This window comes from Polyodon spathula, chromosome 3 (assembly GCF_017654505.1).
Source record: "Polyodon spathula isolate WHYD16114869_AA chromosome 3, ASM1765450v1, whole genome shotgun sequence".
In the NCBI taxonomy this organism is placed as follows: Eukaryota; Metazoa; Chordata; class Actinopteri; order Acipenseriformes; family Polyodontidae; genus Polyodon; species Polyodon spathula.
Genome location: NC_054536.1, coordinates 32,816,269 through 32,960,447, shown reverse-complemented (window position 1 = coordinate 32,960,447; position 144,179 = coordinate 32,816,269). Strand labels below are relative to the sequence as shown.

General features: G+C 38.8%; 6 protein-coding genes across 13 annotated transcripts in view; 3 read left to right on the top strand and 3 right to left on the bottom strand.

The window, feature by feature from the left end:
• The window catches only part of anln (anillin, actin binding protein), a 22,282-nt gene extending 19,107 nt beyond the window's left edge, over window positions 1-3,175 (top strand). Inside the window, exons 21-24 of the mRNA XM_041245073.1 lie at window positions 143-229; window positions 1,466-1,573; window positions 1,732-1,904; window positions 2,100-3,175. Coding sequence (XP_041101007.1) covers window positions 143-229; window positions 1,466-1,573; window positions 1,732-1,904; window positions 2,100-2,214 — 483 coding nt within the window. The 3' untranslated portion in view covers window positions 2,215-3,175. The remainder of the gene's footprint in view (window positions 1-142; window positions 230-1,465; window positions 1,574-1,731; window positions 1,905-2,099) is intronic.
• Window positions 3,176-9,793: 6,618 nt separating this feature from the next.
• LOC121312995 (kinesin-like protein KIFC3) lies at window positions 9,794-26,969 on the bottom strand. Of its 6 annotated transcripts, none has more exons than XM_041245069.1 (4): window positions 26,557-26,969; window positions 25,633-25,735; window positions 12,080-12,228; window positions 9,794-11,369 (listed from the first exon to the last, which is right to left on the bottom strand). In XM_041245069.1, the coding sequence occupies exons 3-4, from the start codon at window positions 12,162-12,164 to the stop codon at window positions 11,131-11,133; spliced, it is 324 nt and encodes a 107-aa protein (XP_041101003.1). In that variant the 5' UTR covers window positions 12,165-12,228; window positions 25,633-25,735; window positions 26,557-26,969; the 3' UTR covers window positions 9,794-11,130. The 6 variants fall into 6 exon arrangements, 5 of the variants coding, with proteins under 5 accessions (XP_041101003.1, XP_041101004.1, XP_041101005.1 ...); XM_041245070.1 differs by having other exon boundaries at window positions 12,080-12,209; XR_005949933.1 differs by lacking the exons at window positions 9,794-11,369; window positions 12,080-12,228 and adding exons at window positions 19,547-22,352; window positions 23,755-23,790.
• A 1,603-nt stretch (window positions 26,970-28,572) lies between these two features.
• Window positions 28,573-43,077, top strand: zgc:110269 (probable flap endonuclease 1 homolog). The gene is made up of 11 exons (XM_041245066.1): window positions 28,573-28,886; window positions 33,714-33,804; window positions 35,915-36,017; window positions 36,352-36,400; window positions 36,615-36,676; window positions 37,448-37,584; window positions 39,414-39,474; window positions 40,400-40,531; window positions 40,931-41,082; window positions 41,544-41,676; window positions 42,734-43,077. The coding sequence occupies exons 1-11, from the start codon at window positions 28,805-28,807 to the stop codon at window positions 42,779-42,781; spliced, it is 1,050 nt and encodes a 349-aa protein (XP_041101000.1). The 5' UTR covers window positions 28,573-28,804; the 3' UTR covers window positions 42,782-43,077.
• A 17,698-nt stretch (window positions 43,078-60,775) lies between these two features.
• On the bottom strand, window positions 60,776-69,847 carry cyhr1 (cysteine/histidine-rich 1). Of its 2 annotated transcripts, XM_041245064.1 has the most exons (5): window positions 68,943-69,847; window positions 68,485-68,532; window positions 62,339-62,577; window positions 61,974-62,185; window positions 60,776-61,867 (listed from the first exon to the last, which is right to left on the bottom strand). In XM_041245064.1, exons 1-5 carry the CDS (start codon window positions 69,246-69,248, stop codon window positions 61,476-61,478), a joined length of 1,197 nt encoding a protein of 398 aa, XP_041100998.1. In that variant the 5' UTR covers window positions 69,249-69,847; the 3' UTR covers window positions 60,776-61,475. The 2 variants fall into 2 exon arrangements, with proteins under 2 accessions (XP_041100998.1, XP_041100999.1); XM_041245065.1 differs by lacking the exon at window positions 68,485-68,532 and having other exon boundaries at window positions 68,943-69,836.
• An 894-nt stretch (window positions 69,848-70,741) lies between these two features.
• tonsl (tonsoku-like, DNA repair protein) lies at window positions 70,742-103,427 on the top strand. Of its 2 annotated transcripts, none has more exons than XM_041245063.1 (28): window positions 70,742-71,078; window positions 71,493-71,588; window positions 72,296-72,438; window positions 73,578-73,761; window positions 73,984-74,113; window positions 74,373-74,544; window positions 74,739-74,853; window positions 75,054-75,199; window positions 75,501-75,653; window positions 77,570-77,695; window positions 82,933-83,128; window positions 83,744-83,808; window positions 85,223-85,312; window positions 87,914-87,986; window positions 88,097-88,206; window positions 88,565-88,688; window positions 89,005-89,255; window positions 90,267-90,822; window positions 96,009-96,157; window positions 96,386-96,492; window positions 97,101-97,257; window positions 97,363-97,441; window positions 97,644-97,951; window positions 99,324-99,495; window positions 99,727-99,902; window positions 100,117-100,190; window positions 102,519-102,652; window positions 103,168-103,427. In XM_041245063.1, exons 1-28 carry the CDS (start codon window positions 71,054-71,056, stop codon window positions 103,356-103,358), a joined length of 4,302 nt encoding a protein of 1,433 aa, XP_041100997.1. In that variant the 5' UTR covers window positions 70,742-71,053; the 3' UTR covers window positions 103,359-103,427. The 2 variants fall into 2 exon arrangements, with proteins under 2 accessions (XP_041100997.1, XP_041100996.1); XM_041245062.1 differs by having other exon boundaries at window positions 70,743-71,078; window positions 88,097-88,260.
• A 13,277-nt stretch (window positions 103,428-116,704) lies between these two features.
• Window positions 116,705-121,192, bottom strand: LOC121308314 (antimicrobial peptide NK-lysin-like). Its single transcript, XM_041240644.1, has 5 exons — window positions 121,081-121,192; window positions 120,548-120,612; window positions 117,960-118,040; window positions 117,634-117,807; window positions 116,705-116,790 (listed from the first exon to the last, which is right to left on the bottom strand). Exons 1-4 carry the CDS (start codon window positions 121,121-121,123, stop codon window positions 117,637-117,639), a joined length of 360 nt encoding a protein of 119 aa, XP_041096578.1. The 5' UTR covers window positions 121,124-121,192; the 3' UTR covers window positions 116,705-116,790; window positions 117,634-117,636.
• Between the last annotated feature and the right edge of the window lie 22,987 nt (window positions 121,193-144,179).

Below are 144,179 nucleotides of genomic sequence, written 5' to 3'. Positions count from 1 at the left end.
ATATCCATTTAAACCACATGGTGTGTCTTTGCGTTTTCATGGTGGTATGAGCAATTACAAAAACCCCATGCCCTGCTGACAATAAATAGTGTGCGGTTTGTATGAATTTATTAAACTAACCACATAGTCTTATGCTTTGCAGGTTCAATTTTTGTCTCCTCTGGAAGGCCATATTTATCTGAAACTTCAATGTCAGGTTGGATCGTCAATTGAAGAACGAGGATTTTTGGTAAGGCATCTGCTTACACAAATGGTTATATTCCTCTCATCCAGAATGTTTTGAGGCTCAGTCTTAGGGTTATGAGTTAAGATGGTGATGCTGATTTTCATTAAAGATACAGTATTATTAGCAGACGCCTTTATCCAAGGCGACTGAGACTAGGGTGTGTGAACTATGCATCGGCTGCAGAGTCACTTACAACAACGTCTCATCCGAAAGACGGAGCACAAGGAGGTCAAGTACTTGCTCAGGGTCACACAGTGAGATTTGAACCGGGGACAAGCTCTCCTGGTTACATACATTGTTCTTTTTTTGAAGAAGAAGAAGAAAAAAAAACAAATGAATAGGTTAGGAACAAGATACAAGATGACAGCCGAACGCAGGTTCTGACATCCGCTCACAACCAGTGCGGTCTTTGTATTTTATTTACTGTACACCATTAAAAATGGCATGTTAACCTGAGCAGCTAATGTCTGTAAAAGTTAGCTTGTAGAACTCTCAAGTGAAAATAATAGGTGCATCAGCTGACTTATCGTGATGCACCGGGGGGTGTGGGGGAAGGCAATGAAAGTGCAAATTCCAGGACTGCAGCCAAAAATGTTAACAATATCACAAAGCTGCAGGATCGATATGATTTGTCAGACACAGTTCATAACGCTGAGAAAGTACAGAGTTATTTCAAGTGATCCAGGAAGATGGGGAAGCAGCACAGCAAGGTCCCATATATCTTACAGGTATTGTTATAACCTGGGGTTCTCATAACTTTTATCATTAGGTTGTCACGAGTACCAGCAGAAGTGGTTCGGTACTCACCAAAAATAGGGGCCATCATCCAAATCACTGTCTGGCTCCTCCTCCAACACTTGAAACAATTGGGATGTCAAGGATCAGGAGTGCAAATTTGAGCTAGACATGCCCAGTAGACGTTTCATTTTGTTTTGTTTTTATTTTTATTTATTTATTTCTTGTTAAATGTACTGATGGTACGCTTTTGAATCTTAAACAATATGGAAGTCCGCATTTTGTTTTGTTTTTTTATTGGTGCGCAAGCGTACCAGATATGTGAACCCTAACGCATATAGATGTGATTCTGGCTTGTTAAATTAAATCTAGACCTCCGTTAAATACCTGTTCTGTCCACTAGATGGTATCTGTTCACCACAAACAGATGGGGGGGGGGGGGGGGGGGGGCGTGTGTGCTGTACAGTGCAGTGCAATTTAAAAACCACTGTCTTGTACCTGCAGACAATGTTTGAAGATGTAAGTGGATTTGGAGCTTGGCATAGACGATGGTGTGTACTCTCAGAATATTGCATCTCGTACTGGACCTACCCAGATGATGAAAAGCGCAAGGTTTGTATTCAAATTTACAGTAATTTTTATGCCAGATACTGGTCAACACTTAAAGATGTTTATTTAACTTAATTTAAAAAATTGTTGATTTTATGACTGTCTTGTTGTTTTAGTTGTCTTTTATATTTATCAGGTTTAAACCTTGTCTTTCGTTGCAGAACCCAATTGGTCGGATAAACCTTTCTAATTGTACAAGCAGGAAGATTGGTCCAGCAAACCGGGAATTCTGTGCTCGCCCCAATACGTTTGAATTAATTGCAGTCAGACCTCAGCGAGAAGATGACAGAGAAACACTGGTTAGCCAGTGTATGAACACAATGTGGGTTACCAAGTAAGTGCTTTTCAATAGATTTTATTTATTTATTATTATATAATATAATACATGCAACCGGTAGTAAATCCACTAGGGATAATACTGTGGCAAATGGTGAAAAGGGTGCATTTCTTGCATTATGGCGAGAGTAACAATGTTTTCTTTTGCTTTCCACATTTTTTAAAAATCTAGATTTGTTTGTTTTCTTTGTAGAAACTGGCTGTCTGCAGACACAAAGGAAGAACGTAACCTATGGATGCAGAAACTGAATCAAGTTTTAATTGACCTGCGCATGTGGCAACCTGATGCTTGTTATAGGCCTATTTAAGGAATAAGCAGATGTTTTTTATACCATAAATACCATTGAAACAAAATGTTGTGTTCTGTAACTTTAGAACATCACAAATGCTCAATCTCATGAGCCATTTCATTACCATATTGTATCTTTAAAGTAATCACAGTGAAACCTTATAAACAAGTAATCTGGTGTTAAACAGTAATTAGTACTCCAGGTTGTTCCTCTAGATTTCCCCCTAAGGTTTTTGCTGTTTTTATGAAGGGATCAGTGTCTTGAACTTTAGTTTGTCTGATTTATTTTGTTGCAGCATTCTATTGACTCATATTGATTGAGTTCAAGTGTTACCCATAGTCATACGTGCATCACATGAGCTGCAGTACTGCTCAGGCGTGATTTGCCACCTAAAACTGATCGGGACGACAACGGGCGTACCATAAAGTAATAAATACATTTTTTTAATGTCTTAAGTATTTTATTCTTTATACATTGTCTAATTGTATAATACATTGATACTAGTGATGCAATACCACTGTATTGCGCTTCTGTCACAGTTAAAAAAAAAAAAAAAAACCTGTATCTGTAATAATGGTATGTTTGGCTGCACAAATCATCAGTTTAGTTTTTACTGAAAATCAATTGGATGTCAAACATCTGAAAGATTTGATTAAAAAAAAAAAAAAAAAAAAAAAAAACTTAACTGATCATATCCGACTTGCATCCCTAGTTTGACTGTTAGAAAATTATATTGCACGTGTCATATAAAGCTTAGAAAAGTTTAAACCCTGCATAGTTTCAAATGTTCACTGAAAGTTGCTGAACTTAAGAGCATGTTTTTCCATTGTAATCTCTGAGCTCTTGCTCTCAGCTATACTTATTGTGGTGCTGTAAAGTAGTAGGCCTAGGTACCCTGAAGCACACCAAGGTGTTGTATCTGTATGTTCTGTACATCGACCTTAAATATTTTTCTTGATAAATATGGATTAAGTACTTAGGTTTGTAAGCTTGTTTGGGGTCATCTTTTAAAAATATAAGGGACATCCTCTTATATGTGTGTATGTGTATATGTGTGTGTGTGTGTGTGTGTATATATATATATATATATATATATATATATATATATATAGATATATATATATATATATATATATATATATATATATCAGGCTATATATTATATACGAACCTTTATGACTTATGAATCAATTAATCAATTTATGCTTGGAAATACTGGCCTGTAGTTGGTTAAAACCTCATCATAGGAGGAAAAATAGTCCACTGGCAATAGTCATATGTCATTTGATTGGTTCGTATCTATCAATCCTGCCCCTTTTCAAAGGAATACCCTCCACCTCTACTCCAACAAGAAGATAAAATCGCTGAATGAAAAAAACTGCTGAACAGCGATTCTGTGACTTAACAGAAAATGAATAATAAAACATACTTACAAAAGAAAGAAAAAAAACTTGTGGCATGAACTTCAAAAACATTTTGTTATTTGTTTAGTTATTTACTTCTGCTGTATCAGCTATATTTAAACAAAATACTCTAAATCCATAAATATTTGCAACCAAAATATTTGCTGAATCACAAAAATAAAACCTATTTTCGTACAGAAATGTTGCACTGGTGGTAATAATAATACTTTATTTTTATACAGTGCCTTTCATAGTGGACCACTATCACAAAGTGCTTTACAGAGGTAGGCTGTGAACTGTGCATTATATGCTCACTTACAGTAGGACATAGTATATTACTTCATTATATATAAAGCACTAAGATATCTGTGCCAAATGTTTGTTTTTTCATACGAGGAAAAACGCATAATAAAAGGCTCGCAAATATTTATGGCTTTACAGTATATGAAGTCATTTACTATCCAACTTTGCCTCATTATTTTGACTGGCTCATATTAAATACGTAATGCAGACTCGACTCGGTGGGGAAAACTTAAATGCCCCTCAGACTATTGTTACCCTCAGGTCAATAATTATCCACTATAGCCCTCTGTTCCAGTCCATATTTACACACATTATTATATATATATATATATATATATATATATATATATATATATATATATATATAATGTACACACACACACAGTCTGAATTTGCTAGAAACATACTAAGATGAAATTTTAAGTTTAAGTGTTACAAAATATTTCAGTGCTGCTAGATATTTAATATGTGATGCTTGTTGTCAGGGAAGCAGTTTTTAAATAAGTATATACTTTAATGAAATAGTTTTCTTGCTCTAAATAAACTGCTCTAGCTAAACTGCATGTTTTCAATGCTTTAACACTAGCAAACTTATTTAAACGTATTTTTAACTTGCCTACGTTTTATATCTATATAAATTATTTAGTTTGTTTTAACGACGTATTGAAATATGTTTGCGCTTTAAGAAAAAAAAAAAAAAACCTGAACAGTTCATTTACGCAGGAAAGGTTTATGAAATAAAACAATGTTGTTCTGATAACAGCTGTGTTAAGAACATTTCATTTATTGTAATGCTAACTGATAAGTTCTTTAGTGCATTTTTTTATTCCATCAATGATAAAGTTTGTATTGTCATAATCTCATTTTGGATTGAATGTTCTGAAATTTGTACAATTATCTTGGGTATAATCTTTTTAAATCTGTAATTCTACATCACAAATGAAGAAGTTGTTTTATTTTGAGTCATCCTGTGTTTTGTTTTCTTCCTTGAAAAACAAAGACTCCAATAAATCCCTGTTTTAAAACTACTTGTGATGGGGTCTACTTTTACCTTCTTTTAGAGACACAACTCCCAGCTCTCACTATAAAACATGTATCTTAAAAGGGAATACCTCAAAAGTCAATCGCTCTGAATGTCTGGAAACACTGTCTGGATGAAGATGGCAGGTATAGTTTAAGTGTGATATGCTGTATATTGCAATGGCTGGGCAGTCAGAGCGGAGCACTGCGATGGCTTGGATTTTGTGTTGGACACTGGGGAGGGATATGAATACACTTGCCACTTGTACCAAGCTGTGCCAATGTTACTCAGTTGTTTGTGTGAATAGAACCTGACAGAATAACAGGTTGTTTGTGTATCTCTTCCTTGGTCAGCCTACTCTGAGAAGCTGTGTGGCCCATGAGCATTATTGCCTCATTTGTACATGTTATGTTTTGTGTGTTTTCATTCTGCTGCAGCCTTTCGCTAGTAATCCCCTCTCCCCGGGAATAGTCCCTCCTTTAAACTAACTAGTTGATATATGAACTAATCTGGCTCCCCAAATTAACCTTTCAGTGCTGTTATTATCCCCATACTCCACAGCAGGTAACATGCATTTGATTTTCAGATGTTCAAACTAAAACATAGTTGAATGCAATGTTGCACATTGAATGTGTAGTTTTATTTATTTTTTGGTAAATAAATTTTCACAAAGACCCTGGGTGTGACGTCCAGTCTTTCCATAGTCCATACTGATTGAATTGAACCTCAACACTTAACAGTGTCTGCACAGTTTCCAGATTGGAGAGTGATTTTATGCACTCTTGTAATACTGAACAATGAATCACATATCACTTAAGTGCAATTCAGTGTGGTAGAATGATGCAGAATTGTTTTCAATAAGGTAAGCTCCAACTTACCTTTCTCGATTTATTTTATTTGTGTTTTGAAATAAATTCTGGAGAACTGCAAGCTATCAACTTAATTACTGTAATACATCAGGTAAACATTGACTTGCATTAGAGTAAGTAGCAGGGTTCTGAAAAATATATCGTTATACATCACCAACTATGTTGCTACAGCTGTTTAAATAATGTCTTATTTTTTTTTTTGGATTGTTGAAATCCTTACAACTTTTTACACTTAAGTTTAAAGTCTGTTTCAAAGGTCTTTTCAACATGTCAGCTCTAATGCAGTCGAGTTGGAGATCAGGGGAGTGTCCTCTGATCACTGCCGAATGAGCGATTAAAGAACGCTTAAAAAAAAAAAAAAAAAAAAAAATTACAAGTGCTCTGGGTTTTGTTTTGCATGATGTGGGTTGTTCTTGCTGTGGTATGTGGTGCTTTGGTTCAAGCATTGAATTCAAGTTGATTCTCCCTCTTCTCTTATGGCTCAAGATTTATTGTTTCTTCTGGAGAGTATGGGACTCTTCTAGTCTTTTTTTTTTCTCCCACCCATGGGCATACCTTTAGACCTTTTGATTTCTCAGGGCTTGGAATTATTCAATTTCTGTATTACAGATACTACTATCACTGATCACTTTTTGTTTACTGTTGATCTGAATCTGCTCTTTCCTTTGCCACCCTGGGATAAAATATATATTTCCTATCGCCCTAAAAGCAAGTTTATTTTAGCTCAGACTTTGTGACCTTTATAATGATCAGACTGCTCCCACCAATGTCGGTGCTCTTTATAACTCTAACTTGATCAATGTTATTAATACAATTATTCCATTTAGAAATAGGTTAATTTGACAGAATCGCTCTTCCCCTTGGTATACTACAAAATTTAAAATCAGCTGGACTCCAGTTTGAGTGTAGGTGGAGGGACACGGGTCTCACAGTACACTGGGAAATCTGGAAATGGCATCTTAAAAAGAGTTTAGAACTAAAATGAGCAAAAATTAATTATTACTCCTCCATCATTACGAAGGGGCGGGCAATCTACGTGTCGCCTTCAATACTTTTGATAAGATTCAGGCCCGGCTCCAGCTCCTTTAGGATGGATGGGGAGGGGGCAGTAGACCTCTTAGAGGGGCCACCATTTAGACATACTTTTAAACATAGTAATTTTTTGTTGCAGTAATAACAAGCTTATAGGTAATCCTTATGCAGCAAAGGAAATGCATCTGCATATCCATGCAGAAGTTTACAGACAGAAGCACAGTCTGCATCTTTGAGTTTTTTAAGCAACATAGGTTTAGCTGCAACACTTTCATTGACCATGTCATTTTTGCCAACAACAGCGATCATCTGAAGAGGCTCTAGCATGGTAGCATCAAGAAATGTACTAGATTGGGGTACAAGGCAAGACAAAGACTTAATTAAATCCAGATTCTTCGGAGAAAATATGTGTTCCATCTCTGACACTGCTCTATCTAGAATTTTTAACATAGGTCTCCTTAATGTCAGACTACAGTCAGATTTAGCATTACTTGCAGTCTGAATGTCCTAGTGTTGAAAACACAACAGAATCAGCTAGCTGCTTACTCATGGTTCTCAGTTTGTAGTATGCACATGTACAGCTACGCTACAGTGCTCACTCCACAAATCTGCGTCTTGACAGATTTTTTAAATGCATCTACTGATGCATTTATCACATCACCAGCAAAGCACGGAAGAACAGCATTGGCTGGCCTTAAAATGTCAAGAATGTGGACTAGAACTTTCCAAGAACAAAAAGGTTCTGTCTCTTCAGCTGAGAAACAAGTCTGGATGCTTCTGTACGAGTCTATGGAAGCAATATATATTATTCTCTGAGACTTCTGACAGTACATCAGGAATACGATCCTGATTATCAACGACACATTTGGTCACTTCAAAATGTCTTGGCAACGAATTTCTAGCAATCTCTAGTGAAGTGCCATTTTGAGTAATGTAGTGCTGATGAAAGAATGGATACAAAGAACTACAAAAATCAAAATATCTCTATGTACATGGTTCACTTTGAATTGCATGCACTACAACTAAGTGCAGCTGATGGTTGTAACAATGTATGTGCCTTCCTAGTTTTCTTTGCAGCAAAGCCTGCACACCTCCATTAACCCCACTCATCCCCTATGCACCATGGTAGCACTGGCTGATGATGTTGTCAGCATTAAAACCTACTTCAGAGAGGTGTTGAAGTGTTTGTTGTAATGTATTCTGCATCCAACTGATGCTCCTCAGGTATTGAATCGGTAACAAATCTTACCATGATGGACAGATTTTCTACATTGCACTTATATCCTGTCCAATCACTTTTGATATGGTACCCACTAGAATCAGAATGCATATATTTATCTTTAATTTGATTAAGAATCATTTTACTTAATATCGTTATCACTTCATGTTGTATATCTTTTGATGTATACTTTGAATTTTTTTTATAATCTTTACTATCTCTGCAAATTTGGGATCTTTCTGTAGATTGTATTCAAATAGCTTTATGAAAAGCCCAGTTGTATAAAGGTGCGTCTATTTTATCCCCCACAAGCGGGGGGGGGGGGGGGGGGGGGGGAAGGGGTTCATTGACTACAAGAAAATGCACTGTCTCTCCAATGCTTGAATGAATGAATGAATGGTTTCTCCAGTTGCCTCTGTTTAAACTCACTCCAAGCGGCAAAATCTTGTAAATGAGTATGACTCGTGGCATGTTTGTGAAAACCCTTTTCACGTTCAAGCGCAGATTTCCAATGGTTAAACCCGCGTACTGTAAACACGGTGTCCTTGTCATTTACTACCCCCAAAAATGCGACAAGGAAAACAAAAGCAGTTATCGGAGTTACGGATTACGGATTACTCGAGCCAGGGATGCGTTTTAAACCAACTTGCGTTAAAGCGTCTCTCTTACTGACCAAACATACCTCGGCGCGGGTAAGATTTTAAAACAGCCTGGCTAGAAGTGTCTCTATTAAGATCGTCAGCTGATGCACTAGGTAGAGAACAAGAAGCAATGGCAGATTTAATGTTACTTTCCTCCGTTGGACTTTTATTATCAGTGCTACTAGTAGTAGTGTGAGGCACAGGTTCTTTATTTTGTCAAATAAGAAACCGATCCATTGTGATGCAGCAGAACTATGGCAAGGAGTCCCCGAAATAAATAAAACTAACACAATGTACGTAAATAATAACTAAATAAAATGAAAGGATGGCCGGCTATATATAAGAATATATATATATATATGTATACGTTATATATAATATATATAACTGTCAAATTAATATGATATATCTCCTTGACAGTTAAACTTTGATACTGTAAAGTCACTAACCTAAATGTACTAACATTTTTATAATTTCGCTGTTAACTTTTCTTAACTGTCTACAGTACTTTGCTCTTTCTCACAGACACACTTCGTTTTAATGTCTTCTTAAACCGAATGTGTGCTTAAACTGAGTGGGCGGATATGTATACTTTTCTAATAATGTGACGTGCTTTGCAAGTACTGTATCTATAGTCAAGCATGCAAGTCAAATAGAGAATGTAAAAATGAACGGATGAAATTAGAAAATGAAATGGAAGATAATATACGCGTTTGTCCCACCCAACTTCACTCTCTTAGAGATTTAAAAATAAATAAATAAATAATGTGATTTATTTTACAGATGGTAAAGTATAACTTTTCACTAATTTTATAAGATGTAACTATTTGCTCTGATATGACTCTTTGAGCACAGCAGACAGCAGAGAGCACATAGATCTCTAAACCCGGAGAATGCAATATAATCCTTAGTTTTCACTTCATGTGTTGTTTTAAGGATAGCAGTGTTCTATACACTATGCACTTGCTGGATCAACTCCCTTTGAGAATTCATAGTGCAGGTCCAGATAGGTATTTATCTCTCATCCCGCTGTCTGAAAAACACAGAACAGTCATACACAGATATTAAACAGTTTCTTTATAAGGTACAACAGTCAAAGTCATGAGATTTACAAGTCACACACACAGATATTAAACAGTTTCTTCATAAGGTAAAACATTCACAGTCATAAGATTTACATTGTCATTTACTTCTCCATATTATACAGCACTTCTCTGCTATCCTGTGTGCATGCCTACTAACTACAATGTAGAAAGCTGCCAAAAACTTGAAGGGGCAACAGGAAGACATTATAGGGATATAGTAGATTTTCAGCAATATTGGTGATATATGATAAACATACTCTACATGGGAAATGATTATAATAATGCTCTGTAAACAGTTTGATGTGTTATTTAGCACAAAGAGGAAAGTCAATGCGTGACTATAGAGGAAGAGGTTGTGTGGCACTGTAGAAAGACACTACCAAGCATAAAAAACAGCTGCTTTACTACCGCGGCTGTGTTACCGAACTTCCACTCTGAATGGAGTTTATAGCCCAAGCATTAGCACCATTGTCACGGAGGGTTATGTGTTTATTTATTTTTGCCCAAAATGTTTCACTGCTGCAGCTGTTAGATGAGAGAGTGCAGTGAGAGTAGCTTCTAAGAGAAAACGTCTGAGCTGCCGGGAGACTCTATTTTTCGTGACGCTGGGCCGAGCTCCACTTTACAGACTTTCTGTGCAAAATTAAGGGAGTACATTGTCTCACCCACATTTGACTCCAGTGAGGAGATCCTAAACACAAATAAAACAGAATTCAAACTGAAAAACAATGGTACAACAAATTAACATACAGATTTATACTGTATAACCCTGCAAGTGTGCTTTCTGAAATATGATAAAGGGGTTAGTTTTCTTGTACAATACTCATGATTGATTGTGAAAGAGAGAACCGCAGTTGTTGACTGAGTATTAAGCCAATATCTTGAGTTGTTAGGCCTTTATTATCCAGAAACCAAATACTCACATACGGCAACCATTTTAGGTCACAAGTCAAAGTGATGGCTCCATTACATTTTATTCTAGTAATGCTCTTGTGCAGTTAATATACTTTTTCAAAGTCTCTTGTTTGGTGCGTGGACCATTATTATATAACTAAACAAAACAGTGAAAAGTCCACACTCGAAATGTCTTTATGTTTATTTAATTTAAAACAAACATTTAAAAAAAAAACATTTTAAGATTTATCCTTTCTTTTTCCTTGACTATACCATCACTGTCCTAATTCCTCTCCACGTTTCCAAACCAGCCCTTTCTGTGTATCTGTGTACTAAACCATCAAAGTCTTGCTATATTTCCCCAATTCTCCAGTGTAAACCCACCACCATCCCAATCTTGTTGCCTATGCAGAGCCCCAGTGTGTCAATATCTCAACAGTTCTCCACCATCACCATATATTTCTCCTCTACAATACCTGCACCACCATCACTGTCTTATTGCCCTTGCCAAGCGAATCCTGGAGCAGATAGGTGAGTCTGGAGTTTAGGAAGGGGACATGTGTCTGCTTGGCTCTCAGTGCCTGGATAACATCCCCAACAGCTAGCAGGGAGCGGTTAATGTTCTGAGCTTCCTTCAGCCTCTCTCCCTCTGCGCCTGACTTCCACACACACTCTGAACCAGCCAGGTCCATCAGGTTCAGCTTCCCTGCAGAACCAGAACATAAAGCAATTAAAAAAAAACATCCCAAAACGTGTGGGATAATAAAATTCCAGTTTGGAATGGAATGTTTAAGAGTAAGTTCCTGTTTTTTCTTTTTTTTTTAAATTTGGAATTAGCAATTATTTTTTTCTCATTTGGTCATTTATTTTTTATTTCAACCCAGCACACCGCTGCCACCCCCAAGCTGACACGCGAGAGACGAAGACGGACATACAAGTCCTCCGAAACGTGTGCCGTCAGCTGTCTGCTTCTTTTAACTCTGCAGGCCTGCCATATGGCCTCCTCAGAGCTACAGTGTCGGAGGACCATACAGCTCTGGGCAAATTATAGGCAGGCCCGCAGGCGCCTGGACAGTCTACAGGAGTTGCAGGTGTGCAGTGAGTCGAGGACACCCTGGCGTACCTAGGCCATTCCCACCCGGGTGGCACTCAGCCAATTGTGCGCCACCCCCTGGGAACTCTCATCCATGGTCGGCAGTGGACTCACCTGGACTCAAACCACCGATCTCCAGGCTATAAGGCGCATCCTGCACTCCACACGGTGAGCCACTCAGAAGCCCCCTAAGTTCCTGTTTTACATGCAACAGTGCAGTGCAGGTTTATAATAAACACTTATGACCTAGCTAAACCAGAAGAAGTAATTTGTGACACCCCCAAGTCTGATATCCATGCCCGCCTCACCCCCTCATTCCTCACCATTAGTCCTGGCTCCGCTTGTGAGGTCAGTTCCAGTCTTGGTGATGGTGAGCAGGGTGTGTGAGCGGAAGCTGTGCTGGTTCATTTTGGTGCCATGAGTGATCTGGATCCTTCAGCCCAGAGCCAGAATCTGCACAGGGAATGAATAACTGGAGGGAAAGGCTTTGTGAATCTCAGGGCCTTTTCCAACAGAATGCTGACTTACACGTCTACTTACTGTAAAGGCCCCCCAAGTCAACCCACATTTCTGCTTAATATGTGTAACAGTATGTAATATGTATTACTCCATAGGTCACATGAAGGGATACTTCAAATTGGGAATTCCTAGACACAACTTGGCTCTGCAGTAAATCGTCATGTTTTCAACGGCTGAATTTGCAGTAAACGTGGGGGGGTTTGTTAAATTCCCTGCTCTGCTGTCACGTTAACCCGCCTACTTTTACATTTTGTAGGTTAATCAGCCAATCAAAACAGTTCCAGCACAAGCCTGCTTTTCTAATTGATTGTTGTTTCACAGAGACGTGTTGGCGTCTCGCTACAGTACAAAGGTGATAGTTAGGACGATCTAATTTAAAATAAAGAGGCTATTTCCATACAAAATGGAGTGCACAGGAATACAAACTGAGGAAGGTGCACAGCTTCCGATTGGAACCCCCTTGACACTCCCAGATAAACTGCGAGCGAGCCCCCCTGCACTTTCTGAGGAAGGTATACCTGGGGCTGCAAGCCTTCTTCAAGAGGGCCTAAAACTGGCAACAACAACAACAAAAAACTGTATGTAAAAAAGGCAACAGAAAATGGGAGGACCTTTACAGATTCAGACTCACAGTTCGAAAAGAACAAATAAAAAACCTGACAGCTTCCCTAAATTACCAGGAGAGGTTGTTAACCGAAACAATTGGGCAGGCATTTGTAGTAAGTGAAGCATCTTTTAGTGGTACATGAATTTTAAACATAAGCCCTTAACTGGCATGAAGTGCACAAATGGGGACTGAAACCTCCAGGTTAGACTGAGAACTTTTGGAATTCCAAGCTGAGTTTGACAAGAAGCAATACATTTGACATATCTATGTCAGAATTCTTCCTTAAAGTATCACAAGAAATGTATCCCACCAAAAAAGACTGCACCATGACCGGCTAGAGCATCGCCTGTCAGCCACATCTACTTCTTATAAGCCGAGTTATCGGAGCTTTACAAGCAAGTTCACTCATTCCGAAGTTCCAACAAATAAAAGTTGAAAACATATTTTTAATGTTTGAGGATTATGGGGCTATAATACTTATCTGTTGCCCACCAAAGATTGCAGAGTTACTTGCGTTGCCCTCCACAATATTTTAGTGAGGAGCACTGTGCTAGAAGTTATTCAATCAGTGACTACCATGACATTGCAATTATGTCAATGACAGAGTAAACCTTCTTGATGCGCTGAAAGTTCTTCACCTCGATGACCCTCATCCCCGGGACATGCAGCTGCCCACTCCCGTCGGGATTTATTGTTGCAATTTAATTAATATTGATATCTTTTAGAGACAACAGGACCCATTTTCCACTTAGATGAATTAAACTGTGTTTCTGTGAGCTAAGCAGACAGGAGAGGCGAGTCCATGGCCCGCACAAGAGCACAGATAAACATGCATTTTCAAAACCCATCAGTACAACTCTCACTGCTCCCTGCTTTCAAAGTTTTTTCATTCTAAAATGTTAAGATGAGAGTATCAGATTAGGATCACACCCAGGAACCTTGTCTCATGTAAACTAAACATAATCTCCACCTCCATGTTCATTATGTGAAATCCAGCGACAAGATGTACACCACAGTTCGCAGAATAGCAGCACTCACATAATTAGAGTACCTGTTGTACAATTCCACTGAGATCCCCCTTATGCTTTCCTCCAACAGCTTCCTGTTTGAAGGACAGTAACTCAGCAAGGGGGGGAGGTAGCATCTCCAAGCAAGTGTTCATCACCATCATCATCTTCCTCACTTAGAGAGAGTCCTTCACTGTCAGAGCTGCTGCCTGACACCAGAGAAGATCAATAAACCACAGTGGACATTCAACTGCAATGTTTCATTTAAAAAAAATACAAAAAAAAAAAACACTTCAAGTACAAGTTACAGTAAGTCAATATGCCAAAAAAGTTGCATCAAATTGCCATTTTGTCAGCAACTGCAATCTTCGATAAAAGTATACTTTTCCATGTCGTAATCTTTTGAGTGTATGTCTTGCTATGCAAACTATTGACAAACACTATAAACATTATTACAGTGCTCACCCTGTATAACGCTATAGTAGGGAGCCATAGTGTTCCGCCTTATAACGTGTATAAAAGGGCTACTGTAATGGCATTATGGAGCAAATGGGAGTCACGACCTACCGTGTTTTAACCGATTCCGCACTATAATGAGGAGCGTTCTAACTGGTGAGCACTGTATTCGTTTTTTTTAAGCGTACAGCAGTCCCTTTTTTATATAACCACAGTACTTTATTGGGGGCTATAAATAGAGTTAATTTAAGTCCATGTCTATTGTGTATATAATTGATCGCACAAAGTCTCATTGTGTTTTATAGCGTTCACTTTAGACAGAGAAAATGTGGTGCAAGTGTAGTAAATCAACAAACTCACACTTCATATTCTTCTGCTGTGAATATAATGGTAATATGATATTCTTCACAATTGCATAGTTTCCAAAGGAACCATCCGCTTCAATCCACTAATGGTGGGGGGTATTTTAGTGAAGCATAGGGACAGTTTAAAATGAAATTCATCAAGCCTTTAAAGCTCAGCTTTCATGGGACTTTTCACTCAGGAAAAAAAAAAAACATTAACCTTGCATTATGTCACATCCAGACACGGCGATGTCCAGATTTTATTCAAATTAGAAAAAGAAAAACCTTTTTTTTAAAGCTTACTGCATCAAAATTTGAATACTAGTATCCAGCCTTTCTGAGTAACATTGCTGCCTGATGGCTGTCAGTGCTGGAGCCTCCTGTGACACAGCACCTGGGCAGCCAGATAATTTAGGGAATGGGCTGGGAATGTGACTTTTAGGAAGTGAAGTGAATATATTGTCTAGATATATTGTTTTTGCCATGATAGGTGATCTTTACAATCATGTTTACTGTAATGAAAAACATAATTATATCCAGCATTAAGAGTAGAACAAGTTCACCTCCCAAAATTAAAAGTAAAATATGGAAAATCTACTCAGAACTGGTTCCATTCATTTCTCTACCACTGTAGTGAAGCAAGCATTGCCTGGGCAGACAAAAACAGGACCAAAAGAACAGAGCATTCATCTTCATGAGAAAAACACATAACTAGAAATTTTCAAGCCTCCCTTTTTAGCGCTTACTGTCTATGAGCCCAGAACATGCACCCTCTCTCCCTACCCTGTTCATTGTTTCCACTGAGACACTGCCAGGACCCTGTGGGATGTAATAAAGATAGATTTGTGTTTTTATTAGAAATAAAAACAGACCTTCTGGACTAAGAAATGGTTTAACATCTAGCCACCAGTGTTTTCCATCAGAGCACTTCTGAAGCACTGGACCAACTGCTAAACACTTTGCTGAGCTGTGTATGCTTTCAGACAGCAATAACCTTAGTGTCCAATTCCTGGTTTGAGCATTGCAGCTATAATTAAAGTGGGTAGGCCCATTGCCATGGTAATGTCAGTTTTCATTATGCAATTGCTCCAGTTAGAAATTGAAGTGGGCTGGGACCCTTAACTCTCATCAGTAAATATATAGAAGGCAATGCCTGGTGCATCTAGGATATAGGACTCACCTGGCCACATTACAGTTTCCTTCTGATGATGTGGTCATGTTTTATGTTCCAAGGTGTAATGAAAGGCTTGATGTGCAGCTTGTTGGTGTTTTTAAAAAAAACGGCTGCTGACATCCCACATTGAACTCTGCACATATTTTGGGTGCTGTTGTCTTCTTATTCTTGTGACAATCCATAATGCTTGGAGGTCACCATAATGCAAGAAGCACTGTGTTTTATGTATCAGATTAATGGCTTAGGTCTCAAAGTGTACCCAGTTTTTTGGTTTACTTATCAACCACAGACCGGCAACCTCTGAGCTTAACTACCTGTAGTATTTCTCTTTCTCTCAGTGTTTCCCCCTGACTCTCACAGTGCTTGTTTTATTGTTTTAGTTTTTATTTTGTGAGGAAGGATTTTTACCGAAGTTCTAAAAAGGCTGTAATATATAAAGCATAGTGCATTTCAGAAATGCAGAATTGTCACTATTAATGTTTAGTATTTCTTTCTGTGGCAGGACAGAAGCCCTGCTGCTGTAAATAGTGTGTCTGTGGGAATGTAAGGTTGGCAGGGATGGGGTTAAATCTGTAATTGATGCTAATTGGGGAGTGGTCACATGTGTAAAAAGGAAGCAACATCCTTTGCTTGGGGGAGGAGTTTTTGTGTTGTGATTTTTGTATTGTTTTGAAACTTTATAGTGAAGGTGAATGCCCGTTTTGTTTTGTTTGAATATTTGTTTTGGCCCTTGTGACATGTTTATTTATTCCTGTGTTGTGTTTGTTGAGCGGGCTGTGACGCTCTCCTGTCACATTCTCTGTTGTGGGATAATACCAAGTTTACAAACAACTTTTTAGATCTCTATTGCTGAAACAGTGCCATAAGAACTTCTCAGCTGTGTTTTCAATAGGATATGCCTTCCCTTAAAACACATACAGTATACTGTCCAGTTAAAAACAGGAAATTAGAATTTTAAATGACACTTTCTTTAAGGAAATGCAACAAGTATTTTTTTGTGTGTCTAAAACATGTTTTAGTTTAATCAACCGGTCATTCCCAGCTCTATATCCCTGCCTAACAGTGTACAATACACAACTGATCATACCTATGCAATTTTCTGTTACACATGTTTCAGAGAATTGGAGCTTAAAGTGAGCCAGGCTTTTAGCCAGGCCTGCACCTCTCTAACTGTGACAGAAACACTGTTGAGCCTCTTACCTGAGCCGAGAGCCCCTCCTCCAGCTGTGACCCCACCTCATCCTCGATAGGCCCCTCCCTCTTGAAGAGGGTTTAGAAAATCTGAAAGCAGGTTTCAAAGAGAAGAACAAAATCCTGTGGGGCACCCAGGTCAAGCTGAAATGTAGACTAGGCCTGTTTGTATACATACATCTTCAAAAGCAAGACAGGAGGAAGACTACATAAAAAAAAAATATTCAACATGGAGAAAATACAGTCCAGGCCTGTGTTTGCACCGATTACTAAGAGTTAGTGTCGTACTGACAGAGTATACAAGGATCCTATTTTCTGGTCTCTTCTCTCTTCTCTGTGTTACTATGTAACAATCTTCTGATAGCAGCATCAGAGCTGCAAAGCCACAAGAGAACCCAGCATATTGAAATAGACCCTCTGTCTCTGAATAGATATTCAGCATTAGCTAATTAATCTAAGAACAGGTATAATGGAATGAACCTCACCCCTCAGATTTTCTTTGTCAATGTCTTTTTGTTCTCCAAGCTATTGCAGTTCTTCCTCTGCCTTCAATCTTTCTCCTTCCCTCTCTGTCTCACATTCCATGTCCTGCTCTCCAAATCTCCATTTGTGTCTATCCCCTTTTCTTTGTGCTCATATCCTTTTCTCTGTATTTCTGTCCCTTTCTAACCTTTCTCTGTACCCTCTGTTTCTAGTTTCTAGTCTATCAACCCCCACCAGTTCCTCACTGTATCCCCCTCTCTTACTCTCACTGTCTATTTCCCCTTTCTGTTTAATCAGTTTCAAGTTTCACTGATAAGACAAGTCTTAAGTTTTGTTGTCTGACAATATTCACTATGAGCTAAGTAGAAGAAACATTTTAAAATCCATTCTCAGCTTTGCTAGTACCAAAGTAAAGAACTGGGCTAACGTTGTATTTTTTAACATGCAGTTTTGAACCAACTGACAATCACGAAAAAGCGATACCAGGAAGCCATGTGAACAGATAATTACAGTTATCGATACTAGATGAAAAAACAGCATGAATCCAAATCTATATAATGTAAGCAGCTCAATGTTTTAAGTGTATATGCACTACTAGTAACTGCACTTCAGTATCAACAGACAGACCAAGGTCATAAATCACCTCTAAATCCCTAGCATGAGATTTAAAATCAAGTTGTTTGCCATGAAAATCAAAGCAACTGGTGTCAAGATATAATCAGCATTACCTCAATTTCCCCCGAATTTAGCTAATGGTGATTGCTGTTAATCCAGGTTATGATGCCATACAAATCTAGAAGTGGTTGGTTTCAGATTGGAGACCAATCATCAAAGATTAGCCACAGACACATTTTGTTAAGCTGTTAATCTAAACAGGGAACCAGCAGAAAGGATATTATGAATATGATCTGCACTGTGTTGTAAGAGAAGCAAAAGAATTAGAAATGGGGTCCCAGTTTTAACGCATATTATTAGTATTATTGTTTAATATTGATAATATTTTACAGGAAATGCATATTTTTACCATGGGTTCCTAATGAATTAAATGTCTGTAATATGTAAAAAATATATATATAAATAAAGGGACAAATCAATACATTTCAATTTAAAGGTTAAAGTGTTTATTACAAATTTGTCTAAAAGAAAAAATTGTTTTATTTTATTAGCAAAATTACATTAATAACTTTATTGTCTTCATGCTAGAAAAAAATTAATCTGAAAAAAATATGTAAGGTTGAGGTTGAAATGTATTATTTACTACTTACTCCTGGGCAGTCAACAGTATTATTGCATTATTATATTTTGTAACCAGTTTGTTTGCAGATTACAAAGTACCGGACAAAAATACAAGTAATAAAAAAGTAGTCTGGATATTATTTTCCTGGAGCTAAATGCAGCAGCATCAAGCAGATGTATGTGGAATAAACAATTCTTACTGAACCTTGTAGCCAATAATAAACTCCATTAATGATTCAACATAAACTGTGAAAAAAATCCTCAAGTAAGAGGATTTAAATACTATGAGATAGGGGTGTGTCAAATGAGTGTTTGTAATCAAATATTCTAGCGATAATACAATGAATGATCAATTATTTGGATAAAGTTCAGCCTTCTTTTTTAATATCCATTTATTAAACTAGCTCTGTCAAACAGTATAATGGCAAATATCCTTTTTTTTATAGACCTATGTTTAGGTAGATATTAATGTGATTTGCTTTTATCCAACAGCAGAAAGCTTCAAAAGCAAACCAATAATAATATATGCTTATTATTATTATTATTATTATTATTATTATTATTATTATTTATTTCTTAGCAGACACCCTTATCCAGGACGACTTACAATTGTTACAAAATATCACAATACAAAGTATCACACTATAAAAAATCACATTACAAGTTATCGCATTACAGAATATCATAACACAGATAAGAGCAGATATGAAAGTACAATAAGATCAAATTCAAGTAAGAGCAAAATAAAGAATACAGTAAATTATAAGTAAGAGCAAGTTTGACGAAGAACAGTCAAAACTTATTGTAAATATTTGCTTATATAAGTAAAGTTCAGTAAGAACATGTAGTAAGTATGATAAATGGACAACAATGATTTCAAATAAGAGCAATTACAAAAAATGTGAGTAAAATCAAATACAAGATATAGTAAGTAATTATAGTTAGGAGCAATAGTTGAATGTGGCAAGGTATGGAGCAGTTCAGTGCAAGTACAAGCTGATTCAAGTACTGCTACAATTGCGTGCAATCTAGTCCAGTATAGTCGAAAGTTGTGAGGTTTACAGACGCTGTCTGAACAGGTGCGTCTTGGAGGTGTCAGAAGGTGGTCAGGGACTGAGCGGTCCTGATATCCGTGGGTAGGATGTTCCACCACTGAGGGGCGGGTGAAAAACTTGCATAAATATAAATGAATAAAAAAAGATTTTAAATTTGTTTAGGTAGAAGCTTTGGCAAAAATGCCTGTAAAGTGAATTTATTAAATCATTACAATTTTAAATTAAAATCTAGCACCACCAAGAAAACAAAAAGCAGCATGTTAAAATGCCAGATTTTTTTATATTCACTTTGTTACTGGCAGAACTAAAAGGAATGTGCAAAACTTCCAAATGTTCTCGAGTAAAGCTAGCTCATAGCTGGATGCAGCAGGTCCAGCTAAACAATCTTTTCAGAAGGTGTGAAGGTAGATGAGTGCAGAGATACTTATCTTGTTTATTTTTCTTTTCTTTTGATTATTTGTGTCATTAAAAAAAAAAAAAATCTTTTAAAGTTATAATATACTGGTATCTATACTTGAAATAATAAAATAAGTCTTTGTAATACATTTAAAGACCAACTCTACAAAATAATCTTCCTTTTATGTTTACAGGGTTTTATACAACTCAACAAGAGACCTCAGATTTCCCCACACTTCAAATCCAAGTGGATTTTTTTTTTTAAACTTTCAGTTCTTCAGATCAGTTCATTATTTAACATTATTTCCCTCTAACAATTATATTTTATTTATGTATATATTTATTGAATTCCTTTCTATTGTAATTCAGTTAAATAGAATAAATAAGTAAAAACTTGAGGCTTCCCAGTTTCATTCTTGTCTTGCATTTATAAATGCTATAACTCAGCCATGCTTTCAGATAACAAGCAGCAGCACTTCTGCAGTAGGCAACTATTACTGGAAGGCAGCTATTTGTAGAATTAAGGTTTATTGTAATATTAACCAGCTTATACTCTTAACAAGTAAACAACAACCAAACCTCAGGTAATACAGTGTTTTTTCTTTCAGGGAGTTTTTTTCCCCCAGAATGACAACGAAATGGAAGGTAAAAGAGGGACCATTGAATATTAATAACCTTTGATTACAATTTCCAACTGAATATTTGATGAAAATCAATTGTTTGACACAGCCCTACTACAAGAAATGTAGCCTGAATGTAGTGAGGTGCCTACTTCTTTCTCATGGCACCTAGTTTATTTTTATGAAACTCACAAGCCAGCTGTTTGCTGCGAGAAGGTATTACAAGTGGCATACAGATGATCCCCACAAGTTAAAGCAGACTGTTCTTTAATTCTAGTTGCCAGCCACTAATATATAACCTGGACTAGATTAGCCAAAGCATGTTTGTAGACGAGCCAGTGCCATCTAGTGATCTACCACTTTATAAACAAGTTTCCTTTCACTTTGCTATACATTGCATTCCGATAAGAATCACTAAGAATGAAAGCAAACACCCTAAAGGAGAATTTAAAAAAATATCATCAATAGATGTTGGAAATAATGGCCTCTTTCTGGCTGTTGACTTATGACACAGATTAATTACTGTGAAATGGTTTTCAAACAATTAATATATTTTAAAGTTAGTTCTATTACATTTTTACAGACTTTTAATGTCAAGGTGCCAGTACTTTTGTCATGAACACATATTTGAAAGTGCTTTTTAAAGTTTTTTTTATATATTGTCTGCTAAACTACCAGAAATGGTGTACTTTGGTCTTTGTCGTGATAAGTAGTGGCTATAGATCACTAAATGCTTGTATTTAATGTGTTTTCTTCAATTATCTTATATTAAGTGTAGTGTGCCAATACTTTGTCTGTTCCCTCAGGGTGGTGCCCAATGAGCTTTTAAAGTAGCATATTTTCAAAATCATACATGGTTAATAGTTTTTAGAACACTACAGAATATACATATTATTTGTATCACATATCTTATTGTGAACTGTGTATCTAGTCATGATCACAGTATTGCTCTAGCTCCAGTTTTATAAGGGCTCACTTCAGCATCAGTCTTAGAGCTCCTGAGTGTATCTTCTGAGCGCTCGCTCAGTCACCACGCTCCCCAGTGACATCAGACAGTTCAGGACGACCTCTGTGACATCAGATAGGACTGCTGGTTGTAACTTTTGACCCCTGACCTCAGGGATGATGAGGGCAGCTAAGTTCAAGGCCAGGTTCCCTAACAATCCACTGTGATTGGCTGTGAAGAAGCAGACAGTCAGAGCACAGCCCAGGGAGGACAATTGCACACAGCGAGTGATCAGGACACACCCCTCATCTGAAAGCCAATTAGTGAGAACTGCAGCCAGCACAGCCCCGCCCAGAAGAGTGTTTCCTGTGAACGAATCCTCACTGAGCCATAGAAATTCAAAAGAGACCAGCGCTGGTCCTAACAAACAGCCTATCCAACACAGGTCCTGCTGGGGTTCAAACTCAGCCCAGCGCAAAGAAGGAGGGAGCATGGATAGCAATGATCCCGCTGCTCCAGAGCAGGCTATGAGGAACAGACCACCCGCTGGAGCTCTGTGAAGCTGTATGGGGCGAGAGAGAAGACAGAGAGAGAGAGAGAGAAAAAGAGAGATCTCATTATTAGATAGGAGTGAACCTGTAGAGCTGTGAGCTCAGAAGATACACTGAGGAGGCTCTATCTATACTAGAAAACATTTTTAAGATAATATATTTTCACATATGATAGTTTGAGAAGGTAATTTCCTATTACATTCTTTCCTACCTGTAATACCTTACTGGACAGTAAATTTTTCTTTCAGTAGTAAAGAAGCAAGCAAGGAAAGAAATAATATCGACTACATCTTGTGTTTATTTACATTACAGGTCAGTAAATAGTTGTAAATAACTTTACCTGGATTAAATACATACAAAATGTGATCAATGGTTCATGACATGGTGTATTTTGTTGATACAGGTAATTATGCATTTAGAAAAAATGTTTTAAAGTAATTGAGTTTGAGTGCCGCACTCTATATTTGAGTGTGTAAATTCACAAACTAAAAATTGGCGAGAGAAAATTACCATAACTGACAGCATTCCCTGTCAGCACACGGGGAGAAAAACTGCCTTAAGTAACCTGTATGGATAAGGAGGGACTGTTTGATCATGTAACTGCATTTATGCAGTGACCATAATTTAGTGTAATGTATAATTATGTCTGAATTAATCTTCTTTAAAAGGACAAAGTAACAGATTGAATTGCTTGGAAAGGAAATGTGTAACTCACTGATAAAGATTTAACTGTAATAAATGACCAGTTTTGTGTGGTGATGATAGTAATGCCTCCAATAACCTCAAATAATGCATAACTTGGTTCTGACAGTCGAGGTGAAAGTCTGCATTTTCAAGAAATGTTAAAAGATTATGCAGAGTTGGGTAGAAAAAGGAATTGTGTAAACTTAAAGTAACAAAGCCTGTAAGCAAACAGCAAGGGACTACAGTGAAGTTAAATTGTGGCACTGTAGACACATGTCAGTTTTGTTCAGAGGAACATATGACAATTGAGAGACATTTCCCTAAGAGAGCGTTTCAGAAATATTGTGGACAGATAGGAGACTTCTGACATTGGCTTTAACAGTCTCAGTATGCAAACAGACGAAGGACTGAAAGAAATGTAGTGAATAAGAAATTATTAGAACTATCCTAAAGTATTATCAAATCCAGCAATTTTAAGAAGATTAAGGATTCTAACAAGGATGACTTGACCATCACAGAGTTAAGAAGTGTCTTAAAATCACACCTAGGTGAGAAAAACAGCACTGACTTGACTTTCTCAAGTCTACTTGAGAAATATAGGGACATTCGGGGGATGTGAAATCATATCTTTCTAACCTCACAGTGATCAATAACTTTCTTTCAGAAAAAATAAAGAAAGCTGCAAGTGATGAAGCAGACACAGAAGAGGTTAGGTGCTGGATCACATACCAAGCCTGTCGCTCTGCACAGCGCTGGACATCAGGTCTGTGACGTCCGGGGAAGAAAAAGCAGTCAAAGAGCATGCATAGCACAATGAAGTTCAGGCTAATTGCAAAGCAATACTTGATTTCAGTCCCCAGGTTTCTGTCTTGCTAGGTCAGTTAGGAGACATACAGTGGGGACAAATAAAGGTCCTTCTCAGTGGTTATCAAGCAAAGATGCTAAGAAAATGTAACAAATGTACTGAACAAAGAAGCCATGACTGGCATCATTGTTTTCACTATGCTGAAATTGGACATAGTGCCATAGGCGGTCTCAGGAAGTAGATTTACATACTGCTTTGTAGTTTTCATACACTTAACAAAGAACTGACAAAAAATTAAAAATTTGAAATTTGAAATTTTGAAATCTAACATGAAAACTGTACCACTATTTGGCTTTTGGTAGACACTTGCAAAATGATTTTGTAGTTTCTTGTACAATACACCAGTACAAAAATCATACACTTCTATCCTGAAACCTTTATACAAGGAAGTAAAAATATCTGCAGGAAGGGGTGGAAAATCAAAATCACATTATTCATCTCTATAGTTTGCAAAAAAATGATAGAGGCCTCAGACAATGTGTTGATTACCGTGAATTTAAGGGAAGATAATCCCTGATAGGCGTCCTTTACCACGCACATGTTAGGCGGTTACTCATTCTTTTCTATTCTAGACCAAGGCAAAGCATATCATGAGGGTTTTGCTGTTGATGAGTATAAGTGTTTAAGAGCATTCACCACGCCATGGGGCTTGTATGAGTCGGAGCCAATACCATTTGGCCTCAGTTGCGTTTCAAAGGAGAATGCGTGAGGCACTGGAAGGGCTCCATGGTGAAAGTTGCTCACCATACCTAGACACGCTTTTCCAGAAACCTTTATAGAACATCTACATGATGCGAGGAGTGTGCTGCAAAGACTAAGAGAAAATGGGAATAAAGCTGAGGCCCACCAAATGTGAATTCTTCAAACTCGAGCAGCTTAGTTTATGAGGGAGACTTCACAATTGACCTAAATTACATCAAAGCTCTCACAACACTTACAAAAAGGGATCCCAGAACCGTTGGGGATGCAAAAAGATTTAATTTGTGCTACTATCTTAGCTCTGTACAAGAGAGTTGCTGCAAGTCAAAAAGGAAGTTACCAATACAGAAGCCTGCTAAAAATAAGAAAAATACCTGTCTGTTGTCTTCACAACAACCAATAGGCTGAGCATCAAATATCGCTGAACGTCTTATAAAAATACTGACAAATCCACCTACATTAGCTTATCCTGACTTTGACTTGCCATTCGTGCTGCATACAGATGTATCTCTAGAAGGATAGGGTACCCTTCTATACCAAAAGCAAGAAGGAAAAATTTAAAGTAAATCGCGTATGGCTCGAGGACACCAACTGCTGCTGAGAAAAATTATCACATGCACTTGGGGAAGTTAGAATTTTTAGCCCTGAAGAGGGCCGTTTCTAAACAGTTCTGTCAGTATCTGTATTATGCTCCGCGTTTTACTATATTCACAGATAACAGTCTACTTACCAAGACCCATAAACTGCAATGTGCTTTCAGGGCTGTGATCCAATTCTTGTCTCACCAAAAATCAAGACAAATGTATTTATTTATGCTTATTTGCCATTTTGTCAATATATTTTTTGTTGCGTCTCAGGTCCGTATAACACCTGTCTTATACAGCTGAACCTAATAAATTCAAGGTCATAGCCATGACCACGTATACAATAACTGCATATGAAGCACATTTTAACAAGGACCATAAAAAACTAAACATTTTAAAAGTATATTTGTATTGGTTGGCTGGTTGACTAATGAGGCTGTGGAAGTATTAGGTTGTTACCTTGTAAGTCTGATGAGCAGAGTAAAGAGCAGACACACACAGGGTGAGGTTAGAGATAACAGTTATCCACATGCCAGGACCGGCAGCCATCAGAACCATTTACCTGCAAACACAAACATAACAAACAGGATCGTAATCAAGGGTAAGATTAAACCCAAACAATCAGATTCAGTTCAGTGGATTGTTACAGTCAAATAGTGATGCATGTTCTAATGCAGCATGTAACTGCAGTTTGATACATATTTTATACAGTGATCTCATTCTAGTAAATGCAGTGGGGCTTGACACCAGATCAACCAAGCCTGCACAGCCCTTGTTTTTCAGTGTTTTTGTTTTATAATATCCCAACCCACAAAAAAAAAAAAAAATCTTTTATAAATCACGCTGTTGCAATCTCGCGAGACTCGAGTTTGAACAGTATAACGCTTTTTGAAAATGTGCTAAAAAGAATATCGGATTTTTTATTTTTGTAAATTCTTTAGCGACACCACCTGCTAAAATCAACACGTCACAAATGCTTGGGGGTTCATCAGCATTGCAAGTTCACCTTTGCAGCCTTCTTTCTGACTGTCCTTATGTACAACGACTACTGTAAACTAAATGCAACCGTTCAACCTGTTTTTAGTAAACATTTCTAAATTGCGCTAAACATTTAATGGTAAGCGTGTTATAAATATTGTACCAAGGACTGTGGTTAAATCATTTGTTTTTACTAAATAGATAAACAGGTGTTGGCGCTGCTTCGTTTTATTAACATATTTAACATAACAGAAAATACATGGCTTCCGTCAGGGGTTAAGGTTTTGTTTAATGGCTTTCAGCACCCCCACGACAAACACTGACCCAGCGCCACTGCTTGTACTGATGTTTGTGTTAACCATTTCAATAATGCTAACACCCTGTGTATACAATAACTTCACTCACATGGTTTCAAGAACTTAGCGATTAGCTTGTCCCCAGCCTCACACGGTCATTCGGACGCCTGTTTTTACAAAACTTTAAAGTCATATCCACTGTGATAGAATTATATAAACCTGCTGTCTTGTTTTAACACTCCGCTATAGGATCACTCAAACCAAACGATCTTTACTTCAAGTTCTCTGCAGCATTACTGTACAGTACTGACGGCGTATTTGCAAAAACCGTATTTTTTCTCCAGTTTAAAAAGCAAATTACATTTAATTAGAAATGTAAACATCACCTACAGTACTGTGGCTAGAGAATGTTCCTTCTGCTAACTAGTTGGTTTGAGAGTGTAGCAACGGGAAGAAGCACTGACAGCACTACGCCGAGGTTCAGCTACAAAATAATAATAATAAAAAAGAATGGCTGCGAGAAAACAGACGCGGATACAAGAAACAAAAGAGTGCTGAAACATAGAGGGAGGCATATAGAATTGTAGTTATGTTTTGTTTAAACCTGCTAGTGCCATCTAGGTATATGGGGGTCCTACCAGAAAAATTCGGTTTACTACATTGACTGAAATTATTATATATAGGGTTAGAAAATACAACTTTGTTATTTTTATTAAATGCTATGGAAACATAATAGGCACAAGTTTGTCATTCCTGAATGTAAGGGAGCAGAAAATGGCAAAATACACCCAATTAAGCAAAGAAAAAAGACAGTCTGTAATTACTTTAAGAAATGAAGGTCAATCTTTAAGACAAATCTCAAGAACTTTGCAAGTGTCTGTAACTGCTGTGGCCAAGACCATCAAACGATTTGAAGAAACTGGCACTCATGAGGACCGGACAAGGTCAGCCAGGCCAAGCGTGACCTCAGAATCAGAGAACAAGTTAATTCAAGTCACAAGTCTGCGAAACTGGTGATTTTTCTTAAAAATATATCCTAACATAAAACCAATGTCACTTTACAATAATTGAGTTTGAGTTTAAGTGTTTTAAAATAAAATATCGAACAGAACGGAATTTCAATGTACCATTTGTAATTCAGTAATATGAGAGAATTGGTCAGGGGTCTGAATACTTTTGCAAGGCACAGAATGACCCAGTGTTAACATAAAGTACTAAAATATACTATCGTACTACTATGATGTCGTATAGTATGACTATAAAATACTATAGTACAAATATGATGGACTATAGTAGTGCTATAAAAGCCACTATATTGTACCATAGTACTTTCTGGTAAAGGAGCAAATGAACATCCGCCAGAGAAAGTAAACAAAAACAAACAATATCTGGTACAAAATATATTTAGATAAAAACAAGCATATATTACAGGCAATTACATGAAATAGCAGCGCAGGCTTTTGAAACAAGACATATCACACATCATTACCCTGTTCAATACCTCATTCATATGGATCTAAAGTGCAACAGTATTTTAACATTACACGTATTATTTTCGAATCAGCAATAACATGCAATAGAAATTAACATTACACATATTATTTTCGAATCAGCGTGAAGATACATTTCTGTTGGCTATTAATGAAAACACATTTTTAAGCTTTACTTCTTCTGTAGGTTGTTAATGAAAACACAGTTGTAAGCTTTACGTCCTTGTTTATACAACTGACAACTTCAACTTCCGCTATCAGAAAGCCGCTATGAGATGCAGTGCCTGCAAAGGTACCACGAAATGTTCCTGTCAGGAGTATTAGGTTTAGGGTTTCGGTGTTGGGAGAGGATTATTCATTGTTTTCTGACTAATCACAGTGCTGTATCCTGACAGGAACATTTGGTGGTAGCTTTGTAAGAACAGCAGCTAGGAGACAGCCGCTGCAGACCGCAGTAATACCCTATTGGTTGACACGGGTCTACCTGAGCCCCTCTCTCACATTAATAATACGATGGTGTCATTTCCAGCCAACCAGGAGAAAGTAGGAGGGGTTGCTATGCAGATAAACCCATGTGTCACACGATTTGCAGAATTCATATAAAAAGATAGCGAGCAGACTGCATTCATAGTAGTTATTTTGAGGGAAATACAAACAACTTTTTTTTTTTTTTTTTTTGCATAATGCTGTGTTGCAGTGAACTCCATATTTTGTATTTATTTATTTTTTATCAAAGATTTCAAAGTTTCCGCCAGCACTGCCAGCCGGATCCATCTGACAGGAACTTAAAAACGGCAAATTTACTTCATCGAAATTGGTTTAATAACCAAACAGAGAAAAGGAGCTTTATACTACTGGACAATAATAATGGGTATTGTGAAACTGGCAGAATTAATACGCAATGTTGCGCCGGATGCGATCTCTTACAAAACAATAGGTGACTATTCAGGTACCGTAATTATTATATTATTTAAGTTTTTTTTTTTTTTGTGTTGTGTGTGTGTGTGTGTGTGTGTGTGTGTGTGTGTGTGTTTGTTTAATTGCTTTTAATTAAATTAGCCCGCATCCATGTACACATGTTCTAAGTAATCGAGTTTCTTCTGTAACATTACACAGGTGGCAAGATGCATGGGCACAGCGTTCACCTAAAGTAATAATGTGCAGTAATATTTTGTGTAACCGTATTGATTTGATATTTTAATTGTTCTGTATTCTTTGTTTTTTGAAAGTCAGAGAGCACTGTACTGCTGAGTAAATTTAGCACAGCGGAATACACGGTCTCTCTCTCTCACACACACACAAACACATTATGACGGTTGCAGTGGAGGCTCCTTAGAGAAGGCAAGGACGCACTGCCTCATCAATTTCAAAGTGAAACAAAAATCAAATAAAAATATATTGCTGCGTAGCATTATAATAGTGTTAAATAAAACACAAACAACAATCTATTGGCTAAACTCCTATCTACTTAGTATTAGCTCGGGATTAGGTAGGTGAGTGGTACTTTTGCACTGCATTTCTGCTGACTGAAAACACCTTTCAGCGTGTACCAGATAAATTACTATTACCAGAAGACACTGCACGCCGTTTTCCCATTGCAGTGTGACGCCTGTAGTGTCAGTAAAGCGAGATATATTTTCAAAGTTTCATATTATGATACCACTTCCTTTCTCTGGGAAAGAATCTAGTTGTTTTTTTTTTTCCTGGTAGTGTTTGTTGAAAGTCGTATTTATATTATTTTAGTCCCAGCAGTATTTGTTTATTTTTCCTAGTGCTGCCATGTAACACCTGTAAGTCACCTTGGATAAAGGCGTCTGCCAAGTTAATAAGTGATAATATGAAAAGTGTTGTCAGTCAGAATACAATAATAATATTCTACTGCTGCCGAGGGCTTCAAAGGTTCACATCAGTGGTGGGCTGGTGGCCAAAAGAAAAATAATTTCACTGGTCTGAAGCTGGTGCCGTTTTTAACGCGGTCTTGATAGTCAGAATTTAATCAGGAATGTCTGAAGACAGTTGTTTTTTACGTCCTGTTTTTATGAGGTTCATCTGAGAAAAAAACTTGCAGTTTTGTGCCAGTTTTCATCAGCTGCCAGATCACATCTAAGATCTATCAAGTCAGTCCATTTCTAGGCTATCCAGCATATTTCCAAGAAAAATCTGTGGAAAAGCATTGCTGGATGATGTCTGCAGAGCTTGCTGTGCTTTGGCTACTTGGTTGAAGAACGCATACTAATTTCAATACAATTTTGTTAATTGGCAAATTTATTCTGCTACTCCCCACCCCCAGTATGTTGCTTATCACTACGTGCCCCCAGGATGCACAGTTAGAGCTATGCACATGCACTCACAATGTGTACACGCAGATTTGACAGGACTGACAGAAAGACACAGCTTCCCTGCCCCAAACCTCTGCCCAGGAACCTCTACCTCCACCTCTGACATGCCCTCAAAAGGGGAAGGGGAAGGGACAGGTGCAGGGGCTGGGGCCGGAGACGGCGATGAAGAGGAGATGACCCCCAAACTTTTTTTATAGCAGAGAATAATTTAATAAATGTTCTTTTGGTTTACATTTGTATTTATTTTTTTTAAATGCATTATCATATTTAAAATCACCTAAAAAAAAATTTCATAGCCTATTTCAAAGTATTAAGTAAGGCTTAGGATGTGTTGGAATGTGGAAATATATAGTATCATGTTATAATTATTCTGGCACAGTTTGCATAACATATTAGTATACCTACCTACATAAAATGTTGCTGGATGATTTGCTGGCATTTTCTTTGGCCCTAAGAATAGGCTCCCACATCCTCCTGACCCTCAGACCCATCACCTCCTGCTACCTCCTCATCACCGGGATCATGCCGTTCCCCAGCAACTGGCTGTTCTGTTTGCTGGGGAACGTTAGCCTCTTGTGGCTGCATTACATCACAGAAAATCGCAATGTTATGAAGTACACAACATGCAATGATGGCTTGAGGGGTTGTATTGTTGGGCTCCACCTGATCTATCCAGGCAATGGAAACGCATTTTAAGGAGCCCGAATGTCCTCTTTACAACATTGCGGCTTCGGCACAGGACCTCTTTGCAGCGCCCCTCCGCCTCGGTCAAAAGCCTCAGTCTCGGTTAAAAGCCAGGGGCTGAGAGGATAGCCACTGTCAACTGAAGGAGGAACGGAGTAAATATATATAATCGGCTTAACACAGTTACCGCACGTATTACATAACAGTAAAGTACTGATATAACATGATTTATAAAGTATTAAACACACTTGCACTTACCAATTAGGTGACCTGTGCCGAGGCGTCCCTGTCTGCCAAATACTTCAAGGGGACTTTGCCGCAGAATGTAAGAGTCATTGCATGATCCTGGGAAACGTGACATGACAATGGTGATTTTACAATCTGATGTCATTTGCATGTTGAGGGAGTGGAAACGATTTCGGTTCAGATGTGCATATGCGTGTTCCCCAGGGGACTAGATTGCTATGTGAGTGCAATCAAGTGCCCCTATTATACTGGCGAACCAGTATTGTTGTTTTACTTGGTGATGGCTTTCAACAGGTGGAAACTTAATGAATCGGTCAGAAGCAGCCACCAGCGCATCTGTCACAGTTGTTATGACGTTGCTGATGGCGCTCTGGCACGCTCCCACTGCATCCCCTTTTGTGGTTTGAAAGGAGCAGGTGGCATAGAATGCCAAAGCAGAACAGACCTTTGTCTCCACAGACAAACAGATGTTCATTTTACCCAAACACATACCTATATATAGTAAAACCAGAGAAACTGATAATTTTGCAGTGGTCTCTTAATTTTTTCCAGAGCTGGTGGTTGCATGCACACCGAGACATTAGATGAGGTCGAAGCACATCACACAAGTATTCCATAGTGTTACGATCAAACCGAAAACGAACAACCAGGAGGTGATCAGGAAGTTGTTTTAGGTCCTGATGGGGTCTGAAGGTGTAGGGAGTGGGATGCTAGTGCTGATGGCATCGTCTTCTTTCCAAAAGTGTGACCATTGCCTCGAAGTCAGCCATTGTTAGGGAAGAAGGTTGGTGTGTAGTCTTTATATAATTCTGCTGATAATCACAATTGAATTGGTGTAGGTGTGTAACCGTTACATTAATTAATTACCGGTATGCCTGTATGTGTTTACGTGTAAATGTGTTAATGACATACATCTTTCAATCTGCAGCAGAGACAGAGGGTGTTGAGGCATGGCTTGAATGCCGTTTTGTGATTAAAAGATTCATACGTTCTTTATTAGTATTCCAGTTTGTTTACATTTGCATTTTTGGAGTCCAGAAGACACCCAGCGATGGACTGGCATCCCGTCCTGGGTGTAATCCTGCCTTGTGCCCACCGCAACCCTTGGATTAAGCGGTTACAGATAATGGATGGATGGATGGATGGATGATGAGGTTCATTGTAATGGAGCACTGTGCCTTTAAGAAATAAAAAAACTAGAACGAAAGTACACAGCTTATGAGCGCGTGAGCAGTAGCCTACATGCTGTGGACTTAAAAATAAAAAGTTTGCCGTATCCTCGTATTGACCAGTCAGGTTAAAGGAAATCTCAGATCCGTTTTCTAATATACTACAAGTGTAAGGAAAGAGATTCTTCATACACACCGAACTGTCAATTTACTGTAAGACATGAGTTTGGATGGTTCAGATTCCATAAATTCACAGAACATTTTGAGGCTTTTGCAGTACATATAGTCCCTTCATCACAGACATAACACGGATATAAACAAACAAGATAGCTGCTTCCGCATCCAGCATTCAGAGAAAACGAATGACTTGGTGTGACAGAGGTCGAATGATTCTTGGTATTAGATCTCCCTCCTGATCTGTGAGGGCACTAGGTAAAGGGAACAGAGTACCCTGGACTAAAAGGTATGACACTTTATTCCTGTGGGTAGTTGGAAGTCGGCTGGGTAGAAAAGGGACGGAGCTACAGTACCCAAACTCAATGTCCTGGATGGGAAACGGCATGGCATCCGCGGATTGGTGAAGCGGATGCGCTTGTTAACCAAGGGGTCATGAGAGAGGGTATAAAATAGGGGCGTAGCAAAATAATCTGTTCCTTTGCAAATGGTTGGATTTGATTTTGAAGGAAATTCGGTGTATACTAAAAACCGTGAGTGTTTGTTTTGTGTTTGTTAGTGTCGGTTGTAACTGTTGTTTGTCTCACTAGAGAGAGAACTGTAAATTGCACCACTAGCACGTAATATTACTTCACTGTCTTTTGTTTAGTGTTGGTGTGTGTGTAAAAACTGGTCTTGGTTACAGGTCAATCCCGGGGGTTACAATTACGAGTGATACACGCCTTCAGGCTCTGGACATTATCGTTAATTAAATAAAACACCCTTGCACCTGAAAGCAGTTGTCTGCGTGATTAATCTGCTTTGCACTGCACTCACCTGCATTCACTCACCACATTATCACACTTGGGTAGCATTATTGAGGAGTTTGGTTATAAAAATCAGTGTTCAGGAGATGATTTGTCAGTATGCACTACTATGAAGAGATATGTGAGTGAGAGGGGCTTGGTTGGAGATGCAGTACTTAGTGTCCTGTTATGCAGTGCCTTTTAAACCTCTTTTACTGTGAATAAAACTATTAAACAGCACGTGTGAAAATAGATTGGACCTGACGCGCCTGACAGGCACTGAATAATGGACTGCAAAGGGTTAAATAAGGTGGTGGTCATGTTTTTGGAAGTTTTTGGAAGACTTACTTTCTTGACAGGGTGTGTTTACGTCTTCCAGGTAAGAAGATTGCTGTGGATGCCTCCATTGTTCTATTTCAGTTCCGCACGGCCTGCCCTAAGATCTGCAACCGCGATGGAGCACACCTCAGGTAAGAGAACGGGGGGGGGGGGCTTTATTTTTAAAATTTGCTGCAACCCTGGCAACAAAGATGAAGGCCTACAGATTGCACTTCCAGTTCTGCCCTGAAATGTCTGAATTGAGTGAGACTAGCCCTAAATGTAGCTATATTCAGAATTGCTCCAAAACAATATGTTAAAGTACTATAGCACTAATATGATCACTTGTGGTATCAAAGTCAATCTTGTACCTTTAAGTAGTAGATTCTCAACGCGTCCTGGATAAATTAAGTGCTGTGATTGTCGTAACAAGATCACATGACCGTGCAGTAAGAAGTGTTAAAATTGCTTAGTACTGAGACAGGTACAGTGTGCTTCTTGTTGGGTCAGTTTCTGCTCACAGTGAGGCTATCAAAGCCACCACAGGTGTGTCTTTAAAAGCCTGATATCTGCAAAAACTTAAATCTTGTTAGCAGAGCTTCCGTCTCTACATTCCTATTCCCATCATCAGTGGGAAGACTTCAAATAAAGTAAACTCTTTCTATCAAAGAGCCATCTGTCTCTGCATCATACAACTTTCACTCAAAAGAGGTGATTGCACCTTGTACAAAGGAAAACAGGTTTTAGGGTCACTTGCGACACCAGAACTCACCACGCTGGCCAGGCGGGTTGGCGAGTGCCCTTTCCACTTTGGCCGAGGATGTTACTCAAGCTTTCACAGCGTGGTTTAACCTGCCATGGTTGTCACCCTCCTGCCACTTTGAGGCAGTGGAAGTTGGACTTTAGGAGGATATATATATATATATATATATATATATATATATATATATATATATATATATATATATATATATATATATATATATATATATATATATAGCAGTGTACAAAATTGAAGGCATATGAAAGAAAAGGTTTTTAAAAAATTTACACAAAAGGTTTAAAAGATTAACAAAATCTTTTATTTTCGGGACGTTTCAGTCAAAAACCCTTCCTCAGCTGTTTAAAAAGAAAAGTAAACACAGTGCAGTAAACTTGTTGTTATTCAAGATTTGTAATTATACAAAAACTCTGTGGATGGTGTCATGATTATTAGAATACAATGTTCATTCCCAGAGGTTCCAAATTTCCCAGTTTGAAGATAAATTCTTGTTCCTTTTGTTTCCGAGCAACATTTGTTCCATAGCACTGATTGATCACACAGACTGTGATATCTTTAGCAGTTTGAGCACCACTGTTGAAGTGACGGGCTACTGGAAATGCAGTGGTGTTAATGTGAATGCTTCTTACGTGTTCTACAAACCGGTCTGCTAAATGCCTTTTGGTTTGCATCACCCAGCATTTGACGTGGAGTCGCACTTGATCTACCCAGTAGCCTCTATTTGGCCACTTCTGATTTTTATATATATATATATATATATATATATATATATATATATATGTGTGTGTGTGTGTGCGTGTGTGTGTGTATATATATATATATATATGTATATATATATATATATATATATATATATGTGTGTGTGTGTGTGTGTGTGTATATATATATATATATATATATATATATATATATATATATATATATATATATATATATATACATATACACACACACACACACATACATATATATTTTAGCAGAAAGAGCCAGCTGCCCAGCGTTTGGATATGTTGTACATATCTTTCTCAAGGTGATCTTTCTCTGTGTTTGAATCAGAACATTGGAGGTATTTATAGGTGTTTGACAGCATGACAACTACTACAGGAACACAAAGGTAAAACACAATCATCCCATTTTCTAGAAATGTTGTGCAATAAATTACCACATTGTGAAAGCACTATTTTGGTTGTACAAATTTTATTTTGGGGTTTGGGGGTGGTAATTTATAGACAGCTCTGTATGCAACCATTATCAAATAATAAAACAATATTCAGCAATTCATAAATATATCCAAGTGTGAGTCAAAGCTGTCCTTTATCAACCTGTTGTGGTCCATGAAAGGACCTTCTATATCTCTTATAAGTCTGTCACTGCTACTTTGCAAGTGTGTCTCTCACTTATCTGGCATGACATTCCCCTTAGATTTCCCCCCTGCGGATACTTTTGTTTTTGTTCCCATTTCAAATTATTTTCTTTTCCAGCCCGCTGGTTGGTTTGTTCTACCGCACTCTGCATTTCCTAGAGAATGATGTCAGGCCAGTCTATGTCTTCGATGGACTCCCGCCTGAGCAGAAAGAGGCGCTGGTGAGAAAAATTGCATTACTGTAACTGAAAGAAGCTGTGCTGAGTATCTGTTAGCTGATTACTGCTGGTTTTAACATGCCTGTGTGAGTGTGCGTGAGAATGTACATATTAGATGTGCGGGTTCAATAAAACAAACTGCGGAATCCAGAAAGAACAGTTTGGCAGTAATCACTGGTTTTCACTTACAGTATCTTTAGTTTTATGCCCTCTTTTTTGTTCAAGAGCGAATATTGGCATGTGAGTGCACGATTAGTGATGATGTTCTCATCCTAGAAAAAACAGCTATCAAGGCTGCTCTTTTTGGCTTGACCAGGTTTTGTGTGTTTTTCTACAGCTGGACAGGCGAGCTGAGGCTGGAGGCTGGGCCAGAACACAAAGGCCAGGTGAGACAAACAGGCAGGCAGGCAGGGAGACTTCTACAATAACTTTTCTTTAATAATATAATAAACATACACATACCCCATACCTAATATCAGTTTGTCTTTTTGCATTGAGTTGGTGTGGCATAGACTCCACAAAAAAAGGATTATGGTCTGTTCCTCATGGCATACCACACTGGCCATCACAGCGGTTGAGTAATTTTTTTATTTTTTCTAGTCTCCAATCAAGTACAGGACTGCCAGAAAATACTGAAACTGTTAGGAGTACCATATCTCCAGGTAAATGTTTGTAGATGTGATTTTTTAATTCTGTTGAAATGATTTGAAAAGACAAATCTCTCTTTTATGTGGTCAAACTTTCTCTAACCCTTTCAAACTTTGTAGCCTCAGACATCATGGAGGCAGCTCTACCACTCTCTCCCAAGCCCTCAGTGAAGCTGAAGCTCTGTGTGTAGCGTTGGTGAAGCAGGGTGATTCTCACTCTCACTCTCCCACTCTCACAGGCCCCCAGTGAAGCTGAAGCACAGTGTGCAGAGTTGGTGAAGCAGGGTGATTCTCACTCTCCCACTCTCACAGGCCCCCAGTGAAGCTGAAGCACAGTGTGCAGAGTTGGTGAAGCAGGGTGATTCTCACTCTCACTCTCCCACTCTCACAGGCCCCCAGTGAAGCTGAAGCTCTGTGTGTAGCGTTGGTGAAGCAGGGTGATTCTCACTCTCACTCTCCCACTCTCACAGGCCCCCAGTGAAGCTGAAGCACAGTGTGCAGAGTTGGTGAAGCAGGGTGATTCTCACTCTCACTCTCCCACTCTCACAGGCCCCCAGTGAAGCTGAAGCACAGTGTGCAGAGTTGGTGAAGCAGGGTGATTCTCACTCTCACTCTCCCACTCTCACAGGCCCCCAGTGAAGCTGAAGCACAGTGTGCAGAGTTGGTGAAGCAGGGTGATTCTCACTCTCACTCTCCAACTCTCACAGGCCCCCAGTGAAGCTGAAGCACAGTGTGCAGAGTTGGTGAAGCAGGGTGATTCTCACTCTCACTCTCACACTCTCACAGGCCCCCAGTGAAGCTGAAGCACAGTGTGCAGAGTTGGTGAAGTGTGGTGAAGTGGATGGAGTGGCTTCAGAGGACATGGATGTTCTGCCGTTTGGGAGCACGCTGCTAATCCGCCAGCTCAGTACCAGAGAGCACAGGTAAATCTCACAGAGGAAAGCATGCCCTGATGAACGTGATCCCTGACAGACTTTATATTGGAAATGTAATGTGAAAACTCAATTAACAGAGTTTCTTGGAGCCCCATGAAATACCACAATTACCCACATGTTTATCTACAGAATACGTGAAACATTATTCCTTTTATAGTACGGTTCTGGTGTCTTTGCCACAATTGTTCCAGTTAAATACAATCTGTTTCTCTTGTGAAAGCAGAGTAAACCAGTGCTTTTCACACTGATAATGAAAAGCAGATAAAATACCAATAAGTTGATTGGTTTGACTAATGAAGACTGTCACAAGTCACATGAATGACATGAAACTTACAATGTACATTTGCTACAAGATATTTAACACACCATTAAAGATCCAGTATCATAGTTTAACCTGTACATGCATTCTTTTCCGATTATATAAACTTACCTTAAAACATTTTCACGCTGTGTTTCGCCATTCTCTCATTTTCCAATGACGGAGAGACCCACCTCCTTGTTGGGTTACGTTAGAGAAAAGTCCAGCTATCAAATTATATAACACTGACTTGTTTTCAAAATCAAGATTGACCTGCTCACTGCAATTGAAGTAGCCTGTCTTTCAAATACTTCCTCCATGTCAGTGGATTAGAAAGACACTCAGATTAACTTTTTTTCTAAAATCACTAGTAACTTGTTAGAATCATATTTGTTGTAAATATTTGCTAATTATTTATTAATATATATGTTTTATAGACCTGTGGTCCTGACCACTGTTGAGAATAAAATAATAAATCTTTGCAAAATAACTTATAAAGCACAATGTCTAGTCTACACATGTCTGTCAAAGCAACAATTATTATAGTGCTGTAGCCCTTATAATAACAATACACATTTTTATTTATATATATATATATATATATATATATATATATTATATATATATATATATATATATATATATATACACATATATATACACACACACACAAAAGACTAAATTGCTGTTCTGTTTTCTTTCTTTCACAATATACATATAGATAATTTTAGGGAGGTTTTTCAGTTGGTTGATATTTTAATAATTCAAAGTCTTTTTACTTTTACTGTAACATTACCATAACATAAATGAATAAATAGTCTACGCAAAATGCTGAAAAGTCAGTTCGGAATTACCAACTTCTGGTTGGGAAATGGACATGAGATGACAACCGAAGTTCACAATCAGAGCGGTCTTGGTATTTAATTTACAATTACCGGCATTTCTGAAAATTTTAAGTAATTTTAATAGTGTCTGAAAATATAAAAATAAAATGTCTAAAACCGATAGACCATTCATCCCAAATGACACTGTTGCATGTATTGCCAGGCCAGCCTTATCCTAGCAACCTATGTAGCTACTGTCTGTAACAGTTAGGATCTCGAGTGAGAATAATGAATAGGTGAATCCACTGATTTACCGTGCACCTGCTACTACTTGAGCTTAAAGAATGAAGGCACAGACTCCGGGATTTTAGACAAAAAAGTAAATATACCACAAGCTTCAGGATAGTTTGAAGTTGCCCGATGGAGTTCATAATGTAAAATAGTGATTAAGTTATCCGGGAAGATGGGAAACAGCACAGCAAGGCTCAATACATTTTACAAGTATTGTTATAACTTGTATGCACATGATACTGGCTCTGTGTTGTCCATAGTAGGTCTGTATGTCAACACATTTGTCTATAAAATACTGCTTTAGGCCATGAAGGACAATAAATAATCATGGGATAAATCTGCACGTAGCAGTTTACCTTCAAGTCTATTGCTTTCACACTCTCTCACTCCTTGTCTCTTTTCAGGAGTGTAGTAGAATACTCCTTGCCAAAGGTGCTGAAGACACTGGGACTCACACATGAGCAGGTAAGGCCTCTGTACCTGGTAGGTATTTTTAGGTAATCTCCTTTAGGTAAAAAGACATATTTTACCAATGCTGACCTCACTTTTCACTTTTAGTAGGCCTGTGTCATGGGAAGTATATTTGCCATGAAAGAGCAGAGAAATGATCAATGTTGTAAGACCATAGAAGTAGGTAAAAGATTAAACATCTTTTATAATTAACTTCAGCGTGTGCAATTTGTGATTTATAAAAAAATATTGTGAGACATGCTGGCCTCATCTCCATATATGGGGCCCCTCTTATTTTCTATTAAATTAAGTTTGTGATTTTATGCAACACTAGTTTTTGTTGCAAATAAATACAAATGTTTTCCTCAATATTCCATGAGTAATACGGTATTCTCAGAATTCTGTCTGTGGTCTGGTACCCTTCAGGTTTCGGTATCCCAGCAGTGGATTATTTTGCATCGTGGGTATTTCCAATAGCCTAAATCTTCTACATTGAGCTGTACCTCGAGGTACCTTGTGCACAAAATGGTTTGTGAACTGTTTGCAAAACATGTAAAAGAATAAAAGTACCAGCAACTTTCGTAGCACACAGTGGATTCGTTAATAAACAATATATATATGCCCCACAGTCCCCTTCTCTTCAAAACCACACTTTTATTTAGAAGATAACGTAGGACTGATCAATCAAGGGATCAAAGGGTGGCGTCACAGAAATGTTTTAATCTCAATTATTATCTATGCAATCTTGAAATGAATAACTAAGAGTGCTAATCAAATTAAAACCACATATACGGTTTACACATATTAATTAATTTATTATCTTCATTGGCTATTTAAACACCAGTTCTTCATACAGTGTTGCCTGGTTTACATTTACATAAGACAACCCACTCATTAAGCACAGAGGGATGATGACTTGTGGTTTCTTTCTCTCTCTTAGTTTGTAGATCTGTGTATTTTGCTTGGCTGCGATTATTGTGAGAAGATTGGCGGCCTGGGACCGAAGCGAGCACTGGCCCTTGTTCAGCAACATAAAACCATTGAGGATGTTCTTCTAAATATCAACCGAACGGTATGCACGGCACCTGCACAGTTACAGAAAAAAGCTTATGGTAGCATGTGAAAGACATCAATGGCTTGCATGCAACCTCTGTTCACATTTAACACAACTGACTAAAGCACTGTATTGTAAGCCTATGTAGAAGCACTAAAGAGAAACTAAGTCTATGGTGTTCTGTGCTTTTCCTTAAGTATCTGATGTATTTTTTCTACCTTACTGGAAGAGTGCATTATGTCCTGCTTAGTAATAAATGACGTGGTGTTTAATTCCCAATATTAAGGTAATATATATATATATTTTTATTAATTTAATGTACCAATGTATTTTTTCTTATGTAGGCCCCGGCAATGTTTAGTTAATAGCAGGAAGTTTACATACGGCACTCACTCTCTCTGTCACTCTCTCTCACAGACACACCCAGTCCCTGAGAACTGGAAATACCTTGATGCTCGCAAACTCTTCTTGGATCCTGAGGTAGCCAATCAGACTAGCCGATCGCTAAGCTGGGAGGAGCCAGACGAGGAAGGGCTGGTGAACTTCCTGTCACATGAAAAATACATCAAGTAAATCTTACTTGATTTCTTCTAATGCTTCTAAAGATAATGAAATGTAGTAATGAGAAAATAACATTACTGTAGTGAATCTGGCTGGCTGGCCAATTAAAGGGTGGTTTCATTTTGCATGGATATTTGTTACAAGAAGGTTGTACACAACACTGTTAACTCAATACCTGTGCCTTAGGCATAAAGGACCCACATGGTACCATCTAAAGTCCAGTATATCAGGTGAGGGTCCACTCATAATACCAGCTGTGGAGGGAGTGCGTCTGCAGTTTGGTGGCAGGTTGATTGGACTTCACCTGAAAGTAAAACTAAAAAACTAAACCATCTAATCAAGTCATAATGGACTTATCATTTAAAGTTGTCATGGTAATGAGGGACTAGTGTTTTCATGCTAGTGGTTGTTAGTGCACAGGAACAAACAAACCTGTTTCCAGAAATGTCTAACCTGGCATTGTCGGCAGGGAGGAGCGAATAAGACGCAGGATGGAGAAGTTTCGTAGAGTGCGTGAGGGCAGGAAGCAGAAAGGGTCTGATGAGGGGAAACAGCAACAAACCCTCATGGACGATTTCTTCAGAGTGACACGAAGCAGACAGGTAATATACCATAACTACCATAGTGAATACAAGACAGGTAAGATATCAGATAGCTAACATCATGCATCAGAGACATGTGATACCTGGGACTTCCATCCACTATGTAGATATCACATGCAGTTTTGAAAGAAGCGCATGCTCTATAGACAACGTACCATTTTTTAGTAGGGGAACCATAGTAGAGGATGCGAAACAATAACAATGTCTTGAATGGATAATTTATTCGGGTTTTCAACAGTGAGACACCAGATATCAAGATAATTCTCCAATTCCAGACAATCTTCCCACTGTCTACTTTTAGTGTAAATCAACCTGATGTCCCCCATCCCAGATGCTATCTACACAAGCTTCCTTAAAGAAACAAGGGGAATGTTGCTAACTTGTGCGTGTAACCGATAGCTGCAGTAACTTGTAGTGCCAAAGGATGACACTATTATTCAAAATTTAGATAATTCAGTCTGTGCCGTTCTTAAAGATGCCAATTGTATTGTTAGCGTAAAGCACATCACTTCTTGTTACTTTGTCCAGATGGTATAGCAAACTAGTATTTTCTATTTAAATCATATCTGGTACTTAAGAAACCTCTGTTTGCAAATGTTGCTTTTCGTTAGTCTTGAACTTCCTTAATCATCTCACCTGAAAAGTAAAATTGTCCCCACCTCTTCAATGCCTTTTTTTCCTAACATGAACCAACCTGCTGCTTCCCCTATCTACTGAAATGCATTGCAGCAAGTGGCATGCTTTGTAAAATGACCTAGGAAGTGAAAGAACACTGAGAACTTTCTTAACCCTGGTGCAGTACAAGATTGCAAGTTTTAAAATGAAAATACATTAGTGCTTTCAGACCTGCAAATTGGTTAGCTACAACTGCTTTAAGCTTTTTCTCCTGTTCAAAATTTGAAACAATCTGTTTCACTTTCAAAAATAAAAATAGCTAAACATATCAGAACGCTATGTAGGTTTTTGGTATTTGTTAACTAAAGCAAAACCTCGGAAAAGTCACAATTGATTTTTAGGCAAACCGATCGATAAATAACAACATTTTTTCTTGTGAAAGGCACCAGATGCTGTGGACCAAACTGTCAGCAAGAAATCGAAATTCTAGCGAGCATTTCCACTGGGATACAGCAAGTGTAACAGTTGAAAGGATATGGTGACACCTCTATTGATGGGCAGACATCTGAACTGTTTATCAAGAAGACTGTGACTGGATTAGGAGTTTGTTTCCCCAGGGAAGACTGAGATCTCATTCCCTGTGGAAGAGACTTCCTGTGTCATCTCTTGTATTATATAGTAGGATTATAACTTTGTTTTTATGTCAACCATTAAAGAGTAAGTATCAGGGTTCTGAAAAATACTTCCCTTCGTGTTGCTACAGCTGTTTAAATAACTTTCTTACACTTGTAACTTTAACGTCTATTTCAAAGCTCTTTTCAAAATGTCCACTCTAGTGCACTGACAGTGTAAGGATTGTCACCAACATGTTCAAACAAGTAACAGCAATAATGATCCATGATGTGGTACAGAACAGAAAAGCCAGAGCACTTGTTATATTTTGCAGTGATTTAGAGCAGATCTCAAACCCATGAGGATGTATAAAGCTATATTTTGCAGAACCCTGCTGTTTACTCTTTAATGTCATGGCAGTGGTATGGGGTACAGTGATGTTCTTTGGAATATAACCACTTTGTGACATTGTCTCCATTAAATCTTTAAATGGTCTTTCAATAGAATTAGTATTTTAAGAGATAAAAGATGTGTCAAAAAGTAGAAATGTCCCATGTGTACAATACAAAATATAATGTAATCTTTCAGTAAACCTGGAGAAAAAAAACAAAAAAAAACTGTAATAGCTATTCTTAATGTTGTTTTTTGTCAAGTGTACATTCAAGTGTTTAAGAGGTGGCATTTTTCCATCAGGTCTGTTCAGAAAGACAGGCACCCATAACACAAGGAGCTGTGGGATTTTAGGTCTCTTGTTGGCCTCATGGAACTGATTTCGGGCCGCAGGCCTCCCTGCCTCCCGGTGTGGACTTCTGTTCCTACTCAGTGAAGCAGCTTTGTGCCTGTCTCTTTTTCTCTGACTGCCACACAGTGTTACTGTCGTTAGCTCCTCCGACAACCACAGAAACAAAGACCACCTGTATACATGAGATGAATTAACATTTAAACACGATCTTCACTTCTTTCTTTTAGGCTGTTAGTTAAAACTTATTAACGTTTTAAAATAAAATACTAAATGCGCAGGCATTACTGGAGACCGTACTAAATTGCTTTACATAACCAAGAATGCTTACCGACCCGAAAGAAAAACGTTTTATTTATTTATTTTTTTACCGAACATGCTGATGGGTTGACAGATCTCTCGGATGACGAACTTCATCACACTGATTAGAGTAGAATCTGAACTAGACAAGCCTGTACACCCGTATTTATAACAGTGTTTAAAAATGACCAAACTGTGATAAAGATGATTTATTTTCTGGACAGTTTTAGCCTCATTGGTCTACATATTTTCAGTTATCTTATCAGATATTATTGCTATTTGGGGCTTTTAAAAAGACACCATAAATCTAGAGGTGGTATTGGTACAATTGAATTCTAACCCAACATTTTTAGTTCAAAGAGTGTATGTAGAAGAAAGTAAGTGTTCTACAAATATAGTGACATATTTTATTAAAACAAGGAGCTCTTCACATACAGTACATGTAAAAGTTAATGCAAGTTCATATTTTCTTACATTTCTAGGTAGCCTTCTGTGTTTTCTGTATAATGACAAAAGGATAATAGCAGGGGTATGAAATAATCATAAACATCAAGCAACCATAACTGCAGTACCAGTACAACATTGATAACAAAATTACTAATTTAGCTATATATAAAAAAAAAAAAAAAAAACACTACTGTTGACAAATGTTCAGTTTGTCTTTTTATGATGTGTTTCAAAAATGTCTTCACTATAGTAAAAACAATTATCGTAATAAATATTGTAGTCTGTTCTGTAGTGGAAATCTAGGTATGCCTTTCTTGCAAAAAAAAAAAACAAAAACAAAAAAAACACTGAACAAGTTCTTCCAATAAGTTTATTTTGTTGAGTTTTAATAAAACTACAAGTACAGCAAGACTACAAAGACTGCTTCGTTACAGCCCCTTCTGTATGAGGGGGCTGTAACCAAGCACACAGTTCTTACAACAGAACTATCAACTCGTTCCATATTAGGAACATCAGCTAACCACAATTTGTGTCAGCATTTTTCTACTTGTGTTTTTCCCACTCCAATTGTCAATCTTCTCTTTCATGTAATACAGCTTCCTATTCCCAATATTAATTGTGTAGTTGACCTATATACAAAACGCATGACTAGTTAGCTGGCATTACACATCTTCAGCAGCTAAATGAGTATACATAGAATGTGTACAGTAAGTATTATTTCCAATATACCTTATATCATTTCTACTGGCTCAATTGTAAAGGTACTCAAAATTAGACAAGTATATCGTAAACCGTAAATGTAGCCTACCTGGTTGAGGCTTATTTCCCACAATTAGTGTTGTGTGCGAAACATGGAGGTGATACTGTGTCACAGAGCCAGGAGAAGAGAGTAAATGAGAGCAAGAAGGAGAATCGGAGAGACCCAGCGTATCGTAAAAACTTGACCAATTTTTTAAATATTCATTTCAAGATTGGCTGCAGCTTCACTAAATAATCTTGCGTTCTTTGGTGAATGATGGTACACAGCGTAGAGTTTTGAAATAAAAATCTCAAAGTGGTTGCAGCCTGTAACAGCTTTAAGGGAGTCTTGTACCGCAAGCTCGAGTTGGTGTGCAAGGCAATGGACTGATTTTAGTGAGGGAAAATCTTTCTTTAGCCGAGTAATCAGTCCCATTTCCTTACCGGTCATTACCGACGCCCCATCTGTGGCAACAATGATCAGATATTTTTTCAAATACTCATCATCCAGACCTGATTTGTAAAGACTTTCTTTTAGAGATCTATATACTGAGTTAATGTGCCAGAAGCAATTGAACAAGGTTTGATTATAGTAAGAAAATACTAAAGTATTTAAGTAAACAAGAAACCTAATATAATAACTTTAAGTATGCAGTGAACCGATATAAGGAAAATTACAAAGTTTGTAACCTTGTTCTTACCAGCTTGAGATGACTCATTGGTTTTGGCTGATGAAGCAGGGATTTTTTTGCTGGTCAGCAATTTAAAAGCCAAGATCCTCTCTCTAATGAGCGATCTTGTTAATATTAACGAACAAAATAAATTTTTTGGATAAAAGAAGGTAGGAGTTTATATTAAAATAACATTTTTTAATTATCATAGAAATTAATTAGAACCTGGCAAGTTGAGAATGAAGAGCTTAAGGCGATTTTACTGAATTATGCTAAAGTTTGGTTTAAAATAATGAGTATTAGAAAATTGTTATGGTAGTGTCTCATTAATCAACACAAAAATTGGCAAAAGGAAAAATTGTCTTAAAACCTCCTTCAACTGGATTTTGTATGAAAGGTGTTGGCCCAGCCTGAACAAGGAGGAAGGTGTGGCTATACAAGCTTTTGATGGTGTAGCAGCATGGTTGCAGCAAAGCAATGAACAGAGCAGAACAGTAGTCAGAGAACTAGAAGATCCTGAGTTGACTTGTGGTTATGAGGTTGGTGGCACCACATTATTTATTCCATGGTACCTGTGTGGATGTACTTGAACAAGACAAGTAGTGCTGAGTTCCAGTTTGACCAAAGGAATATTGGTGTGTTTACTCATGGACTTGTAACGAACAACAGAAAAAGGAAGCGTAAGCAGATATCTGTGAGTACTAAGAACTTACCTGCTATTATTCTGTGTGAATTAACAAGAGTGGAGCTCTGTGTGACAAGGTTATAAGAAGACCATTCTGTGGGGTGAATGTTTTTACTCACAGCTGTAAATGTGATACTGCATAAATACATGCACTGTTTATGTTCTCTGGACTGTTTTAAATGCTGCACAGGTTTTTTTAAATTGTGCGTGAGCATTTATATGGACTGTCTACATGAAGGTTTCTGTGTGGAACCTCATGTTAAATAAGCACATCTTTTTGAAAAATAATGTGTTATTTAAACTTATTGTTGGTTTGGAACGAAGCAACCCAGACCCGCTCTAATGGACTGGGTGTTTTAAGAAAGGAACAATATCACAGCAGTAAATAAATACCTGATAAGGACTGTTTTAGTTTTTATTTAGTTGGGAAACTCCAATTCAACCAGGACGCTACAAGGGCTGGACTTTGGTTCCAGCTCTTCAGCAGCAGGGGTCTCCAAAACACCTGCCAAGGGAAATAAGTCAATGGTTCAAGTAAAGGACTGTGTAGTAGTAAGTGAACCTAATCTTACCTGTTGTTCCTGTTCAGACCCAGGGGGGTATCACCTTCTCTTGTGGAGATAGAGCCAAACCCTTGAGATATTTACCTCGATTCCTGAAAAGAGCAAAACTACTGTTACTACACAAACACGCGTGGATTACAAACTTACTGGTGATTGCGATACTTACCTTGAGTGGACCTGTACCTGCAGACCTTGTGGACCGGTGGCAAAGCCCTGCCTGTAAATAAAGTGGGTGTTTGTTTGTGTTTTGGTGATGGTTGGCAGGGATGGGGTTAATTCCTGTCCCTGCCAAACATGTGAGAATATGGCTGCTCCAAATAGAATAACTGGTGATAATTGGGAGCAGCCACATCTTATGAGAAGAAAAAGCTCCATTAGAAAGACTACCAGCAACCTGGAAACAGAGAAGGTCCAGTGTTTGACACACATATTTGGGTAAGTGTTTGCTTTTGGTGACCGGTAAAAGGACTTCTGTTATGCACAGCCTTTTTCAACCCATAACAAAGATTCTCAATCGGATTTAGATCAGGACTTTGAGTAGGCCAGTCCAGAGTTTGATTTTGTTCTTCTTTAACCATTCTGAAGTAGATTTTGATGTTTGTGTTGGATTGTTGTCATATTGGAACATCCAATTGCACTTTAAAACAGGTTTTATAGCGGAGGGTTTCAGATGATTGGCCAATATCTTTTGGTATGCTATGGAATCAATTTGACCATGTATTGGAACTAAATTTCCTGTGCCATTAGAGGAAAAACAGCCCATAGAAAGATATAACCACCTCCATGCTTGACAGTAGGAATGGTGTTCTTTTCTTTGTACGCATCGCCAGACTTTCTCCAAACGTAACGACTGTCAGCATGACCAAATAGCTTGATATTTGTTTCATCACTCCATAAAACCTTTGACCAGAACTCATATCCATCATTCAAATGCCATTTTGCAAACTTTAAGTGATTGTCCTAGTGATGTTTTCCTAAGAGTGGCTTTTTCCTTGGCCTGTGAACATTGAGACATTCACCATGCAATACTTGACCCCAGTCCCACTCGCAGCCAATTCATTTTGAATATCTTTGCAGGTAATCTCAGATTGTTGTTTACCTTCCTCACAATTTTTCTACTTGTTCTTGTTGAAAGAACCTTCTTTCTTCCAGACCGAGGGAGCGTTGTGACAGTATCATGAGTCTTGTACTTCTTGATAATAGAAACAATAGTTGAAATTGGGATACTCAGATGCTTGGAAATCTTATTGTATACTTCTCCAGCTTTATGACAAATTAATTTTCTGGTTAAGGTTTTCAGAGAGCTCTTTACTTTTTCCCAAATTGACTTAATGGTAATGGCAGCAGTCATCCTATGCCTAACCCTTTTATATTCTCTAAGAATGTTCACCTACAATCCCAGGATTTTCTATATTTTCCTAGAATTAGATTCTGCATTATCATATTGAAATTTCTAGTACCTTGTAGATAATATTATCATAGCATCAAAGGATATGAATACTTCTGAATTAGCATTTTGAGTTTTGCAAAAAAATTTTGAAATAATTGTATACATCTATTTCTTGTAACTTTTTCCTCATCCACAAGAGCAAAATCTTTGCTACAAAAGATGTTTCCTATAACAAAGATCTTTAATAGGTATGTAAAGGTGATCCCATACATTTGAAAACTGATGTTCCCTGGTGTGTGTGGTGTATATACATACGTATATATATATATAAGATATATATATATTATATATATATAATATATATATATATATTACACAGTGCAGTCCGTTTTATAAGATTTACTGATAGAAGAATCAACCGCATATAGTAGTTAAAGCCACTGCGACAAAATCATTCCTATACTAAGCAATGTAAAATACTCTGCTTGTAAGAATAAATGAATCTGCTTATAAGATTCATTTCAGGGTAAACTGACTGTGTGTAATACGATACTGTATCAACTGCAATAGCGTGTACAACCAATAAAGCTGTTTTTGAATTTGATCACATCTCACATGATTAGGCAGGTACGCAACGTTTGTAGTATAATCCCTGGTCCGTAGCAACTCCCAGTAGAAAAAAAATAAGTAGTGTGTCGACATGGCAGGAAAAAGAGACAAGTGACTGCATTGTACAGGTATTTTTTGTATTCTCTGTTAGTGAAAATTTGTTTTAATAAAGTGAATACACATTCACTGAATACATATATGGAGTACAGCACTGCTATTGTGTGATATGCATGTAGAGGGAGGGGAATTGCTTAGTGGTGGTGGGGGGGAATTGCACAGCTTTGCATCTCTGCTTAGTGAAAAACTGTGAGATTTACATTGCAACTGAAAAAAGCAAGCCACAGATGCTAAAATGCAGTGGTAGTCCTGACAGTAAAATACTGTATTGTAATGTCATTTTAATTCAAAGGCCATTACATGTAACACCACACGGCAGTTAAACTAGGCACCCTCATGAGACGATCGCTCCTCAAGTATACTGTAGTAAAATAGGATTCTACAGCCTTGAGTAAACATAATTGTGATCATAACAAGTTGCTTACCCATGAGGACCTGTTTTGATGTATTGTCCTCAGTTATTGAGCACCATTGACATTTGTATACTGTATTTACACTGCTGATGTGCAGAGGCACGCTTTTGCTAATTGTAATCCTATTGGTCTGCTTTTAAGAATCAACTGCTTATAAGAATCAAATCATCCTGGATGGATGTGAGTCTTATAAACGGAGTGTACTGTGTAATATTTATTAGTGACAAAGTGATTGTTTTAATAACACCTTAACTGACGTGACTTTATTCTGGTAAGTTTCATTACAAACACCATTCTAACCAGTAAAGGGAAAAAGTTCAACCAGGTTTGGTATCACAGAGACATCTTCAGAACTCAGAACACATGCTCTCCACGCAGGATACTTCCTGAGCCATGACAGCTTCCTTTTGACTGTCTAGGAGGTGGAACTTCCTGTTCTCCAAACCAATCAACAGAGGCCAGCTCAGAAGTTTCTAGAACCCTCTATCACCGGGGTTCCCAAACTGTGGGAGCAATAACATTCTATGTATTTCTTTTCTATTAGTAGCGAAAAGCATGCTCTGGCGGCAGCTGTAACTATAGAAAAATAAAGTGTAGCAAGGCGGTATTGGCGGACTGTCAATCAAAGCAGATATTCTCAAATCAGAGCGAACAGATTGCCTACCTGTAGGCAGGATGTAGAGCGAGAGCTCTGACAATAGGGCAGTGTTAAGGTCATGTGATTGTTCTGCTGACAGATGTGAAAAGTGTGTTCAGTATTAATAAAATTACAATATGTCAAATCTGCTACCAAAGAATACGTTTTGCAAAGTGTAAAGAACAAAAAAGCTCAGTTTTGAGGTGCTGGAATGTGTTTTTTCTTTTGTAGAAACATTTTCATACTATTCACCTGAGCTGTCTGCTGTTCCACTCTCACTATTCCCACCTCACATGAGCTGTCATGCTGTTCCACTCTCACTACTCTCGCCTCACAGGTTCTCACATGAGCTGTCTGCTGTTCCACTCTCACCTCACAGGTTCTCACATGAGCTGTCTGCTGTTCCACTCTCACCTCACAGGTTCTCACATGAGCTGGCTGCTGTTCCACTCTGATGGCTGAACTGGAGAAGTTTTTTGCAGAAAACATCATCGAAACACTGCCAAACACCAACAATGCGCCTGTTACAGTATATAATAGATGCCATGGAGGTAGTTCTGGTTCAAAAGCCAACAGTGACTACTACTTTTGGAGTGTATGCTGGTGCACTATACAGTACAGTGACAAGACCATTGTCCACACATGCCCATACCAAAACAGTGGGACAAATTTATATCCAGCAACTCCAACAAGGCCTGACATTTTCTTGCAGCATATATTTCTATCCGAGAGAGTGAAGAAAGATTTGCTCCCCGGTCAACAGCTGTTTATCAGAGGAGGGTTTCAGGATAGCAGAGTGGCAATGAAAATCACACTAGGACATCAAGAGGAGCTAGTGGATCTCTTTACAAGTCAGGAATAAGCAGACACTCACATGATTCTCCATACAGCACAAGCTGCCGAAGATGGATTTACCCGCATTATTAAGTCACCAGATACAGATATAGGGATTCTGATGATATATGTCCATCAGAGGATATAGAGCAGGTCTGGCTCCTCAAAGCGATTCATCCCAATCCATATCCTGCATGCCAGCATTGTTGATATAGTCAATGCCCTCCCAGGTTTACATGCCTTATCGGGCTGCCATACAAGAAGTGCCATGGGAAGCATAGGCAAAACTGAAGCCACTAAAACAACTTCAGAAATTCCCAATGAAGTACGCTGCATCACTAGGAAGTCTGGGACTACACCTTAATCTGTCTGATGACATTGTGAAAGGGTGTGAAGCCCTCATAGTTGCTCTATATGGTACCACACAAACTAACAGTGAACAGGTAGATACACTGAGATATGAGCTCTAGTGCAAGAAGCAGCTACTTAATGATTCTCTTCTACTACATGCCTGACAGTCTTGCACTTAACTTACAGAGGGCAAACTACCAAACCTATATCTGTAAGAGAGCTGACAATGCCTATGCAGACACAGTAGGGAATGGATGGCAGCATGATAAGTGTGGGCTTCTGATGCCAGTGTATATGAAGAAGGAGCAAGTTCCAGATGCAATTTTGAAGCACCTGCCAGTGTAAGGCCAACAACCTCTCGTGTATTTGCATCCTGAGATTGCAATGCATAAGAGGAGTGCCAATTAACCCTTTCAATATACAGGAAGATGAACAGCCAAGTATTGTTTGTAGTAGTGATGAAGAGGATGAGGAGAAAGAGTAAGGTGAAAAGGAATCCCTGGTGCTTTTATAGAGCAACAATAATGTGCCTCTATGTCCTGCACATTTATTATTATTATTATTATTATTATTATTATTATTATTATTATTATTATTATGCAATAAATACAGTAATCTATCTTGCTTATGAACTGCATACATCTCTATTAGAATGTCTTATAGGCAATGAAGATAAAACAAGCACATTTTTGCTAAGCCCTATGCGTTGGTTATGAATTAACATGATATATTAACATTGCAAATATTGCTTTGTCTTTAAATTATGTCTCTAGTAGTAGGCACGGTCGTATCTTTAACTGTTCTTGTGTTACTTAAAATAATGTCTTTTTGAATGGCTGTTTATACAGATTCTTAATCAACTAATTTTCGCAATTTTAACTCAAATACCAAACACTGAGCACCTGGCATTTTTATGAAATCACATGACTTTTGTTATCCCAAGAAACAATACTACTCAAACAATCAACAAACCTATCTGCTCACTATTTAAAATGTAAATAACAATATGATGTGCCCAATGAGCTATTGATGTAAAACATAGACACTTGCGTTTTCATTGTGCATCAGTGCATATGCATGTATATATCTATCTATCTATCTATCTATATATATATATATATATATATATATATATATATATATATATATATATAGTCACGAACCTCAGTTCACACAGGCAGGTGCACCACACAGGGTGAGGCAATCCACACACAGTCACGTACCTGGGACCTCTTGCACTAAAGCATAGCGCCAATACCACTGTGCAAAAGATCCGGTGCCTTATTCTGTGCACACTATGCTATCCCCTGGATCTCTGGGTAGTTTTATATCATATAAGAGCGAATGTGCCTACTCCACTCAGTCAATATGAAAAAGAAAATGCATTGTTAAAATTTTGCTAAAGCCAAATATAAACTAGATTAGATAATTTAGTGTATACTACAATTGGATTTAAAATCTGTTAGACAGTGCAGGTGAGGACTGTAAAATAAATATATGTAGGTCAGAAGTATATTTGACACTGTACTATATAATACCGCACAGTAGCTAGAAGTACAGTGTAACAGACAAGTACACTGAAACACATGGCTCTACTTGCATAACTTTGACTGTGGTAAAATGATTGAAGGAAGGTACATAGGACACCGGATAATGCAGTCTGTATTCTGTATGTTAATATGGGTTGAAATGAGAGGGGGGGAATGTAGTTCTACCATTTCAAAGTGAGCTAAAGAACTACATTTCCCAAAATGCCTCAGACTGGATGAAGAACTGTTCATCAGGACAATTAGTTAACTAGAGACAGTTGTGGATAATTGATGGAACCAGCAGGTGAAACAGATCTTAGTTGGCTGTGCTACAGGGAGGACTGTATGGACATGAGTCCAAATATTCTAGAGCAGGGGTGGCCAACCCTGGTCATGGAGATAAGTTTTATAGGTAACCATTAATCATCAATTTCTGAACCATGCAAGTTGTTGATCAATTTAACAAGTTAATGTTTTCAGTTAAACCAGGAATGGTCAGCTCTGGTCCATGAGAGCTGCAGGATGTTCAGGTTTTTGTTCGAAATTATCTCTAAATTACTTAATTGAACAAATTACCTGCTTAACTAGTCAAAATGAAATAGTTTCAAGTTTTTATGAATTGATGATTAAGGGTTACCTATAAAAGCTGGATTGTGGCTCTCCAGGAAGAGAATTTGAAGGCCTCATTTGCAGATGTGTAGATGTAAAATGTGTTATTCAAGCTGTTTGGAATTAGCCTGATAACTGGCAGTTAAGAAATTTTAATAGTTTAATTTGTTTAGTTGCCACTCTTGGTGTTTTGCTTTATTTTTTTTTTGTATTTTCTTTGTGTTCTTAAAGACAGCCACAGGACATTTTAAGAAATAGCATCAGTTCATATGTTGGTAATAGGTACTGTAGGGATGAGTACTATCTGAATCTTGGAATAAACCAAGCTAGAGTACTCTTGACAGGAAGCAACTAGTCAAGAATGATCACATTTACTCAACTTCAAGTATGCTGTATAGCAGTGGTTCTCAAACTTTTTTGTTCGTGGATCACCTGAGTTTTTTTCTCGGCGGACCACACAACAAACAATATAGCTGTCTGAAAAATAAACACATAAAAATCATTACAATACTAAGAATAACCATAGACTTACCATTATTTATTTTTATGCAATGGATAGGCATGTTTCTGTGAGCAAAGCTATTTTAAATTTGGAGTTTTAAAGAATGGTTCTAGTTTACTTTTCATAACACAAATTTACAGAGGGGGAAAAATTTTATTTTTAAATTGATAATTACAGCAGAAATTGATTTACGTGAATTAATAATCTGTGAAGTTACAATACATCCATGAGGTACCAGCACAGTCGGAGCTACAAATCTCCAGAGGGGTGTCAAAAGTTTAGATGCATGATTTTCAAATTTATGACAAGGATAGTCTTATTGTGGATACATTTTATTAATGTTTCAATATAATGTAAAGGTTTAAGGATTTGGTAAACTCTAAACGTAACTTTGGATACTGGGGAATTCTTCCTGATCAGAAAGACCCACGCTGTGGTCTTAGCTTCAAAGAGGCTTCCAGGTGTGAGCCCAAATGTTTTATTGTTTTGAATAAACAAAAATGGTCACCTTAAGACAATTTGTCTTTGGATTATACTTCAAAAGACTGGCCCTCTTGTGGATTGAAGAGATCTGTTGACATTAACACATATAGTGGTATTCTAGAACTTAACAGACAATGGCCATCTGTTTAACATGAACACCTCTATGTATTTTCAAAGTAACCAATGAGTTGGATACTGTGGTTTGGGTTTCTATTTCAGACACCCAGGATTTGATTTGAACCAGTCACTGATATGTGTTGTGAAGCCATTGGCTCCTGGATCTAGCTATGCGATTGGAGAATTGGAAAGGACTGGCTTATTTATTTATTTTATTTTGAAGCTGATACTCCCCACAGGCGAACAGCACTTATTTATATATCGACACACTTAAACCGCTCAATTGACACTACCAGCAATAGTAGCGCATGGAGTACATACAACACAGTGTACAAAAACTTTGGTGGGATCTACAATCTTTGAACTAATCTTCTCTGTTCAATAATAACCTAATTCTGGATACTCGCCCGGCTGTTGGCGGTTTTGACTTGATTACTCACTCTTTGGTATCCAACTCGGTTCTGGTTCTCTCTCTCTCTCTCACACTTGCACACACTGTGCTGAAGCATTTGATTATGGCAGATAAATGGTTAGGGCGATATGTGATGGGCAGATATGTAGCAGATTACTATGATGATTTATTACATTTCTTGGTGCATAGAAATTTTGTAACATTTAAACAAATAACAGTAATTTTACTTTTAAACGTGGTCTGATTTTATTTTTGGATGTCAAAGCACTGTTTAGAATACCGAGTAAGTTAATGAGGAATGGTGTTTAAAAATATTAAATTAGCTATATACTACAGCCATAAAAAGGATATATTGAATATTAATCTTGGTATTATAATTTATTTACATTGACTGCTAAAAGTTAGATAATATTTTCTTTTGAGGTACTATATTTAATTTATATTTATAACCCTGTGTATTACTTAATTTAAGCTAAAATATCCGCTACATTAGGATAAAACGTCCAAACTTTTGCAAAACTAAAGTTGTAACTACTAACTACACAAGTTTTAGACAGGAAAAACATTTCCTGGATTTTTTGTTGACCTTGTGGTCTTGTATAACGTACCGCAATGCTGAAAAGAAATAAAACACAAGAGCCAGATTTGATTCACATACTTGCAAGGCAAACTCAAAACTTTACTAGTAACACACAAAGTTAAGTAATACCCTATGGGAACAATACAGGTAAAAGTAAAGAGAAAAAAAGAGATACACTACAGGACATTCCTAACACGTTAAAACAGAACCGTATCAAATCGACAAATATTAAATAAGAAAAAAAAAAATTAAATTAAAAAGCAAGCACATTAATAATTATAAAAGAAAAAAACAAACATATTTGTAAATAAACAAACTATTATTTAATCAATTACTAATTTCTTGTTTTAAACCTACAGATACTAGAAATAAATAAACTCCAGTTGCCTGGACACAGTTCAACAGACTCTGCCACACATCGGTTACAGTCCGGTACAGTTCAAAACATACATACATGCTACATTAGAGTACCGGCTACACCCTACACAGCAAGAGCCCCTGCGCTGTGGAACTGCTGCAGTGCAGCTGGAGTGAATAAGGCTCAGCTATAGTGTGGTCCAGCATGAGTAACACTGGGAAATAGGACAGAAAGAACCACACAATAAAAATAAACTAAGGGACTGAATACCTCCCAACTCCCAGACCCTGTGCTATGTGTACTGAAAAGCCATACAGATCTAAACAATGAATTCCTAAAACCAAAACCTGGGTTTGAGTGCCACTGCTTTGCCTACTGTTAGTGTGCTCAGGCCTCCCTAATCTTGTTTAACACTAGTCCTGTCTTTCACATAATTTTAAGTAATCATAAACCACCCATATACTCAAGAATCACATGGGTGTTATTCAGTATAAGTCATTCTTGTTTTTTTTTTTTTTTTTTTTTTTTTTTTACCAATGCTGCAAGTCCACCTTCATTAAGAATGCTTCTTGTACAGACCTGAATGAAACAGCTTCATCATGATCAGCAAGAACAGATTCTCGGGCAGCATTGTAAGCAGTAGAAACACAGTTCCAAGTCTAACAATTAACCTTGTGTTCTGGAAGACACAGGCCATAGAACAAGACAGGCAAGTCAAGAAACTTTTTTTTTTTTCTTTTTTTCACTAGCTCAATTGTTCAGTACCAAATCCAGCCAATGTGTTTCAACAGTCACCTGGGACAGGAAGGAGGTCCAACACTTTACAGAAACACCAGGATAATTTCAGGGCACAATCACTAGCTTGCTATCTGGAAGGCAGGTGGTCAGTGTATTTGATTCAATCACTCAAGGAGGGAGACCCTAGAAACAGCCAAGAGAGGCCTCCTGCTCTGCTTTTCAATTTAAACAGATTGCTTTAAACAGTTCGCATGCAGAGATGGAAAACATTTGCACTCTACCAAATTAGAGCCAATGTATTACAATAACACACACATTGCATCTCCAGCACAAAGAATGTTAAGGTCTCCAGACACAGGATGCGGTCCTGCGACAAAATGGTACTTTCACTGCGGCACTACCTTTCACACATGGCGACAGGTGCATGCAATGTGATATGCAACTCTCCTCCGATTGTATCATCAGCTGGAAAAAATTCACACATATGACAGTCCTGTTATACAGCTAATACAAATGCAGACTACATAAGAGCTTTCCAGAATACTTTTCAGCAAAGGTAAACGAATCATACACACCAGCTATATCCAGTTCCCTGGAAATGGACTGCCAGATCTTCTCTCTCATTGCTGTGTCTTTATAATTTTTGTGTCCTTTATTGTACAGCTCCGGGTATTTTGATACTGCAAGAATGATCTTTTCTTTCGTCATTGTTTACTGAATGCACGCAAGGGAAACTGTTCATCACTGGTAGTTCCCTAGCTGCCATGTGAGAAAAATATCACAAATAGACACCAACCCTATTTTTTTTGCATCTCTTCAGTGTCGCCTGTCGCAATGCACGCAGTATGAACGGCTCATGTCAAATACATACATACATACATACATATATATATATATATATATATATATATATATATATATATATATATATATATAATATATATATATTTTTGTGGTGTATATTGTATATCGCTTGTCGTAGCGCAATAATTTTGTGGTGTCATATTACACATTCGCTTGTCGCATCGCGTTCATTTGAAATTTGACCACCTGTTCCGATATTGAAAAATTCTCATTCCTTTCGAATGTCGGACAGTGTCTGACATCATCAAAAAGGCGTCAATCACAGGTCCCTAGTCGGTTTTTCATTGAAAAAAGCGTTCAATGGCTAAGAGATGCAGAGAAATGCTGGAAAAAAAAACAAAACCTGGAGGCAGATCTTGGCAAAACGCATAGTCACCACAGACATAACACAGACAAACAACCAAGATGGCTGCTTCCTCATTCCAGTGCTCAAAGAAAATCAGACATTTGCCAAGCTTTTTGAGATGTTATAGTAATAAAATAATGACTTGGATAGCATTATTCAGGAGTTTGGTGATAAAACAAGTGATCTGGAGATGATTTAATCAGTATGTACGACTCAGAAGAGGTATGTGATAAATACAGTGAACACGTGGTGGGGCAGGGCTGGAGATGAAATGCTGAGTGTCATGTTGGAATGCAGTGCATTTTAAACCTGTTTTACTGTTAATGAAATTAAAATCAATTGGACCTGACCAAGCCTTGCTGGCGAAGACTTCTATGGACTGCAAAGGGTTAACATGCAACTTGGAAAAAGTTTTCTTTTTATATAAAGGGATACCGATTGTAGCAGTCAAAATGGAAAATAATTCTGAACCAATACTGATGAACCAGGCTCTAAAGTGATTATTTCCATGTGAAAACAGCACTGCCACAACCACTCTGATTATACTGTGAGTATATTTACAGTATGCAGAATAACTTACTGCCTATGCAAGGTTTCAAGAAATTCTGACGTGTATCTCAAGATGTGGCCTACAGTATGCTCTGTGCTAAGGAATGCCTATAGCATGTTTGACAATTGGATGATATAAACAAGAAACAGATCAAGTGGTACAAGCTTTGTACTGGAGTAAATGCTTAGTGGCTCTGCCACAATGAACATAACTCCAAACTAGAGCCCATCCAGAACTGTACAACTACAGACACAACTGCACTGTAGCTCAACAAAGTCTACACAGAACTCCTAAATAGCTCAGCTCTTCCAAACTGTACAGTTGCTGTGAGGGCCATGTCTTTACTTCATGGTCTCTACATGTGTTGCAGCACAGGGTCTTCATTTTGACCTGTAGAAAGGCAAAGCCAATCACTCCAAATGGAACAAGGGCTTGCAGTAAGTTTCTAAAGAACTAAACTGGTTATATGAATATGGTAGGGAAGGAATAAAAAGCTATCTAATACAAAGCAGACTGCCCTTTCAGGTTTGACTGCGAATTGATTAAAAACCTGAGATTGGGACATCCAAGTGAATTCTATTGCTGATTGGGTGCCGGAGTGTCCTTTAGTTATACCAATGTAAAGTTGTTGGGTTGTTTTGCACTGTTCACAGAGTGAAAACATCCCTACTTTTCCATGCTCGGAACTAAACAATGTCAGCTCCCAGGTGTAAAGCACAGCTCTGCTGTACTGGCAAAACAAATGGAAAGAATACTTGTATTACTCAGCTTTGAGCCCAATTAAACACATTTGATCTTTCCCCTGGACACATTCATATTTGTTCATACCAATACTAAAACATGGTAATAAGTGAACTTTTAAGGCTGGTTTTCCAAAGTGTAGCAGTGGCAATATGAAGCGAGTTAGCAGCACATTGTGAACTACAGTGTTTTATTTAAACTCAACCTGGAAGGCTCAATCTGCTGTGCACTAACACAGGAATTCTACTGACAGCAAGCTTCTCTGCAAGGTCAAATGATGGGACTTGCTCTTAAACATTGTGATCTACTAAGGGGTGCCCTATGGTACAGAATGTACAGGTGCTAAGCCATGGGCATCTGGGGCATAATACCTTTGCAGCTTTATACTGTTCTGTTTTCCTTAATTGTAAAAGCTGCTGCCTACTGTTAAAACACTGAAATGTACTTTAGATGGTTCGCTGAACGATAATTCTGTGTAAAATAAAAAAAAGGTCCAATGCAACTCCTGTCCTACTGTTACCAGGCATAGGTACTGCCCTACTGTACAGGACTTAAATACGAAATAACACAAAACGGAACATACAGAACCAATTGAAACGGCGAATCCTTATAAAAAGTATAGAACGATTGGTAGGTTTATACCAAAAATACTTGCAATCATAGTTGTCAAGACTCGGCAATTACCATAGATGCGGTCTGTAGGGAAACGGAAGCTCTGTCTAGCAATTGCGCAGATGTATAATTTGGAACAAGTCATTCACCTCTTTTGGGAATTAAAATTGTGATGGAAGAGAAGAGACGTTTGTTTCTAAAATGCCTAAACCACGCATAACAATCAAACAATGCTGCAAAGAATTTGATCATGAGAGGATGGATGTAGCTGACGTGACAAAATGATGTGTATATTTTGCAACTTTCGGCTGGAATGGGAGTTTTCGTTTTGGGGAAAATGTGTCTTGTTTGCATGAATTTTGTATTATTCTTTGTTTTATTTCAAGTGGTGCAAACTTTGCACTGGAGCAAGTGTTGTTTTGATTTTGAATGAATGAATCTGCTTTGCTTAGTGTTTAAATACTGAGAAACCCCAAGCTTGTTGTATACTGGAGCCCTGCTTCAGTGCAATGGGATTGAAATACAATACTATTGCTTATTTAATGGGTAGATTGCTGCATGTGCAATTATTTGGACAGCCCCACAATAGTAGGGCAGTGTAAATATATATTTTTTTATTTTATCTTATTGTATTTTTATGGAGGTCATGGGCAGTATTTACTGTAAATAGGCAAGTTACCATTACTGTTGCTAATAAGAAATTATGGTAACTAAATTATTTTTCTGGGCTAGGTCTGTTTGTCTCAAATGTAAAAAAAAAAAATGGGATATTGTTTAATAAAAAATGTGTATATAGTTAAAACACCATGTATACTTTGTTTTTATTTATATACATCTAGTAATTATTTTATTAATGTGTATCTAATTAAACAAAAAACAAAACTTAGCGCATAAAACGAAATTTGTGAAAAATAAAATGAAAAATTATTTAAAAAAATTAAATAATTTCACAGGGCTCTAGCTTAACATAACTGCAGCTGAATATTAGCTCGAGCTATTCCAGTCACAAATATTGTGATCTCTAAATTTTAATTAAGCTCAGGTCACTATTCTACTTGGCAGTGTCAAAGATGTTTAAGATTATGCTATAACCCAATTGAATACTTTTCTAGTGTAATCTGAGTAGACAGATAAAAAGTAATTTTATAGACTATGCTGATCTGTAAATTTACAAGATGTACAAGGGCACATTCCATATGAGTGAAAATACCACAGGGAGCAGAGCGTCTCTGACTGAGTGTCTCCTACTAGCCCATCACTGGTGTCAGTAAGTACCATAGCTCAGACAGAGGAGAAATAGCCATAAAAGTATTTGTCTAGGTGACTGGTATAGATTATACCATAACATTGTATCTTACTATGTTAATCAAGTGAGTATATTTACCGTTTGTAAAGCAGTCAAATTCTGTTTTGTGTTTCCTATGAAACTGAATAACAAAGTAGACCAAATACTTTTCTGAGAGGTGCACAGCTGTGTACACGTGCGGATGGGTTTGAGGTTTGAATGACTGTCAGTGGCTTTGCCTGCCATCACAATCTCTCTCTTCCTAACACCCACTGGCATGGTTTATCTGCTGCTTGCTTCTTTAGAGGTAACTATGGTTCAGTGGTGCTTTCTAAGACTCCCTGTCTTGTCTTTATTTCTGTATCTGGAAAATGAAGAGCCTCAGGTTGATGTTCTTGGCGGCCAGCAGTTTGTTGCATTCGATAGAGTCGATGATGGGCAGGGGCATGTAGTCAGTCTCATTGGCATCATTGCTGAAGACATAGTGGTAGATCACTGGCTTGATCTTGACGTCATCGTAGGGCCCCTTGAGCAGCAGGTAGGAGCACTCCAGCGCTGAGTTGATCTTGCTCTTGAGGATCAGCTGGAAGGACAGGGTGCGCTTACAGGACAGGTTGGGGTTTCGCTCTGAGTCGTTGACGCGAGCCTTCAGGACCCATGTCTGGTTCAGCACTGTAAAGCGTGGAGTCTCGTAGTACAAGCGAGTGATGAAGTCATCTGTACGATAGGGCCGGAACTGCACCTCTGGAGAAAGAGAAGCAATTATAATGACTGACTTAAAAGTCCAGGAGCAGCATCTCTCCCTCTCACCCTGTCCCTAGTCCTCTGTTTCTCCTCATCTCTCACACACCTGTGAAGCCGATCTTCTCAAAGCAGAGCAGACTGAAGATGCCACTGTAGAGCTGCATCTCTTTCCGGTGGGACTGGTCCATCTCGTCCAGGATGCCCATCAGCTCATTGCCAGTCTTGGTTGGATGGCAGCACTCCGCCTCGTGGACTGTCAGCTCATGAAAGGGGCCCTTCCAGGGGCAGCCAATCCGCTTGTACTTGCATACTGTCACTCTGCAAAGAGAAAAGAGAGTGTAGAAAGTGAGCGATTGCAAAAGCAAGGCTCTGTATAACAGTTAAGCCACCCCTGTCTCCCTAGTCCCACCGTATAACAGTCACACTGCAGTTTAAACACAATCCCTTCCCCACATTACAATGTTATTGTACCTGTCCTGGCACTCTTCTTTCTGGTGCCTCTCCAGCACGCTGCGGGGGAACTGTTTGAGACAGAAGTTGCACTCAAAGGGCAGCTCACTCACGGCTTTCTCCACTGCCAGGTTGCGGCAGCACAGGCTCTTGCTAATCTCACAGCGGCAGTTGGGGCAGGTGGCCTGCTCCTCCTTCAGACGTGCATCAGCCAGCAGGTGAATGAAGCAGCCCGCACACATGAGGTGCCCATTCGTACACTACAAAGACATGAAAACACACAGGTTAGCTAAAATAGATGCTCAACACATTCACTTCAGTTTATTTGTATTAACTTTTTTTTTTTTTTTTTTTTTTTTTTTTTTTTTTAAGAGGATCCAAATCCAAGACAAATATTGGTTTTATTTTATGTTTTTTTTTAATTTTATTTTGTGTTACAACCCATAGTGGCAAAGTATTCCAATAGGTACCTACTGTAGAAAATGTGTGCTTATTTGTTAGATTGCTACTTGTCATTATGACTGCTGTAACTCAGCCAAGCAAGGCAGGTGGTACATAGGATTGCCATCCAAATTGCTTGCCCTCAGTATTGTTTTAACATCTGACCCACTCAGTCAGACAAAGTGTTTAATGCAAACAAAACATTAAAGTGTATTTATATGGCAAATATGAACTGCCCTTTGAGTCACATATCAGAAAAGTACTGCCCCAGAAGGAGAACGATACTGACTGACAGGGATTATATTGCCTGAAGCCCAAGGCTAAGGCCAAAATTGGCCCTGCAGATCAGTGTTGCCTTCCAGAGGACTGGCAGTCTATTTGTTTTATGAAGCTGTGAAAGATCTTACTTATTTTAAAGGGTTGTAGCCCCTTTTAAACAGACCCAGACACAAGAATTTAAGTTTTTAAAGCACTTAAGTGCAATTTTATTATTTACAGAAATAAAAAATAAGTAAAAACAAAAACCTAACACACACAGAGTACTAACTAAACTTTGTTCCGTCCTTAAACTAACAAACTGGACAACTAAGCTGTTTACCAATCACAAAACATTAACGTTACAACACAAACAAACATGTTTACACACTACATTTTGTTTAAACCACACAGGTCTCTTTACACAGACTGCAGACTGCCCTGAACAAACATTTGTTTGCAGATATATACCTGCCTGCTAATCCCAGGCAGGTGACACTAATTAAATAAATAACTACACCTGTGGCAGTGCAAACATAGCCACACACACATTTCTCTGACAGGGACAGAAATGAACCCTATCCCTGCCAAACCACAACACATCCCATCCAGGTAGGGATCCACCCTGCCACAGAAACCTTTCACAACTCGTGACCAAGAAAGAAACAAAACAAAAGTTAAGTGCGGCAGGAGCTTTGCTAGCAGCCGAGACAAGCAGGAAGCAAAAATGAGAGTCAGGACACAATTGGGAGGGAAATAAACACTGAAAATGATGTTCGAACTTAGCTTTATATTTTTAACAGGTGTTTTTTTCTTTCCCTTGTTTTCATGTAAATTGCACATTTGGTTGAATTTATTTTTAAATAAAACAGGATCTAAATTGGTGTTATATAAGCAGATATAACTCAACATGTACACATGTGTTGAAGTGTATATATATAAATATGAACAAAATATATATATATATATATAATATACTATAATATACATATATATATATAATATATATATATATATGGCCACCGCTTTAAATCTGATGCTAGTACATTTAAAAAAAACAAAAAAGACAACTGTAACTAGTCATTAAAAGAAAATACTGTTTCCTTTTGTGAAGACTATAATAAATAAAACACAAAGAAATAAGGAGTATGGGTACACCTCATACTAAAACAAAGGAAAGAGTTTAGGGAATACTACCGGCTTGTTAAAGAGCTAATGTGATTGTTATTATTGGTCAACATTATTAAAACAACGAAGCTTCATTTTACAGAAATATGAAACCTGTGTGTGGTGCTCCCTGTCACTCTGACTAAAATTAAGGTGAAATAAAGAGACATACCATTAATTTCCAATTGTTTTATTTCTTACCATGTGGTGTCCTTACTATTTATTAATTGAACAGACTCCTTTAAATCCAAGGCGACTTACAGAGATTAAGGTGTGTGAACTATGCATCACCCGAAAGACAGAGAGAGCACAAGGAGGTGAAGTGACTTGCTCAAGGTCACACAGTGAGTCCGTGAATGAGACAGATTTTAACCGGGGACCTCCTAGTTACAAGGCCTTTTATTTAACCACCTGAGCACACTACAGCCATAACTTCTCCACTGTCCCTGGAAGCACTGTGAAAGCCTGTGTGACCATTATTGTGTGTTTAAAGAGTTCAAATCCTTCGGTACAAATTGTGTGCGTGGGCGCGAACATTCTGCAGCCCTGCTCGAGTTATATCGCAACTGTACCAGTACAAAACTTCCTCTTGTCTGGGTTTCCATCCATACAGTTATACTGATACACTGGTAACAACTCATGTGAACAGACGTTGCAATGCTGCTCAGCAACAATACACGCCTGAAGTTTTTAAAAATTAATCTGTGAAAATTCCTATTTCTGAAAGAGTAGTGTAAATATACATATTTTTTATCCCTTAAATAGCAAACGTTTGCCTTATTGATGTACTATCTGTTACATTGCATTTAGAAACCTGGTAGCCAGTTTAGTTTGCTTCTGGTAAATGGCTGAACACACTGCATAGAGCTGCATGATTTGTTTTTCATGTCGAACGAAAGAGACACCAGCTGCATCAAAGACTGGAAATATTTCTACTAAATATCATGCTGACCAGTACAAGAAGGGGGGATTTCATGTGTCTTATTTTTACATTTACTTATGTTTTTATTTTGCTTGATAATTCACTGGTGGAATGTCTTTAAAAAGGTGGACATAAACAAAATACTGTACAGCTCTTACTGTTTTTCAGATAAGCTTTTAAATATTTAGGAACATTTGTTGTATAAATAACTCTGTGATCAATTTTGAATGTGACAACGCTATTTTTATGCTTTAATAAATACATGATTTCACCTTGAAATACCTATTTGTAGACCATGAAATAAGCTATATATATATATATTTTCTTACCATGAAACAAGTACAGCCCGAATCATGACATCATCCACAGAATTATTGAAAAACGAGTTTACTACCGTGTTTACGTTCCTTTCAACAGAGCTCAAGGGTTTTTGTCCAAAACATCCTGAAAAATAATTTTTAATCATTTAAACCTTCAGTTAAATTTTCACAGTGTTGAAAAATATGGTGGTGGTTGGCCAATTAAAGTCTCGCTGTAATTCTAATATTTTATGACTTAACCTGACATTTAACAAATTCGACTCACAGTGGCAGGGGCAACAAGGGTCTAATTCTAGAGGATTTTTCTGACTGATCCATTAGCGATATAAAAAATACTAAACAAAATTAGCCTAATAAATCAAAGCTTCAATTTGAGGCCTTGACTTGACTTTGGCTTTGTACAATTACTTCCACAAAAGACTTATTTTTTCTTGTACAAAACCACATCCAATTTGGACAAGAGAATTATTCAATTCAGTTTGGCCTCAGTCATCTGAAAATCTAAAATGTCCATGGAGTTTCCAGTACACTGAGAATATACATGTAGTCTATGTCTCAAATGCAATAAAATGAGTGACATCAACAGTGACGTTTCAAACAACACACATACAGGTATTGACTGTTGTGATCAGAGACTCTCAAATGCCTCTAACTGAATTTGTGTTAGCAAATAACACCTAAAAAGGGGTGAAAGATTTTCTGGCACACCCTAACTGGGGTTCTGGCTGTCACAACTGCAGTAAACAGAGTAACAGGAATTATAGGAATTTCACGTCTGCCAGGCTAATTACTGTGGTGTAGCGTAGCTTAGCCTTCCTCCTCTGTCAGCTGAAGACTAAACTCAAACCCTATGTTTATATTTATCATTAGAAATACCTTTCTGGAATAGGATGTATTGACGTTTGCAATTTGTAGTTTAGAAAATCTGGCCATGTGAGCAACAGGAAAAGGAGGTGGTCAGGGATCACAGGCTGTAAAATGTCAGAAAATCTCTGTTGCTGTCATTCAGATAGCAACCCTGTTCACACACAAATATGCCAGGGATGGGATTAAGATTATCAAGGCCATCCTGCCTTGTTTAATGAAGCCAGTGCATAGTAGATAATGGATGCAAATCAAACAAACGATAGACCTTGTGATTCAATAAAAAATTCTGACACACTATTCTGTAGGAATTATAATAAGACAAACTGTCATTTTAATGAAATATGGTGAGACACATGTTCATAGCACAACATATCACATGTACTCAAGAAACAAGTAGCTGGCTTGGGCATCAAGATCAGAATGCTTAACTGAATAAAAGGATTATGAAAAAACACAAAATATCAACCTAACGAAATGCAAATAACAGTTCTATGCAGAGCCTGTGATGGAAGCAGCAAATACAGACGAAGGGCCACAGGTGTCTTTAGAATTAGTATTTCTGTTGACAAGAACATACCGCTGACACAGTACACGCAGACAGGTAGGCAAGGGTGTGAATTCAGTGCAAATACATCATTTATTTTATTTTAAATTACACTTTATATTTTAGCAAGTCATCTACTCTTAAGGCTAAGACAGTATGTTAAATGGAAAGTACCAGTAATTAAACAAAAACAGTATTTGCCCAAAGGGCTCCGATGCTTGATATTGTGGTTCTGTAGGGGACGATGCTTCCTTGTACACAGTAGTTTAGCTTGGGCAAGTGTGCAGCATAAAGAGGCTGCACGCTCTGTGTTAAAGAGCAAATTGTGTTATATGTCCTCACGTGTTGACACAACGGTTTAAATAATCTTCCTGTAATTTCTCTTTTCATTGTTAACATTCTGACAACTTTTCACACTTAAAACTTTAAAGTCAAAGCTATTTTCAAAATGGCCGCTCTAGTGCACTGGGGTTTGAGATCTGTCCTCTAAAATCACTGCAGGAAAAGCAATTAAAATAAAACAAACAACATAAGTGCTCTGGCTTTTCTGTTCTGTGCCACACCATGCATCATTATTTCTGTGTTACCTGCTTCATAATGTGGACAATCATTACACTATCAGTGCACCAGAGTGGCCATTTTGAAAAGAGCTTTGAAACAGATTTTAAAAGGTTGTCAGGATGTTAAGAATGAAAAGAGAAATTACAGGTACATTATTTAAACAATTGTAGCAACACCTGGGGACATGTAGCGCTATATTTTTTCGGAACCATGTTACTTAGTCTTTTATACCGAAGAAAGTTTTTTCACTATGTTATCTGATGCCTGAGCGCTGCAGAGCAAACCAGTATAAATCTGGCAGGACTACATTTGCACTGTTTTGATGTACAATTTGTCATGTTCCTCTCTATATGTGTGTTAAAAATCCCATCAATAACCAGCTGGATTGAGCTATTTCAGCAGACTGTAAAGATACCTCAATTTAAAAAATTCAGTGTAAAATTTCTGCTGTCAATTGACTTCCATTTTCTACAATGAAATGTATAGGTTTATAATGCAGTAAACCTGTGGCTGGATGATTTTTATGAGCCAAGAGGGTAGCTAATTGGCAAGAAAGGTTTGTGATTTTACAGGTCACCAATGGTTCCAGGAATTAATAGCAGGTGCATCCCCAAAACAAGTATACTCAGTGTTGTACTGCCCCTCACACAGAACAGAGTCAGGTTATATGAGCATGCAGAGTTACACAGCGCATATATTCAACAGTATTAGGCTGCTTGCAGTTTCGACACTGCTGGCTTGGTGCAGATCCTGGACATACCATTTACAATTAATGTTACCTATAGTATGATGCAGCATGGCACTGTATTCATCTTACAAAGTACACTGTAAATTTGGCAGATTTAGAGCAAAGGTATAGGCTATTATAAAATACAATGATTAAGCATTAGATTGAATTTCAATACCTCTGCGCAGGCCCAGGCTCACAGTATATGGTGAAAACTGAAAGCAATACAGGGAGAGTTTACAGTAAATATAATGCAGTATCTGCTTACCAGGTCCTTTCTAGATGTGAGGACAGTGTGATAAACAGGCAGTGTACATATAGACTAAATAAATATTGTTGTATTACTGCATCATCTCAACTTACCTGATAGAAGGATGACATGGGCAGGTCCACACACACGTTGCAGTCAGTCTATGTAAACAGGCAGTGTTGTGTGTTACGTTTTGTTTTGTAAGGTTACCTTCTTACGCTATGCAGTATAGGCTCAATATTACTGTCGGCATATGTTTACTGTCTTGTAACCTAGTTGACGCAATTTTCCTGGGAAGGCTTAGACTCAGTGCAACGGCAGACATGTTCTATAGACGTTACTATAATATATATAGTGTGCAGTACACAAAAAGCATTATTAACATTACTATTGTTAATAGTAGTAATAGTATTGATTTACTTTATGCCGCATCGCATATTTCTTACACATAAGACAGAAGCTAAGGCAGGACCACACAAAGTTCAGAGTCAGGCAATGGGAACAGACTAGTCAACACACAAATACAACACTATATTTAATGGCAAGTGATGCGGTGATCTTTGTCTCATACCTGGTAGACAGACGCCTTTGGTAAGTCCAAACACACAGTGCAGCACAGGACAGCGTAAAGTCTCTCTTCCAGCTTGCATGCCTCGCCCTCCTGCAGTAGCCTCACTCGCTTCTTGGGTGGCGCGTCTGGGTCGGGCTCCTGACCGGCTCCCTCTCTCCGTATTCCAGCCTCCTCCTGTCCGCCTGACATCCCGGGACCAACCTCCAGACCAGCCCCCGCGGCCCCGACACCGAGCCCGGCCGAGGAGGAGCTCGGAGCCGTGGCCACAGGGACCCCCACTTCGCCGCGCTCCTCCAAAGTAGACATCAGAGATCAGTCTGTCTGTCCGATTTGTGTCCCTGTCAGTAGCACTGTGTCGTGCAATTAACTAACCAGCAAAATGTTATTTGTTTCTCCTGTTAAATTAAATAATAGTAATAATATTAAGAAATTATATGTGACAGTGCTGAAAGGGGGTTGGGTAATACAGTGGGTAAATTGATTTGATGCTACTATCTTAAAGAACGAAGAGTATTTTTGTTCAGTTAGAAACAAAACAACTCTTCGACTGTATGTCGTGTCTTCTCCCTCATTGAAAGCCTTCCGAGCGGCTCTGCAGCGTTCTGCCGAAGCGACTCGACCGAAGCTCTTTCCCCACCCAGCATCTGCCGAGCTCGCCTAGATCACACCGGCTCTGACGCTTCAATCTCTACTGCGACTCTTCTTGACGACACTCAGACCGTGTAGCCATCTTTGTTTTTCTTCACTTCGTCTCCTCCTCTCCTCCAGACTGCCCTCCGACCAGCCAATCGACATGACGCTTACTCAGTGTGGGGGGGTCACAATTGAGGCCAATCCGAGTAAACTATGCTGGTAAATCGTAACCTTGCACGGCAGGGTTGATATTGACTCAAATGTCAGCAATGTCCGCGGTCGCTGATTGGTTGATAGCTGCGTGTTGTGCTTAATCAGGTGACGGGATTATTTAAGTAACAGAGAGCGTCGCGCAGGCCCATCAGCTTGCTGCGGGGCAGGTTGGATAAAATATTACAGTATAGTAGAAGTTGAGGGAGAAGTGGCTGGTGTGAGTGACAAATGTAAACACATTAATTTAAGTACAGTTGACAAGTATGTAAAACATCTTCTGTGAGTCAATGAGATGGCCAAAAACATATCTATTGCACCAAGATTAACATGCCCCAAAACTTTGAATGGACTTTATTTACTGAGAAAATAAAGAATATTGGACCCAAGACCCCATAGGGTCGAGGTTAAATTCAGGGTGAGCGTTAGGCAATTTTTTTTTGTTGGAATCCTATCTCTCTCTCTCTCTCTCTCTCTCTCTCTCTCTCTCTCTCTCTCTCTATCGCTCTATATATATATGCTATATATATATATATATATATATATATTATTAACAGCATAACATCTTCACAATCGAGCTGTGTAAGTTTAGACTATTCTAGGTAGAGGCTACGATCTGTTTTGCTGAAATCAGCTGTTCTCGATTCCGCGGCCTGCAGAATTTGAATTTGTCAATGAAGACTGGTTGCTACCACTAACTTTAGACGCGAGTGTCATCACATGGATAATTTATGAATTACACTGCATATTTCAGTAATTGTAATACTGTTACTTATTATTCACACTTTCTCGCGATGGCTCCTGCGAGATAGAGGCGGGTTAAGCTTTAACTGAAGGCTCATTCTCCCAATCGGGGAAGCGGTGGTTTGTTGATAATATTTAGGATGGTGCAACTATCCAATCACGCTGCTGAAAATTGATAATTGGTCAGATTGTTGTCAGCCGGTCTTTGTAGTGTCCAATGAGACGTGAAAGTGCAAAGAGGGCAGAATGTTGATTAGTGCGCGGGTTAAGAAGGATCACGGGTCGGGAGAAGAAAAAAAAAAACTAAAGCGTAATGAAAGTTGGTTAGATCAGAAACTGAACAATCAAGCAATGAAGACATATATTTAGATGTGTAGATTTTAATACTCCAAGACTCCACCCTGTGATTAGCGAAGTGTCTGAGCCTTGACGAGTGTGGAGTGCCGACCCGCTTGTTGCCGCGCTCTGAGTCTGTTTTTAATTCATTCTTTCTAGTTGATTCTTCCCGCAGACCCGATCCGGAGATGAGCGGCGCCAGGGAAGTCAAACGTAAGTCTGATCTGCTGCCTAACGGAGCAGCTGCAGTTACGGAGGAAAAAAGAGATAAAACGTGTTGGATTGGGTTTGTAAACTACGGAGGTATCATATTAAACTGGGGGACGTTGTTGGAGTAAGTTGGATTGGACGGGTCTGATGGGGTGTGGGGATTGCTGGACAGGTGTTGAAGGTGTTTTTTTTTTTTTTTTTAGCATATTTGGACTGGACTTCTGGTGTGGAACGGTACAGGGTTGACTAAACTTGCCAAGATTGTCTGGATGAAACTGTCTGACAGTGTAGACGAACAGTCACGTGTATACAAACCACACACATTATTGTAGTGTTTTGTATTTTTTATTTATTAACAAAAAACATTAGCAGGGGAGATGGGGCTCATGTGCTGACAGGCATTGTCTCTGTTGACAGAGCTGCAGAAAGCAAAGAGCAAAGCTCAGCGTAACAACAACCTTCGAGAGGAAGCCAGTCTGTGCAACCAGCTGGGAGAGATCCTCGCCAGGAGCGGTAAGTCTGTGTCTCTGTCTGCAGCCATGAAAATTGTACATTTGTTATTGACATCGGACTAATGGTAAAGCCAAGGTGTTTGTGGTGATGGATATATTAGAACAGTCTTAGGCTTTCCAGTCTGATATTGATGATGACACATGTTAGGTGCCCATGGACCACTGTAGGGCAGCAGTAGTTGTAGTTGTGGACTGAATGGGGGGGGGGGGGGGGGGGGGGGGGGGGTTGTTGTTTTAGAAAAGCATGGTCTCATAAAAGCTATATATCTCAATTGAGTTGTATCATATTTTTTATATATACGTGTGTGTAGGACTGAGAATATTCTGTTGCCACTTGTCTGGTACAGAACTACATTAAAAGAAAATGGTCAGCTGTAGTGTTTTATACAGTTGGATGTGTGCAGTGCAAGGTTATGTATTCAAAGTTCTTTCCATATACATATAAATATTGCACACATGCAGTGTCATCCACATTAATGAGGTAGTTGTGCATTTAAATAAAAAAAAAAAAAAATGAGAGCACTTTAATGCATGGCTTCTCCTCATGGCTTTTTGATTGGTTACAAACTTTCCCAATATGTGAACGTTTTAGGAAGTTAAACTGAATCTAGCATCCCTAGGGGACTTAGACATTTGTATGAATCGCAAGAGAGTGTGATGTACCAGTACAAAGTCAGTGGTGCCCATGGACCCTCCTCTCCCCTCCAGGTAATTTCCAGGCTGCGATCGAGGAGCATCAGCAGGAGTTGCAGCTCTCCGAGTCCTTGCGTGATGTGATTGGCTGCGCAATCGCGAACAGGAAGATCGGCGAGTGCTTTGCTGAGCTGGGCAACTACGAGGCAGCACTCAAGGTGGGAAAGGAAAGATCATGCTTAACATTCATAGCCATTTAAGATACCTCTACTGTAACTCATAATAGAATATAAAACCAGTAATTAATTCAATATTATAAAAATGTAGATGGTATAAAGCAGGGCTTCTCAAACTCGGTCCTGGGGATCCCCTGTGGCTGCTGGTTTTCGTTCCAACCAAGCTTAACTAGACCCTTAATTGAACTGATAATTTGCTTAATTAGACCTTTTTACTTGTTTTCAGCTCTTGAACAGTTGCATATTTCAAGTTAGCTGTAACATTTGATAAGTAACTTGAACTGCAACTGTTCAAGAGCTGAAAACAAGTAAAAAGGTCTGATTAAGCAAATTATCAGTTCAATTAAGGGTCTAGTTAAGTAATTGAGAGCTCGGTTGGAAAAAACCAGCAGCCGCAGGGGGTCAACAGGACTGAGTAAAGTATCCCTTTGCTTTGTGGAAATAAACAAGCATAATTTGGTTGATTTCAGTCAAGTTATTCTGAGTGAAATGTAATATTTGCTAGTGCAATGAATTTGAATCGAGGAGGAGGGGGTGGGGTTCATTAGTTCTGGATTCTGATTTGTTGGGCTAATGAAAAGATTGGTTGCCTCAAGTTTATATAACTTTTCTTGGATGTTATATTTTCTTTTTCCACAATGGACAGAAGACATGGTAATTGGTTTGAAACGGTGGTCTGCAAGAAATTAGACTGTAGGTTCAGTTTTGTGTAATGCGCGAAAGAACTGCCAGGTGTATGATCCTTGTCTTAGCTGTAAAAAAACAGCGAGAAAAATAACAAAAACCCAGCAATACCGTACATTCAAAATAGACTACAGTAGCTGCCAGGTCAGTAGCATGCAATGAATCTATGGCGATGCAGTAAACGCATAACAATGATTTATTATTTTTAAATTTTAATTGGATGTCTTCGAAAACTATGTCTATATCAGCTGTGCTGTATTTTTAATCTGCAAATGGTTTCACTGGTTAAAATAACAATACAAATAGTTATACAGTGGAATTTGATTTGCCAAAATTCAAATTTATGAAAACGGAAAATGGTAAATATTTAAATGGTAAAATAAGTGACTTTAATCTTATTGTTTCTCTGTCTCACGCTCTCTCACACCCTCTCTTAGCACCAGCGGCGGCACCTGGAGTTAGCATGCTCAGTGAACGATGATGCAGAGGAGCAGCGAGCCTGGGCTACCATTGGCAGGACTTTCCTGTTCCGCTATGAGGCCGACCAATCACAGGACAGCTTGAGGGAAGCTGAGGGAGCCTTCAGGAAGAGCCTGTGCATTGTGGACGAAAGGCTAGAGGGTAATTAGTGGTAGGGGGCTGGAGAGAGGTTTGGGAAGGGTGAGGCAGGACTGATTGGTGTAATTGCATACCCATTTATACCTGTATATACCTTACATTAACTATAAGTGACTCCTTTCAGTAATACCCACTGACATTCTCCTTTAACATGGATTACAAATGTTATCTTATTGTGAAGTCCTCTGTCCTCTGTCACACTGACCCGCTGCTCTCCTTTCTCAGGTAAAGTGCTGTCCCGGGAGCTCAGTGAGATGCGCGCTCGTCTCTACCTGAACCTGGGCTTTGTTTATGATGGACTGAAGGACAGCCAGCGATGTAGTGACTTCATCCGGAGGAGTGTCTTCATTGCAGAGTCAGTACTGCGCTTTCATCTGTTATTGAGAAACAGGATAACGTTTTATATTTATATTTAAAAACATAACAAGTAACAGTTGCTGGACTTATAATGCATGTATGCATGTAATCTACTGGCAAATTTGGTTTTCAGTGTAAATGGATTTTATTTCTCCAGCATTCCTGTTGTGTTGAAAGGAAGATGACTCTCTACAGACATCACTGTCTCATTAGCTCAATCCTTCACCCTCATTGTTTCTCTTTCTCTTTCTCTGCAGACAGAACCAGCTGCTGGAGGACCTGTATCGTGCCAACTTTAACCTGGGCAGCATCCACTTCCGCAACGGGCAGCACACCAGAGCTGTGCGCTGTCTGGAGCATGCCAAGGAGTGTGCTCGCAAAATGAAGGAGAAATTCTTAGAGAGCGAATGTTACCACAGCATTGGACAGGTAAACCACTGCATCTGTCCAGAAAATCAAACTGGTGTAAAGGAAATCACTTTTCTTTATTGTACTGGTCAGTGTGTGTGTGTTTGACTCTGTCAGTTGACATGTTTGCGTGTGTATTTCCAGTTGTACTGGTTTGTACTGGTCTGTGTGTGTGTTTTGACTCTTTTGGCCTATGTCTTCTGCTGTGATTCCAGGTGTTACTGAACCTTGGTGATTTTGTGGCTGCCAAGCGTGCTCTGAAGAAAGCCTACACCATGGGTTCCCAGCAGCCTTCTGAGAGAGGGGCAGTCCGGAGGAACCTCATGTACGGTAAGTTAGTTAACTGCTCTTCAACTTGTACTGGAGAGGGGGGGGGGGTCTGGTCTTCCCAGGGAGCGTTATAGTGTATATATAAAGGTGGTTTACTTGACGTATCTGTATTTATTTTAATGATGTAGTATTAGAGTTCATGGAGAGGCTCCAGAGAGATTTCTGTGATGAATGTTTAATGATATATTTTAATGTCACAGCGATTAAAGGCTGCCGTCTGGAGGAAGCCCTAGCAGAGCAGTCGGAGAGTGATGCCCAGGGGATTGTGGGAATAACAGAGCAGCTAGGAGACCTCTACTGTAAAGTGGGCTGTTACAGGAAAGCACTGGACTCGTACCAAGCACAGGTGAGGCTACAGGTTGGAAGGTGCAATTGTAGAGCTTTGTGTGTGCTTGAGCAGATTGTGCTTCAGTACCCAAGTTTAACTGTTAAAGTACATTTATAGAACATTTTACAGAAGACAAAGTTGATATTTTCCACTCAGTTTTTGAAATTGAAGATTTCTAAACAGCAATGCCTTGTGTCCAGTCCTGTCCAGTAACACCAGGCCGTTTAACCCCGTTTAGCTTCAGAGAGCTCTATTCCAAGTGTAATTGTTTCATCCTCCTCTCTCTCTCTCTCTCTCTCTCTTTCTTTCTTTCTGGAAGCTGTCTGGTGCTCAGTCCATGGGGAAGCCTGCGCGAGAGTTAACCGCGATTCATGTCTCGCTGGCAGCCACCTACACTGACCTCAAACAGCACAAGAAAGCTGTGGAGCATTACAGAAAGGAACTGGCGCTCAGAGAGGGGAGCCCTGTAGAGGTAAGGGGATACTACTGTGTCTGTTTTATACTGTACTGCAGGGGTTTTAACCCTTTTTGTACTTGCAAATGCCTTGGTACAAAGTCACCAAAACCAGGAACCCGCACTCAAAGGGGTTAATGTCTGACTTAGAAAATTATTCTTACATGCACTGTTGCTTCCTTGGATTGCAGTCAGAACATAAAGTAAAGAAAGTACTATAAAAATACACCTTTGTTGCGAATGGTGTGACAACTTTTAAGGCCATTGCTCTAAGCTCTGGGAATTCATTTAGATTTCCAGTCCAAAATCTCGCAAGACATTCATTTGTAACTGAACAGGCTGGTGGTGACGTCAGACCCATAAGAAACACAACACTGCGAGTGAATGCGCCGCGGTGTGTTCTGATAAACAAATAAATAAAAAGGTTTAACAAAACAGATAGACAGACAGACACTAAACAAACACAGTGAGTCAAAACCCAAACAAAACACTAATACAAACAAGTGTCTTGCTAGTTTAAACTAACACGTGTAGCAAACCCCGAGTGAGTGAAAAGGTCTCTTTTTATGCAGCTGTACCGAGACTCAATTGCTAATTAATCATTCAGTTGGAATCTCGGTACATCTGCCCGTGAACTAATTGTGCTTCCATCCTAATGCCCACTTTAATCTGCATGTGCATTTTTCAGTGGCTAAATACAAATATACACTTTACATTACCAGTGCTACATAACCCATGATCTGTGCACCACTTCAGTAATACATATAACAGACCACATTACACGCCACATACAACATATAACACAAACTACACACAGAGGCAGGGCACCCTGCCACAGCGACATATTGATTCTTGTTCAGTGAGCTGGTCCTCTTCCTTCTCCGTCAGACTTGAACCACTGCTTGTATTTTCTGAATGGGGGAACTGAATCCACATTTTGTTACGCAGCCGTGATTGAGATTCATGATTCAGACACCAAGTTGCTGAGATGGGCACAAATAATGTCTTTCACTGCAGTGTTTATGGCCAAATTCGAGTGTTCAGAGTTCTTCCACTGACTGGAACGTAGAAATAAATCCCAGCTCCACTCGCAACCTTAGAGAAAACTTCCTGTTTGTCGTACAGCTGTATGATATTGGCATTGCGACCTTGCATCGATTTGACTCCGAGTTCTCCAGATAAATCCGTAAGATATGCCAACTTTAACCATTCAGTGCCATTGAAATTAGCAGCAAGTTCCGTCTGTGAGTGGTTGTCTAAAAATGTCACGTACGACAGCGCGCAATTCAAAAATGCGGTTCAGAACAGCACCATGAGATAGCTAACTTACTTCTGAATGAAAAAGAGGAGCTTATGATCAGCACCCATTTCTTCACACAGCACACCAAGATATCTTGTATTTAATGCTCTGCCTTTACTACCTGCACAATGGTTTGTAGAACAGTATTTAACTCTGCCCTGTTTTTTGTAGCATACAGTGAGTCCGTACTACAGAAGGTGCCACATTTTTTTTACACGGCCAAGAAGTCAGTTTCGTACCAGGATATGCCATTTGTTACAAATAACTAATCAATCAATATGTATATTTCCTCACCAGATACATTTTGGTAGTTTCTTGCAAAAAATTAATTCAGATATAGCAGTAACTTCAGTAAACCTCACGAATGCTGGTAATTGGGCATCAGTTGATACAATACAATATCCTACAGTGTGAGGGTAAACGAGACTTCAACTGACCTGAAACTGCAACATCATAGTGAGTGTGATGCCTGCAGTCACCCGGAGCAACACGAGGGCTTGAAGAACAAAGTAATACAGCACGATAATATAATATAAAACCATACCATCCAGAAATATACAGTACAGTTTGAGTGCAGAGTCTCTCTGTATTGGCATTGCGTGTCTGTCTGAGGTTCTATCTCTGTTTATTTCAGGAGTGCGAGACGTGGCTGAACATCGCTTTGTCTCTGGAAGAAGATGGGTGTGTGTTAGAGGAGCTCGAGGGTTGCTACCAGAGTGCTCTAGAGTGTGCACAGCGAGCAGGGCTACCGAAACTGCAGGTCTGCCTGTCTCTATCTCTTTATCTTTCTTTATACTCTTTCCTCTGTTAAGATCTAATTAAGGCATTTATGTGGCAACCTGGCAGGTTGTGCAGTTCAGTGTGTGATTAGGGGAATCCTGCAATTGTCACACACATCCCCTGTTTTTTTAAGAGATGTGCGCGCGACTCCCTGAGTTTGTCACAAACCTTCCCTATACCCCCCCCCAAAAAATCCCAAAAACTAAATACAGGGCTTGAGACTGAAACTACAATGGTTTCAAATGCAACTAAAAATGTCAATATTTAGGATGTCGGTTTGTAAAGAATAAAAAGCCACCATATTGCATGTTTTAAACTGCAGTGTGAGAAGGATTGTTGCAATCTGATCTAGAGGTCCAGAGGTGCTGTATTAACACTAGCAGAATATATTAGCCCCAGTTTTATGCAGGTGTGATGGTGACCAAACGTGTAAGTGCTGTTCTTCTTTAGCAGCTCAGTATATCCCAAATGTAATAGATTTGGTTATATTGTTTACTATCAGTGAGAATGATTTCTTTGTGCCGCAGCTTTCTCAGTTAGATGATTGGCTGATAATATCTCTTAAACCAAAGAAGCTGACACAGTAATTAAGATGTTACCATAATGAGAAACAGTAATGAAACAGTTTTGTACTAAAACAGGGTCAGCTGCTTCAGGTAAAACCAGTTTATTTCTCAATCGTAAGAATGGTGAATGCAAAACAAATAGAAATACATTGGACTGTAATTTAGAGTGTACTTCTAAGGGGGGGAAAAAGGAATTACAAAATAAATGTACTGCAGCCTACTTGATTATAGTAGAAAAACTGCCATTCACCAAATTTAGCTCTCGCATTGTGGTAATGAAACAGAATGGTTTGGAAATAGCTAAAATATATTAGTGTGCATGCTGTGGTGTATTTAATATCGTAAATAACAACAAACTCGCTGAGACCTTGTTTTTACTGAAAAATTAAACGGTTACATGCTCTCAGATCAAGACTTCGCTGACTAACACTGAGCATGCGAGCTTCAACATGCTATTTCCCATATTACAGCTGTACACAATTAAAGGTGCAGTCACCAATTCCATACACACGTGCGAAATATCTAAAATATAAACATGCTGAGTTCAATAGCAGTTATCCGCCATATATATTAACCATTCACGGGGCTCATAAAATTTTGGTAATGGTACTTGCCCAAAAAAATGTCAAGTTGCCCATAATTGACCTATGGACTGTGATTTGTACAAAGTACACAGTACTCAATATATGTACAGTATCTCATGCCAAGGAAACACATGTATATGGATTAGGGAGTGGTTAACATGTAGAAAACAGAAAGTACTGATTAGATTAGAAACCTCAAAATGGAATGAGGTAACCAGTGCAGTACCACAGGGATCAGTATTAGGTCCTCTGCTATTCCTAATTTACATTAATGATTTAGATTCTGGTATAGTAAGCAAACTTGTTAAATTTGCACACGACACAAAAATAGTAGGAGTGGCAAACACTGTTGCAGCAGCAAAGGTTATTCAAAATGATCTATACAAGATTCAGAACTGGGCAGACACATGGCAAATGACACTTAATAGAGAAAAATGTAAGGTACTGCATGCAGGCAATAAAAATGTGCATTATAAATACCATATGGGAGATACTGAAATTGAAGGAATCTATGAAAAAGGCCTGGGAGTTTTTGTTGACTCAGAAATGTCTTCATCTAGACAATGTGGAGAAATTATAAAAAAGGCCAACAAGATGCTCGGATATACAGTGAAAAGTGTTGAAGTCATGGTAAAACTGTACAATGCATTAGTAAGACCTCATCTTGAATATTGTGTTCAATTCTGGTCACCTCGGTACAAAAAAGATATTGCTGCTCTAGAAAGAGTGCAAAGAAGAGCGACCAGAATTATTCCTGGTTTAAAAGGCATGTCATATGCAGACAGGCTAAAAGAATTGAAGCTATTCAGTCTTGAACAAAGAAGACTACAGGGCGACCTGATTCAAGCATTCAAAATTCTAAAAGGTATTGACAGTGTCGACCCAAGGGACTTTTTCGACCTGAGAAAAGAAACAAGGACCAGGGGTCACTAATGGAGATTAGACAAAGGGGGAATTCAGAACAGAAAATAGGCACTTTTTACACACAGAATTATGAGGGTCTGGAACCAACTCCCCAGTAATGTTGTTGAAGCTGACACCCTGGGATCCTTCAAGAAGCTGCTTGATGAGATTCTGGGATCAATAAGCTACTAACAACCAAACAAGCAATATAGGACGAATGGCCTCTTCTCGTTTGTAAACTTTCTTATGTTCTTATGTACTTTTACAACATCAAAATTCCATCGTTTTTCCAGATTTCCATTTTTTTTTTTTACCAGACTTGTGTTTTATTTAGTTTCTACTAGTTTTTTGATAGTTTTCCACATAGGCGGGCAGCCGCAGAGCATTGTAACTTTTTGATCCAGAGCAGAAGTTGCTCCTGGTTTTTTAAAAGTATCTGTCAGAATCTGGAGCTGCATATCTAGCAACAGACAATGCAGGTATACAAAAGAGAAGTAAGATACAATCTAAGAAATGTCCATTATTTGAGAACTATGTTGCATTATTTGCAAAAAGAATGTACAAGGTTGTATACTTGTGCCAAAATCGGATAGTATATTGGTACCAATAGTATACTAAAACCAGACAATTTTGGCACAAGTATACTTGCAGTAAGTTACTTTTTTGTAAGGGGTGATATTGGATTGTGATCCAAACTTCTTTACACCCTCTGCTAAATGTTAAACACTATGGGTGGTGAAAAATAACAAAAATGAAATAACAAATGTGCACACATTATATATTAAAATGTGCAAGTGTCGTCTATTAAACACATAAGTCAAATACTAAATACAGTACACCCTCGCTATAACAACCCTGTTCGGGTCCAAAGCCTTTTGTTCGATATAGTAAAAGGACAAACCAAAACGAACAATATAAGCTGCTGGAGTAAGTTAAGGAAATCACCTTGGATAAAGGCATTCGCTAAATTATTAATAATATTAGTACTGTTTTATTCTTTGATTTTCTTTATTACAGTATACACTACCAGCACTAAATAATAATAATAATAATAATAATAATAATAATAATAATAATAATAATAATAATAATAATAATAATGCGATTGTGAATAAAAGTAGAATTACAAGTAGTACCTATTTGTGGCATGCTGCATCCAATATATCCAATATATTCAATGAATTGGCTATATCCAATTCATTGAAGAACACAGTACACCCCCCCAGGAAAAAAAAAAAAAAGGGGCATCAGTGAAGTTTCAGTTACAAATATTAATTGAAATCTTGGTTCCTTATTAAAAAAAAAAAAAAAAAAAAAAAATGTTGCTTTGCCATGCCGGTTGCATAGACACGTACGAGCCAACATCAGCAGCAGTTTGATTTTTTTTTTTTTTTTTTTTTTTAATCAAACTCAGTCAGTATATAATTAGGGCCATATATAGCGAGACTATAATATATATATATATATAGATATATATATATATATATATTATATATATTTTATCAGTTCACTCGAGAGAGCAAGGATATAAATAGTGTATCTACACTCGACTGACGGTTTGGACCCGTGACTGTTGCTGCACTCGGTACAATAAGTTACAAGCAAGAAAGTTACGTTTAAAATAAAGTTACCGGTACGTTTTATTAATCACATTGAAGAAATGAAAAAAGCGGTGTCAGCATGCTACGTGCGAAATCTGAGTCAATGATAATAACTATCGTATTAGATTTTTTTTTTTTTTTTCCTGGGTTGGGAAATAATGTTAATAATTTTAGAATGGTAAGAACAAGATAACAAAATTTGAATCATGGTGAGCAGAGCAGAGTACAGTAGCTTGTAATTGCATTCTGTAACTTTGTTTAAAAAGTCATAGCCCTCAATATAAAGGTGTATACTTTGGCTGTCGTAGTGTCAGACACAGTCACGTGACATGCCAGCGCTGACTAGATAGGATTGCTTGAGTTGTCAGGGGTGTTACACGGGGCAATCCTCGCGTGATTTGGTCACAAGCAATGTGTACGTGTACGTCACCCCGGAAATCACTCGAGCATTACCAAAGAAACACATTGATCCCACTAAACGTGTTTTACCAGGATGATCTGTGAGCGGAATCTTGATTGGGAAACCGCTAATTGATTAAAGCACATAACATTATCTTGTTGAAGAATAAAAAAAAATCGGATTGTCCGTCGGGCAAGCAGCCCCCCCCCCCTCCCAAAAAAAAACACGTTGTCTGACACATTTTTTTTTGGTTGTCCCAGAACGTAGGGCTAGCGATTTTGCAAGCCCTGATTCAGCAGAATGAGGCCACCAACATTGTTACAGTTTTAGCATCACTTTATGTAACTTAATACACCCTTGGCGTGAGATGGCATTAATAAACCCTCAAGTTATCTCTCTTGGGGTTTATATGTCATTTCACTTTTCGGGCGTGTGTCACGTTCTACACACCTCCCATTTATCTGTAGCTGTGGATAGTTTTAAAGCGAGATATTTTCTGAGGAAAACTAAACTAAAAAGCGTTTTGAATTTTGTTTTGTAACTTTTTAAATTACTGTAAACATAGTAAAAAATCGCACCTTGTATGTGTCAACCGGTAAGTTTGTGAAATCCTAGCAACGGGGCAATGGTGAGAGAAAGATATTCTAACGGTGGGTTGATCAAATTGTTTGTCAGTCAAGCTGTTTGTATCTTATGGCTGTGAAGTAGTGGTGCAAGAAGTGGAAGGGGCAGAGTGTGTGGGAAGACAGACAAATTCGAACTGAGATATGAAGTGACTAGAAATTGGAATAAACAGTAAAAAATATGCCAAACATGGAACCAGGTCTGTGTTATTGCCGGTGGCGATTTACTCTTCTTCAAATAACTTCCACACGAGTTCAGCAGCAGCACTTCCTGATTAGGCCAACACCTTTAATTGTATATGTGTGATTTAAAAGTGAAACTGCAAGCATTAGCTACTATGCAACACCAGTTAAGAGTTAAGCAGTGCTACCTTGTGTGATTATTGGACAGTAACCACGAGAGACCGGAATCCTGGGAAGAGGTTATAATATGTTCACACTGTGAACTGGCAAAATAAGTTCACCTACTCTGACACATACAGCACAGTCGAGGATTGCAGAAGCTCTCCCTCTCACTCTCACGCTCCCTGTCTCTTAAAGCATCGGGTGTTGAAGCAGCTTCTGATAGTACAGCAGAAGCTGGGCTCTCCTGACACAGACAGCACAGTCTCCAGATTGAAGGACCTCTGTGGGTCGCCGGGCTGGAGTGATGGAGAGAGCGAAGGAGAGGAGGAGCATGAGGAAGAAGAGAACAGCGAGGAATTGGAGGACAGTGACCTGGAGCTGTCGGAATCTGGTGAGGGGGAGGGGGGGAGGGTAGAATGTACCCATGCCAGAAACCTCCTATCTTGTATAAAAATAATTTAAAACACTGAACAAAGACATTTCTCAGTCTTGCTCAGAAAGAGGTGTGTGTGTGTGTGTGTGTAAAAATAACAAAGCAATCTGGATTAAGTTGAAAAATACACAGCGGAGATATACAGGATTCGGCGAAGGTACAGTAATGCAAGGTAACTCCTACAGGGTGTTCTGTAACATTTTGACAAAATTAAGGTGGCTGTGTGGTCCAGTAAGTAAAGAAATGGGCTTGAAACTAGGATTCCCGAGCTCACTCACTGACTCATTATGTGACCCAGAGCAAGTCATTTAACCTCTTTGTGCTCCGTCATTTGGGTGAGATGTTGTTGTAAGTGACTCTGCAGTTGATGCATATTTCACATACCCTATTCTCTAAGTCGTCTTGGATAAAGGCGTCTGCTAAGTAAATAAATAGTAATAATGTTTTTTCACTACAAGCAATGCTGAACACTGTCCTGTTCTCTGTCAGTACTGCATGTCTTAATGACACTGCAGAAAGAAATCATCAGTAATGTTGAAGTTGAATACTCTCCCTGTTCTCTGTCTGCCACAGAGGAGGAGGAGGAGGATCTTGATGGGTACCAGAAGGCGGTTCCTGGCAGGAGGAAGGTTAAGCAGGTAGGTGGAGTGTGTATTAAGTTTTATTGCTTGTGGGGATCTGGGTTGGGAGGAAGGGGGAGGACGGAGGATGGAGGACGGGGTGGTACATGGAGGACACAGGTTTATAATTGATTGTATTGTTTATTTTCATGCACAAAGACTAGAGAGAGAGAGCGAGAGAGAGATACTAGAGACACAGGTGTTCTGTCCCATCCTGTCCTATCAAAGATTTTCCTGTCACGATAAAATGTTCAATAAAATTTTTGTTCCCATCCTGTCCCACCAGAATCTTTCCCACCCCGTACTGTTCCGTACGTATAATTTTTTTTCATTCCCGTCCCATCCCATCTTGTCAAATGCCCTGTCCCATCCCAACCCGTGATATTTAAGAAAAAGAAAACACTTCTTTTAACCTCTTTCAGGGAGGATTTTTTGGGTTTCCCTTTTTTCTTGTGTTTTTCATTCTCATCCTGTTCCTAGTTCAAGTTTTAAAATGTCATGTACTACTGCCATATTACCTATTACAAGAATAACAAGAACCGCACAAACCTACTTCAACTGTTTTATTATGCATAACATGTTGATAACACAAAAAAACTTGAGTTTCACTCCAACTTGAATGCCTAATAAGTTTATTTAATCCAATTACTGGCTGAGGTTGACATTTAAAATTAGTTGAGGTCTTTTACAGGTTTTTTTTTTTTTTTTTTTTTTAAATGGTCTGAAGCAAGCAAGGTTGAATTGACTGGGTGGGCTTGTGACATCACTAAATGGGGTGTGTCAATTAAAATGAGTGTTGTTGATACGAGGGTTATAGTGTCTGTCTTGGTAAATATATGGATACCCAGAAGTCTGAGTACGCATTAGATTGGTTCAATTTTACAACATCACATATTGACTGATTTAATATTACATCATCTAAAGTTCTTGTAGCTTGTCTGACAAACTAAAGTTTGGTTCTGCTCTTCAGCTTTCAGTCTTGCTCCCACCCGCTCCTGCAGCCTTCAGTTCTGCTGCCATCCGTTCCTGTGAGATTTGAAAGTCTTTATTCCCGGTCCCACCCGTTCTCACCCATTTCATTTCTGTTTCCATCCATTCTTGCAAACATTAAAAAGAAATGTATTCCTGTACCGTGGGAATCCTTTCTTAATGTCACTCTCTAACCAGGACACATTTTTTTCTGTTACAAAGTCATAGTCATTAATTTATGAGATAGATTGTTTTTAATTGTATTATTTTTGGGGGAGTAGAACTGGTGTGGGTCGGGGCACCTGTAGCTCGGGGTGAGTGGTGCGAAGAACATGGATTTTCCACAGCCCTGATATTGAAGTCTTACAGTGTTGAAGTCTTGGGACTTACTTGCAATCTATAAGCAAAAACACAGAAACCTGTTGCACTGAATACTCGTTGTCTTCTCTTTCCCTGTTTCCAGTGGAATCGTCGAAATGAGAAAGGCGAGACAGTTCTACACCGTGCTTGTATTGAGGGCAACTTGAAGCAAGTCCAGTGCGTAGTGGATAAGGTAAGAGTGACTGGACCACTCAGAGTCTCCCCTCCTGCTGCAATAGTGAGCAGGTGATCACAGTTTCACATGTTATAATACAAGTTGCAGCTGCTGCACTGTCAAAGCCACATATCACAATGAGCATTTGATTTAGAGACTTCATATTTGTGAAGTGTGTCTCTTATGAGTTCCCAACCTTTCTATTACTGCAGACCAGCAAACCGACTTAAAGAACTTTTGCGGAGCGGTGTTATGCCTAAAAGTGTCACTGCCAAATAGTGTCACCTGGCAGAATTTGGCATCTATAGATGCCAACTAGTGTCACATCGTTATTTAAACGGAGACACTATTTGGCAGTGACACTATCAATAAAAATCAACCCTTTACAGATTACATGCCCACAATATACTGTGAAACACATAGTGCATTATAATGTAACGTACTAACGTGCATGCACATCATATTAGAAAATATATATTTGTAATAATAGTGTGGTTATGGGTGATCTATTGGCTCTAGGTAAATGTTGTCTGTTTTAAGTTAAACCAAGTAAGTAGTGAACTCCATAAACCTGCTTTTTATGCGTGGAAAAAAGTATTCCGTTTGGTTGCATCTGCAATTAATAAAGTTTACAAACTATATTACCCTATACGAGTTGGAAGACGTCTGTCGCGCAACATGTAACTCATTAAGTACGATAGGTTACAATAAATTATGCTTTACTTATTTAAAACATGACCATACAGTCCTAAAATGTCAACATACATAGCTGAATTAAGTAAAACAGCAGATTAGCATTACAGTATTGTACACCATGGCTTTATATTACGAGACTACTTTCTCTTAATATTCGATCAAGGCTTGTCTGCAATAGTGAAGCCGGAGCCGTGGACCGGCAGCAACTCCTCTGGGGACCGGCAGCGGTCCGGCGCGTGGTCGTTGGATACCACTGTCTTATGACATTGTCCCCTGGCTGGTACACAGCTAAGGTCAATTAAAGGTGTTGTCCAGTACAAATTAACTTTTCTTCCTCCCCTTGTTTTGATTTGTTTAAAAAATCCGAAACCTTTTATATTAGTATTGAAGACTGGACCATTGAATCATTAATTTCAGCTCTCCCTGAAATAGCTGTGCACCTTCTCAAAGTGCTCGTGGACTCTGTCGTTCTGCAGTGTGGAATCGGTGGTGAAAGTGGCATGCTGAAGATCTTGTATTTTAGTTAGACATGTGCTTATTCAACATCAGTGCCCTACTTTTCCTCAAGTTTCTTTACATGTTTGTTAGTGTAAGTAGATTATGTACTGATTTCTACAGTTGGCACCTCCTAATCGGAATACTGATAATCAGGATTTCTGCTTAAATGGGGATACGCCTCTGGGAGACGGTTTTTCTCAATGCTGTGCCGTTTAATTGGGAAGTCACTTTGTTTTAATTGGGATACAGTATTTTCAAATTAGTGCAGTGAGCACGTGATTACGCTGGGACTTGTGTAAACCACGTTGAACTCTGGAAGGAGCTGGAGTTTCTCAGACTGCTGTTGCAAAGAAAGTTAGCGTGTCAACATCGCAGGTGCCTCACCTTGTGATAAGATGTGATTTTCATTTCATGTAGAAATAATAAAAAAAAAAAAAAACTGCAATTTTTGTTTGGGAATAAAAAAAAAAACAATTGACTCGTATTGGAAATTATGTATTTAACATTTAATCATAATATGATGTGATTTCATTATTTTTCTTTTCATTTAGAAACAAAACAGTGTCACTAAGGTTGTCTCATGCCTCTCTTAATTTGCACAGCCGCTTATTTGGGATGTTTGACTTTCTCTCGAGGTGTCCCGATAGAGCTGCACCATTTCATTTTTTTAATTGAAAACATTTTCATGGCTCTAAATTGGCAAAATGGCCTTTAGTTCAATATTTGTAGAGGGCACCAAGGCCACTAAACTGAAGTCAAGGCCAAAGTGTAGGATGTTGTGTAATTCTGCTTAGAATATATATATATAAAAAAAAACAATTATTAGCCACAGAAATAAACAACAAAGTTTAACTTAATAACAACTGTTTATTTGTTCAGAAAATTCAGTTGTTTGGCAAAAGCTGCCTGTCTATTTTTAATTGTATGAGCTGTGTGGTTGCTGGCATGGGGGTGACTTTTACGTCCACAGGGTGAGAAAAGAAGTGTTTTTTTTTTTTTTTTTTTTTTTTTTTTTTTTTTTTTTTTTTTTTGTCAAACCACTTCACTGTTAGGAGGAACACAGCTGTCCTCACTGAGACCACACAGAGAGCAATTCAGAGGCAAGGCAGGCAAGGGGTAGCCGTGCACTGAGAGGACGGCGAGATCCCTGACCGGGAAATGAAACCTCCCCACCGGCAATCCGAATAATTGCATTGCAGCCTAGGTTTGAGCCTATGAGGATGTAGCTCCCTACGCCGAAGGCATTGGCTTTTTTACCGCTACACCATGGGACGATTTTGTTAACGTTAATAGCATATATTCCACACAGTTTAACATGAGGTGTGTTTTGTCCTACAATGAATGCAAATACTAATGCTTGCCAAGGTCATACTCTCTCTTCCTCTGGCAAGCCAATATTTCAAGGGTATGTTCTCTTTGTTTCAGGGTCACCCGCTGAATCCCCGGGATTATTGTGGCTGGACCCCCCTCCACGAGGCCTGCAATCACGGGCACCTCGGTAATCCTCTCCTTTCTGTCTCTCTCAGTCTTGTCTCTCTCCCTCACTCTCTCTGTGAATGTTTTACAGGTTGTGTAGTATTAATGTGCCCCCCTTCTCTCTCTCGGTAGATATTGTAGGGTTCCTGCTGGACCGCGGTGCGAATGTCAATGACACCGGGGGCCCTCACTGCGATGGGATCACACCACTTCATGACGCCCTCACCTGTGGGAACTTCCAGGTAGCGCAGCTGCTGATTGAGAGAGGGGCCTCTGGGACATTGAGGAATGCCAAGGTGAGCAGGGCAGCGCAACACTGACTCACACAGCATGGAGGATACACAGGGCTGCCCAGCACTGACTCGCACAGCATGGAGACTCGCACAGCATGGAGGATACACAGGGCTGCCCAGCACTGACTCACACAGCATGGAGGATACACAGAGCTGCCCAGCACTGACATGTACAGGGGGGAGGTGTATCGCCGACTCCTGATACACACCGAATTTGTAATTCTCTGTTACTTGGAGTGTTGAGTAGACCTCCTGTGGCTATATCTTGAATATTTTTTAATGTGTGCTGCTTATGCCCCCTCTGCAGGGTGAGACCCCTCATGACAGCCTGAGAGAGTGGCTGCGGATGTATGGCAAACACCTGGACCAGGAAACCAGGCAAGAGTGCAGAGAAACTGAGAGCCTGCTGAAGAGAGCTGCTTCAGGGAGAGGTGAGGGGTTGAGGGGAGTGCAGGAGGTGATGGGGGAGGGGGGGGGAGTGCAGAGAGACTGAGAACCTGTTGAATACAGCTGCTTCAGGGAGAGGAGAGGAGAAGAGAAGAGAAGAGGGAAGTGGGGTAGGCAGTAGTACACAGAGACTGAAAGCCTGCTGAAGAGTGGTGCCATGGGGAAATGCAAAATGAAAGGGTGACTGGTGAAGGAGAGGTGAGGAGGGTATGCGCAAAATTAAGCTATCTGATTGACAGACATTTTTACCAATTTGTTTCCATTTCACCTCTCTCTCGCTCCTCTCTCTCTCTCTTTCAGTGCCAGCCCCTCGACCCCCACAGCAGATGGTCAGTGACTTCCAGGACAGCCAGCTGTTTGATGCAGAGAACTCGGAGCCCTTGGTCCTGCCCAACTCTCGGGTCGCCACCCCCTGGAGGGGCAGCGACAGCCCCAGCAGCTCTTTCAGTGTGGAAGCAGTACCATACAGTAGCAGCAGAGGGCGCTCCAGCAGCACTCAGCAGCCACAGCACAGAGACTCTGAGAGTATGGCACTGGAGCTGGGGGAACAGGTACACTGCAGCTGTTGTTTATTGGACACGGTGTCCCACAATAACTTTCAATGTTAAATAAAACCTGATGCTGTTTTGGGAGTAATTAACTTCTAGATAACAAGACAAGCATCAATATGATTAGCACCTTTTATCAGTTGTCATGTGCTATTGCTTTTCCCTCATCAGATGTCTGTGCAGAGTAGTTGATCTTGGTTGTATTTATTCCTAATCCTTAGCACCCATTTGGAGTAGTTTTATGTATTCAGAGTGTTACTCCTGATGTTTTACATGGAAATCCTGTCCCTAATGTCTGATCTAGTGTAGTTTAAAGTGCAATTAAAATGGTATTTTGTAGATTTTCTACTATAATCAAATCTAACAAAAGTTATTATAATATGGAAATTGAGTTCATTCATTTCTAATGTAAATCCACTCCAGAGCACAGTCATGCCATCCACATTGACATGCTTGGTTTGTACTGAGAGAGAGTACTTGGGGTGCAAGCAGTGACAATATTACTGTTCTTAAGAACTGCACAGTCACAAAGTTTATTTGAAAGAGTTCTGTACTACTAGTGTTACAAGTTTACAGTCACGCATTCCACATCATATAAGAAGTAGTCGTGTGTGCAGAAACATACATTAAAAACAACTGCAAAAAAAAAAAAAAGGAAAGGAATGTGACGGTCATTTCAGAGACTTCACGTTTTATTTTTTAGTCTCTCTAGCTGTTGAGACACAATTCCTGCTATTCTAGCCCATATAATGTTGGTGCATTATGTTATGCCTGACTAAAAATGCTACATTATTAGACCGCAAAACATAGTATGAGATTTTTTAACCTTCATAGCGTAAGGAAGTTATGTCCCGGCAAGCCCCGGCACAAATGAAGCACTGCTCATTGAGCCTGCCGTACCCTGGGGTTCAGCTGTTTTCCCATTGTTAATGACAGGTGCCGTAGAAATGTGTTTGTGGTGACTTGCTCAGTGGCATGTCTTCTGTTTTATATATTTTATACATCATTAAACAGGCAGAGGGTCAGCTGGGGAGCTGTAGCTCTTCAGAGAGCACGACTGAACCAGACAACCCTATCATAAGCCCTCTGCGACCAATCAGGGGCAAGCGCAGGCTGTTAAGCCCCACCTCCCCAGTTACTCTCCAGCCTGAAAACCCCACATACCCACATGCAGCAGATGATTTGGACTGGGCCAGTGAGGATGAGGCAGATGAAGATCCTCCAATCAGGAGTGTGGATTTACTGGAGTCCCCTGTATCCATGAGAGAGGAATACCAAAGAGCAATACAAAGCCTGGGCAGTGCCAAGTCACGACTCCTCATGTCAAACAGCTTATCAGAGCCTGGCTCCACCCTTGCAAACATGTTGTCAGCCAGTAGTAAGTCAGCACTGGTGCCAGAGGAGGAGTATGTGGCAGATGATTGGCTGGAGGATGATATTGGTGAGGGTCAGTCCAAGAAGAGGAGGAGAATTTCTTCTGGGCAGGAAGCCAGACGAGAGGCTGTGATTCCAGCGAATTCCACTAGGCAGCAACCTGCCTCTGTTGCTTTACCAGCACCAACCACCAGAGGTCAGTATGGGTTTGGTTATTTACAAGCGAGCTTGAAAAAAGGATGTTTATTATTGAAATGTAAGGTATGCAAACGATAGGCCTGTATTATCAATAATGTTTACATAGATTATTGCGTTACCCTATATGATACGTTTGTAGGTAACAGTATCTCTACGTTGAAGCCGTAAGCGGCACTGAAGGTCCGTTCGCAGCAAGCATGTCATGTCAGTGTCAGCGTAACATTACATATTTTAGTATACTATACATCTTATTAAGATTTTCACACTGGTCACATGGTATAAAATAGACAGAATCTAAAATCAGTTGTGTTCCTGTTCCTCTGTGGGTGTCCAGCATTCTACTTATTTCACCAATATACTTGTGTGTGTGTGTGTGTATGTGAATATATATAGGCAGCAGCAGGGCTGGTAGATGACGTAATCGCACACAGACACATACAGTGGCTTGCGAAAGCATTGACCCCCCTTGGCATTTTTCCTATTTTGTTGCCTTACAACCTGGAATTAAAATGGATTTTTTGGGGGTTTGTATCATTTGATTTACACAACATGCCTACCACTTTGAAGATGCAAAATATTTTTTATTGTGAAACAAACAAGAAATAAGACAAAAAAACAGAAAACTTGAGCGTGCATAACTATTCACCTCCCCAAAGTCAATACTTTGTAGAGCCACCTTTTGCAGCAATTACAGCTGCAAGTCTCTTGGGATATGTATCTATAAGCTTGGCACATCTAGCCACTGGGATTTTTGCCCATTCTTCAAGGCAAAACTGCTCCAGCTCCTTCAAGTTGGATGGGTTCCGCTGGTGTACAGCAATCTTTAAGTCATACCACAGATTCTCAATTGGATTGAGGTCTTGGCTTTGACTAGGCCATTCCAAGACATTTAAATGTTTCCCCTTAAACCACTCAAGTGTTGCTTTAGCAGTATGCTTAGGGTCATTGTCCTGCTGGAAGGTGAACCTCCGTCCCAGTCTCAAATTTCTGGAAGACTGAAACAGGTTTCCCTCAAGAATTTCCCTGTATTTAGCACCATCCATCATTCCTTCAATTCTGACCAGTTTCCCAGTCCCTGCTGATGAAAAACATCCCACAGCATGATGCTGCCACCACCATGCTTCACTGTGTGGATGGTGTTCTCGGGTGATGAGAGGTGTTGGGTTTGTGCCAGACATAGCGTTTTCCTTGATGGCCAAAAAGCTCAATTTTAGTCTCATCTGACCAGAGTACCTTCTTCCATATGTTTGGGGAGTCTCCCACATGCCTTTTGGCGAACACCAAACGTATTTGCTTATTTTTTTCTTTAAGCAATGGCTTTTTTCTGGCCACTCTTCCGTGAAGCCCAGCTCTGTGGAGTGTATGGCTTAAAGTGGTCCTATGGACAGATACTCCAACCTCCGCTGTGAAGCTTTGCAGGTCCTTCAGGGTTATCTTTGGTCTCTTTGTTGCCTCTCTGATTAATGCCCTCCGTGAGTATTGGTGGGCGGCCCTCTCTTGCCAGGTTTGTTGTGGTGCCATATTCTTTCCATTTTTTAATAATGGCTTTAATGGTGCTCCGTGGGATGTTCAAAGTTTCTGATATTTTTTTATAACCCAACCCTGATCTGCACTTCTCCACAACTTTGTCCCTGACCTGTTTGGAGAGCTCCTTGGTCTTCATGGTGCAGCTTGCTTGGTGGTGCCCCTTGCTTAGTGGTGTTGCAGACTCTGGGGCCTTTCAGAACAGATGTGTATATACTGAGATCATGTGACACTTAGATTGCACACAGGTGGACTTTATTTAACTAATTATGTGACTTCTGAAGGTAATTGGTTGCACCAGATCTTATTTAGAGGCTTAATAGCAAAGGGGGTGAATACATATGCACGCACCACTTTTCTGTTATTTATTTTTTAGAATTTTTTTAAACAAGTTATTTTTTTCATTTCACTTCACCAATTTGGACTATTTTGTGTATGTCTATTACATGAAATCCAAATAAAAATCAATTTTAATTCCAGGTTGTAAGGCAACAAAATAGGAAAAATGCCAAGGGGGGGTCAGTACTTTCACAAGCCATTGTATGTCTGATATACGCTCCTTGCAAAGGAGTCGGCTCTGTTGTACAGCGGTATTGGCGCTATGCTTTAGCGCGAGAGATCCTTGGGTTCGCTTGCTCTCCGCCTGTGTGTGGATTGCCTCGCCCTGTGTGATGCGCCTGCCTATGGGAACTGAGATCGCTACGTTGGTGTCAGAGCAGACGCAGGTACCCCGGCACGCACTCGTCGGACTGTAGCCTGGTGAACAAGTCCAGGGCGGACTTGAGGCTGGCAGGGGAGAGTGTAGCGTGCACGGGGGAAGGCAGCAGCAGGGCTGGTAGGTCACGCAATCACATACAGAGACATATGCCTGATATACACCCTCCGCCTGTGAGTGGATTGCCTCGTCCTGTGTGAGGAGCCTGCCTGCGGGAATAATATCAAATTCTTCCAAAACACAGAAAAATGTAACTTTTGCAAAACTGCAAAAATGCTAATTCAAAAGTGTTCATACCCTGACAAGGAAAATTAATAGCTAGTTGAAGCACCTTTTAGCAATAATAACCTATTTTAAACTATTAGGATATTTGTCAATTAACTTTTGGTGTGATGCAGAGTTAACCCATTCATTAATGCCTTCATTTTTATACTGTGTATCTGTGTTTGCACCATGCCTTTTAGCACCCTAAAGGCCTGGACACACCTGGGCTTTGCGTTGTGTTTCTTTTTTTTTTTTTTTTTAATGGACAGGAGACCATGCTACACCAGCATGTCTACACCCAACGTCTGTTCCCTTTCCCAGGTTTAAAAAAAAAAAAAAAGTACTTTTATAGTATTACATTTAGCAAGAAAATACCCTCCCTTACCCCACTGTTGCTCTTACCTAATATACAAAAAAATGTGGCAGTTCGGCCTTCGTCGCTTGTAAGCTCAAAACTGATTGGTCCATTCATGGTGTCCAGAAGCCCAGAAATGAAATGCCCTCAGGAGAAGGAATGTTTTACTCGACTTACATAAATAATAAATTGTGAAAATTGCCGCTATTTTACTGTTACAAAATAAACATTTTGAATACTATTCACTGGAACGTACATGAACTGTGAAAACATTTTGTAGAAACAATTTGTTATATTGTTTTAGCCATCTCATAATCAAAATATTTCTATACTTCATTGCACACAGACTTTCTACCCAATCTGGAAGTACTGTAAAACATAAAAAACGCCTCTGGCATTTATTTACAATATTTACCAGCAGATCCGATGGGTATTGGAGACCAGTATTTATATTAGATCTCTAGCATCACATGCTTCATGCGGGCATTGAGAAGCCGCTAACACACAACCTTGTAGCAACGTCGTAAATCAATTTACACATTCCAGCAACTTTAAAAGGTTGTGTGTCAGTGGAAACTAAGTAACAGTTTTGTTTTATAACAAAATTACATTGTATTTTATACCCTCAAGTGTAAAGCTAAAGTATTATTACTGTCTTTTTGTATGCACTGGTTAACAAGGATACGGTATGCAAAACGTTGGAAAATGAACAAGCAGAAGTACGAATTTGTATTTAAAAAACGTAATAATAATAATAATAATAATAATAACAACAACAACAGTTACATCCACTAAGACAGCCCAGTAGATGTCAGAACACAGGCGTGTATGCATACAGCAAAATACTACTACTAATAATAATACAAACTTCTAAAATGTTTTTAAAAATGAAAAATAAAAGCAATAATTATCATTATCAAAAATAATGTATTGTGTTAATCTCAAACTTGTACATTGTTAATACAACAAAACATGTTAAAACACACCAAGAGGTTTGTATCTGATCTACTTTCAGCACGCTTAAAATTATCAAAACTTTTAGTAACGTAATAACTGCATTACACAAATATGTATTACTTGTAGGCCTACCACAAATTACGTTTTAATGACAGAGACCCGCCGTTTTAATAGAGACAGCGTTTATTTATAATATTTTCCAGCAGACCAGGTGCGTATTGGAGACAGACTATTATTTGAGACCTGGCAATTATTTAAGTTTTTTTGTTTAAGTATAAGTTTTAAATCACTGGCTTAAGTTGGCAACAATGTACTTTATTTCAGAGATAAAACTCATCAGGGAGCTGCAGATTAATGAGGTTCTACTCCTTGTATGTATGTATGTATGTAGGTATATATATGTGTGTGTGTGTGTGTGTGTGTAATATAATGAAAAAAAAAACTAACTCACACATGGAGTAATAACTACTCTTCTTTAACAAAATAATCTTCACACACACAGAAAGGTTATCCACAGTACCTTTCTTTGAAAACCACACAGAAACCCTATCCTGCCAAACCTGAACACATTTTTTTCAGGCAGGGATCTGCCTTGCCACTATATATGTGAACCCTCTCTGCGGTTCTTTGCCCCTTTAAAAATGACCCAGCACATAAGAACTTGACTTTTCAAAGAATAAGTGCAATTTTTAATAAAAAAAACAAAACAAAAAAAAAAAAAAAAACTTAACTGTTTTTGGAGTGCTGACTAAACACTTCAGGATCCTAAGCTATCCTGCAGGACGGCTAAACGGTTTAACTGACAAATTAAAAATAGACACACAGATTTTAAACCAAACATGAAACAAAATGATCACACAGTACCTTTTTTCTCATATGCTTGAGCACACAATCAAGCGGGCTTCGTCACACAGCAGCTCAGAACAGACTGGCTGCACGCCTTTTAAACCCTGGACCTGGCACTAACTTACAATAATTGCGGCTCTTTCATGTATGATGCAGGGTATATTATTATGTCAAAGCACTCACAGGCGTACCTATAGCGCTTGTAGTGCTTCAGTAAAATATATATTGAATATCTAGTGTACAAGGCAGTGTAAGAAATGTGCTATGGTAGAATATGCTTACAAAATATAAGCCAATAGTAATCATTATAATTTAAAAAACTGAGCACTATTGGCAGTTTTGTTTTGCAGAAAGATGCACATTGGTAAATGCTTTGTCAATATACCGTAGCTCATAATTTCATATTCATTAAGCATTAGGGTAGCATTTAATGCATAGGACTGCAGTGCATTTAATGTCCCATTAGTCCTTTGTGAATGTCGTCCCATTGAAGGTGTATTGCAAACACTGTGTGTTGTTTCAGGCTCGGCTAGCCGGGGGCTATCAATGAAGAAGGGACGCTCTCGGCAGGTGAAGATGACACAGCTGTCGGGGATGGTGGTCCTGGGCAGCCGTCGATCTGGCAGCCCTCTGCCTTTCACACAGGAGGAGCAGAGCAGCTCCTTGACACAGGTGAGGGGAAGGTGGGAGAATGGGTGCACAGCTACTTTACACAGCTAAATTGATTGGTAGAGAGGGCAGGGAACATCAGAAGTGCACAGAAAAGATTCACAACTCTGTGGGTGACTGTTACTGAGTGCATATTGGTACCTGTTATGCGGCTGCAGTCCGGAACCTCACTATGCAATGAATTTGTCGTGTGAAGAACTTTGGATGCCTCAATGCATGCCTTTTTCTCAGACTCCAGTTCAGCACCATCTCCAGGCTGTGGCTCCAGCTCTCCCTGCACCAATCAGAGTGCGGGTCAGAGTTCAGGACAACATCTTCCTCATTCCTATTCCGCACAGGTGAGACAATCAATCACGGTGTGTATGTGTGTTAACAAGATTGTTAAAAATGTGTTGATTTCACAACAAGAAAATCCAGATTTCCCTTGCAATTGATTTAAAAGCTGCTTACAAATGTCATTGTCCTTTTACCTGGGGTTCTGACAATACTGGTGCGGTAATCTGACGCAAAACATACAAATGCCACTGATAATCAGGAGCTGAAATCATAATGAGTTTGTCAAATTGATAGAATAATGGAAAAACCAAACAAGGGGAAAAGCTTTGTTTTGTGTTGTGTGATTAACAAGTTTTTTTTAAGTTTTATGCCGTTTTTATCAACATTAAAACATTTTGAGTATCTGCTCCCCTTGTGTGTGTGTGTGTGTGTGTTGTGTTATTTTGACGCCTTGTCTTTTCATGCTGACAACTCTTTACCATTTTCTAATGTGACTGAGCTGCAGTCTTGGCTAATACCTGTATATCTCTCCACTCTAGATTGGATGTAATGAGTATACCTGTCTATTGGAGCAACGCAGTGACATGCACAGTGCCATGCCTAGTCCCTGTAAATTAATCCTCTTAGCTGCAGTATAGGATGTAATGAGCTGTCTACCTGTCTGTTGCAGTGAGGCTGAGACGTGCACAGTGTCCTGGCTGGCTGAGCAGGCAGCTCAGCGCTATTACCAGGCCTGTGGTTTGCACCCTCACCTCTCCCTGCAGAAAGAGGGCGCTCTTCTGGCTCCACAGGACATGATTGTGCATGTGCTGCACAGCAATGAGGAGGTGAGAGTCACTTAAGAACACTATGCTGTTTTACTGATGCACAGTTGCTGGCTACCTTGCTAACATTCCCTCGTTGTATTCTCATTGCCGGTCTCCCCTCTGCAGGTTCTGGCTGAAGTTCGCTCATGGGATCTGCCCCCTCTATTGGATCGGTACCGGAAAGCCTGTCAGAGTCTCTCTGTAGGTAAGATGCAGAAACTTCTGCTAACTCTTTATTTTCCTCCAAAAAGATTTTGTTTTTCTTCATACCCTTTCATCAAATAAACCTCCTTTTGTTTCCTTACCATTTTTGTCAATACATATAACAAAATAACAGGATAGCAGTACTAGTATTGAAATGCCTCTGTACTACGTAGACATTTATGCTACCTCATTCTTTCCCTCAGATGAGAACCGCACGCTCAGCAGGCTGTGTGAGCTCCAGGATGGCAGCCCCTGCCTCTCTGCCTCTCATCTTAGTCTCCAGCCTCGCTGCATTGCTCCTTTGCTGCGCTGCCTCAAGCTGCAGGCCTGCCTCAAGGAGCTCCGGCTGCCTGGAAACCGTCTCCACGACAACCTCATGGGTGAGCTCATCGCCACGGCAACCACCATGCCGAATCTTCGCATTCTGGACCTCTCGGCCAATCACATCACAGGGGAGGGGCTAAAGCAAGCCTGTGTTGCACTGGAGGGGCAGAGCCAAACAGTCTTCCCGGTAAAGATTTTAAAGATTTATTATCATTCATAATTTTATTGACAGTTTTTCTGTTTGTTTGTTTTTTTGGATGATTTTATACAGCACTCATTTTTGTTGTTAATGAATACAAATGTTTCCATGAGTAATGCGGTTTGCTCAGAATTCCAGCTGTGTTCTGGTAGCCTTCATTCGGGCTTTATCACAGCGGTGGACTCTTCGTGGGTATGTGTATTTGCCAAACAATACAAAAAGAGCTTCTGCATTCATGGAGCTGTTCCTCCGTTCAGGTACCTTGTACAGAAAAGCGAACATGGTTTGTGAACTGTTTGTAAATCATGTAATGTAATAAAAAGTTAACTTTTTTTTTTTTTTTTTTTTTATAAATTTGGATTTGAGGGCATGTTTGTGTATTTGGGCAAGTTTCAGTATTTAAGTTACTGTTGTCCAAACGTTTATTAGCTTTAGTTTTTATTAGTTTTTTTAAATAAATTAAAATAAGGTTTAGTAATTACAGTAGCTAAAATTGTTCACAGTGTGTGTTCATGAAGTTTATTCAAAGCCTCCTTCCTGGCTTTTGTTGAGAAGAGAGTGCCTGTGTTATTGTGATATACTGAAATAAAGTTGCTGAAAGTAATCAGACTGCATCCAGTTTGATTTTTTCAACTCGTCATTGAAACCAGACACCAGTTGCTGTTGTGGTTACTGTATTGCCCATGACAGCAAACACTATTCTCAATTTGTATTTTTATTTATTATAATTTATTTGCTATACTAAATTAAAATGGATAGATAGACAGCGTAGACGCAGAGTTGGTCTACATTGACAGTCAACACTCACAAGGCATGTACAGAGATTTTTTGTGTACCCTTTGAGACCAACCTCCATTTAGAAGGTGTCCTCACAGAAAAACACAAACAGCAATTGGTAACTCGGCAGCGGTCAACACAAGTTTTTAAGCATGTTACAATATAGAAAGAGCACAGCTAGGATGAGATTGAGGAGAAAAGCCCCACTCATTAAATGTCATCAATCTGCAAAGCTTTCTACATTCTTTCCACACATTGCCATGTACAATGCTATACTATACTATACTATACTATACTATACTATACTATACTATATTACAGTGATCCTGAGGTTTTTTTTTTTACTGCAGGCACATTTGAAATTTCCTTAAGGTTGAGGGTATGATAATTGTATTGACCTTAGTTCTACTACAATTACATTAGTATTGCAGATTAATTCAGTTTATGTCACGTGCACAGCTCTGAGGATCGCTGCTGTCCTTTTACTTCATGTATTTGTTTATTTCCTTGTAATTCCTGCAGCTACACATTGCCTGTCTGTCTGTATGTTTGAGTGCATTATTAACACTTGCCTGTCCTGCAGAGTCTGGAGGAGCTGGATCTTAGCCTGAATCTCCTGGGGGACAGTATCTCCCAGTCCCTGGCTTCCCTGGTGTTAGCCTGCCCCCTGCTGGCCACTCTGAGGCTGCAGGGCTGCGGACTAAGTGCCTGTTTCCTGCAGCAGCATCGCCCACTGCTGGCCAGTGCACTCACAGGTAAGCAGGAGCCTGGCAGGGAGGTGTGAATAAAACTACAGGACAATATCTGTATCTTGATTTAGCAGAATATTTTGATTTATGCTGAAGTGGACTACCTAGTAATGGCCCGGACGCTTGTAAACTGATATACATCAGGTTGTTTTATATGGCTGGTTTCACACACCCAGATTAGCTCGCATCTTGGTCTACACTACCCAATTTTCTGTTTCTGTCTTCCTGTCTCATCAGGGACTGGTCACCTGAAGACTGTCTGTCTCTCCCACAATGCTCTGGGCTCGATGGGGGTGGAGCTGGTTTTGAGGACCATGCCTCCTAACTCCCTGACTTGTCTCGAATTGTCTGCCATTCGCCTGGGACCAGCGGACCATCCAATCATGGATCACCTGATCGCTTACCTGTCTCGGGTAACCTTAACTGAGCCCTCGATAGTGCCCCTTACCATGAGCACAGCTGTGTGTGTGTAGGTTGGGGGTGGGTGGGGGGGGCATAGATGATACAGTAAAATGAATAAAAGCAATTGGAAGCTAATAGTTTAATTGCAAACTGACACTTTGATTGTGTGATTAGGTGGGTGGGTGAGTAGAGCAGTGTCACTAACCCCTGTCTTTTGTGTTTCAGGAGGGCTGTTGCCTGACTCACCTAAGCCTGGCTGGGAATGGATTGACTGACTCTGATGTCTGCACACTTGCCAGGTCTCTCTCTCTATAATTTATTGCCATGACAAGTTCAACAATGCATTATATCTTTGACAATATTTTACACAAAAGAACAGACATGAACAGACAGTCTGGCTTCTCTATTATGTGTCTCTGGCGCTGTGGCAGGATGCTACAAACTGCAGCTATTACTGCAACCTTTCACCTCTCCCCCAGAAAGACCTGCAGTTTCTCCTATTGGCTCTGGAACAAAAGCCCTCTATTTTGTCTGCCAGCTTGAAGGAGTATCTCTCCCTCAGCTCTTTCTTCCAATATACAGTTGCAGTAAAAAGTTTAAATACACCAGTGGGAATTTATAATTTCTAGAAATTTCTCCAAAACAAATAATTTTAGAAAAAAATCTAATGTAGCAAAATTTTTGCTCATGTGGATAGAAAGTTTCGAGAAATAGATGTCTACAATTATTTTTTGCAAAAATGGCAATTCAGAAGTATTCATACCATTTGATGCTATGATAGTGTTGTCTACAAGGTGCTAAAAACTTCAATATGATAATACAGAACCTAATTCTAGAAAATGCTGGATTGTAAGTGAACATTCTTAGAGAGTATAAAAGGGTTAGGAATAGGATGATTGCTGTCATTACTTTTTCCCATATCGACTTATCGGGAAAGGACTATCTGAAATTATTTATTGTCGTTAGCTTTCCAAGCATTTGAGCATCCCACTTTTATCTATTGTTTCTATTATCAAGAAATATAAGACTCATGGTACTGTCACAACGCTCCATCGTTCTGGAAGAAAGAGCTTTATTGGTTACAGTTCATAAATTTGGTTTCAATATTATGCACAGTTCTTTTTTAGTAGCCTATTTAAATTATTTGATTCACAAAAAGACAAACATCTTACAACAACTTTAGTTAGTCAGGGCTTCAGAAACTAATGTTTACTGTGTTGCATGCTTAAAGTGAAAAGTGGTATTTATGGAGACTATGAGAAAGAAGGCGGAAGGACAGCGTGAGAAGTGTAAAAGAGCTACACGAGAGGGAGAGAGAGGTGTGAGAGAGCGTCCATGAGAGAGAGAGGTGTGAGAGAGCGTCCATGAGAGAGAGAGAGAGGTGTGAGAGAGCGTCCATGAGAGAGAGAGGTGTGAGAGAGCGTGGGTAGCTGAGTGAAACCACAGTTTCTCACAAGACATGTTCAGTTGACATATTTGACAAATGTTTTTAATGGAATAAAGCATATATAAAAAATATATACCATCAAAGCCTTCTGTTAACGTAAATGTGCCTATGCACTCAAGCTGTCAGTTAAGCCTCCAAATAGCAATCAATTAATTGGGCACACAAAATATAATCGTTCAAAAAAAATATCGATGATTGTACCACCCACAGAAATGTTCGCTTGCCCACCCCCCCACCAATGTGATTATTTTAATATTGCTGTTCATTAAAAACTTTTGCACAGCAATGGTTTGTGAGAAGTAGGTAACTGTAATATAGCTTTGCGCAAGGTACTATAGGAGTACAGACATACAGATGTTTTATCAGCTGTTGTCGGCACTGATTGTACTTGCATCTACTAGATCTGGTCATCAACCAGGAAACTCGGATGGAGCACACAGCCCGGTTTGAAAAATATATCATAAAAAAAAACAAAAAAAAAAACACATAAAAAACAGTATTATTTACAATTTTAACAGTTCATTTTGAAACTCCAAAGAAGTGCAAACTATATTGTATTTATTTATTTACATTTTTGCAGCACCTTTAACCACGGCTCTCTACAAATTTAAACAAAGTAATACAGTCAAGAAAAATGAGTGAAGAAGAATGTAGGTTATTGGGCTAGGGTGGGGAGATACAAATTAGTTGCTAATATGAAAGCAGAGGGCCAGAGCCATAACAGGAGATGTCGTCCTGAGCTGGATCCAAGGTGGCGCGTTTTTTGTTTACATCGAGTACACAGGGTGTGTACTTACACAGCATTTTCAAAACTGATTCGCTAGTAGTCAGGATGGAACCAGCAAATCAGATGCTAGATAACACTTCAGCAGGAAAAAACACGCCCACTGCTCGTCTTTGGCAGAAACATTGTAAATGTTGGCAGGGTGTTCGGTGCAGTTTTGTTGATAAGCTTAAATAATGTTATTAACTATCCATTTTACTAACATTTAATTATTTAATCGATTAGTATTTATCTTAATGTATATAATGAGGAATGGAATTGATAGAAAAAATGATTTTTGATATTATCGTAGCTGCCCTACTCTGCACCATTAAAGAGCATGGTGTACTATACTTTTGGTAAACTTAATTTTATCAGGTAATTTACTGTCTCTGATTGTCTCATTGTTGCCTGCAGGTGTCTTCCGGTGTGTCCCTCACTAGTGTCTCTTGACCTATCTGGAAATCCTGGAGTTACTACTGCAGGACTGGAGACACTGTTGTGTGTCCTTAAAGAGGGGCAGTGCACACTGCAATCACTGAACCTAGCAGGTCAGCATGTCTAAATAATACAATACATTACAAGAATGTACATAGCAATGTACACACTCTGCTATGTTAATCAAGGCTGTTCTCAAAGAGGAATGCAGTCCACTTCAATCCCTGAACCTGTCAACAGTGAAGTAGAATACAACACCATGATGAATCCAGTCCTCCAAGCCTATAAGTTATGGTGCAGTTGAAGCTGTGAGAAAAAATCTTGTTGACATCTCACACAATTCAACACTATTGGCAGTATGGCTCTGGAGATACCCATAACTAAATAGCACTCAGAATCTGTATTATTACACCTATCTGAACAATGCAGTATGTATCTTTAACTTACAGTACTGAAGCCTAACTGGTAAACCAATCTTGGTGAGAAAGAATATGAAACTATATGCATTGTGCTGTTGTGCTGTGCCTCTAGTCTCATTGCATTGTGCTTTTGTGCTGTGCTCGAGTAACATTGTATTGTGCTGTGCCTCTAGTCTCTGCTGCACCTCAATAAGTCTCTCTTCCTACAGGCTGCCTGGTTTCGGGTCCCTGGGACAGAGTTTCTCTGGACAGTCTGTCCTCTTGTCTGCAGGAGCTGCGTCTCTGTTCACGGAGGCTCAACAAGCTGGACAAGGAGGCTCTGGTGTGGGACAGGAGACCGGGTCTGATCAGTGTAATGTCACGGCACAACAAGTGTTTCATTAGGACAGCAGATTCCTGAGCCCCGTCTCAGCCTGTGGGTGTCTGTCAACAGTGTGTCCCTCTGTGTGTTTGTGTTTCAATTTCAAAACTGGTAAATCTTGTAAAGATTCTTTATTAAAAAGTATGCATTGTTTTACTCGTGTTGTGTTTTTTTTTTTTTTGTCTTTTCCCAGAAATTTCATATCTCTTATTTGTATTGCAGTCAGTACTAGCCTGTGGTACACTGTTAAATAGTCTCGATCTTGTCTGGTACAGCATTACAAGCAAGTTGGGCGCCATAGGTACACCAGCACTCATGTGATTCAAAGGGATGCAATGGAAGAAAACAGAGTAATAGGGGATTGGTGACCAATGCGGCAAACAAACATCTGCATGTTTTTGCAACAGCTCTGGGGAGGTATATGCCTGTCGACTGGGATTTGTATCTAACTGCGATGAAACATTATTTAGCGCTAGTTACTTAGAACATTAGAATCTGGGGTTATGCAGTGCATGTCTGTTTGTGTGTATCAATCAATCTGTCTTTATTTTATATAGCACCTTTTATAGTGGACCATCATCAAAAAGCACCTTACAAGATGCAGTAACAAGAAAATACATAATACTTTAAATACAGAGAAATGCATAATACATGATATACAAAAAAAGAAAATAAATGTATAATATATTAAGTACAGAAAAAAAAAAAAAAATGCATACTATACCATAGTAGCATAAAAGATTAAATAGTAGTAACAACACAGCAGCTATCAGGCTTAAAGAGCATTTAACAGTTCCTGAGCTGTCGCCAGGGACCAGCATGAACACACTGCACCTTTGTCACAAATATAAACTGTATCACCCACTACTGTACGCACCCAGGACTGGTGACCGTGTTTGTATATTGTGGATGTATTAACTGTTTATTATTTGGGACTGCGGTACCAGCGGCACCCGTGATGATGGTCCCAAGGGCACGGGCTATGAAAATGATGGTGGAGGATGTCCCCAAGGCTTACCTGGTCGCTTTTGAGCAGCTGGCTACCACCTGGAATCCTGCCTGATTGGGGAGCCTCAGGCAGCGTATCAGGGCATGATGGACACCGAAGCAGCTGACTACAACCTGCTAAAGCGAGACATCCTACACGAGCTCAACATCATGGGGGAAACACACAGGGTACGAAGATCCCCAGATACACGCCCCAGGGTGGTTGCGCAGCAGTTGTGTGATCACATGGTGCACTGGCAAAGCCCCGCCCAGAAAACCTGTGTGCAAATGTGCAAAGCCATAACAGTGGAGCAATTCTGCTATGTGATCAGCGCTGAAATCCAGGTATGGATACGGCATCACAACCCCACCACCCTGGAAGCAGCAATAAAGCTGGTGGAGGATTTCGAGGACTCCCTGGTCTCAGCACACACCAAACTGGCCACAGACCCTGTCCACCGGAGCAGCTTCACACCACCTCCTCTCTCTGCTCCACCTATAACACCGGCACCGAGACCTCCTAGATCTCCGGCCCCAATGGGCAACTGTGTGTCTTCTTCATGTAGGTTAAGGTTGGCCCCCAGCAGGGGTAAAGCTGCTACCCTGGCCTCGTTGCCATACCAGCAATGAGACACTAAATTAACCAATGTTCCCTCATTCTCCCCTATCTTTTTTAGATGCAACCAACAGGGGCACCAGGCCAGGTCATGCCCATCGGCAATGGAGTGTGACGTGGCAGCGTGCAATTTTGCATCTGGAGCGGGTAAATGTAGAAAAAATGGTCGTGAGGGGCCTTGTATTGTGAATGCAGTTTTTTTCAAGGTGACAACCGACGCATTAGTGGACACCGGGTGTGAGCAGACTTTGATTTTAAATCAGCTCTCTTGGGCGGTATGTCGTGGCAGCCACTAAGCCAGATGGCGATGAAGGGGCAATTACTGTATAGGGTAAATCTAGCCGCGGGTACAGGACAGCCTGTAACACAATTATTGGTTCTCCCAATACTTGTGTTACAGGCTGTCGCATGATATCCCTTTTGCGGGGAGCCTTGGAGCTGACAAGATAAGGGAGCGGATATTGGCTCGATTCTATTGGGTAGGTGTCTATACTGTGGTGTCAAAATATGTAGCCACATGCCCAGACTGCCAGCGAATAGCGCCGAGTCACATGCACCCCAACCCTTTGGTTCCACTGCCGATTATTTCCACTCCTTTTGAACGCATTGCAATGGACATAGTGGGCCCTTTGCTACCTTCTGACTCCAAGTATAGGCATACATTAGTGGTGGTAGATTATGCAACGCGATACCCGGAGGCAGTTCCATTGAGGTCCACTAGTGCAGCTGCAATTGCCAAAGAATTAGTGCATATTATGGCTACAGTATGTATCCCCCAAGGAGATTTTTACTGATTATGGAACCAACTTTCTGTCTAACACGCTATAGCAAGTGTATAAAATCTAAAAAATACGTCCCATCAGGGCATCTGTTTATCATCCACAGACAAATGGTTTAGGAACGTTTTAGTCAGACCCTAAAGCAGATGCTGAGATGTTTTGTAAATCAAGAGCAAAAACATTGGGCATCGCTGCTTCCCTACCTCCTTTTTGCAGTGACAGAGGTGCCGCAGAGTTCGACAGGGTTCTCCCCCTTCGAGCTCTTGTACAGCCGACAGCCTCGCAGCATCCACGATCTGTTGAGAGAGAGGTGGGAGGAGCACAAAGGCTCGTCCAAAAATGTAGTGCAGCATGTGCTCCTACTGGGAGATCGCCTGGAGTTGGTTGGTCGTTTGGCCCAGGGCAACCTCAAATCGGCTCAGCACCGGCAACAGCAGCATTACAATAAAAATGCATTAGTTCGATCCTTTCGACCAGGAGACAAGGTAATGCTGCTGCTTCCCTCCTCAGAATCGAAACTATGTGCTAAAAGCCAGGGGGCATATGAAGTGATTCAGGCTATAGGAAAGGTGAATTATGAAATTAGGCAGCCTGAGCGCCGTAACGGACGTGAAATTTATCATATAAGTTTATTATAGCAATGTAGAGGATGATTTAGGCCCCTGTGCAGAGACCCCTAGCACTAAAATAATTTTGATGGGGGAACAATTGGTTCCAGATCAGCAACAGGAGCTGCGTAAGCTTATTGAGGAATTCAACAATGTTTTTTTCTGACTTGCCCATCAGAATTAACTTAGTTGAATATGACATTATCTCTCCACCAGGTGTCACAGTACGAGAGAGACCTTACCGGATCCCAGAAAGTCGATAAAGTGGTGTTTGCAAAGAGGTATGGGACATGCTCAAACTTGGTGATTTGAACCTTCCAGGAGTGAGTGGTGCAGTCCTATTGTCATAGTGGCCAAGAAAGACGGAAAGCTACATAGAAGCGGAAGGTAAACGCTATTACCAAGTTCGATGCTTACCCTATGCCTAGGGTTGACGAACTTCTAGATAGACTGGGAAAGGTGAAGTTTATCTCTACTCTGCGCTTGACAGATACTGGCAGATCCCCTTAACCCACAGTTCTAGAGATAAAACCACATTTTTAACCCCTGAAGGGCTGTTTTCAAAACCATTCAGTTTGGGATACATAGTGCGCCCATCAGAGACTGATGGACCAGCAGCATATATTGATGACGTGGTTATTTACAGCTCCACCTGGCCAGAGCATTTGGCTAGGATTATAACCATCCTATAGTCTCTAAGGGCAGCCTGGCTAACAGCCTAATTTGAGAAAATGTGCGTCTGCCAAAACAGAGACTCAATATTTGGGATTTTAATCAGTCAATCAATCTATCTTTATTCTATATAGCGACCTTCATAGTGGACCACCATCACAAAGCGCTTTACAAGATGCAATAAAAACAAGAAAATCCATAATACTTCAAATACAGAGAAATGCATAATACAGTGAAAAAAAAAAACAAAAAAAAACAATGCATAATACATGATATACAGTAAAAAAACAAAAAAAAAACAATGCATAATACATTATATACAGTGGAAAGTACATAATACTTGATAGTAGCATAATACATGAAATGGTACGTTAAATACAGTGGAAAGTGCATAATACATGATAGTAACATAACACGTGAAATAGTAGCAGCAGATATCAGGCTTAATGAGCATAGAAAGCAAGAGAGAACAGGTGGGTCTTGAGAGTTGATTTAAAGCGAGCGACGGTGGAAGCATCACACACCAAAGCTGGGAGAGAGTTCCAAAGAGTCGGAGCTATGAAGCTAAATTAACATTGTCCAAGTGTGGTGCATTTTTGCTTAGAGATAACAAGCAGACCAGTCAGGATCTCAGCTTGCGGGCAGGGACAGAGCGGGTCAGCAGGTTGAGGAGGTACTCGGGACCTGTGTGATGAAGGGCTTTGTAGGTCACAGGAGAGTTTTGAAAATAATCCTGAACTTTACAAGTAGCCAGTGCATCTGAACAAGACGAGGGGTGATGATGGGGAATGGAAGGGTGAAACCAAAATCCAGGCAGACTAGGTAGACGCGGCGATCCCTAAAACCAAGAATCAGGTGAAGTTGCTACTGGGATTAGCCGGTTATTACCGCTGCTTTATCCCTGAGTATGCTACAGTGGTTAACCCTTTAGTTGACTTCACCAAAAAGAGTGCTCCAGATTTAATTTAAAGTGGTCAGCTGAGTGTCAGGGGGCGTTTGATACTGTTAAGCGAAGACTGCCAGGCACCCACTCTTATCACAGCAGATTTCACCAGGAGATTCATCCTTCACACCGATGCTTTGGTTGTGGGTTTGGGTGCGGTCTTATCCCAAAAGGCTGATGGAGTAGAACATCCGATATTATATATCAGTAAGAGGATGCTCCCTCGGAAGTGCAACTACTCCGTAGTTAAAAAGGAGTGTTTTGCCATTAAATGGGCTACTCTCTCCTTACGATACTACCTGCTAGGACATTCGTTTGATCTTGTCACAGACCATGCCCCACTCAAGTGGTTAAGAACAACGAAGGATAGCAATGCCTGGATAACTCGTGGTATCTGGCATTGCAGCCCTTCATGTACCACATGGTAAATTGTGCAGGGAAAGACTATTAAGACTAGGGAAGATTATTTTTCCCAGCAGGGGGGAGTAATGATTCAGCCGAGTGTCCCTTTGGCTCCACTCTCAGCGGTGGGTTATGTGACAGAAAGACAAAGATTATTGGTGGTAAATCTCCCTCCCAACCTGTGAGGTAACAGAAACAGAGTACTCTGGACTACTTGGCCTTGACACTTTGTTCCAAGGGTTAAAAGGAAGTCGTCATGTAGAAAAAAGACGGAGCTTCTGTACACTAACTCATTGACCCGGAAGGAAAATGATGTGACAGCCACAGATTGGAGGAGTGGCTGCAATCGTTTACTAAGGGGTCATGAGTGATGGTATAAATAGGGGTCGAAGCAATGTTATCTGTTCCTTCGTTTTGGTTATTAATAAGTGACTTGGAAGGACCTGTATTTTTGTGACATAATCGTGAGTGTTTGTTTTGTTCTATTTGTTTGCTTGTATTCACTAGACGGCTAACACATTCTGGAGCTGTCGCCAGAGGCCAGCACAAACCCGGAACAGCACTTCACTCATATCAGTACTGTAATTGTACCACAATCACTAATTCACGCACTAACCAGACTTGTGTATGTATTTTGTGTTTTAATGTGAGGATACAATAACGGGACTATTATTTCGGGACCAACCAGGGGATTATAATGCAAGTAATACACGCCGCTGTATTACTTACCTGCATTGTTATTTACTGTTTGTTTTGCCGTCAGGCACTGGATATAAAAGAAATACAAAAAACAAATCTTTGCACCCGGATTACAATTGTCTGTCTGTTCTTTGGTCACCTGCACCTGCACACTATTAACCACTTTGCCACACCACCTCAAAGTTTTACCCTCTCAGGAAAGTGACTAATCACACTGTGCATAGAGAAAATAAGCTTTAAGTAGTTTTAGCCACCATTTTCTTTATGTATATTGTAATTAATCCAACTAACGTTATTCTACTTTTTTGTTTTTCATCTGCAAGATTTTAGCAATTAGGGACTCTCAGAATCTAACCCAGTTCTCCATGCTACTTTTCCACTGACATTATATCCACTGTGTACAGCAGGAGCGGAAAATAGTTTTTTTAGAGGAGTGATGATTACAACCTTTTAAAAACCACAGTCACCCTATTCTTTGTGTTCTCAAAAACAAAAAAATGTGAAAAATGGTATTGTTTCATAATCAGCCATAACTATATTAAACACTCAATGGAGCTGCATTTAGAAATACTAAGAGAAACTAAACACTGACAGATGTTTAAAGTTATTTTGAAAAAAAGACTTCAGTCAAAATGTCTGTCATTGGATTTGAATTTCTTTTGTTGTTTTTAATGTTTCATTCTCAATTCCCACATTATTCAGTTATGGATTTACAGTTTTAGACATCAACTGTGGGGTCTTTCTGAGTGCTAGAATACTGTTTTCCATGACATGCATCTAGCAGTGCTGTGCGATGCAGTGTATTACAGATTCTGATGCCAGCCCCTGCAAGCTCTACAACGGTGTATGCAAACCAGCCTGGCTCTTTTTGTACAGTGGTTGAGTGTGCGTTTTCTGGCTATACTGGTAGTGTTGATACACTGCAGTATTGCAAAGAGGCTAACTGACTTTGAGTGTGCTTTTATTGAGCTAAAAGTAATTGAAAACCTCATATCATCCTTTCTGACTGTCAGTTCTCATTTGAGTCATAGATAGATGATGTTTGCACTGTGGTAGGAGCTGCTGTACCCTGTAGAAAGTGTGGGCTCCTTTGTGGTGACTTGACTCTTAAATAGTGCTTAAAAAGTCACTAAAATGCTACATCGTGTCAGGGTTTGCAGGGGTTCTGTGTATGAAAATATATATATATATATATATATATATATATATTTTTTTTTAAAGTGGCAAGATAACAGATTCATAATTCAAAGCGAATTAAAGCTCAGCCACTGATATAAACAGGTATATTGATTTATGGATTGTGTCTGCGTTATGGTACTCTGGAGTTTTAATTGTAATTGAAGCAATGAGTTGAAGTTTTTTTAGACTTAATACTCAAGGTGACTGCGGCAGGGCAGAAGAGCCCTGCTGATTAATGAATTATTCGGTGTTTATTTAAAAAAGTGATTTTGTGGGGATGTAAACGAAAGTAAAAATTAACAAGTGCTATGTGTGCTGGAGATTACCAGTCCGGTTCTTGTTAGTGTTTGGATTTTGTGTTCACGACTTGTTTTGTTTAAACATTTTATTTCGCTCTGTGAGCATTTTGTTTTTGTGTTAAATAGCACCGCAGTGCGCTTTGCACCTGAGTACTGCCTGTGTGTTTGTAGTTCCTGCTTCTGGCTTGACGTCACCCTCCTCAGCCTTCCTGTCACAGGATGCAACAAAAAAAAAAAATCTTATAGTTGCAATAATAATAAAAATGCAAACTGTATTTCAGACAAGAAAACTCATGCGTTAGAAAGAATAAAGTTACTTCATCTGTACCTGTAAATAAAAACTATAGAAATGTATCCGTGTGTACGCCCTTATGACGCCCTTATGTTACCTCTGTTGCTTGCGCCACGTAACATAGAGCCATTGTCGTCTTCATCAGTTTCAAATTCACACACTCAATTCAAAATGCCCAAGCGAAAGACGTTGTTCAGTTCAGAATGGTCAAAAGAATATTTAAAAGGCATATTATAGCATAGCAGAAAGCAAGAAGGGAAAGAGCATCATGCATTCTGCAGCTTGTGCCGATCTGATATCAAGGTTGTCAGCCACCGAGGAAAGGGAGCTCTGAATCGGCACATTTTTGTCGGAAAAGCAAATTGAACACTCAAAGTGCAGGTACATCATCATTGAGCTCTTTTTTTAAAACGTTCTCGCGCCATATTCCCTACAGAAACACTGGGATTACATTAAAGCAAGTTATTTTTTTTTCTTTTCCTTTGGCAACTGATGCCTCAAACAAGGGTGCAACAAAGTGTTTCCCCTTAGTTTTGAGATATTTTAATTTTGAGAAGGAGATCCAGCATTTACTTTTGGATTTTTGTAGTGATAGCCAGGAAACCTCGGAAGCAATACTATCCAAACTCAATGCCTTTGGTCTCAGCCTGGAGAAACTTTCTGCATATTCAGCTGCAATTACAGAAAGCACAACTGTGTTTACCAAAAACTAAAAGGTGCTCAAAAGGACATTCTTGCAGCCAACTGTTTGGCACATATTTTGCACAATTCAACAAGGTACGCTGTCGAAAACCTTGATATTGATGCAGAAAACGTCATTCTCAAGGTATATGCTCACTGTAGCATTTCTTCGAGCAGAACAGAGCAATTGAGTGAGTTTTGTGACTTTGTTGAAGTGTAGGAGTGCAAACTGTTGAGGCACGTTGTAACCAGGTGGCTTTCTCTGCTGCCAACTATTGACAGATTGTTAAAATGCTGGAAACCTCTGACAAGCTACTTTCAGAGTTTAGGTGAGGAAGAGTGCCCTAAAATACTATGGAAGCAATTAACACCAGATGTGACAGGAAAATGTGAGAGTGACTATTTAAGAAGTACTTGAGTGACAGGTATGACTTTGTCTGAAAACAGTCCAAATTAGCCCCAAATGCTGTGCCTTTTGAAGAATTATTTTGCGTTCAGGCGCGCAAATCTTAAAGAGATTGACATGGATGTGCTGTACGAAGAATTCGGCATTGTTTAAAGCTTTCTATCCTCCCCGGAGATGAAGGATTGCCAGACCAGTGAGGAGAGGTACCTGGAAGTGTTCACCAAAGCCCAGGGAAACTTCAAGAACATGAAGAAAATCAGCTCCTACATATTCTCCATACCATGCATCAATGCTCATACAGAAGAAACAAGAGGAACAGGCTGGAAGTGGACAGCGTGAAAGCAGAGCTCCTGATCTGCATCAATTTCTCAGAAGAATGCAGAGACATGTACTCGGAGTTCTTGGGGAACAAAAAACCTCCGAATGACTCCAGGAATGGACAGAAGGATAAACACTAGTCGTTCCCACAATGGTGATTACACATTGGTTTTAGTTCTTGTTATTATTATTATTATTATTATTATTATTATTATTATTATTATTATTATTATTATTTTTTAAATGTAATAAAAAAAGTAATTGACAGTAGGCAAATGCAATTGCAATGCTTGTTTTAAACTAAATTGGCCTGGCCTTAACAGGGAGGGGGGGGGGGGGGGGGGAGGATTAGAGACACCAAATTCTAAAAACTACTAGTCTTGCTTATACCACAATGCACACAGTGTTGCAATAAATGTAAAGTGATGCATGCAGGATGCAAGAACAAGCTACCTACATGAGAAGATAAATCAGTGGTGTAGTCGGGGGTATATGCAGGTAAACAGAGCTTACCCACACTAAATTTGGGCAATATTGCATTTACCCACTTCTCATATAAGGGATACAGAGTTTACTCACTTCTACTCTCCTGTGATGTGCAAATCTTGGATTACTTAGACACAAGATATTTTAACAGCTGAGAGCTCGCTCTGTCAGAACTGTGGTGCGAGCAGGGGGGCGTGGGCACTGGACTGGGTGTTTTGTTTGAGTGTGTGAGTGTTAAAGTGGTTTGAAAAAGGTACTGGTCTGCCCACAAAAAATGTAGGGTGGTTGGCCGGATTTTTTTATTTATCACTACACCACTGTGATAAATTCGTTGTAGAAATCTTCAATATCTGAAACACAGTTCTATGGGACTGCAATATTTGTGTGCTGCGTTATGAGTACATTTGCATTCTTGCTCCCAAACTACCTTCCATAAACTAGTAATGTGAGATTTCTGACTGAAGACATGCTAAATACATTACAAAATGTTACTTTTTGCAATAAATGCTGTGTATACTACTGTGGCAAAGTGATGAGTAGATACAGGTGAGTGCAGTGCAGGTACAAATCACACATACAGTTACGAACAGGTGCAAGGGTGTTTATTGAAATTTTTTACAATGTCCAGAGCGTTACGGCAAATACCTGTAAATAATAAATGATGGAAAAGATCCAGCGGCGTGTATCATTTCAGTTTGTATAATCCCACGGGTTTGACCCGCAACCAAAAGTCCAGTTTAATCACCCACACAAAACACAAAGACATAGACACAGTTCCTACGGTGCGTGAATTAAGTGCTTGTGGTGAAAAGACAGTTCCTAGTGGAAAGTGAAGTGCTGGTATCTGGGTTTGATGCTGGCGTGCGGCTGCAGCTCCGGATCGTGCTAGTAATCTTGAAAACAGACGAAACAAACAAACAACGTTTACAAGGCAGACTAACAGAACAGTAACTGTTTCTTTTTAGGTTGTTCTTCTAACCATTTACAAAGGAACAGCTTACTTTCCTATGCCCTTATTTTATACCCTCGCTCATGACCCCTTTTCTAGCCGACCAACTTCCACCTACCCACGAGAATAAAGTGTCATACCTTTTAGACCAGGGTACTCTGCTCCCTTTATCTAGTACCCTCTCAGGTCAGGAGGGAGATCTTACACCAAACGTCATTCAATCTCTGTCACAGCTATAAATAAACTTGGCATTCTAATCTAAGGACGTAAGTGCACCTTCTTGGTTTCATACTTGTTTAAACATTTATTGTTTTGTTACATTAACCTTTAGAAAACAAAATAATGCAAGTGTTCTGCCATTTTTTGCTTCCTTTGGGAACTGTGCCTGCTCTGTGCATGCTCTTTTGCTATCCAATACAACCAAGAGATGAAAAAGATTTAGGTAAAATACTTTAATTTCTGCGACTGTGTGATGGAGAATATGCACAGAATGAAATGCACTCCAGGTTGATTGAAACCTGTAACAAGAAATATGTATCCATGAGTGCTGAAGTTTTGCAGTGACTGTTTGTGTGGATTGCAGAGAATATGTGCAAATATGCTTGGCAATGACACATTACAAGCAAGTTTATACATTTTTGGCTCAGACTAATATTTTGTTAAAGGAAAAGGTTTAAATCGCAGAATAATATTTTTCACTGGATAATAAATTTAATTTAGTTTTGAACAAGTTAAAAAACAATATCCTTATTCCAGTTACGAGAAATGTGAGCCTTTTATAACCTGTTCCGTGCTAAGGGATGTGAAGTTGGTTGCCTGTTGCTGATTGCTTTTTAATTTAACAGACATTTCAGTGTACAAGAAGAGATGAATCAATTTCAGATTTGCCGATTTTCCTTTTTTTTTTTTTTTTAAACTGTTTTTTACTAAATTATAATAGAAGACAGAATGAAAGAGAGAGAGTATAGCACTTGGATCCTTTAAAGGTAAATTACAGAAGAGAGGACAGTCTGAGTTCATCAGCATGGGAAAGAAAGAGAAAGACTGCAGGAAGAACCTGGAAAAGTTGGACAAAGCGATAAAGGGAAGTTATAACCAAGTAGTAGTACTTTTGTTTGAGTGGTGAACCCTGTCTAGCTTGCAGATAGCCTAGCCTAAGTGCACAGGGCTAGAATAATTTTGTTCAGTGTGCAATTGGAAACCATTTTATTAGACCGTAAAACACATATATTGACTTTACGACTATATAGGAGTTATGAAGTGTGTCAAATAGCATTATACCAATTGTACATAATTATTGTGGTGGTCTGTATAAGACAACCTGCTGGAGTATAGTTAGAAACTTAAAACTGGGATAAAATACATTGTAACGGAACTGCAGTGACTGGCTTTGTTTTGTTCTTTTTGCTTGTTACAGCAGTTACCTGGGCCCGGGGTTTTGGGCTGACCTCCAGTTGGACAGTGACCAGTGGGACAGCATTCGGGACGGGGAGAAGCCGGCCCCGGGTTTTGACTGGGCCTGTCTGTGAGAGGCTATGTGGCAAAGTGCCCGACCCTGTGTGTATTTTGTGTTGTATGTTGTGTGTTAATGTTGGTGTATAGTCATCTGTACACGGGATATAAACGGGTCTATGTAACACGAGTGTTTAAAATGTATATTTGTATTTAGGCACAAGGATTGCACAGCACTTCACGTGCAAGTAAAAAGTAATAATATGTGAGCATGGGGAATTGCACTTTATTAATTCACGTGCAGTTGTACCGCGACTCCAATTGAATGATTGATTAGCAATCTAGTCTCGGTACAGCTGCATAAAAGCAGAATGTTTTCACTCATTCAGGGTTGTGTGTTCGGTGAGTGGAGAACAGGATTGGAGACGGAGGTAATAATAATAATAATAGTAGTAGTTAAAAATAGAAGCGCAACGTGTTTTGTCTGTATAGTCCGTTTTGTTTGTCTTTTTGTTTCGGCGAAAGTGCTGTGTCCTGTGTGTTTTTGTTTGTCTTGCAACTTTTTATCCCTAACCCTAATCCTAACCCTAACCCTCGAATTCTAGCGATCTCCACTTGTTTCTCTTCTCCGAATCGGAGAGCTAGGATTTCACACAGTGCTTCATAATCACAACGTTGGTGCACAGATAAAGTAGCCAGAATAGTCATTGCATCCCCCGTTAAACTTGTTGCCACGTAAGCTCCCCTGTCTTTATAACTCTATAACTTTATAAATTATTAAGCTCACTAACAATCTCAAACTGAGTTTGGAAAATTTCCCAGCTGGACTTGCCATCGTACACAGGCGGCTTCTGTCTACGATGTACCCTGGCTCTCTGTACAATGGCCTGCTGTGTGCCTCTGAGTCTCAGTCCGGAGGGAGCTCTTCTGTGTGGGGCACCGCAGGGCTCGGGGGTACCATCCAGTTCTTCTACCAGGGACTCAATTTCATGCTCTGTCTCTTGCAAAAGTTTCTCCAGCCTCCCTGCTCCTTTCGAACGTGTCGCCAAGCTAGGCAGTAAAGTTACACCACCCACATCAGCATTAACTTTTCGCCTCACCCCCGACTGTTGGGGATATTCAGGCCCGGATGATTCCAGTGCTTCACTCCCCCCGACGTGGGTTGATTTCCTCGGTCCATATCCCACTTTTAACACCACTGAGGCACCCTGGTCGTCCAAGCAATAACGAGGTTGGGACCACATTACTTTTGATTCAATAACGTTTTTATTTTTCCTTCCAGTCCTGTACAGCAGAGTCAACCACTCTAATAGCCCCTCGCTCTCCTGGCTCCTCCCCCAAACCCCCTGGCACCCTCAGAGTCATTCTCCTATCCCTGGGCCAGAATCACCGCGGGAAACGCTCATTGGATCTCTGGGCTGTCAATCATCTCAGTAGCACAAGTCATTATTGTCCAGGACTGCAGGGGGGCTAGCACGCTATACTGCCCGCCCCCCTGGTATTATTAATGATCCTATTTTCCTGTTATTTATGCAGTTTTTATACAAAGTTCTGAAAAGGTTAAAAGTGTATTTTTAAACCCTCTCTAAACAAAGAAAAACAACACACAGTAGGTGACTTTTGCAAGTTTTATTGAATCACAAGTGCTCTGTGTTTGAGGACTCCAAGCTCTGACTATCAATATTTCTGTAAATAAATCAAATCTGAAAGGAAAAAAAAAAAAACAACATGGAAATAAATACATGTCAATTGGTTCTGTGGAGCAGATTGAATCTAAATGCTGTGCACCCCCTTAGCTAAGGCGAGATAAACATGGGTGTTACAACAACAACACAATCCTTCCCAGTACCTTGGTATTCTCTAAAGCTGCGTCATATAGGCATGTCAATTAGCAATGTATAAAATCACATTAATTGAAGTGTTACGTGAGCCACATTAGCTAAGGAAGGTCCTTTTTTTTAACTGCTTCAAAGCTGGTTTCATCTAGCATAAAAACACAGTAACAGTCTATCTAGATATAAACGGCACAAAAATTAAACAAGGTGACACTCAGGTAAGAATAAATACAGTGTGATTCCTGATTGTAAGTAAGATGATCTAATTTCCTTCCAGCAATATAAATATTTAATTTCCAAATATATAATGTGGGATCAGCAGTGCTACGAATGCTGGTCAAACAGCTGCATCAGATTAGTGTACAGCGTACTCATGCAACTTAAATAAAGTGTAGTCAACATACATTGAAACCATGTGACTGCCACTCACAATCTTAAAAACGTCCTTTTGACCACTCAAATAGGTTTGCTGCTAATGAGAAATCCACTTAGATTTTATTTTATTTTTGGGGAAAAAAACAAACAAAAAACAACTTACAGTGATGAATAAACTATGTCGTCTCTAATTCTCGATTTGAATTTTACCCCTCAGAACTAGCAAGGGTTAAGGTGAGAGACTTCCAAACAAGCTTCGATGGGTTAATACTGCATAGACTTGTTTATTTTACTTTTTGTCATATTATTTCACTTATACAAAATGTTGTAGTGTACCTCTTATAGGATCCCCTTGCAGAACCCAATGTCTCTACAAATTTGTGTTGGATCCGACTTGTTCTTTAATTCCTCAGCAAGTTTTCCAGCATACTTGGACACAAATTTCTTGCATGTGGATTGAAAAACCAAAATCTTGCTGCATACAACGTGCAGCTTATTAATAAGATCATTCTACGGGGGGAAAAAAAAGTTAAAACCAAGTATAAAAAATATATTTAAATACTAATTAAAATGGGTTTGGTAAATGTGTGTAATTTAGCAAAAAAACAAACTGTCTCTGTGGGTCACAGGTCAGTAGGTATGGCCGGACGGGGGGGGATTACCTTTTTGGGATCATCAGGTAGGATTTTCTCCAGTTTCTTCACAACCATGGTGCACATCTTACACTGAATACCCAGTTCTACCTGTAATATAGCAGCAGGGTTATTTATATGACAAGTATATGTTGAAGGGGCTTTATATGAGTTTACCAGAGTAGTTTTGCATTTTTACTATGCTTTTCCTAGTTATACTAAGCATTTTGTTCATCCTGGTTTGCCATGTTTATTAATATGATCTTTACAATGCTTACCTGTGCTATACAATGCTTTATCTGTGATTTATTACACTTTGCTAAGCATTTACTGTAGTAAACTTTTGTAAGAGGGGCTGGGATAAAAAACAATAGTCAATCTGTTTGAGGTACAAAAATCACTTAATTCTTTTTATCACTAAAAACCCTCAGCAGCAATAATTAAGCTCACACGGAAAATGGAAAGGGGTACAAATTTACCCACCATACACAAACATGGTTAACATAATCTCAAGCACAAGCACAGCACAAAACTGGTTTATATTAGTATACACTATATTGAATAGAGGTAGTTTTGAAATGCCAAGTATTTTTTTTTTTATATTTTATTTATTTGTTTATTTACACACATAGTGCTGTATGTATCATTGAGTTTTTTTTTCTCATCTTGACTTTGTAAGTTTTTCTGATTTCGTAGACCTACTCGTGATGTATTAAAGTAATTTTCACTCCCTATTTACTTGCATAGCCTACTGTATGTATTGTACTTTGTTCCTTTACACAACTAAAATATACACAGACTCAAACAAAAGTTTTCTGAAATGTTCTTAAATTTAAGCACTGAAAGCATAGGGAAGCATAGTTAGGGTACAGACAAGTACAAGCATGGTAAACTGCAGAATTGCCGTGTAAATGTACCATGATAAACTTCCATATATAGAAACAAGCTTAGTTTTAATTATGCTTTTTAGATCTACGTTTTGTTTTGTTTTCACTGTGCCCAGGGTCTGTGCTGCATGTAACACATCATATTCAGTGTGTCCTGTTTGTTTTTTATTTTCTGCTGCTTTCTTTTTTGTAATCCTCCTAAGCATGCCATTTTTTAATGTCAAGTGCCTGTTGCTTACAGGGTCATAGTGAAGACATTTTGTTAGTTAGTTTCTTTTCTTAATGTTTTTTGGCCCTGTGAATTGTTAAATAATATTTCCTGAATTTTCTTTTCCATTTCACTAGCTAACAGGTCAATTTCGTCTGTTGAAATTAGTTTTTCCTTTTCTTTTTGGCCCGTGCCATAGTTGTATCAAGGTCGGAGTCTGTAGAAGCCATAGCTCAATCATATTATATTTGCCTACACTGTATTATATTTGCCTACTTTCACTTCACTAGTATACCACTCATTTATCTTTGCCAGAAGGAAGTTCTAAATCTTGGCTTTAGGCATTGCAAAAATCTTTATATTAAGATGCAAATTCTGATCTCTCCTGTACAATGCACAGTAATTTATGTTGTTCGTAAACTTGTTGTCATATTATAGTAGCTGTTCATGAAAAAGATCTGTTTAGTACATCACATGCAAAAATTCTGTGAAGGACAGAAGTTATGAATTTGCAGTATTTACGAAACACATAAATATTAGTACATAGCATAGAGCGTGTGGTAGCCTATACAGTATATGAAAAACACACAGTGTTTTTGCTCCTAGCAGACAAACAGTACTGCAAACGAATGTATTTTACACATATATATGCACATTCATGAAAATGACTATCGGCTAAACAAATGCATACACTCCCTCAGATCTCCCATAGCACTAAACAATCTCTGCTGCCAGTATGCAGGAGCTGTGGTTGTGGTAGAGTATGTGAAAAATGTATATGTTTTGTAACCCTCACGAGGAGAAAAGGGGTGCAGATACACCCCAAAAATGTACCATGTGCACTTTGAAGAATTAATCCTCTTTCTCAGGACAAGGATGTTCTTGTTATCAAAATAAAGGTACTCGATTAAAGATTAATCACACTCCTGTATAAGGATATCCCACAATCTTTAAAGACTTATGACATATGTTAATTTCAAACCCGTGGGGGTACATTTGTATTCATTGCTGCTAAGAGATAAGTCACATTTGTAAGGCTCAGCTATTCGTATAGAGTCGCCTTTCTACACATTGAACGATTTAAGAGAGAATTGTTCAGCCTCAGTATTCTACCAGTGTTGTTGATAATAAATCCAAGGTTAAATTTTGCGCAGGACTACAATTCCAGGATTCAATTTGAGACAGAAATTTCAAAGTCAAGTGGTGTTCTTGCAAACAACTTGTGATCTATTTTGAGTTACAGAGCAATTTATTGTTCAGTCTATACCAGATTGTCAAGAACTTCCTGATAGAAATGAAAAAAAAAAAAAAAAAGATATTACTAAATTGTTAACAGTAAATCACTAAGAAGAGTCCAAAAATGATTTGCCAGCACACCACTTTATTTTTAAATCTCTAGCCTAAAATGTATTTCTTGCCAAAACCTTGGTTTTAATTGATAAAAATGCAAAAATCAAGAATCATTAAAAACATAAATGGAAACAAAATAAAATAGGTGCCAAGTTGAAAGCAGCAATTCTTACCTGCTTGTAAAAATAGATTTCTTCATAAAGAGTATCATTTGGGATCAGATCAGAATCAGCAAGTGCTGCAGACAACCAAAAAATTTAAAAATGTCATTCTGATTATATCTGGTGTTAAGTCATTATTGTCAGTATTCGAAATACATTTGTGAAGTGTGAGTGAGCACAGTGCACCGAATAACTGCAGTGGACCCCTTGTAAAAGCTAATATTGTAAAACATGGTGAAAGCATAATACTGTTGAAAAGACATGGAACCAGCACAATTTCCTACATGCTTCATAGAAATAATATTAAATATAATTTAAAACGTTGTACTCAGTAATTATGCACTTTTACATTTTCTTAAGTAGTTTCAAGATATCAGTACATTGTACAATAAAAAAATCAAACGTAATAGAAAATTTGAACTTTAATAAAAATTAATATCAATTTTTTAAATATTCATACACCCTATATATATATATATATATATATATATAATATATATATATATATATATATATATATTATATATATATTCATTCATTCTCACCTGAGGAGAGGAGGATAAATGAGACAGAAATAAGAAAAGCCATTCTGAGTCTTTCAGATTGAAGATTCTGTGCAAATGTGACAGCAGTCAAGAATTTATACCATGAGGGACACTACTAATCGTCATAAAATAGCAGCTCAGCCATATCTAAAACCTACAGGATGCAGCTCTGGCAGTCCACCACTGTGGTAAACATAGGTGGGATGACAGGTGGCGGCAACATCATAAAAAAAACCCTTCCTACTTTGACTGAGTGCTATTTGGCTAGTATTTGTATTGGTGGTAAAGTAAAAAAAAAAATTGCATGAATAGTATTCACAACATTTAAACCGACTATTAATGGGCAGACCAGCCTTTAAGTCACTAATTAAAGCAAGCAGTTAAATACTTTCATTTAAACATCTTAAACCAGAGCTCAGAGATTCAGTACACTTAACTGGGGCACCAGGAGAGTGATCCAAATTTATGAAACTTGAATAACATATGCACAATAACCCATAGAGGATTCAGATTTGAAGTTTACTGTAACCCTATGTAACCTTTTTTGGCTCTCTGCCTCTTTTGCTCTCTGACTGCAAGCACCATCTTCTCTCCCTTTGTTTTTTTTTTAAGGTATAATAAATTAAAACCTAACACAATTCTTCCTGACAGTCAGATCACATTTGTATCATTAATAGAAATGTATATGTCTGTATATAGTCCTGGACATGTTTGCATTGCAGTGGTAGCTGCTCTGGCCTATAGAAAACCACAAGTATCTGTTTTGGCTCCTCTGTGGTGACCTGTACTTGACTGTCAAACAATGGGGGTTGGGGGTCTTTGTTCTGAGAAGTTTTGGTCTATGAAAAAAAAAAAAAAAAAAAAACCACAACTCATGAATGCAGACGTATTGTACAAAATGATGTTAATGCAGCAGTTTAGAATTGCACCCATTGCCACAAAAGATGTGGCTTTAGGGTTTTTAGGTCTATTTTTGTAAAGTTGATATGGTTCTGCAGCCTGAAGTGGGTGTGTATGTGTTGAAGTGTACGTGTATTTCCGGTGGACCATGATGATGGATATCTCTTGTGTCATCTGAAAAGAGTTGCATGCTCTATGTCTTACCTGATGAAGACAGTCTGTGGTAGCTTGTCTGCTTCCTTTGACTGCTTGTGTGGGGGTGGGAATGGCGTTGATTTTATGGTGATTAGTTCAACCCTAACTGCTGCATTAAGGTAGTTTTTTTTGCAATGAATTTCTTTGCTTTTTGAGGAGAGTGATTTATTTTCATTCTAAACTACACCACTTCTGTGGATGTGTTCCATACATGGATGCTGCATTTTACCACATTGTATTACACATGTTAATGCAAAGAGTGTAAACTCATTAAAACAATGTTGATCTATGATGCATAATTTTAAGGTAAGAAATGAAGTATCTCAAGGTGGGTTCACACTCAAGTGACCTTTTATGTCAGTTTAAACACATTTTAATGAACAAGACATGATGTTAATTTCACAGTTTATTGTTAATGATACACAAATAGAATGAGGGGCGTAGATAGCATTTATATGCAACACATTTACTTATTTTTATTCACAGCTGTCTGTAAAACAACAAGAAACATTCTCTTGAATTTTATGGAACACAATACAGCAGCCTGTCTTGTTTTCATGCACTCTGACCTCTGAATTGTCTCAGATCAGTGAAGCACATTCTCAAATATTAACTCTTTAATACTAAAACATTCTAACAGCAATTTAAACCACTTCCATTCATGTTTATAAAATAACAAAAATCAATTAACATGTTTTAGACATTCTGTTTACTGTTATTACTAGCACATTACTTTTTAAACATCTATTGCATTAACTGATCAATTTTAATAACCATTACTAATGATAAATAATCAATAACCAATCAATAAATGATAGTAAATAATGTTTTCAATGTTTATCTTAAAATGTTTCCACCTTTCTTTACTCCCTTGAACACATCTTTAGAGCATAACTATTTTTTTTTTTACAGTTTTACTGCTTAAAGCATTACATTCAACGGTAAAATTGTATTATAACAATAACTTTTGCATTGTGTTGTATTTTTCCTATCAGCTTTAATACTATCAATGACATAGATCTGACTGCCCACTTAGTTATTCACGTTCCTTGTTCAGGGTTGGTAGGCTATGCAATCAAAATATGAAGACATAAGCCCAGCTCCTGCAAGGGAGCCGGCTCTTTTGTACAGCGGTATTGACGCTATGGTTCAGAAAAAGAGGTCCTGGCTTTGCCTCCCACCTCCGCCTGTGAGAAACCCCTGCCTGCGGGAATCGCGGTTCGCCACAATATTTATTAACACTGGTTCATCCTTCATTAATCCCTTCTCGTATAACGTCATTTTAATCATACATCTGTCAAAACCCCTTTATATTCGTGCTTTCTTATGCTCTCTCCTATTTTTCGCAACAATGTTGCTACATTGTAATACAATGCAGAACAGTGTTTCCACATGTGAAACCAAATGTTTATCTCTATTATTTTCAATTAGATCTGAACAGTACACAGTTGTGATCACTAGCTTGTTATTTATTATTTAATCCTTTCATTTTATTCAGGGTTAAATTGTCTTACCTCTAAAACAATAAGAAAAAGGTCCATTTTGGTCCCTCTGTGTGTGTTTGTAACATCTCTTTCTTATTTTTTAACATATTCCTTTCCTTTTATCTTAGTTTCCATTTTATTTCCCTTCATTGCTGATTATTGTGGTTTGACCCCTGAGCTGTCTCCGATCAGTGAAGCCTATCAGGGAAGCTATATGAGACCGTATGTTATTCAAACTAGACTAGAGTAATCCATCGCATATCCGACTGCGGTGTGACCCCAGTAAGGGAGGATATGTAAAAAGGCGGATACATGAATCCTGTTTTAAATCCCATTATACACAGCTTTAACAATTACTATATTCATACAATTATTGTTTTGAGATTTAGCTTTTATTAGGGAGTTCCCCTAAGTCCCTTGTTTAGAAAGATACAGGGTATTAATGCTTGTGACAGAGTAGCCGTCTGCCGTGTGGGTGCGTGCATTCGCAACTGAGTGGCAGGCAGGAGATCAAGACGGAGCTTGAATCTGATAACGCCCCGCAGGCGAACAGGATTTATTTACATAGCAACACACTGAACAGCTCACGTGCATAGGGGCAGAAGGGGCATGTGCCCCATAACTTTGAATATGGGGGGTCAAACTATATATTTTGCCCCCCCACACACACTTTTTTCGTTCATTATCTATGTATTATACCTTGTTGTGTTTGGCATTGGTTTGCTTTAAATCTTTAAAATAAAATATAAAAATGGAGAAGTATTCAGAGGGTGGGCCATATTTATAAACAATCACAGTAAACTCTCTTTACATGCATGAACACGTTGGTTTGACCCAAGGTCTGCACTGTGCCTAGGGTTAGAAAAAACATAATTAAGTGAGTATGAACTTGGCAGGCTGTCAGGAGAGACGACTGCACAAAATATTAAAAATTAAATATAGGCATATATTCTTTTATTTATTACTTGCAAAAATATCTGAAGGAAGAGAGAGTATCAGACCATTATTAAAAATTAAATAATGTTGGGTTTTAGAATTAAAAATAGGGTATTGTTGCTGCTGGGCCATGAATAAATTCAATTCCCACCAAAATCTTTTATTTTTAACTTAGATTAAGCCGTAGTAAATATATCAAAAAGTGACATTTTACAATCACACAAGCCTGATTTTACTTCAGTGAAAACGTTGGCTACAATTACTGGTTCATTAAAAACATATAAGTTAGTTGTTCTTTGCTGATGTTAATGTTCAGCTTTCATATTGAAACATGTGTACTTACTACTAATTTAAACTCACATTTGTTTAATAAACATTTAGGTATGTTATGTCCCTGAATGAATAAAAGATGTAAAAATAAATGCTGATTTATAAAGAGGGTGACTCAATATTTAGCAACGTAGCTTATGATGTAAGCCTACAGAAATTTCTTAGATTTCAGTATATCGCAGACTCCATTGGTCTGGGGCAGGTAAATTTCACATACTGCGCATCAGTTTTTTATTCATTCTTTTATTATTCTTTAATATAATAATAATGGATGAATATAATATCTAGTTATTTGTAAGTATATCAGAATTCTCTCTCCATATCAGAAAGATCTCTCCACTATCAAATCAAATACAGTAATCTACTACATCTGTTTTCCTCAAACTACACACACGCACACCTCGGGTCTCTAATATGTAAATAAGTGATGTGTGATTGGTCAGATACTAAGAGTGTGTGTGTTGTTGTTGTAAATGGCTACCTGTGTGGTATGGCAAGCTGTTTTAACATTTAATCTTCAGTTGCTGATATCACAAATGGCATTTTTGATATCAGTATTGTAATCACATTTTTGATATCAAAAATATAATTCTTGATACCAAAAAGGCCATTCTTGATATCAGAAACGCCATTCTTGATACCAGAAATGCCATTCTTGACATCAAAAATGCTATTCTTGATATCAAAAAATGCATACTAGAGAGCATCGGGTTTGAAATCTTGATATCAAAAATACATACAAATGAGCATCCGGTTTTAATTTTGATATCAAAAATGCATACTAATTAGGTGATGAATTATGTCTCTTGTTTTTGGCAAAATGTCTGAGAATTCTCATGACATGGACAATGTTTTACGAGCAATTCATAAAAAAATGCACTTTTTTAGGCAGGACTGGAACTCGCAAAGCTTATATAGTTTCAAATAATTACGACAGAAGTAGTCATGTTCAGCTAAAGCATTCTGAATGCAGAATGTATTTATTTATTTATTTATTTATTTATTTATTATTTTAATATATAGGTTATACAATGTGTTATTTGTGACCCAGGGCCCCAAGAAATCTTAATCTGTCTCTGTCGGATGCTTATTGTTTCAACCTATCATCATCAAGCATTGTCCTGCAATATAAGAACATAAGAACATAAGAAAGTTTACAAACGAGAGGAGGCCATTCGTCCCATCTTGCTTGTTTGGTTGTTAGTAGCTTATTGATCCCAGAATCTCATCAAGCAGCTTCTTGAAGGATCCCAGGGTGTCAGCTTCAACAACATTACTGGGGAGTTGATTCCAGACCCTCACGATTCTCTGTGTAAAAAAGTGCCTCATATTTTCTGTTCTGAATGCCCCTTTGTCTAATATCCATTTATGACCCCTGGTCCTTGTTTCTTTTTTTCAGGTCGAAAAAGTCTCTGGGGTTGACATTGTCAATACCTTTTAGAATTTTGAATGCTTGAATTATGTCGCCGCGTAGTCTTCTTTGTTCAAGGCTGAATAGATTCAGTTCTTTAAGCCTGTCTGCATATGACATGCCTTTTAAACCCGGAATAATTCTGTTCGCTCTTCTTTGCACTCTTTCTAGAGCAGCAATATCCTTTTTGTAGCGAGGTGACCAGAACTGAACACAATATTCAAGATGAGGTCTTACTAATGCATTGTACAGTTTTAACATTACTTCCCTTGATTTAAATTCAACACTTTTCACAATGTATCTGAGCATCTTGTTGGCCTTTTTATAGCTTCCCCACATTGTCTAGATGAAGACATTTCTGAGTCAACAAAAATTTCTAGGTCTCGTGGATTTCTGCACAAGAAGATTATGTCATTGGGGGCATTTACATGCACAAGTCTTGGAAACTTGTTGTCTTTCCAAAAGGAGACTCCACCCTTCAATCTCATACGTTACCAGTTTAACCAGTTAAATAGGTCTCTCTGCCCAAAAACCCCTGTCGTTTCTTTGTTTGTTATGCTTACCTGGCACTATGGATTCGACTCCTCGATCTGGAAGTCATGTTTCAGCTACTATGAGCCCAGCTACTCCAGTTCGACCTAGCCGCAAAAGAACTTCTCGGCTGTCTCTTCAACGCGCCTCACCAATTTAAAAAAATGAAATACCAACCATGGAAAATTCCTCGGCTTCTCAGTACTCTGTACTCCAGGAATATTTCTTACAGTGCTGGTACTTCCCGCAAGGACCTCATCTCCTTACTAAGTCAATCTGAAGCATCAGCCTCCAAGTCTCCGGTCCCTTCTTCATTTGGCGAGGCCTCCACTGATCAAGCCGTCATGTCCAAGCCGCCCATCATCTTAAAGTCCTCCATTCATGCCAGCTCCATGTCTAATGTGGACATCCTCCAAGCCCTGCAAACAGAGCAAACTTCAATCTCTGGGCTGGAAAATCGACTCTCACCTTGAACGTCATCCTGTACCTTTCGATCCCGCTGCATTGGCTTTCCTCGCCACTCCATCTCAGCTTCCAGCTGCGGCACTCAGATTCCCACAACACAGCTTCTCTGCTGCCCAGACCAGCTTTAGTCTCCAGCAAACTCTGTACACAAATTCAAGAAGGTAGGGACATAAATATAGTTATTTTGCTTATCTGTTCCCTCGAGGTGCATGATAACAGAGTGTTAGACTCCAGAGAAGTATCCATCATTTTGAAATCCAAAGACCTCCGGTTGTTCAAAAAACTTACTTTGACAGAAACTGTTACTGCATTTAGTCTGTACAGAGACATTCGCTGATGCATTTTCCGTGTGCTGTCAGGAGCTGGACGTCTATCTTAGTCTTGTAATCGATTTATCCATGAGATATGGAGGTTCAGCTTTTTATGACTATCACAAATCTTTTTCAGCTAAGGCCGCTGCAATTCTGGAGCAATTTAATATCAGGGTTAACTGGGGCGTCTTAGACAATGAGCTGTTTTGTCACCACTTGTATGGTTTGCAGCTCCAGCTTTCACAGAACAGATCTCTGTCCCCTTTCAGCCCAGTCCGCTTTAAACCAACAAATGCAGTCCCACGTTTCAGCGCAAGTTCCAAGCTGTAGTTCCTTCCAACTTCAGTTTTCAGTTAATTTACCTCACCAGTGTTGGGGTCCTCGTAACCCTTCTCTGCTCATTCACCCAGCCCAATCTAACGACAAACGAGGGAGGCAGGTTCTATTTTTTTGCGGGAGACAAATATGTAACAACTTTAATGAGAACTTACGTGCATATTCCCCATGTACTTTTCTCCACATCTGTAGTTTCTGCAGCGATAGCCACAGAAAACGTGTCTGTCCAAGACGTGCCCTAACTGCGCCTGCGCAGAAATGACTAAGCCTTCCATCCACCCCAATTAATATGGTAGCAATAGTAGTTGCTCTCTTAGATCACCCAGGTAGAGTTTTTGTTAGTTATATTATTTCAGTTCTGAACGATGGGCTCCCCACTCATATCTTAACTCCTCCCTCTGTTTTCCACGTTTGCAGTAATCTAAGATCTGCTCTAAACGATCTGGATTCTGTTGAGATTTTGCTCAAGAAAGAAACTTCCAAAGGTTTCCTGAACCCCCCTTCACGTCATTCTGTATTAGTCCACTAGGGGTCGCAACTCGCAAATATTCAGGCAAGAAAAGGCTAAGGTCAATGGGCCTTGCTCTCCGAGGCTAATATCACAGATGCATTCAAAGTCATGCCCAGCCATTCTTCCCAATGTCATCCCTTTGGAGTTCAATGGAAACAACAATTATATTTCTCAGATTGCCTCACGTTTGGTTGCAGGAGCAGTCCTCAGATCTTCAATTCACTATCTGAAACATTGTGTTGGATTCTACTAAATAATTTCAAATTTTCATTCTTGCTCCATCTATTAGACAACTTTCTATTAGTGCACTTTAAGGATCAGCCCCCTGCTTGTTCTATTAGTATTTTAAGAACCGCATTTTCTGAACTCTGAGTTCTTCTATCAGAGGAGAAAACCTTGGGGCCTACCACCTGCCTGGAATTTTTCGGGAATCAATTGGACTCCCAAGAAAATGGAAGCATGTCTCCCCCAAGACAAGTGACATAAAATTTCAGACATTTTAAAATCCTTTCAGGACAGAAACTCCTGTACTAAACGTGAAATTTTTCTTTTCTTTTAAAACTAGCATCTTCCGTAGTTGTATAACAACACCATGTTAACACCAATGCAGGGTGCCGGGCCCACGTCAAACTATGGTCCCAACTGGAACGACATTTCCCTATTTTACAATGACTTACCTACTTCTGCAGACTTTCTTGGTCTCTATGCAGATGCTGCCCCCTCTCAGGGCTTCGTGGTATTGCAGGTTCCAAAGGGTTCTATGGGAATTGCCCCACCCCCCAAGTTTTTGTCCCTTCCTTCCACAGAGCAATCTTCAGCATGGTTTGAATTGTATCCTATTATTGTTGCAGGTGTAATCTGGGGGCATAAATGGTCAAAAAAGGTCATAACATTTAATGGCGACAACCTCTCTACAGTAGCTATCATTAGTAAAGGCAGATCATCTTCCCCTACAATCATGAAACTTATGAAATAACTCACCTGCGTTTCAGTGCTGGGGAACTGTAGAATCCAAACAATTCATGTCCCTGGTTCAAAAAACAGACTCGCTCTCTCGTTTTAATTTTCAGAAATTCCACGCACTGTTTTCAGGAGACCCCCTACTGCATCCATGTCCAGAGTTCAAGGACCTCATATTGTACCAAATCAAGCATCTCCATACATCCAGATATCTAAATCCGCAGTTAATCTCATGAAACAATCAGTCTCACAAATCACCAGAGCTGCTTATAACACAGAGTGACAATCTTGCTCCATGTCACATTCATGCCTTACTTCCACCATACGACGATACTTTTAGGACAACAGTTTCACTCTCGCTTGCTCGGATTCACTATCCCTCCCCATCTCATCTTCCTCGGATACAAATGCTGCTCCGTTGGATTCAACGAGCTGCTTCCAAACCTTCATCTTCCAAGTTGCCTATCACTAAGGAAGTTCTGGAATCCATGATCAACACTCTGAGCTCATCTGGTTTTCTCCATACAAAGATGCCCTCCTGGAAGCAATGCTCGTTTCGGCCTTCTGTGGATTCCTACGATGTGGTTAAATCACGTGCCGGAACCAGTCATTTGATCCATCCTCGGACCTCTGCATAGGAGATCTCCATAGTCAATCCCAGGTCTCCTACTCTTAAAACATTCAAAATCCGACAGAAAAAAGAAAGGCGTGCATGTTTATTTATCCAAAACACATTGTATTATTTGTCCTGTTTCTGCTCTTTTCAGCCATCTATCACTGCGTCCCACAGCCAACAACCAGGATACCTTGTTTCTTAACCTGGAAGGGATAGTCGTGTCCAGGAACTGGTTCTGTGACCACCATCGCCGATGTCTCCTTCGCGCTGGGCTTCCTCTGTTGCTATGCAGTTCTGATTTAGGAAAAGAAATCAGCAGTAACAATGCAGATTATTCAATTCATAGTCATTTAGGGGAGGGGATATTGAAATGCCCAGTCTGCTTACTAAGTAGGAAAAGAACGACTGTGAATATCTTGAGGAGAGCTTCATGCATTGCCATTAAGATAAAAACATTTAACAAGAGAAATTAATTCATATATTATTTATTTATTTATTTTTAGAAAGTAGGCGAACTGCAGTGTGTGTGTGTGTGTGTGTGTGTGTGTGTATGAGGTCTAGTGTCAAGAAAACGCTGTGCTTGAATGTAAAAAATTTGCAGTCAGTGTATGGTTGCCTTTCTATCTTGTACTGTTTTTTATTTTTGGACGGGACAGTCCCACCAGTGTTCCCAAAACCTTTCTTGGGACGCTCATTTCGTCCCGTTTTTTCCCCAGAGCATTGTCGTGCTGGTAACAGAATATTGTATTTACATGCAGGCTGCTGTGTTTCTACCATATCTAACTTGTCACAGTACAACACTTGATGTGACTAAAGAAGGTTGACTGACCAGTAGTATTAAAAAGCTTCTTGCACAGCGCCGTGCAAATCTGGAGAATTACTGAACAGTCAACGTTCATATTTGTGTTCGGATTTATCCACTGATTGTTGCTAAAACGAACTGGTGGCCATCCTCGTCCGATTTATCACTCGCCGGGTGAAGAGGTTAGACTACTGTAGTCTACCAATAACGGCTCATACAGGTACCATTGTATTGTGTTGTAATTATTCTCTTCATACATGATATTTGTATATCTGGGTACAAACACCTTTTCTTCGTGTGTAGCTATAGTCGACAACCGTGGAAATAAACGCTGTCATATTACATTACCTTGTGTTTACAACGCAGTGCACTGAAGCTTGTCGTGGTTTGAACACTTAGTGCATTAAAATAGCCTAAAACAACACTAAGGGTGTGGCCTGTAAAATATGACAAAAGTATATGGAAACATGTTTTTCACTGTCAGTTCACTGCAGGTACCCTCTAAGAAATGTATGTTCATGAATAATACAAAGTCATTTATGAAGTCGTTATTTTCACATTTGTGACTACCTGTTGTGTAGAAATGACATTACAAACACAATAAAATCATTTATTCACAACAAATGTTTTTGAAAGTAAGATTCCACTGTGAATATCGCCATGACTCTCTGAATTCACTTTCAATATTATATTTGATCAGACACTGCCAAAGTGAACTGATCACCTTATCACTTCCGTGTTCATTAACACCAGTTATCTACATTTTATATAAAACTAATTAGTACACGTGGAGTAAACGTAACTTTACAAAACACGGACTATCATCCAAACAAAAAAAAAGTGCAGGGTGAAAGTAGCCTGAACACGTGCAGTACGCAAGGTAGGAGCATTTTGATAGGTAGCATAAAGTGACGTGACACCGGTACTGTTTCTTCATGCGACTGCCACTGTCAATAGTGATTCTAGAGCATTTTATAAAATGCAAATCTCAAGTATAAAGTAATTACGCCAATGTCTATAACCACGCCGAATGATTGCAAACACCATACAATAAGGGAATGTAAAAGAAAATCCATTAAAATTACATTAGAAGCTACTCTTTTACTTCTATAAAATTTTTATTAAAGCCAATGACGACTATATCATATTTCAGTAATATTCACCCAATAAGATAATCATTCTGTATTCTATAATCAGACTAGATTTCATCTATATCTCCTCTCATATATAGATATATATATATATATATATATATATATATATATTATATTATATATATGTAACGAATATAATACAATAATATACAATATTTAGATAAAATATCATAGGCAGCTTCTGCTAACATTTCTTCAGGTTTTTGTTTTATTCCAGGGCACCATCATGTGGTTATTTCTGGTATTACAGCATAATACAAATCACTCAGTATAGCTGAGCCTGTTTCACGTGGTAAAATTAAAAGCGGCCTATTTTTGTATAAAATCATGAGACCAGATTACCACACTATGAAACAAGATCTGCCAGCAATTTATATTATGTTGCATTCTATTGCACTTCTCAACCGACTGATCACTGAGACCCATTGCCTTCCACACTGGAGCAAAGTCCTTAAAGAGTAAGTAGTGGGGTTATGAAAAATATAGCGTTTCGCGTCATTGTTAACATCTTGACAATGTTTTACACTTATAACTTTAAAGTCTGTTCAAAGCTCTTTTCTAAATGGCCGCTCTAGTGCACTGGTGTTGGAGATCTGTCAGGATCACTACAAATACTTCATCAATAAGTTACTCAGAAGCAGCTGCGTCTCTATCAGGAAATATATTGTGATAAACGTTTAAGCCCATTTTAATACCGTTATGTTTTAAAAATAAACGCTGCAGTGGTTTATATAATTCTAAACATCTGTTGCAAATATCATACAATCCAGCATGCCAATTGCAGTTTTAGAGTTTCAGTTTGTAGCTTTACATATGCGTGCATGGAAAACTCACTGGTTAATGAGAAAAGTGGCAGCAGTAACCAGATACAAGTCTTCTGAAGTCTGGTTGGTATGACTTGGTGGTAACATGCAGGCACTGGTGAAGGTGGTCACCTGTGATACAATTTTGTTGCAGTTTTTTTTTTTTTTTTTAATTTTGTGAGATTCAATGTAGAGAAGCCAGATACACAAAGATATGCTGAGCCAAACAAGTTTTTGGGTTGATTTAAAGTTGGTCTCAGGGATAACGCTGGCCCAGAATTCACAGGGATTAACGTCTTTGAGTCTAGCTTTCAGTACCTCTGCATTGCGAAGCTTGACCATTTCTAGTTATAGAGATCCCTCCTCCAGTCTAGAAAGCAGCGGCTTTGCTTCTGCAGTCCATGGTCCATTTGCAGAAACTGAAAATGGATGACAGAGGAATAGTCTTCAAAACGTACAGTAAAGTTTTCAATTAGCTTTATTGTGAATGTGTGCATGACATTATCTGCAAAGGCTTTATTTTTTTCACAGTGTTCACAAAGTTTAGGGAAATGGATCATCCTTCCAGACAGCAAGTCCGCTTGAAACACAGTCAGTTTGTCGTGAAAGGTGACTACAGCCTCATAAAGGTCACCAACAGTATGTTCAAAGACCTTGAAGTTTAAGGTTAAGCAGGTTTAGCTGTGCAGTGATGTCACACAAGAACAACACTTTTGCCATTGCTCCCCTATCATTTACAAACTCAAGCAACCTATTGGGGACCACTGGTGTACCGTATACAACAACCCCATCCCTCACCATTCACCCCGCCCCCACCATCTACACCAGGGGTGTCAAACTCCAGTCCTCGAGGGCCACAGGGTCCTCCTTAACCTCTCAAGTAACATAATCGATCTAATTATTTGTTCAATTTGACATAGTTCTATTTTTCAAGGTGTTTTAACGTTGATGGTTTTAAAAATGCACTTGATTCAAGGTACACTACCTATGAAACATTTTGAGCCCTGAAGAGAAGTGATTGAGAGCTCGGGTGGAACGAAAGCCAGGAGACACTGCGGCCCTCCAAGAGTTTGACACCCCTCATCTACACACACACACACACACACACACACACACACACACACACACACAAACACACACAATTCGAGTTTTCCAAAAAATTACTTCTTTGGAAACAAGTGTGCATATTTAAAAAGTGAATTATGTTTACTATTCCTTGTTTTCTTACAGCATAGAAAGACAATATTTCTTTCATGTAATATCCATATCTATACCCTTCAAACAACAAGCGGCTTCATAGAAGAAACAAAATAAATTGTGTTGTGTTTCTCGGATAGACAGGGAGAACGCTGCATATTCAGAGTCTCATTTGGCCCTCAGGCCACAGCTTTGCTGTCTGTCTGCATTTTTATATTTATATTATTTATTACTACAGATGATGTGTGAATGTTGTTGTGGGGAGGGGGGGGGTTATTAGGTCAGCAGCTGTAGCAGATTATCTTGCTCCATTCTGTTCGATAGATTGTTTTCAGACAAGATGTAATTACTGTGTCACTGGCAAACCATGGAAAGCTGGCCTGCTGACCCCACTCCTCTTGAAAGAAGTTCCTGTGTTTGTACTGTAGTCTCTTTTTGGAATGCAGGACAGTGAAGAATGGAAAATTACATGAGCAAGTAGAGGCCTCTCTCTCTCTCTCTCTCTCTCTCTCTCTCTCTCTCTCTCTCTCTCTCTCTCCTAGATAGAGACCTATGACTCGCTCCAAACTGCCTCCTCCACTCTACCTTATCCTCCTGTCCCCTTCCTCCCCCCCCACACTCCTTCTCCGGTCCCCCCTCCCTCTCTCTCTCTCTCTCTCTCTCTCTCTCTCTCCTTAGTATTCTGAAATATGCTGCCTCCAAAGTTGAAAAACAAAACCTACGTATTATAACAACCCAAATTGTAATTGTGCACTTGAACTTTTCATTAAAAAAAATTTCACTCATTTAAGAAAGGAACAACCCTATTGACTATTGATTTGAATCTGCTGTTTACTTGAAATAGCACCTCAAATTAAATAAACTTCATCTATGTTTGTTGTTGTAGTTTAACAAATGGTCCTGAAGGGGGTAGTGTTGCACTATCAGGCTCCCTCACTCTGCTCTGGGTGTTTTGCTATGAAGCAGCTGTAGCTCAGCTCTCAGAACTTTCCTTGGTATCAGCATTAATCTAGTTTATCTTCCAAATATTTTTTCTGGTCTGTCCTCTCCACCTCTATTACAGGTTAGAGCACCTCTATTTACACCACTCTGCAGAAAAGAGGCCAGGCTGTTACAGTCTGGCTGTTGCATGAATACATTTTTGAGGAAGGGACAAGACCAGGCTGTTACTTCAACAGGGGGTGTGTGGAATTGATGGCTTGGTGGTGACATCAGACCAGGAAGTGATGAGCGCATATTTATTAAATAAATAAATAAATAAATAAAACATTTAAACAAAACCCAAAAGACTTTCACAAAAACAAAAAGGCTTAATGGTCCAAACAAATAATAAAACAGCGACGTGCTGGTTTAAAGCCAGCACAAGTAGAATTGTTTTTAGATATACAGTTTCCTCTGTTTATAAAAATCACATCTGTCCCAGATTATTTGATTCATATAAGCGGTTGATTCTTAACAGTGGACCGATATGATTGCTGTGGTGAAGTGCTGAAGAATCAGTATGTTAGGGTATGAGAATAAGAGCTTTGTTCCCTGCAGTGTAATGGGTTGACCACTAGATGTCATGAGTTCCCGCATGCATGCACAGGGTTAGTGCTCCAACTGAAAACTAGGTTTATTTTGTTTGTTTGTTTTATTAGTGTTTTTTTCCCCAGCACACTGTAAGAAAAATAAAACCAACACTGGTTTTAAACTGTAAATCAAGACTCCAGTCTGATCACTGATGTACACTGCCCACGTCACATTACAATTAGTATAAGCGCCTCCACGCATCAGCAGTTTAAATACAGTATACAAATGTCAATGGTGCTCAATGACTGAGGACAATACATCAAAACAATCAAATTAGACCTCCTTGCAATGCAAAGCTCTGCAACCCCCCCCAACCACCACCACTCTGCGCCGCAATCCCACTCCCTCTACATGCATATTACACAATAACACTGCTGTATTCAGTATGTATGAATGTGCATTCACTTTATTGAAACTAATTTTAACTAACAGAGAACACAATGCAGTGGCGCAGTCACGTTTGATTACAAACGATGCAGTGTTTCCTGCATCATTGCACTATCCACGCTGCGTATGTGCCTAATCACATGAGATGTGATCAAATTAAAATAAAAAAAAAAAACTGCTTTATTGCACGTAGTTAGTTTGTATTTGTATTTTCACTTACGTTCCTCCTCTGAACAAATCAGGCACATTCTACACGTGTTATTGCTGGCAGGGAAGATTAATTGTCTGCTTCCCTGCCAACGCAAAACCCACATTAACAATAATAATAATAGTAATAAATGGTTTTAACACAAAATACATTTAAAAAATAATACCAAAAATACCACAAATAAACACAGAGGTGGGGTGTACCCCATCACAGGGTGTGATATACAAATTCTCAAGAGAAACCTAATGTTAAAGTTATCCAATCACCAGGTAACAACTGTAGTTCTTATTTCTTAAAAAAAAAAAGGAAAAACGATGTACCATGTACATCATGGTAAAAGCAAAACAAGGGATAGTGAAGCACAGTGAAAGCTACTCCAGAGATACAGAGTCCACCAAAAACCTCTGCTGAGGATTTGTGCATGTTTCCTGCTCAGTTCTGTTAAATAAAAAAATTCAAAAATGTATTCACTTGAAAGGTTTTTTTTTTTTTAATGAATATGGGAACACATATTTAAGCGAAGATGGTTTGCTGAAAGCCACATGTAAAATAGTTTAACAAATTGTTTTGGGTAATGACCCATTTGAATGCATGTAACACCTTGCAAAACATAGCAAAGGCCACAGCCATTCATCATCTTGTGTTGACTATAGCAATAAAAAACCCATAATCTCATTGTTATGATAAATAATAAAAATCAGGTTCTTGAAAATGGTGGCTGCCAAGTTTGAATGAAATAGAAGTTTTAATATGTCATTTGAAGAGGGAAAATTCATCTCCATCACTTTCAAAAGTTGATACAATGATACAGTTATGAATATGTGTTACATGATTTCAAAATTGACATTTTATGGCAGTTATGCATTAGCTTTAAATCGATTCAACTGAGTGACACAACTGCTTTTTTCTTGTGTGTTACCTTGATATTTGGAGACTATAAATCACAAACAAAGATGCTGAACAATGCAATGTGTACATCCCATGTAGTTTGTATCATCTTGTGGCTGAACAACTGCATCCTTCTCAACAGCACAGGATCTGTTAACTATCTGTTAAAAAGGAGCTGGTGCATGACATTACAACACCCACAATTCTACTGTCAAACAAAGCCGAGGATCAGTTTAGTACTGCAAAACAAATGGTAAATTATCACAGTCATGCTGAAGTTTGCCAATGGTTTTCCCTTGGTTATACTATGCATTTACCACAGTTAGCCATTGTTTTCTTTTTAATACGTTTTACCATCCTCCTCTGGGCTTTACTATGCTTTATTGTACTTTGCTAGGCTTTTACTAGGGCCTACAACAAAAACTGAAATATCATTACTTTTACTGATGATTATGCAACACAAAGCTACTTGGTTGTAGGATCTGTCACTGGATAAAATAGTAACTGCTGTATATTTTTAATCTTTGATCTTTGCTGAGCTGTTTTTTCAAGTTTGAACCACATGTTTTTTTTTTTTTTTTTTTTTTTTTTTTTTTTTTTTTTTATTTATGTTGTTTGTGATTGTAATGTCTTTGCTTTTCCTGCAGGACCCTCTTTAAATGAGGCCTTAGACAACATTTCCCGGTTAAATACATACATATGAGGTCAACCATTTAGAGTGGATGGGAGTTTTATACCCCACACTACATGCACACATCAAAACTGTTTTTAATATATATATCAGCTGCCAAACAGTGTTTCAGCAAGTGCTGTTAGATTCCATTGTGTAAAAATACAGAATAAAAAATGGTTTTGTAAGAAGGGTAAGGTTTCAAAACCATTGACCTTTTCACAGGAAATCACAGGCAGGGATGGTAGAAATAAACTAAAAGCATTCTAATTATTAAGCAAAACGTTGGAGTGCTCAAAAACATTTGCAGTTCTGAATCTGCCTGCGGTTGTCTATATATATATATAGAGAGATCCAGATCATAATAACACTTTATTAAAGGCTCTATTTGTGTGATTTGTTCTTCCCTCGAGTGCTTTTTCAATAAAGTCCCTGATCCTGTTTCTGGTTTCCCCTTTCTAGCTACCAGCTTTATTAAATGATTATGGTGTAAGCTAAAGGATGAAACATTTGGCTTCAAACACACTTGGTTTAAAGGTCTATCACTTGACCAATTGGACAAGGCAAAAGACCCCCTGTAGTTAACCATGGGATGATCAAAGTAAAATGGCGATTTTTTGGAAAATACCAAAATCATACCGAATTAGGGTTCAGACTCAGTCCTATGCTGAAAAAGCTTCGTCAATTTCTTTATTCATCAGTGGTCTGACTACTTAGCACACAGGACACAAAATGTATTTATACCAAGGTGGAATTTGCAGCATGTGAAAGAAAAACTGTAACACCACTGACAAAACAGCATTAACACAGGGCCATCACTGGCCGTTATTAGACTGGAGGGCATTACACCTTTAATTTTCAATCAAATATGCCAGTCTTCTTTTATTAAAAACTATTTATAATCTTTTAATATGTACACTTGTCTTCTGGTATTAGATTGTATTATCTCTCAGTCCTGTGCTGAATAACTTATATAATGTAATTCCACCTATTATGATATCAGTTCAAAAGCATTTGGGTTTTTGATTAGTAAAGTGGGCATTTTAAATTAAAGCAAAAAAATGAATTAAATAAAAAATAATGGGAATAAAATAAAAAATAATGGGAATATCTATTTTGTGTATAGTTTGTGACAAGTGGGAATCAATCTGATTCATATCTGATTCATAACAACAGGCATATTAAAAGTTGAAAATAGTTTTCATACAGGGGGTGGGGGGGGGGGGGGGGGGGGCAGGGGCCAACTGCCCTCCAATAATCATCTCCAAAATATTGATTCCTGCTTATCAATGTATTGTGTTTGCCCCTTCTGTCACTGCCACTCACAAACTGGACGTATTTCATCTATTTCTATTTCATTTACATCTATTTATTGTAACTTTTTTTCCTCATCCACAAAAGCAAAACTTTTGCTACAAAAATTTTGCTATAAAAGTTTTTAATACATTATTTTGTTTGATACATTTTTTCTAGAAATTATTAATTTCCATTGGGGGTATGGTAAACATTTGACTAGAACTATATATATATATATATATATAGTTTAATGTGCCCCCCCCCCCCCCCCCCCCCATAACAACCCCCCCCAAATTCTGGTTTTCCTGCGCATGCCCCCTTTTTTTTTTATCATATCTAAAATTATTAAATGATCTATTGTCAAATATTAAATTATTAAATTGTCTTTGTGTCGTCGCCGTCTCAGCCGCGGCCTGTTAAATTTCTGTTTCAAGGTGAGTTAGTCTTTCATTAATTAAAACCATCCTTTTCCAAGTGCAAATTAACTCCTGAAAGATTCTGGCAGTTAACACGGATTTGCTTTTAAATTTACACGCAAACAAAAGAAATGGTCGCTAGAAGCTCTGGGCTGGATTTTCAAAAGGTCATAAATGATAACACCAGTGTTAAATCAAGAAATCTGTATGTAGCATTGCTTTTGTCATTTTCAAGAGGTCATTATGCCTATTTCGTTATTAAATAATTGTTCTAATGTAATTTCCGAAATATGTTGATTTACAAAATAATGTCAGTATCATAACGAGCAGTGCTTCCTGCGACTGTTTATTTTGTTTGCCTGGAAATTTAAAAGCACATCCTTGTTAATTGTCATAATTTATAATGAGTTAATTTGCACTTAGAAGAAGAGGAGTTTAATTAACGAAAGAGTATATAACTCACCTTGAAATAGACATTTAATAGACTGCGTCTGTGACGGCGACATTACAGACAGTGTACAGACTACCTCGATAATTCAATATTTGTACTTATGAAAATATTTTTGCCTTTTCTATACTTGTGGTTATGACTTAAATTTATTCACTTATTTTAACCATTTGTATCCTAAACCTATTTCGGAATGTTGTCAGACTCCCCCCACACTTGCATGCTTCACCTTCACTCGTTTGTAGGCATATAAAATGCTCTTATAACACAGGAAGTGTTCGGTGGCTACTTCTAATCATGTTGAGTTTATTTATCATGAAGGCGAGTAAAGAGTAACAGAGGAAACACGTGATTAGAGGAATTCAGCAAACAATTAATTATAAACAAATTGTGTATTGGGTTAGGGAGTTCTATAGTAACTTTAAGCTTAATACATATAAAATTAAGTGTTACATACATGGTATATATGTATAATAACTAAGAACTACAAATACAAATGGCACTTAAAATGTATGTATTTATAATTACATACTAAAATACATACAAAAGTAAATTCCAACCAATATACGTAGATGGCTTACAGTGTTTTTCTCTTTTTTAAAGATGTGTATATAGAAAGCTGTGGTAAAGTATCCTCAGAATGAGAGTAAATGACTAAAGGACTTTCATTTTTTTATATTATTATTTTTTTAATCCGTGCCCTCTGATTTTTACACACACACCATGATCATAAATCAGCATTTTATATGTGAAGTGTTCTAATTAAATGTACATTCTGCATGACAAAAATCCACATTTTAAATTAAGTTTACAAATTATACACAACATAGATATTCCTATTATTTTTTATTTCCATTTGGCTACTCTCTGTGCACTAGTTGTTTCCATAACAGCGAATTATGCTTCCATTCCTTTTTCTTGATCTCATTAACAATGTGCATATTAATTAATGAGTTCCCCTTATCTAGTCATTGAGACAGGAAGTGATGCAGGTACCCTGCAATAATTAAGGTTTTTAACAAGAAATGCGTTTATTAACGACCTCATCAACTCAATTTCAAAGCATTAACAAATTTAATTAACACATTCTGTTTGAAAATTGCCTGCTACTGAAGCTCTCGTTTCTACACCACGAGTTTGATACAAGAACACTGTTTTTTGAAAATCCTGCCCACTATGCTTTAAGATATTAACTTTATTTTATAAATTATTTTTCAATAACAAAATAGGCATAAAGACCTCTTGCAAATGCCCAAATTAATTCTACATAACAATTTGCTGATTAACACTGGAGTTATCATTTACAAACTTTTGAAAATCCTGCCCAATGCATTCTAATAATGAGAGCACCCAGTGAAATCATTCTTAAATCCATTTGGCAAATTATATCAAGAATGAATGAGTGGAAGAGCATCAGCTGGTTGTATTCATGGACTCATTTTGAAGGAAGTGCCTTTACCTATCACAACGGACACTGGCATTTTTAACATTATTCTGATCAATGTTTGTGCACGCTCTGGAACCAGTTTGCACAAAACACTGCAGATAAAATACTAGCTTGTTCCATCCTGTTTGTTCTGTCCTGTTTATTGTTCCATATGAACTATACCAGTCTTGTACTTTCAGTTTCATTCAGATGTTTTTTTTTTTAATGCAACCATCTCTCCACTGCCCCCCCCCCCCCCCCAAGTTAAAGTTAATGGAAACTACTGTGAAACAACAAACCTGCTCTTAGAGGTTAGGTAGCAGAATATGGTCCAAATGAATACAGAAAAGCTCCAGATAACATTGTTTGGAATGACCCTCGGAGTTTATGAAAACATGCAGTTGTGAGTTACACTTCTTAAAATATGTTATTTTGACAAAAAACTAAAGTTCTTATCCTGTAACCTATAAGCTTACAGGTGTGAACCTTGTTATAGATAATAGAGTTAACATAATAACATAATTCAGTCACTGCTCAATGTCTGGTGTCTCTCTTTAGGGTTTTCTTCAGCATTCTATTCATGTCAATTCCTTCTTGTGACAGGATGACGTCACTGGCCCAGCTGGAAGATAGGCTCAGGAGGCAGAGAATGGAGTTTTGTATTGTAAACGCTAGTGCGCACATTTAATTATACACAAATAAAAATAACACGGACAGAAACTCTAAACAAAGCACATTTAACAAAATAACAGACGCAAGGGCCAAAACAAAAGGACAATACAAAACTCACAGACGTAAATTACACGGGACGAATGGCACCGCACAGAACACGAAAAACACTTTACCACATACCTCTAATACCAACATTACTTCTAACACACTAACTATTTCACAACCCGTGATCACCTTATTATACACCTGTGGCTCGATCCACACACACCGTTCAACAATACATACAAATACAAAATAACACAAAAAATACACACAGGGGCGGGGAGTACCCTATCACACTTCTTACTTTTTTTTTAATGTTCATTTTACAGGATTGTGGTATGACCAGGAAATGTAATATCTGTGTCATGTTGTTCAAATCATTAGAATCTGGTATGGCACAGTTTGCTTCTTTAGACACAAGCCAATGTAAAGTCTGTTGTTTCGGGTCTGCTGTTCTCTCTCTCCAAAGTAAATAAATGTGATTCCTGAGACTTGGAGTCTGACTTCTCACCTGAACCAAACATTTGGAAACATGTGGCTGCAGACTAGTGCTGAAATGGATGATACAGTGTAGCTTTTACATATCATTACCATACTGATCCTGTCTATTTCATGGCTCCTCTTGCTGTGGTGTTGCGTATAATTTACTACCAGTGAAAGATGAGTTGAAATCAGCATGCTCCTATTAACAATATGTTTGTTGTTGCTCCTATTAACAAATAAATAATGTATGTGGTAATAAAGGTCTGTGAAACTTTAATGTTTGGCTTTATTAAACTGTAGCTCCAAACTGTCTGACATTCTCCACCAAGAAGTGTCCAGAGAGAAATCTTATTGTCTCTGCTAAGACAAGGTACAGAGGTTACTTTACTGTTGCGCACAACTGTAACTTGCATTTCATCACTTTTCTTTCCTCCACTGCAATCCTTAGTGGAAAAGGTGAGTGTTTCCTGAGGCAAAATTAAACTCTCAGGCGCATTAAAAATATCTTAGGGATCCCAATCAGCAATCGTTGTTAGGAGAACAAAAGGTAGAGACAAAAATTTGTTTGGATTGGGTGCTTCCTTCTTATAAAAACAACCTCACAATATTTTTCCTATTTAATATTGTTTTAACAGTAGTATTTTGCAGGTTGCATTTGTTTGTCACTTGAACCTGTGCCCCCCCCCCCCCAACTAGCAATGTCATTTACGATGTTAACTTGAACTTCTATACTGAGAGCTGCTTGCTTATTGGTATGTGTGTTCACACCAACAAGCACTATTTTGGATCACAGTGTCTGGGACAGCTAGTTGCAATTAAGTGTGCCCTCTTCCAGCCGACAGACTCCTACAATTGAATCACAGTCACAGAAAGTTTTAGGCAACAAAAAACTTTAAGTGAAAATACCAGACTACAGCCAAACTGGACATCAGTGCAAATTTGGAATCAACAGTGATAACAGAATCAATGTGGTCAATAATACTCTCATAAAGAGCTTCTCATGAACCCTAGCACAACTCTTTTATAAACTGCAAGCTCTGCTATTTGCATCCCCTTTTCAAAAGAGGGAATCAATCCTATCTTTACATTTGGATTTATGATTTTAAATTTTATTTGGCATGTGCTGTGAAAAACAAACTGAGCAATTAATAGCTCTGCCCAAAAGGTAAATATGATCCACTGTTCTCGCTGTCAATTACACATTCATACATCAGCCAGCTTAGCTGGCATTCTGGCAGGTATACTAAAGCTGCCATTTGTTATGAGTGAATTGGTACTCATTATAAACCCATTCAAGCTTTATCAGTCAGAGAACAGCACTGCGTTATATTGACTAAGAGCCAAGGCTGTAGGAGGCTTCGTTTGCATGGAGCGGGGGGAGTTCCACAACAACACACTAAATTAACAGAGGAGGTAAGAGAGAAGCTCTGAATACTTTCTGTGCATTCCTGAGATTTCAGAGAGACAGACTTTCCCTTCTTGGTCTGGTTTTGTCCTGTGTGTGCTAATAACCCAGCCAGTTAGCTTCCCCTCAATCCAGGTGTGCATGTGAGGACAGGCAGATGTACCTGCTCCGATGAGCAATGTGTAACTGTTGGAGTTAAAGAAAATACATTTTAAAAATACAAATGGAAATATAATTGTGATAT

Bases quoted from the DNA above. Each gene is read 5' to 3' on its own strand.
- tonsl (XM_041245062.1), top strand. From the start codon at position 71,054: ATGAGCGGCGCCAGGGAAGTCAAAC. The intron at 88,261-88,564 runs GTGAGCAGGGCA...CCCCCTCTGCAG, and splicing joins GGACATTGAGGAATGCCAAG to GGTGAGACCCCTCATGACAG. The intron at 99,903-100,116 runs GTAACCTTAACT...TTTGTGTTTCAG, and splicing joins TGATCGCTTACCTGTCTCGG to GAGGGCTGTTGCCTGACTCA.
- LOC121308314 (XM_041240644.1), bottom strand. From the start codon at position 121,123: ATGGCTTTTCTTATTTCTGTCTCATTTATCCTCCTCTCCTCAG. The intron at 118,041-120,547 runs GTAAGAATTGCT...GCTATATTACAG, and splicing joins AAATCTATTTTTACAAGCAG to GTAGAACTGGGTATTCAGTG. The intron at 117,808-117,959 runs GTAATCCCCCCC...TTCCCCCCGTAG, and splicing joins TACCTGATGATCCCAAAAAG to AATGATCTTATTAATAAGCT.
- LOC121312995 (XM_041245068.1), bottom strand. From the start codon at position 25,731: ATGGTTCTGATGGCTGCCGGTCCTGGCATGTGGATAACTGTTATCTCT. The intron at 22,353-25,632 runs GTAACAACCTAA...CGCCCCATACAG, and splicing joins CTGCTCATCAGACTTACAAG to CTTCACAGAGCTCCAGCGGG.
- zgc:110269 (XM_041245066.1), top strand. From the start codon at position 28,805: ATGGGTATTGTGAAACTGGCAGAATTAATACGCAATGTTGCGCCGGAT. The intron at 36,018-36,351 runs GTGAGAAAAATT...GTTTTTCTACAG, and splicing joins CTGAGCAGAAAGAGGCGCTG to CTGGACAGGCGAGCTGAGGC. The intron at 39,475-40,399 runs GTAAGGCCTCTG...TCTCTCTCTTAG, and splicing joins TGGGACTCACACATGAGCAG to TTTGTAGATCTGTGTATTTT.
- cyhr1 (XM_041245064.1), bottom strand. From the start codon at position 69,248: ATGTCTACTTTGGAGGAGCGCGGCGAAGTGGGGGTCCCTGTGGCCACG. The intron at 68,533-68,942 runs GTATGAGACAAA...CTGTTTACATAG, and splicing joins CAAAGGCGTCTGTCTACCAG to ACTGACTGCAACGTGTGTGT. The intron at 61,868-61,973 runs GTGTGTGAGAGA...CTCTTTCTCCAG, and splicing joins TGAGAAGATCGGCTTCACAG to AGGTGCAGTTCCGGCCCTAT.